This window comes from Glycine soja, chromosome 13, assembly GCF_004193775.1.
Source record: "Glycine soja cultivar W05 chromosome 13, ASM419377v2, whole genome shotgun sequence".
Lineage (NCBI taxonomy): Eukaryota > Viridiplantae > Streptophyta > Magnoliopsida > Fabales > Fabaceae > Glycine > Glycine soja.
This window is the reverse complement of record NC_041014.1, coordinates 25009271-25152402: the sequence shown is the minus strand read 5'-3', so window position 1 is coordinate 25152402 and position 143132 is coordinate 25009271. Positions and strand designations below refer to the sequence as shown.

Genomic DNA, 143132 nt, shown 5'->3' with positions numbered 1-143132 from the left:
ATAGTATCAAAAAAATAAAAATGTGAAACTAATTTTATTTTATCAATTCGATGACATACTTTTTTTAGAGAGTATAATTCTAATTCTCAAAATATGAGAACAAATAAAACATTGAAACTAATGTTAGAAATTCATGAACCATGAATCAAATGAAGAAACAGTAAATAAAATATTTAAAAAAAATAAATATAACTAAACATTAACACAAAGAAACATGTGACTATCAAAAACAAAGGGGTGGACAAAAAAAAATTAGAACCATATATAAATAGATAGAAAGAAGGAGAAACACAATGAAGAGGCTATGGGTTATTAGTTATAACTTACATTTAAGGAATTATTGGGTGGAAATCAGAAGGTTAGAAGTTAGTATTAATAAATAATATTTAAGGAGTTACAATTTTTATATGGTAGTCTAAGTTTAAGTAACTAACGGTAGGCTAACAATGAAGAGGCTAGGAGTTACAAATTTAATATTGTAGGTCACAACTACCAAATATCTTAAATGTATAAGTGGATTTTTATATATTAAGATAAGATAGTGGCTGTGAATGGTAATTATTCGAAAGTTTAATTTCTTAATACATAATGTTAGTTACATAATATACTGAAGTACTGTTGTTGATAGTTGAGTTTTTTTCGTTTGTTGAATATAGTTGAGTTTATCATAATAAATGTTATCATGAAACTGTACAACTTGTATTCATTACAATATTTTACTACTTAATTTAGGGAAGCATATATAAAACTCTCAGTAGATCAATTTATCATACAAAATTTATATCAACAAGAGTAAGTTTAATGACTAATTAATGTTTTTATGTTGGTATATATATAGTATGATTTTTTTTTTGTAGTGATTATACAGTTACAAGGGCGATTTTTTACTTTGGTGTTTATATTTTGTTGTTTTTTCTTTTAAAAAAATTACGCCTTTAAGTAATTATAAATAAATATTAAAAAAAACCTTCACAGAACTTCATTAGGGCCCGGTTTTTTCCCTTTTATATAATCCAAGGCATTGGCATCATGGTGAGCAATGGCAGGAAAATATTTTTGTCTTCCTTTTCTGTTACAGGATAAATAGAGCTAGTCTTTCAAATATAAAACTTTAAAGAGCCATAATTTTATTAACTTGCACTCTTCCTCTATATACGTAAGTAATAGAATGTGAAGTAACAAAGAAATTTTATATCAAAATAGCAATAAGAAAAAAATAAGTGAAAATATTTACAGGTAAAAAAATTATTTAAAAAGTAATCTTAACGGTTTGTTTACGGGTGTTAATTGAATGACTAGGATAAGTTTTGAGTTAAATTATAGTTAATGGATAAAAAATCCATTATTTAATTCATTTATGACCCATTAATTAAATTAAAAAATATTTAAAGAAATTTAACTCTTCCATATGATCTATTCAATTAAAACCATTTATAACTTATTGGTTTTTTTTTCATTGAATCTATAACTCATATATATGTTACATTTTGAAATCTATTTTCAATAATTATAACATTATTGTTGGTGAATCATGTAATGACGGAAAACAGAAAGATGAAGAAATGGACTTTCATAGCAATAGAAAGAAGAACCACTAAATCAATTTTTAATAATTTAATAATTAATCTAATATGTTGAAGGGAAGAAAGATGAACCATTATCCTCCGTCCATTAATCACAAAATTTAATCCATTTAGTTCATTTATTTATGTTTTTAAAAATATATAAATGAATTTGATTAAATTTAAATATTTTATCACTTATAATTTATATATCCCTCCAAGTTTCTTTGGTTCTGCCACGGCTGGGTCTAGATCTATGTTAGATCAAACTGATATAGATCTAGTAACTTTTGCACCTATACTTATCAAATGCTATTTTAATAGAAACTTTTTCAATAATTTCTTCCTAATAAAGGTGACATCAAACTAAGTTGATAAATACCAACGTATTGTTTCCTTTAAAAGAAGGGAGAAGGAAAGGAATTTTAACCAAGGGAAACGGGTACCTTGCTTTGAGATTCACAAGAGAAAGCGTTTGAAAATAAAGAAAATAATTTAATTAAAATATATTGAATCGTATATTATATATAATAAAATTGCTAATTTTAATTACTTCTAAAGTACTTATATATAATATATTTTTAATTACTTGACTGTAAACAAAATTTTACATTAGTATATCAAAACTTAAACTTAATAAAACAAATTTAATTTATTACTATATATTTAAGATGATCAAATAGAACTATATACTAAAATTTTAAACCAAACATGAAAATTTATAAAATCTTATCGTTTTAACCGCCACTATTTTACTCAAATTAAACCAATAATATCTTTGAAAGTTTCCAATTTACATGTGTTAATTCTTTTTCTTCTACTTTCAATATACCTAACAACATTTTGCAGATAGATAGTTTTTACCAACCTTTCACAACAGTTTTCAGCATAATAATTAAGAATATAAATCTACCAGTTGAGAGAGCAAGGACATTAAAGCATGCTTTCTTTGAAATCTGACCACTTCAACTGTTTTGCTAGCTTCATCATAATTCATCGAGACTGAATGTTTTGAATTAGCTTTTACTTTTTTCGGCTGTGCACATTTTGACTCTGATTTTTGTATAGGACGAAACAAAACATTGTTCATTGGTAAAATCGAAGCATCTTTTTTCGCAAAAACTTTTTTTTTTCTTTCCAAAATTGAACCCAGCAGCAAATCACTGTCTAATCTCTTTTTCATCACTAGTTTGTTGCATAAGTTTATTTTCATGTATGCAGCGCAAAGTGCGGAACCATGGCATAACAGTCCAAAAACTAGCACTATTCAAATATCAATCTAATATAACTGGGAATAAGTACTATATAGGCCATGAACAAAAGCATATATTATAAAAGCTGCATGCTGATTCAGCTAGCTCCGAATCAATTAAAAATTAAAAAGGGGTGCGGGGTGTGAATCTCCAAACACAAACACATGATCTCGTGTGTGTTTATGTGTTTGTAAGTTTTTTTTTTTTTTTTAATTATTAGACATTTATTCCAGAACCAAACATATAGGAGTATGTGGAATCTTCACCAACCGTTCCCATTCAAAGAATGACTGTTAGTACGTGTTCCCTTTGCTGCACCCTCTTCTCACTTGATTGTCCATACAATAGGCTTGGTCCGATTATACATATGTTTTCACAAACTTGTACTAATCTTTAAGTTATTGAATGAATATTCTGAATTTCTTGATTTTTTTTCACTTGCTTTTCAGTTTAATTAGTATATATAATTACTATATATTATGAGCTTATTTTTTGATATAATAAGTTATCATCTATATGAAATTTAATATACATGCTGATTATGATTCAGTTGACAATATGCGTTAAACTTATGAATTAAGACTTAAGTTCAATTTGAGACAAAAAAATTTAAATATGATAATATTTTAAACAAAGGATTAATCTCATTACTTACCAAAAGGCTTGTGGAATACCTAAGGCCGAGACCTGATGATCTAACCGAAAGGTCAAAATCCTTGAATATGATTATTAAAAAGAAAAAGGTATAGTTTGATATATTGTTAATTAAAAGCGCTTGATTAATCAATAAGGACTAGTTCAACTAACAAAATCTAATAGTGTCGAGGCAGAAATCTTGTGTTTGATTCCTGCATAATAATTATTCATGGTTAGACTTAGATTATAAATATGAAAGTATTACATTTTACAATAATATTGAATTTGATAAGAAGATTATGTTTAGATGTTTAAATTGGATAGGACATCAAAGAAGGAAAAAAAACCTGCTCTCAACGTAGACTGATCTATTGGGGCCTCCCATATTCCTTATTTGCTTTGTGTGTGGGCGATGGCCCCTCTAGCCAGTCCTAATTTGTCTCAGTTTGAGTGTTTTTGCATTGCTATTGTTTTTTATATCGACCCACGTAAGAGGATAAGATATGTATCAATTCATGCCTCACCGTGAGTGTTTTAGTTGTGTTCTAGAAGTATAAAATTGGTCTTTTCTTTTGTTTGACCTCTGTTTCTATTGGTGAATGGTGATGTCAAATCATTTTCTATCTTATAAATTAAAGTAATGGGTTAAAATAATAGTATATCATGTAATCAGATATACGTTAATTAATCGAATCAATTTCTAAAAAGTCGCGTTTTAAGCATACTAAAACATTCAACCTGCCAAGAAAAACCGGTTCCATCATAAGATATAATTCCGTGTGGCTCCACTTACAAAAGTATAAAACCATTTTGATAGAAAATTAATTGAGATGAATTTCAATGTGTTCACATTTGAACGAAAATTTGAACTTCAGGCCTGTTCTACGCATGAAATGACTTGAAAGCTAAACGCATGTCAAAATCATAGACGAATTTCAATCTGTCATGACCATGGTATACGTATACACAACACCAAACAAGTTGCGTAATTTGTTGGTATTTGTATAATTATTTCATTTATTTGTTTCCAAGACAAATTTAAAATTTGGCCTCGAATTAGACACCATTAAAGTATATATATACAAGACAAAGCCTCGGTTTGAACTTATATGATGCTCTAAGAGCCAAAGGAAAACAAATTGGATTTACTTATTTATTTTCAATTGGAATGTTTTTAAATACTCTAATTGAAAATGCTATGACAATTATTGTAAACTTTTTGTATCTGTATCTATCTTTGATTCTTATGATAAAAATACACACCCTCCAACGATGTACTAGAAGTGTTTGCAAAATATTGTTGTAATTCTAGATTAATCTCATTATCCATCACTCTGAGTATTGACATTAATAATATGATATTTTGAAAGGAAAAAAAAGGATGCAAAGAACTGTGGGAAGTGGGGCTTGTTCATGGACCAATGATTCACTGATTGAAATGTAGAGGCACATAGTTGTAAGGCAGTAATGTCAAAACAGCCTGTCCATTAAGGGGATAAAGAAAATTGATTATTGAGCTTATTAGTTCCAAGAAGAAGAGACCAAATAACAGAATCAAGTTGGTCTTATTATGTCTCTTCATCTTGCATTCATGCATGTTCTGCTTCTTGGAGTTTTGTGCAATGGGACTATGGTATTGGTATGGTAGGAATAACGCCAAATACAAGCTTCTCTAGACATGCTTCTCCCATGCCCATCTTTCTTTTCAAATCAAATCGCTCGATTATTTGTTTTCTTTATCTGAATTTCCATGTTGGTAAAATATGGCGAAGTATATGTACATATATAACTAAAGTTTTATGTTTTGAGGTATGCTCAAAGTAATTTCTCAGTTGATTAATTAGTTAGCATTCCACGTTGGTAGACACTGCAGAAATACTTGAAAAATGGGGAAAGTAGAGAAGTACTACATCTTTTTATATAGTTTTGACCTACTTCAATGCAAATAGACAGTGTCAACCAATAAAAAATTATTGTTGATATGGTTTTTAAGTTAATTATTATGAAAAATAATAAATTTATTATGTATAATAATTTGTGATTAGATAATAATATAGAATTATTTTACTTGCGTATCCTGTGTTCTCATTATTATGTAATGTCATATAATACAGGGAATGTTTTAGGCTCTTTTCAAATTATTAATCATATATACATATACTCATATATAGACTGTAAAGATGATAACCAGAATGTGATGCACTCTGGCCAAGAACTAGTAACCCGGTTTTCAATAATTAAAGGTTCACATCGGGACCAAAAATAGAATATAATCAACATGGTGGGATCCAGTATAATTCTGTTTCAAGCTTCATAAATATGTTCACAATATTTGTCTTACTTTGCGGATGACAATAACTAAAAATTTGACCTTGTAATTTGTCTAATAAAAGAAAAAAGAGGAGAAATTTGGGGAAAACAAACACTTAATTCAGTTTAAGTTTAAGCCAACTTGGACTTTATTTAGGTTAGTACACACACATAATAATGAATATTGCTGTAAGGTCTTCTATTGTTGGAATAGGTGGATTTGGTCACAAAAGAACCTGGATTAGGAAAAACTCCTAAAGAGTTCAGATGTTAAAGGTCCAATCACTTCAATTGTTGAAATTCATGCATGCATTAAAAGACAATTGCAAGTAACCCATGTACAATATTCAACATTTTAATTGAACATGATTCATTGTCAGACAAAAGCTAAACTGCTTTACCCCATTATTTGTGTCTTCATATCCACTTTAAAACATTTTTTTTAACCAGCTACTAAACAAAAGTGAATTTATGAAAACAGTACCACCTAATTTTTTTACACAATCCATGGGGCACAAACTTATTAAACAAGCACATGAATTTGCTTGGTACTGAATCCAAAATAGATGCATTTAAAAGAGTACACCATAGCTACTTACTTTTCTTCTATGAAAGTGAAAACTAAGATTGCATATCAGAGTGATAAGCTACCAATATTGTGCATCCCATAATTAGAAGAAACTTCAGGCATTGCCCTTCACTTTAATGAAATGCTGTATAGAAAAGTTGAACTAGGCTCATCATGCACATTTATAATCTTATCTTAGTACTGGTTGATAATAGGTATACAAATTTCTGCAATTAGTTACGTTACAAAATAAATCAGGAGCTGTTATTTTCTTTTGGTGAAAATCACCATAGGGCGATTGAGATTCGAAAAATTCAAATTTTTAGCATTACTTCCAAGGACCTTCTGCAACAGTTTCTCACACGTTGCTCCGTAGTTTAGTAATTCGTTAATGATTTTATTCCCCTGGTTGTAATAATTTTCTCATATTAAAATCAAGTACCTGATTACAAAAAATTCGTCAAAAGATGTTTCTTCGTCAAAAGTTGGTTCGGTTTTTTGATTATTTTTTCTTTAATCATATTTGATTTGAACCAATCCAATAAAATTCGACCTCCATTGGTTCAGGTATCAAGTTTATGTTCATCTACATTTTACTAATATTTTATTATAATACTGGACCTAATAGACCTGAACTAAATCAATATGTTGTTAATTTGTTTTACTTGGTTTTTGAATTTGACGAAATTTTTTGTCAAAAGTGAACAGAACAGACTGAATAATCTTTATTCATTTAATTTTTATTCTCTTTTGAAACAAAAACAAATTTATTAGTTTTTATTCCGACCAATGTTAATGGTTAGTGTGTTAGTCAGAGAGATTTGAAACCAGGTTACCCCAATCCCTTCTCCTTTCAATAAGTTAACCTTATACTTTCTAAATAAACTGACAAAGTAACCACCACTCCTCACCTCACTGTACTAAGAAATCTAGCTTAATTAGTTGAACTAATTGTAGCATGAATTGCTGTAAATTTTGTGATACCATATTTCAATTCCTACATATAAAAAAGATGGGACAAATGGGTATTTCTTGTATCTTTTCCTCAAACGTGCCTAATACAATATAATCTGTCTAATTTTATATTACCTGACAATTACCTGGTTTTAAGATTACAAATATTTTGAAGGATAATATCCACAACCCTGGGTTCCTCCATAGGCATTATAACTCTTTATTGCATGGAAAGAGGTTCCAATCTAGAAATCCAACTTTCTCCTGGATTAAGATTTCACCCCTCTGATGTGGAGCTAATTCATTGTTCACCATCTGAGAAACAAAGTGACTTCGTGTCCCCTTCCTACTGCATTCATTGCACAAATACATCCTTACAATTATGATAGTCTGTGTTGACAATTGCATATATGTTAAGATTTAGAGTTGAAGGAAAATTACTAATGGAATGCTAGCTTTCCATTTGACATTGTTTGGGGAGAATGAATGCTGTGTCTATATTGGAATGCTGCAGGGACAAAGTGTTGGACTCAAGAGTCACGAAGGCTCTTGTATTGAGACAGAATACATACATATTACTCCCTCCTTTCTAATTATAAAATCTTTTTTAGAAATTTATTTATCTCTTTTTATAATTTTTTTTAATTTCTATATGCATTAATTATTTTTTTCCTAAGTATTTTTATTTAATTATTTTTTCTTTAAACATTAATGAGAAATAATTAAGTGGATAGAAAGATAAAAAAAATGATAATTTTAAAATAATAATATAATTAATAGAAAGATTTAATGTGATTAATTAAATTAATTACTTTTCTTAAGGACATAAATTAATTGAAAGATTCTTATTTATAACAAGGAGGAGTAGTTATACTACTAAATAATATATATATATATATGATACAACCTCAATAGCTTAATGATAGCTTAGCCTTTACAAAATATACATATTAGTTTTATGGGAATCAGTACATGCATGTGTATGTGCGTATAGTAGAACCTACAGAGCTTCACGTGTTTATAGTAAAAGGTACACGAAGTTACATGTCACCGCTACGTTTATACAACCTCATACCCATTTTCCATGTATTACTTGATCTTGATTGGTTATGTCATGCCGAAACTTTTGGTCTAAAAATTTTCGTGTCAGGTAGTGTCATTACATTTAATTAAGACAGGCGACTTATACAACATCTTCAGGAATGTGTTTCAAAGCTAGGCCTGCACATTCTTATTTGAATTTCAAATTGGAGAATAATAGAATATCATAATTGAGCTGTGGATTTGCCTCAATAAACATAATACTATACTACTGCTATCTAGTATGGTATTTTATTATACGTGTAAGATTAGGGAGTAGTATCCTTGTTGAGGGGAGCATAAATCAAAACAATGTTTTGGAACTTGAACTTGCTTCAGTCCCTGCCGTACGTGGTCAAAAAGCTTGTAAGTTGTAACTAAGATGCATGGTAGTTTTAACTATCAAGCTAGGAATATTTATGAATTACTAAAAGGAATTTTCAAAGTTTTACTATTAAATTGTCTTTGTGTATATAGGAGTACTACAAGTTTATCGGGAATATCAGTAATAGTATATCACAACATAGAAGCCTACAAACCTCAATTGACATACAGGAAACTGATGAAAGACGAGACACGCATTAGGCAGTTCCACAACCACTAGTTTTATCAATATTTTTATAACCGGACAAGACGGGTCATTAAACTACTCAAAGCATCGGTTCAAAGTTCAATAATTTAACTGACTAAACCATGATTAAATTAGTATTAATAAAATATTGTTTATAATTAAATAATATATAAAATAACATTAAAAAATCATAACTATTTATGAGTGAAATTAAAATAATTTTATAAATTGTTAATATTCAAAGTACATACAAAAGTTCAAATCAAATATATTATAATGCTTAAGTGTAAGTTTCAATAATACGCATCAACATTTAATAATAACAAGTTTACCTTTAAAGTAAAAAAGAATATGGCATTTTAGATTGATAAAAAAGAAAATGGCATTTTTGATTGAACAATGAAAATCAAAATGATATTGTATTTTTTATTAATTCATCGTGAATCGATATTTGACCAGTTTTTACTAAGTTTTAACCAATTTTTCTTTCAACAGGTTCTATAAACCAATGGCCGAACCAGTTCATCAATTTTCTGGTCTAACCGGCCAATTTGGTCTAGTTTTCAAAACAATGAATTTTTAATAAGTCAGGAACCATTTTACTCACCCTAGCTAGGAGGTTAACCAGTAAATTGACTCATCTTGGACCCTAGGGGAAAGCCCAACATTCACACCTTTTACAATTCAAGAGGCTTTAAAGTAAAGGGTGTTGCTAGGTGCACCCAGCATTTTATTAAAATATCAAAACTGTCCCTATACTTTTTTCGCATTTGTGATGGGTGTGTGTGAGGATGGTCCGTAAATCGTACGGATCAAGTTGATCCGTAAGGTTGATACGGATCAACTTGATCCGTAAGCCTTTTACAGAACAATACGGATCAAGTTGATCTGTAAAAAGCTTACGGATCAACTTGATCCATAAGGCTTCTACGGATCAAATTAATCCGTAAAAAGTTTACGGATCAAGTTGATCCGTAAGACTTTTACGGATCAACTTAAATGGTTTACGGATCAAGGATATTTTCGTCATTTCATCTTAAGTGCTGGGTGCACCAGCAATAATGCTGGGTGCACCTAGCAACACCCTAAAGTAAAGCAGAGACCAAGTACTGTCGTTTCGATTTGGGCTACACCAAACTCTTGTGTTCGGAAACACATGGGGGCCCAAACTTATAAAAGAAAGTATTATTCACTGATTGTTGTTTTTTTTTAAAACAAAACATCCTATACCTTTTAGTGTGAAACTAATTTCTTCCCAAATATCAACTTAATCCTAATCACAAGATACTTTCACTGGGTTTTAAATCCCACCCCACTACTTACATTGCCTTTTTGCCCTCCCAAGAGGTGCTTTTAGGGAAGTAGGTTTAATCATAGCGTCACTACATCCACAATATGATTAACCAAATGAACCACAATTCCATTACAGATAATGGGATTTGTACATCGCATTTTCACCAAAAACAAAATTTCGTTGACGCATCTAAACTCTGAGAAACACATGATGTGACATGTAATCATATAACATAATTAAAGGAACGAAGGAATTCATCACAAATCACGAGATGTTTAAAAAAACAGATTTGCAAGTCAAGAAACAAAAAATTAAAGGAACGAAGGAATTCATCACAAATCACGAGATGTTTAAAACTAAAAAAACAGATTTGCAAGTCAAGAAACAAAAAATAATTAGCCGAATAAGAATTTCTTTCAATTATTAAGCGGGTCCCCATACTTCTTTTATGGTCATGTTTGTAGCTAGCTAACTCCAGCTAGAATTACTAATTTCAATCAAAGCATCATTCCCAATTCATCGGCATCAATTTATAATACTACAAGAGAAAAAGGGTTATGCATGCATTAATAGTGTAAAAAGTTTTACAGAATCATCTAATCACAACCCAGTGCAAAAAGTTTTACAAAATCATCTAATCACAACCCAACATGTATAGACTGTCACGACATTGACATTAAACTCATTATAATATACACCAAAACAACAAGTGTATAAAATACACAGCAACTATTTAACATACTAATGGTATCTGACATGACTGCATACACAGGAATGCTTATAAAGCACAAGGGCACGCCTCTCAATTCGCAGGAAATTTTCACAACGGTAGAGATAAAAAAAATAAAATCAGACGATATTCTCAAAATACAAGTAAAGGCAAACCATTCGAACATCCATCAGCCTTTGTACATATCATTTCTTTAGTACGCTGCAAAATGAGCACGGTAAGTCAGAAAGGTATCTCAAGAAACCGATAAAGTATACAAGTTTAGTAAACAAACACCACCCTAAAACACATGCTGATGCTATGATATATTAAAAATCAAATCCATGCAACGTCATCAGGAAGTGGCAAGAAGCTACTCTCTTCAGTTAATGAGCAAATGGATAAAAAATATTTTAAAAAAAATTAGATAGGGCATAATTTATTTCAACATCATTGCAATGATTGCACTAGAAATTTGGTTGATACGGTAGTTTTTTATATATTTCAAAGAAAAACATATTTAGGAACAGGGACGGAAATTACAAGCACAATCCCCCAATCCTAACAAATCATTATAATAATCCCATTATCTGTAAGCGTATCATTTCAAATTTCCTAGAAATTCATTTGGCTACAGTAGTTTGCAAATGACCATTTAAGGCAAGCGTTTATGTTTTAGTACAAGATAATTATATTCTGGTCTAATTTCAAATGAATGCCTTAATCACACTTCACCTAAACTTTCCCTAATTATATCAGATTTCAGCAGTTCAGTGTTAGTGAAGGATATTCTAATTACTGTAAAGAGGCAATAAAGGATACGCTAACATGAATCACGAAGAAAATAAATGATGGGATTACATGTCAGAAACCAAGCAAAGGCATATGAGACATGGGCAAGACAGGGAACAAAACAAGATTATGTTCTGAAGCAAAGGCTACATATACATACTAGGAAATGAGACAAATGCTTTACTAACAACCCACAAGCCCAATTTCAGACTTAAAATGCAGCTTAAAGTTACCATACGAAATATAAGTTTAAATCTTTGATCCAAGGGAAAAAAATAAAAATGTACCTCAAATTTCCCACACAAGAGTAGATACACCAAAATTTCCAGTAATCAAATCAACAAGCAAGTTGAGCAGAAATATATAGAATACATAGATTGAAATTCATGAGCAGAAGAGAAATGCTGAGTGTTTTCAAGTTCATGAAAAGAGATAGGAGCCTTACTTGTATAAGTAGGCAGCAATTCCCAAAATTATAATCAACAAAACAATATCAATACAGAAGTTTCGACTGGATCGAAGCTGGATGAAAAAAATCATATAAGATTCAGCAAGAAATCTATCAGATAAAACTTTAAATTGATGGAAATGTATACAGACAGAATTGTAGTCAGCTAACCTGGTTCACAGTGTCTTTAAGTCTAACATTTGTATTCTTAAGGTCAGAGGATGCCTTGTCCACCTGTAAAGATGACAAACAATTGTGTCATACTAATTTCAACTTCATAATTCAAAAGCCAATATTTCAACATTTTTATTTAGGGTACACTGGTGCAGGCAGAAATTGATAGTTTTCAGTTCTCACCTTAGTGTCAATCTCATCCATAAGTGGAACTTGTCTATCCAGTTCCTGTATTCAACACATAAATAATGAACTTAAAAAGGATTAAAACACACGCACGCACACACAAGGGAAGATAAAAACAAGGTTAAATTAAAAATTTGGTTCTTACACCTGACATCATTTTTTCATTTTAGTCCCTATCTTGATCACTGGCACTACATAAAAAAAAATTAAAAACTACATTGGGTCCCTAAACTTGACAATTGACACATTGTTTAGTTTTTGTTCCTATAGGGGAAAAAAATGCAATATAACTTTAATATATGGTACAGTCTAGGGACTAAGCTGTAAACAATTTTTCATGCAGGGACCAAAATGTTGAGTTTTTACATTAAGGGACTAAAACAATCTCGGATATAGGGATTAAATTTATACTCCAACTAAAAAAATAAAGCAACTGACCTCATTCATATCATGTGCCATATTTTTCAATGTATCCAATCCTTCAGCAATCACATCCAATCCTTGGTCCTAAAAAATTACGTGTAGTTAGATTTGAAAGTTGAACCATTCCTGGAGTGACATCCAATAATCAGCATAAACCTAAGCTAAAAGATAACAGCAAACCACTGACAACTGCTTTAAGTTACATGCCTGTTTCATTCTACGCATTTCATATTCCTGCCTAAATTGACTTGATTGTTCACTTTGTTGGAAGTATTCATCATCAAATCGCCCATCTATATTTGAGATGATTCAGTGATTCACATACATGAACAGAGTCAGACAATTAAAAGGCCTCTCACTTTCACAGATGAAATGCGATAGTTGCATCAGCCTGAGACATGGATAACTTGATTACCTGAATCAAACTTAATTTCAGGACGGGAGGCAGAAGCTGCCCAGCCTCCAGTTTGTTTTGGCACAGGAGGAGCCCCATCTGGGATTGCTTGGATTCTATCTGGCAATGCAAGAACCAAATCATTACGGGCAGCAAACTCTTGTGACGAAAGCCCTTTTACCTGTGGATACATTGAATCATTCATTAATTTTGAAACTGCACATTCTATGAAGTTACAATGGTGAAGTTGGATTTATTTCTCTACTCTTTCTCATTGTTCAAAATTTATAACAGAACTCTTCAATTCGATTAAATAAATTATCTTAGCTCCCAACAATTACTCTATGTTACATCCGAAAAGCTCCAGCTACATGATTGATGAGAATTCACAAATAAAACACCTCACAAATTCAATTAATCATAACAATGAACTAAAACCTTTTTCACAGCCAATCTCTGCAACTTGGGAACCTCCTCCAGCAACCGAGCCTTAGTACGACGAATCTCCGCGTTGATCGCAACAGCAGATGCCTTACCTTTCTCCTTAGAAGCACTTTCTGCTTTCTACACAAAAGTTCAAAATAATTAATCAAAAATTTTCCCTCCATATACCATAAGAGTCATGGAATACCCTAATTCCGTGATTTTTAAGAGAAGTTGACCAATTAGGGCACAAATTGAGTTATGCAGAATTCTGCGGGGGCGTACCTGAAGCAAGGCCACGATGTCGGCGTCGACGGAGGCGTATAGTCTGGCAAAGGCATCGTCGCCGGAGACATTGGCATCGCGGTGCTTTTCGACGTCGTATTTGTCGTACTTCTTGCAAATGGAATCGACTCGGGTTAGAATGTCGATGACGCTCATACTGTTGCCGTTTGGGAATCAGATTCCGATCTCTGTCTCGATGAAGACTATGGCGGAGTTCGATCTGCTTGATTCAGTTGGCGCAGAACTCAGAAAGGATTTCAAAGGGGAAAGTTAACAGCTGTATCAAGTATCAAGAGAACAATGAACATGAAACAATTTTTTTATAAAAAATAAAAAATTCTTTTGAATTTGGTAGAACTAGAAACTTACCTTTGACTCTCAAGTGTGTGGGAAAATTGATCCAATCGGTCTTCAATTTACCGTGTTTGCTATGGTTAAAATTGACTAAACCCGACGTTAGCACTTAGCAGTTTACCAGTACCAGTGGCCAGTGGCTCTGGGTCACTTTAATTTTTCGATTTTTTAAATTTAGAGAAAAATATGTCTTTAATTTCTACATTTCAAGAAATCTTGTTTTTAGTTCTGTAATTTTATATCGTCTAATTTAGTTTTTATATTTTGAAAAATATATACGTGGTCAACAACCGTTGAAGAAGAATAGTTAAACTTTTAAATAGTTGGAAAATAGAAGAAGAAAAATATTTATTGTGACCAAGACTATAACTTTAAAATCGCAAATTATGACAAATTTTTAGTGTAATTTGATAGCTAATTTGTTTTCTAAGATTTACATTTAACATGTGTTTGTATCCTGAAATCAAAAGCACAGTAAAACCTTACAATAGTAAGAATTACTTAAGAACAAAATTGAGACAAGAGAAACAAAGAGAATATAAAAAATGATGATAAAAAGATGAAATGTTTGCTAATGTGTTTCAAAATTTAATTAAATTGTTAATCTTATATATAGTGTTGGTAAGTTTAACCCATTGACAAAAGTTAATAAAATCATTTGATTACAAACTAGAATTATTTATAACTTTTAAAATAATAATAGCAATAATAACATTATAAAAGAAAATTATTTGAAAGAAAAATAAACAATACTCAAATATTTTATCTAGAAAAAACAAAAATACAATTATCTCAACAAGAAATATTATTAAAGAATATAATATTTTATTAAAAACATAAACAAGATAAATAGCATACAAATTATATTTTTTACATATTTAACTAAATTTCCTAAATAAAAATAACTACTTAATATGAATTTTTTTAGCATTACCTAATAATAAAAAATCAAATTGAAAAAACGAAGTCATTGAAAGTTATGATTCGATGTATTTGGAAAAAAATACATAAATAACTTTTTTAAAAAATAAAAACAATTTTTCACATTATTTAATCAATTTAAACATAAAATAAAAAACACATTTTGTTTGTCACGTCCAACAAAATTCATGTAATTGGATACAGTTATTAATTCATGATCTAACATGTACAAAATGAAAACTTCATCCTCGATTTTACAAGAATTTTTATGAAAGTCTTTTATTTGTCTCTTTTTTATGGAAGTTTTATTTTTCCCATCATGTATCTTAATTTTTTGTCTAATTCTTCTTCTCCTATTTTGTAGCAACACCACAACTACTTGTTTATGTGCCCATTATAACTGTTTTAATAATATTTGTTATGATGTTTATGAATGGTTCGAAATATTAATAATTGGGGATGAAATTACTTTGAACATGCAAATACTTAAGATTTTATTAAAAATAAATCTTAATGATTCATTAGGTGGGAATTTGTGAGAATTCTTGAAGGAGGTATTAAAAATAAATTTTCTGAAAAGTACAAAAACTATATGATATGAAACTTCAAAAACTAAAAATAAGATTTTAAGAAAGTATAAAGACTAAAAATATATATTTTTTTATTAAATTTATATATAAAAAGTTATTAATTTTACTTTTTAAAACGACAACTTTGTGAAAGGGGAAAATAAAAGTTTTCGAAGTAATTAAATGTAAATATATTAAACTTATCATAATTATTGGTTTTAATTGTAAATACATTTTATGGTATGTTTGGTTTAAGAAAGAAATTGTGAAGGAAAGAAAATAAATGGAAAAAAAATAAGAAGTAAGATTATCTTTTAATATTATTTACTAAAAGAGAAAGTAAAAGGATGAAAAATAGATATGTATATTAGTATATAAAATTAGAAAAAAGTTGTAAATAAAAAATAAAAGCAAATAAAGATGTGATACATAAATAATTAAATAAGAAATTTTGTGCCAAAATAGAAGTGAAGAAATTTTGTGAGATCGGGGATCCCTAATTTATTCCATTATTTTCTCTTTTTAAAACCTTCTAAATATTGGGAACAAAAATAGTTTTCTTTTCACTCACAATCCTTTATTTGTTGAAAAATATATGTTATGTATTATAGTATAAAATAATTTTAAATCATTATTCAATCATAAATTATCAAATATTATAAATTTATTAGATTTTATAATAATTATCTTAAAAAATTATATTAATATTTATTTATGATTAGATATTTTTTTTATAATCGGACACCACAAGTGTCCCTCAACTTCGACTCACTAAATCATAAGTTAATCATATTCACATTGGTTGACCCACTGAACCAAGAAAATTAAACTCATGTTCCTCCTATAGTTTCTCATATCTGAACACAAAGACTTTACTTTTGTGTTAACCATCAATCCTATGTGTTAATTAATTATTTCTCATTTATAATTTAATAATAATATAAAATTATATTGTGATTTTATAATTATTAAATTCTATCTTATTTTTCATTAAATCAAATTGGACCATTAAGAAATTTGAATGATAATTAAATATCTTTTGTAATCTTTTTAGAATCGTACTGTTAAGATTTTAAGAAATACTGTAGTTGGGAATAAAAATGGTTATAATAATGAAAGTTTTAAAATATTAATGCGATGTTATTATAAAATAAACTAATTGAGTTTCCAAAGTTTTTTTAAAATGGTACGTGTAACTTTAAAAAGATCGAGTCGATAATTTATATAATACTTTCTTAAAACTTTTATTTTTATTTTTTAACTTGAAAGTAACTACTGAATGCTCTAAGTATTTTAACAGTAGCTCGTCATTTTTCAAATAATGAGTTAATACTTAATTATTTTTTATTATATTTTTTTTGTTTTTTATATAAGTTTATGATAAATTATTGTTAAATTTTGAAATGTTGATGTATGTGCCTACAAGTTTTTCCATCTCTTTTAAGAAAATATGCAAATATAGAAACAGAACAGATATAAAGATTGTGTTTTTCTTTTTGGGTGATGAAAGTAAAGAGTATTTTGATCATAGTGGCAGAGATTCCACATCTTGACATAAATGAAAAACTACTTTAAGCTAACAAGATTGCACATAAGGTATCGCGTGATTGACCAAAACATTAATAATGAGATTTCGTTACATCACCAAAGATTATAGCACTAATTTCTAAACTATAAATGGCCCAAGGTGCACAAATCGTAATCGTGTTATTGAGAGCAGTTTATCGGACTTTTCCGTTCAGATGGCATAATTATCCTCCTTGAATGCAATATCTCCAATGTATCCCAATAAATTTTGAAGGAAACGGCTAAAAAACCATCAGGACTAAAAGGTCTTTTGCAAGAAGTTATACATATGAGAACTCACTAAATCTTAATAAAAAAATGTGAACATAATAAAAATACTTATTTTCCATAACTTTCAACGTCATCAAAAGTTAATTTCTAACATTCTATTATTGAACTAATTTGTGGAATGAAGTTTTTAACACATCTATTATCAAATTTAATTGGAATTTCATCTAAAAACTTAATTTTACCTTTTAAAAAAATGAAGGAATTAAATGTACAAAAACAAACTAAAAACTACAAGGAAATGGGTAGTGATAATGTCAAAAGAAGGAGGGAGGGAGAAAACGAAGGTAAAGGTGGGAGGTAGAGGGAGAGAGAAGGGTTATGTGTGGGAGAGACTGGGACGAAGACCAGGGAGGTTTGGTGTGGAAAGAGACAAAAGGAGAACACGTTATGAGCGACTCATGACTTTCTTCTTTTCCTGATTCCCAGATGTGTATGAAAGTGAGGATCTATTGAAAGTGTTTCACTGGCGGGGCAAAGTGCGAGAGGTGTTTATGGCAAAGAAGATAAATCAGATGAAAAAATATATGGGTTTGTTAGATTCAAGAACATGGAAAATACGTAGGAGGTGGAATGACAATTAGATTCAATCTATATTGGAAACAAGATGTTTGTAAATTTGGCAAACTATAAAAGGAATAAGGAGACAAAAGGTACAAAAATACAGAATAGTAGAGGTACAGAAGAGACCAATACAACACAAAGAGCACAACAACAAAAGATAACAAATGGGGGACGTTTTGCACTGAGAAGGCCAGGGGAGTCATATGCACAAGTAGTCCATGGAGCTTCTTCCATGGGAAATGGTGGAGATACAAGAAATACAGGGATAGTGAGAAGGTGGCTACTAAGGATGAGAATAGGAAACAATAATCGGATCTTTTTCGGGTTGGACCAATATAACAATAGCGAAACCAAATGTGGAATAGTTCCAAAGTAGTCTTGTGGGCAGATTGAGAGAAAGGACAAAGGCAAAATTTCTACATGAGAGTTTCATCATAGAGGGCTTCAACGCAATCAAAGTGAAATACCTGGGGGATAACCTAGTGCTTCTCAATGGGTTGGAAGGAGCAGATGTCCAATAAATTATGGACAAAGATCAGGAGTGGTTCATTGCCATGTTCGAAACAATTGACAAATGGACTTCAGATGAAAGAACAAGGGAGAGTATAGTCAAGATCAAATGTAGAGAGGTATCGATTCACTTGAGGGGTAATGAATGCTTTTTCAAAGATCGTACAAAGTTTTGCAATACTCATCTCCCTTGATGAGACTACTCAAAGGAAGGAGAACTTAGAATCATTAGAACTTCAAACCTTGAAGCTATAGCAATATGAAAAAAGTTCTCTATCAATGGTATCAAGGTGATGGTGCAACTAATAGAGGAGTATCCAATACAGACAAAGGGTAGGTGCTACTATACTGACCACGAGATTCCTGATGATGAACTATCTGTGTTCAGAATGGAGAATGAAGATATCTCATTATCAGGATCAGAATGGTCAAGAGAGGAAGAAACCAACCATAGAGAAAGCTTTCAGGTGAATCGATTGAAGAAGGAGACAATGGAAAAGGTGGACACAATATCCATGTTAGAGGAGTTCAAAAATTATTTTTTTGACTATGGTCTATAGGAGGCTATTAGCGACGATGCTGACATGACGTTGGGACAAATTGCTCAAAACTGTAGCAAAAGGAGCAAGGGGAAAGTAAGAATGGATGAAGAAGAAGGTATAACTTTGCATGATATGGGTACTACAAAATCTTATTATGTAGCAAAAAATGGTGGAGTTATTACCATTTTAGACGAAGAGAGTATTGTCTTTAGTGAAGGGACAATGCCTAGGCCAGAGAAAAAGAAAAAGAGGGTGGAGCTTGAGGAAGGAAAGGTGATGGAGGTAGAAGTAGGTAAGGATAAGGAAGTCCTAGAGGGATTCGTTGGGAAGACCAACAGGGAGGGTGATGCTGGCAGTCGTGGGGCCTAAGAGGAAAAGGTTGACGGATCCAACATAGAGGTGCTTCGGCCTGAGCCCAATAAAGTTTAAATGGATGCAATACAAGGGGAAAGCCACATAGATGTAAAGGATGATAGGGAAGGCCATATTTTAAGCCGTCAAAAGGGAAACATAAATCTGATAGACGTGGGCTTGACAAAGGAGATGAAATCCCAACATGTTAATGTTCAACAAAAGTGGGCTGATGGGACTACAAACTCAGTTAATAGAGGAGCTAAGGGAAACAAATGTATTAAGCAGGGAATTGCAAATGAGAAGATTGATCAAACACGTAGATATGAAAGTATAGGGGGTGGACATGGTTATGGTGGATATAAGGGGGTCTAGGGGGGATGACAACGAAATAACCTAGCATGGAAAAAGGAGTGCACATAAACATTCTAAATTGGGTCAAATTCTAAAAAAGCTAAAAATTCGAGGAAGATTGAACACAACAAAGACAAAAAGAAAGCATGTCATAGAAGAAGTAAATCCATGATGGATTGTGGGCATAATAATGCCACACACCAGTGCGTAAAGAATGAAAAAATAGAGGCAAATTGTATATGGGGTCTAGGAGAGGTCTTTGGGGTATCATATGAAGGAGACAAATCTATAATGACTCAAAAGATCCAAGGGGTGGAGGACACAAATATGGTGGTAACAGGCGGGAAGAACAATGAAGTAGAAGAAAAGGTTAAACAAAGGTTTTTATGAAAATTTTAACCTATAACATCAGAGGAATAAAAGGGGGACGAAAAGGAAGGTAATAAAAGAATTAGTTGCTAAAGAAGGTGTGGAAATGATATGCTTGCAGGAAATCAAAGTAGAAATACTAAGAAAATAATATTGTTGTGCATTGTGGGAAGACTCAAAAGTGGAGTGGTTGGAATGTCCTTCTATAGGTAATTTTGGAGGGCTTGTTTGTATATGGAGGAAAGGTATCTTTGAAGTGAATAAATCACTTATAGGTGATGGTTTTCTTGTTATTCAAGGTTTTTGGGAGAAATAGAGGATACTGTGTTCATTCATTAATGTTTACTTATCATGATTTTCTTGTTATTCAAGGGTTCAATGGGCAATTATACAAGAATTCAAGAGACTCAACCTAATGGATAAATGGTGTTTGGTGGAAGACTCCAATTCAGTGAGAAGATTGGGAGACAGTAGAAGACATTATCATATTGCTATAGGTGGCATTGAGATGAAGGAATTCAATAATTTTATTGAAGACATGGAAGTGGATGATCTACCTTTAGTAGGTTTGAAATACACATGGTTTAGATCTAATGGTGTAGCAAAAGGTAGGTTGGATAAATGCTTAATCTCATCTAGTTGGGATGATCAATGGTTGGGGGTGTAAACAATTTGTGTTTGCAAGGAACATCTTGGACCATTGCTTAATTATTGTGAGAAATTCAACACTTAATAAGGGCCCAAAACCCTTTAAAGTGTTGAATTATTGGTTTTCACATGAAGGTTTTTTCAAAATTGTAGAGGAGTATTCAAGTGGAAGGATGGGGTGCATGTATGCTCAAAGAAAAATTAAAGCGTCTTAGAGGAAGGCTAAAAGAGTGGAATACACATTCCTTTGAAAACTTGCACGATAGAAAGGAAATAATAGAGGAGAAATTGTCGTCTTTTGACAAGAAAGATGAAGAAGGAACCTTGTGTGAAGGATGTAGCGACTAGGAAGACACTACAAGCAGAATTTTGGCAAGTTATGATAAAAATTGAATCAATCATGTTCCAAAAATCTAGATCAAGATGGCTTAATGAGGGAGACTCTAACCCGTATCCTTAAGGTGGAGGATCCGCAAGAACTTGATGAGCTTAGGCCTATATCCTTAATTGGATACATATACAAGATTGTGGTCAAAATCTTTACCATATTTAATTGCAAATACTTAGATTGAATATCTTTCAAAATTGTGTAAAAATAATAATTGTAAGCTAACTTTAAATATATAATATATAAGTTAAATTGTAATTTTGATCCTCTTATAATTTTAAATTCACGATTTTAGTTCTCTTATAATTTTAAATTCATATGTAAAAAAAATATTAATTTTAATTATGTGATATTATTGAAGATTTAAATTAATTTAAGATTCTCATTTAGTAAGAGCAGTGGAAAAGTGAGAACGAATATTACTTTGGACTAATTGTATTATCTCTCATTTTATTAGTTTTTTCTATTTCTATTTAATAAAATAATAAATAAAAAAGCATTTAATCATAATTATTTTTTCTAAGAAAATATATAAAAAATTAAGTTTTTAAAATTAATTATATTTTATTAATGTTGTTAGATCAGATTGAATTATAATAATAATTACTATTAAATTTCAATTTGATTACTCAAAAATGTAAAAAGAACATTTACATAAATAAATTAGATCCATGACGGGTATGAAATTCAAATTTTAATTCAACAGTACTAGTTAAATTCAAATAAAGTTTACTTTTATATATATAGATAAGATATGATATCATTTATATTTTGTTGGATATTCTATTCCTTGAGTCATAAAGTTAAAATTTCCATCCCTTAAAAAGGGTTGAAAGTACTACAATTTGTCTAAAAAATATAACAAATGAAACAAATATACAGGGAAGACACCTTGGGTCAAGTGACGTGTTACGTTCAAATAAATGGGTTAATCCCCACCCACACTATTTTCTGTGTGTCACTAAAAAACTTCAGATACTAGTCAACACGCATCCGTAGAGCCCGAAACGTTTTGATAGTAACAAATGGCATCTTGGTTCAACAGTAACAAATGAAGCACTATATAGAAGTAAAGATGCACCCACCTATCCCTAAAGAAAACATGGGAAAAGGACAAACATGATGCACTTCGTGTTTAACTGTGTTTTCATTTTTTTAAATAAAAATAAAATGAGTAAAAATTAATAGATAATTTGTGAATAATTGAAAAAAAAAAACTCATGAACGTAGTTATAAAGATAAAATGAGTATAAAAATGTCTACATCAAAATATCATATTTATTGAAATATATATATATATATAAGATCAAATTCATTATATTATTAATTTTAGTAAAAAATTATTTTTTATTTTATTATCATATTTACTATTTTATTAAATTGTTAATTTGACAAGTCCTTAATTAAAATTAAAGAATTATTGTCCTTAATTTGATAAGTCTTTTATAATTTTAATTTAAATTATTATTGATCGTAAAATTATTGTGAATAAGACATCAATAATCTGGATAGATCAATATATATGTAATGATCTTTATTGGATAAAAATTGATAGATCTTATTTATTAAATTGAATGCATAAATGATGTATATGCGGATTTCATCATTAGACTGACTCAATCGATCATTTATAATAATTAATATTACCTTGACATGTTAATAGAAAATTGTCAAAAAGAAATATAATAGTTTCTTTTGATATGAGATTATAATAATAATTAACAAGTTATTTGTTATATTTTAATTTTGAACACTTGATGCCTTTACTACATTAGTTGAATGAATATTGGATATGATTAAATACTTCTAGTGGAAGTAATGATTAATCAATAAGGAATACATCCACTCTAGGTAATGAGTTTGAGATATATGATAGAATTAAGATCTTAGCGCCAAAATAATTGAATGAAAGAAGAAAAAAGTTTCTTAAGTCATTCATTAATTAAATGTGTTAGCTTATTAGAGTTTGACAATAATAATATACTCTAGAGTTAACATTGAGTTATAAATGATCAAAGGAAATACTATATTATTCTTCTCTTGGTTCTTGAAGGTAAAAGGTGTTATTTCATGTTATTTGACGTTAGAGAGTATTGTTAGACACCTACCTTGATTAGTAAATTAATTATGATTAATTTACTATCGGTTTAGTAATGAAACTATTGGTCACACACAAACAAGTATGTTAATCTTTGAATGCAAAAAAAAATAATTTATTTGATAATTAAATTAGAGAATTTAATTTAATCAAATAAATATTTTAGTGGAATATTATTATATTTTTTTGCTAGAACAAAAAATATAATTAATATATAAAATGAGAGTATTATTTTATAAATATGAAAGTTGTCTATAAAATAAAAGTAATATTATATTACTACATAGGAGGAATGTGATTTTAATTATCTTAGATAATCATGTGATTAATTGTGAATTATCTTTGTCTTATATAATAAAACTTCTTAAAATAAAAGATATGAGATATTTTTTTTATAAAGATAAAGAGATATGAAATTATGTTATATCTTTCCTTTTTTCCGTGTGAAACATGACCTAAATCCATATTTCTTTAACATTATAAATGTAAGCTAACTACTTGAGACAATATGTATCATACACAAATTAGAAAAGTTCAAATTCAATTTTAGACCTGAAAAGTAAAAATAAAAACTGGTCTATAGAGTTTCACTCATAAAAGAATTGAAGTTGATATATCAATATAAGTAGAGACGTATATTTGGATGCACAAATATATTTTTTTCTACCTTATTATTGTTATATATTTTTTAATGTAAAATAAATCATAATTTTCCATGCAAGTGTTAGAAATACTTATATATAACTATCAATATTTTCTTTATATATAAATATAGATTATTAAATAAAAATAATTTTAAGCTTTTCTATATTATATTCTTAATCTTACTTCGGTTAAGCATTAAATATATACTATTATATTTCAAAATATTAAATATTTTTATTTAATACTATTTTATTAAATAATATAATAAATGAATTTTTAAGAAATATAATGTTATTTTAATCATAATAATAAATGTAATTAAATTATAATAATTATATAAATATTTATAAATTATCATTCAATTATAAATTATTATATAAAATAAAATTATCAATTTATTAATAATAACTTCAAAATAATATTTTGATAAGGCCTTATATTTTTATATCAAAAGTGGAAAAGTTGTTGACCAGGTTAGTAATAATGAATGAGGAGTAAATACTGATGGTATAGGTAACCGGTAAGATTGGGCAGTGCAGGGAATTTCTCCTCCTCTTGTTGTTTCTTTCTTATTTCTGCGTACAACCGCTTTATTATTTCCATTGTCTCCTTCTCACGACAAATTCACATTCTCTTTCTCTCTTCATCATCTTCCCCTCTCTCTCTTCCTTTGCCTTGTCTCCGTGTGAAAGATCACAACTCCACCGTCACCGATTTCCAAGGCACGTTTATCTCGCCGATTCCATGTTATGTTATGTTATGTTTTGTTGCAATTCTTACACGCATGATCACCGATGGATGATTGAACAACTGTTTATGTGTTGATTTCATTTAGCTCTGCAAAACCACCACAATCCCCTCACTTTATCGGTTCTGATCTTCTCGTTGATTGTTTCTGACGTATCATCGCCCTCTCCATGGCGCGTTTGTGATTTTACCTTTTTTTTTTCAGAGAAGGGAATATTATCTCTTTTTTTTTTGTGTGTGTGATGCCTTTTCGTTGTTTATCACGAACTCTCTGATTTCCAGATTGTTTGTTTGGTGCGGGATTTTTTATTTCCCCTGGGAAATTATGCTGTTTATGAGTTTGGTTTTCGATTTTGTTCTGTAGTTGCGGCACAGAATATTAATTGTATGGAAGAAACTGTGCAAATTACCGCTGAATCACGCTCTTCGTGTTCATAATAAAAACCGCATGCATTTTTTTTATAAATAAATACTAATTATTGAAACAGGGGAAATAAAAAATAAAGATCTATGCATCGGTCAAATGTGGTTTAATGGATGTTGGTTTTTATAACCTGTATCCCCCTTCTGCGTGGTGTACCCTATTCTCCTTTATTGTAAAATCATTTCAATTGGGATCCCTAATAAGGTCTTAGATTTAGTTTTGTTTCTCATTTTCCTCCCCTTTGTTCTGTGGTGATAGATTGCATGGTGTCATCTTTGTATGTTTTCCTGGGAAGAACATTTGGTTATTTGAAGTATTATAATTATAACAAGTCTATTTAATGTATTACGATTATTTATTTTTATGCTTGATGGATAGACATCGTAGAATGCTTTCTTGCTTCATATCTTTTTGTGGCTGGAGTGAAAAAACAATGAATTATTGTCAAACTTCTTATTGTTAATACTATAAAATATACATAATTTTATTAGTATATATGCTTCCTATCCTAAAAACTTGTTCAGATCTCTTCGCTGACGTTGTAAAAAAAGGGTAAACCTTTTCCTGATCCTAGTTTTTAACTTTTTATCAACTTCTGTTGTCTTTATGTGTGGTAAAAGGGGTTTGGGGAGGGTAGTATGTGTACACTGTTTCACCAGCACAAGCGAAGAGGCCATGTTCGCAGGATTTGAACTTACCAGGTCACAAGGCAGCAACCTTACTTTACTGTTGTGCCTAGGTTCACCCTCTTGTCACTGTATGTGGTATATGGGGATATTTGGCTTTGTAATTAAACTAGTGTTGAATTCTAATTGTTATCACGCATTATGGTTTTGAATATTGGTTGCTCTTGCATATATTGTTGGTCCTGGTTTTGTTTAGATTTTCTTAGAATCTATTAGGTTTAGATGGTTTTTTATTATGCAGGTTTCTTGGTGCTGCTGGTGTATTATACATGCTTACATCTGCATGTGCTGGTGAGATGTGCTTGCGTTGGAAATTCTCCTTCATTCTCTCTATTCCCCACTTTTCTTTAGCAATTTACCCTTCACGGATCTTTTCAAGCATTTTTTGGTATATGATCTCTTATGCCTTTGGGTTCATATTATAGTGATATTATCATTATTGGTGGTGAGAACTGGTTTTGTTTGCCTTCGCATTTGTACTGTACAGGTTATGGAAGTGAATGAATTCCTTCATTTGGTTTCTTCAATTATGTTGTCTGAATCACAGATGACGTATCAGGAATTTTGAGTCTTGGGTTAATGGGGTGACTATAGAAATGATGACTTTGTCATGAGCATTTATGTCAGGATTTATTAACATGATATGCCGCTGTTATGGATTGGTATATGCCAACTTTCATATAGGAAGAAGAAAGAATGTGACACCAAAAATCCTGTTAATTGGAAGAATTGCATAGGCTTTATTCAACTAGAACGTGGCCTTTAGATCAAGCTCGTCCATCTACTGGGACTGGGTGCCTTTTTGGTATGAAATGTCCTAGCAGTTATGCTGAGGATGTTGTTGCAATAACTCTGTCACATTCCAATGTTTGGTGAAGCAAAATGTTGGTGTTGAGTGTTACTGGCAATCTAGGGAATGATGTGGCACTTACCATATTTTATTGTTATAGTTCTAAATGGGCTCTGGGGTGCTGAGATAAGATTCTTGTAAACCTTGATACTATTTGCCCCAGTGACTTGTAAATGCCTAGTCAAATTCGTCTCATTCTTAGTTTTGAATTTGACATTATGTTTCCTGTTGTGGTGATCTTACTTCGTGGGGCTGTATAATGAGTGTAACAGTGCAGTAACAGTATTCATATAAAGAATTCACTGTAAATTGGTATGCACTATGGACACTGCAATGTTGGACCAATAGTGTATATGATTGATGAAGACTACTGTTCAATGTTCATTTGCCTTGAATTGATATTAACTGTCTTTAATGCTGGTGATGATTGTTATTCTGCCGAAGGTTGGTTTTTGCAATAGTACACCTACTCATTACTGGGAGTCGTGTAGTGCTGGATGATGCTTTATTTGGATATGAACCTGTAGGTTTGCTGACAGAGAAGCTGTTTGATTACCACAAATTGGTTATCTTCTCCCATGGTCCTAAATTGGATACTAGTGCCATGAGTATCGATAGCATAGCCAGAATGCAGGACTTTCTCCCTTTTGCATTAGCTAGTTTGAGAGCTGGAAAAAATCTTCTTAGTTTGAACTTATTCTTCCTAATTTTAAATTGCCGTCCCTTGTTGGGGACAATGGACCTTCTTAAGACAGGCTTCGTTCACTTTTTATACAATTATACTCAACTCTCCTGTCTCTGGTTTGTGAAGAGAGTTTATTGCAATTGGATATTGGGATGTGCTTTGATTGTTGATATTCCGGTAAAAGGCAATTTTTTTTATATGGAAAGTCATTGCATTAACTTTGAACTTTTTCTTTTAAATATTCTTATTCCTATTTAATGCAAAGCCAATAAGCCACGTGATTATAGTTTCAAATATGAACAGATTCAGGAATACGCTTGATAAAAAGGCAATATTATTTACGGTGCTATTTAATTTAACACCGAAAACCTATGTTTTGAAAGCATAAGTATTGTTGTTATATTCAGCTAATTGTTTGTCTTGATATTCGTTTTTTTTTTCTGTAAGGGTATTATTTAGTATTTGGATTATAGTGAAATCTGAAACTAAACCTGAAGCTTAATGTTTCCTCATAATTGAAAACCAAAGTGAAATCTGTATTTTTTTTCTGACAACTACTGGTTCTAATTATTTAATATATTTTATATTTGGATTCTATCAGTGCCAACGCCAGTTTTTAGCAGATGTTGTTGGCTTTAACACTCTAGTTTGTTAAAGAATTGCTTCATAACTTTTTTGGAAAAAATTCTGCACATATAGCGACGACGTCTTTTTAATTGTGTACACTTTAGACATTGCCAATATCTGAAGACATGTAAGATATGGATTGTCAGGGGCATGCCCTTTGCACAGTGCTGATTTGATTCTATATAAGTTAATTAATGTTTTTAATATTCTTGACTGGTTTTAATCTGTTCCCTTTTTTTCTTAAATGAAACGGTAACTCATTGAAAGTATGCCTCTTCCTTCTTATTTTGGCTTTAAATTATTAGAGCTAGGATAATATGGATTTCTATTTTCTTTACTATTTATATTTGCCTGGTCTCAACCATTGGGAATGGTTCTTTCTGCTCTCCCATATTCTCACTAATTATGTTACAATTTTGTGATTAGGAGATTAAAAGATAATGATTTTGGAAAAAATGGTGCTGGTTCTTAAACTATTTCTGATATATAAAAAACACATCATTTCCTTGTAGTAAAAACTGCAGTCTAGTTTTGACATTTGTCTCTCTTTTTTTCCCCAGACTCTTGTGCTCTTTATAAGATAAACAGGGTGAACTTTTTTTTTTTTTTTTTTTAACAATGCTCGTGTCCTTTAAATTTTCTGTAAGATATACATCGCTTTTATTAAACATTTCATTTTTGTTGTTTATCCAAAGTTTGCTTCAAGATGCCTTTTCGATTTTCGTTTTTCCATTTCCCCCCTTTATAAAACCATATAGTCATTGTAGTTCAAATACTCTGCTTTTTTAGTTAATACACTGTATTTACATAAATTATTTGTGTTTAGTTGGTCTTGTCTTGACTACTGATACTTATTAGAAGGCAAATATAGGAGTCTCTCACTTTTGTGCCTGATTGTGCACATAGTTGATTATCTTTTTCAAGTGCAGGAAAAGAATAGAAATGCTAACATTTGCTGAGTGATCCTTTGTAAACATTGCCAGGTAAGTCTTTTGCTTGAGTTATCCTACTTCCAATCGCTCCTCTTTTTAAGTCATATCTGAACTCTTGCTGCTACGCATGATAAGCTAGAGTGAGGAACCATCATCCATCTAATTTAAATGCCAGCTGTCATTTTTTCTCCCTTGTGTATGTACACTACTTCCTTTTTCCCTCATCTATATTTTTCTTGTGTCAATGAAGAGAGGCATCCTATGAGTTTGGTTTCAAGTGATTGGACTTATTGGGGCTCATGGTATTTGTTACGGCTAAGGAGTATATGAGTGGCAACTGTGTAGTATTTTACAGGCTAGTTTCTGCCATTTTATGGGGAATTCCCAAGCCTTGATGATCTGAAGCATATATTTCCTCCTCCCCTTCAGAAATAATTGCCAGTGGCGATTCTCCTCATTTGGCCAAATTGTATTGTGGCTGGTAGTCATGCTTCTCTTTTTTTGCATGCCTGTTCATGGTGTTCTAATTCACCTGGGCTGTGGCCTTCATCTATCATGCAATTTTGGTGGTAATTGGAACACTAACATAGATAGTATAGCTCATTCTGTGAGTATTGTCCTCTTGGCTGATTAAACACATAATCTTGATATCCATTGAGCTCCTATATCAGTTAGTTACTTCTTATTTACCCCTTCTATATTTCTTTTGGTATTCTTGGCAGCTGGACATGGAGTTTCAAGCTAGGTGGTCTTCTGTAGGCCTAGATCCTTTTGCCCTGTAAAGGATTGAATGGAAAATGATGTAAACTGATGAATAATATATCAATAGTCTAAGAAATTTTTCTATTGACTAGACATGTGGAAGTGCCAGTGGTGCTTGTATATGCTGTAAGTGGAAGAGGAAGGTCAGGATAGATTTAATTGTAGGACTACTTTATTTCTAATACTAGTAAGATTGTAAATTTATACAAAATGTTAAGTTGTGGTTTATAGAGTATATGCTCCCTTGTCTTGCTAGACTATCTGAATTATCCTTAGGTATCAACTCCATGCTACATTTAATTTACAATTATGATAGTAATTACCTTTTTTCAGAAAAAAAGGTTACATTGTTGACTTGTGACTTCTTAGTTCTAACTCTAGTTCATTTCAAATGTATTTGTGAATACATATCTGTTGTTTTCTCTCTCACTTCTCCCTTGCAAATATCTCCCAATGACTGGTAAATAGTTCATTCTTAAGTCTTGACTATATATTGCCATTAAGTCATAGTTCTGCATGCCATGCGGGATTGTCACCATTAAGTGTTTAAATTGAATTCAGCATCCAGGCAACTCTTTAGACTACTAACCAGTTTCCTTTCAAATAAGTGTTTTTACTGGATTTTGTTAAATAATATGTATGGTTTATATTGACAATACAATGCAGGGCTCTCCAGATTCAGTGTTTTTCAAATAGAATAAATTAGATAAATCCTACTAATTATTTATTTTGTTATTTCACATGCTGCAGTCATGGATGAATTTTGTCTCGTACATAAGTTGTAGTTTTGAAGTGGTGTAGCTTGATTGTTTTGAATTAACTTTGCATTTTGTTACTGAATTACTCTGATGCTCTTGTATCTTGCAGGTTGAGTTATTTGCTGGTCTAACTTAACCATACTGTCTATTTTGACTCCTGAGATTGCTAGTGAGTCATGGGGCATAGACATTTATATAGCTCATCTCCAATGTTTGAGGGTGAACCTGACCAGAACTGGAATCATATGCATATGGATCAACAATATGTGAACCTTGGTAATGTTACTTGAAATGCCTTATTTTTGGTTTGTATTTTGGTACGTTTGCCATTTTTTTAATGGCAAATATTTCTAGGCTAGTGTCAAGCATCATATCAACTATATTGGATCTCTATTGCAGGTAGGAGTAGCACTTCAGACAATGGTTCTTTTATTTATCCTTCGGAAAATATGTCCATAGATAACATTTCTTTTCCATCTCATTGGAACACTGCACCAAGGTCAAACGGATATGCATCCACAAGTCTCAACATTGAAGCACCGCCTCATCAAACAGATGTATCAGGCACTTCTCATGATCATTTTTTGCCTTCACCAAGTGCTGGAATGTTTTATGCGATGCCTGAAAATTATGTACACCAGCCTTCTAATTCTAATTATGACAGACAAGCATTTTCTGCTGCTGATGGGGTTTTTAATGATCTTACAATGGGAAATGGACGAGGGCCTCAAAAGCGAAAGAGCCCTGGAATTCCTCCTGTCTGTGAAAGAGGCAGTACAAGCAGATATTTCAATGCTGCAAGTGCAGCTGATCGTCCTACATCTTCAGAATTGTGGCCAGAGAAGCCCAATATGGATTCTCTATATATGCCTTGGGATCATGTTAATATGACACCCACATTTAGAGGTAGAGGCCTTTCTATACGGGGCGAGGGTCCTTTAAGGAATGTGAGGAGCCGTTCTGCACTTGATTTGGAATCCAACCTGGCTAGGGCCCATTTATCAAATACTCATCCACACAACTCATACTCTACTGGTCTACCAGTTGACCATTCTTCTAGCGTGGTCGATCTGTCAACTCAAACTTCTGGCACTTTGACACGGGATTGGAGCCCAATGAGTTCATGTCCTCCTCATGGAAGGGTGTCATCATCAGGTTAGTTTGTAATGTAGTACCAACCCTCACATTCTATTCTTCTGTACTTTATATCTGAAGTGATCTTTTTTTATTAAAATTAAAATGCAGATGCAAATGCTTTTAATCACGAGGCAAGTCATTTCCTTAATGGAAGTGGTTCTAGTAATGCTCCTGTAGATGTTGGAGGTTTTCATAATGAATTTGGAACTAGCAGAAATCCTACTGCTCCTCAAAGTTTTCGTAATAATCTGACTCAAACTGCAAGAGGAGTTCGCAGTAACTACTCTCAAAGATCCACTCCAACTTTTAGGGCTTCTTCAAGCTTGCATTTGGGACGTGTGATACCTTCTGATGATGGATTGCATATGGTGGCTGAAAGTTACTCTTCTAGACATCCAAGGCCATTGACCACTGTTGGCTGGCAGAGCAATGATAGACATGGAAGGTCAAGAATACCTAGTGATAGATATCGATCATTGGCTGATGAGGTTGGTCTCAATGAACGATTTAACTCTGAGGTATCTATAAGTATCTTAAGTCTCGAGCTCTGTTCTTGTGAGTAATGATTGGAAACACTTGTGTTCATGTTTTTGCCCAGGCTCCATTTTAGCTATATAACCTTGATTGAGATATTTGGTTAGCTAGCAAACATTATGGGCACATTGGTTCCAATATATCCTTCGTGAAGTGGACTAGTTATTAACTTAATATTAGCAAGACTGTAGCTTCTGGCTTTAATTCCAATAAATCAAATTTTGTGCTTTTATTGGGGTATATGACTCAAATTTGGTTTTATTGTTCTTTCAGGGTTTCATGATTGTTGATCGCACTTCACTGAATGGATCTAGGAATATGCTTGATCAGCATAGAGACATGAGGATGGACATAGACAACATGAGTTATGAGGTAATTATTATTTTTGTGCTATAAAATTAATATCATGTACTATCATATCTTGTCAATTATTTGGATGCTTGGCTCGAGCAGGAACTACTTGCACTTGGAGAGAGAATAGGCCATGTGAGCACAGGATTGTCTGAGGATTTGATTTCCAAGTATTTGACAGAAACAATATACTGTTCATCTGAGCAAAGTCAAGAAGAAGAAACTTGTGCAATCTGTCTGGTATGCTTCCTTCTACCATTCAGAATACATAATATACAGTGACAGTAACAGGACAACCATATTCCATCACTGAACCGAACGTCCATTATTAAATAAGTAAAACTTGAATAAATATTGATGAAGTACAGGCCTTAATCCGGTGCTTAATGATCCATCCTTATTGAAAATTGCAGGAAGAATACAAGAACATGGACGATGTTGGGACGCTGAAAGCTTGTGGACATGATTACCATGTGGGTTGCATAAGAAAGTGGTTGTCTATGAAGAAAGTTTGTCCTATCTGCAAAGTTTCTGCGTTGTCAGAGGCTAACAAGGACAAATAAACAATTTATTCATTATACTTTAGTTTGACGTATATCATATCATTCTTGTACATATATTTGGATATTCCTTGAAGTGGAGAAAACAGACTTCCATTTGGATATGTTGTAATAGGAAAATGTTACTCTATCTATATTGTCAATGGATTCGTTGGCTTTGGCTTCACTCTTAATTTCGTGAAGCCTTTGAAATGAAATTATCGTACTTCCATGTTTGATTTAATTCGATCGAACCTTGAAAACGTCTTCAATGGCTCGGTGAACTTTACAATGTAGCAGGACTCACGGACACAGCAAAGAATCAAACGGAAGTGTGTTTGTTAAATTCCATTATTCGGGATTTAGCAAATTGTTTGTTTCTTCAATATTTGATTGAATACTAATTTAAAACTAAAATAAGAGAGCGTGACAAATCAAAAATATAGTGTGTTATATAATGTTTCCGTGCAGGAGATCATATAGGACCACTAGTTGTTAATCTTAGTCACAAAACAATACATGTCTTGCAAAGAAAAAATCGTAGACATAATCTGTTACATTTTTGTTAGAAAAGTTTTGTTCAGCAAAATGTTTTCATTTAACTCGATTTGATATGCTGTGGTTTTGGTATTTTTACACACAGTAGTTTTTTTTTAATTATTGTTAAGCGAATTTAAAATAGTTATTATTATTATTAAGAGGCTTTTAAATACTGAAGGTGTAAAAAAAATACTTCAATTACTTTAAAACTTTAGACATCTTAATTTTAACCAAAATATGGAGCTAAAAATGAATCACGAAGAAAGTATGAAAGAATTCCTCCATTTTTTTAGCATTTTATTTTGTCTTTAAAAATAAGAAATAAAGTAATATTTTAAAAATTATTAGCCAGAGTAAAAAAAAATTATTAAGGCTCTTTATATTTACATTTTTTTAAATCATTAATAATATTCCTAAAGTCTCTTATCTATGCAAGATTTAGAGTGTAATATTTTTTAATTTATGTGATTAAACAAGTGAAGTTAATGAATTATTGAACTCTTAAATACTCCTAATTTATATGTATTGAGTGTTCAAGGTGTTGAATAATCCATTAATTTCAACCAACCAAAATATTTTGATGTAAATTTTATTATTATTTGAGTAGAATTCAACCACATTCAAAGTTGTTTTCTTATGTTAGAGTAACAACTTTTTTTTTTTTTCTAAATACTCATAAATCTAATGACTCAATTCATTCACATGACACTTTATTTTAATTATGATGTTCAATTTCTTAGAAAATTCGAAGTTTAACTTTTTGGAGACCAAATTTAAATCAACATGTTATTAATTGTATTTGACAGAAAAAAGCTTAAACCAAACCCATTCCAAACTAAAACATTTTAATTGGTTTTGGTAATGAATGAGTTTAGTTAAAGTCAACCTAAATTTGCAATGTACGCGTTTGCGTCGACGTCATTAGAGGCCAGAATTGACTCCTAGAATATTCTAGACCTACCCTAACAACTATCCGTTACTTTTCTTAATCCCTAATATTTCAAGAGTTCTAGATTCTTCTATTCGCCCTATATAAACAACCTCATTCTCGATTGCTTCCTACACCACTAAAATATCTCTCTATTATTCTCGTTTTCAATATGCAGATCTTCGTCAAAACCCTAACCGGTAAAACGATTACGCTAGAGGTCGAGTCCTCCGACACAATCGATAACGTGAAAGCTAAAATCCAAGACAAGGAAGGCATTCCACCGGATCAGCAGCGTTTGATCTTCGCCGGTAAACAACTCGAAGACGGCAGAACTCTCGCCGATTACAATATCCAGAAAGAATCGACGCTCCACCTCGTCCTCCGCCTTCGCGGTGGCATGCAAATCTTCGTCAAAACCCTAACCGGTAAAACGATTACGCTAGAGGTCGAGTCCTCTGACACCATCGATAACGTGAAAGCTAAGATCCAGGACAAGGAAGGCATTCCACCAGACCAGCAGCGCTTGATCTTCGCCGGAAAACAGCTCGAAGACGGCAGAACCCTCGCCGATTACAATATTCAGAAAGAATCGACGCTTCATCTGGTGCTTCGACTCCGCGGAGGGATGCAGATCTTCGTGAAGACGCTCACCGGGAAAACTATTACTCTGGAGGTGGAGAGTTCTGATACGATCGATAACGTGAAGGCGAAGATTCAGGATAAGGAAGGGATTCCACCGGATCAGCAGCGTCTTATCTTCGCTGGGAAGCAGCTCGAAGACGGACGCACTCTCGCCGATTACAATATTCAGAAGGAATCCACGCTTCACCTTGTTCTTAGGCTCCGTGGTGGCGATTTCTAGTTTCAGTTGAATCTTGCTATTGAGATTTTCTCTTCCTTGAATGTGTATGATATAACAAAATTTCTATGTCTATGTTGTCCTTAGGCTCCGTGGTGGCCTTCTCTAGTTTGGTTGAATCTTATTAATCATGTGCACTTCAATTTGAATGAATTCCAATAATAGTTTCTTCGTTTTGTAATAGCAAATTGTTATTTGTCTCTGACAGTATCTTTTGCTGATGATAATTTTGAACGGTCTCTGACTCATTCTTGTCAATTCGATTCTGTAATCACAATCTTAAAATAAAGTTAAAATGTATGATGAATTTGAAACTCTTGAATTTTGTCTGTAGGAGCTCGCAATGCAATCTCTTTTCGAATGCATGGAACCTCCGTGTCTGTAGAAGCATAGTATGCATAGCACACGGAATGAAAATTTAGTACTTTATATCCATATTCTGCCCCCATTTGCAGAGTGGATAATGGAAGTGTATCAGTTAAAAAATTGAATCTCTAGGCGATCAGAAATTGTTGAAGAAAGATAATTATGTATGTAAGAATCTGTTCCAATTGATTATATTTCCTCCCTGTATGTGTGTACAACTTGTAATTTCCCCCTTTTAACAAATTGCTGCATGTCTCTGTTGGTGGGAGAAATTGTGATTCTGTTCATGCTCGTGCCTATATATTCATTTCAATTACATTTGTTCCCATTTCATCACTCAGCATGGCAGTCCTGTAATTCGATTCATGCTTCTCTATGATTTTTAGCAATGACAAGTGTGGGGCTTTGTTTTGAGGATAAATCGTAATATTAGTTGTTAAAACATGTTATACAAACACCGGATTCGACCGATTGATCTGATAAGAAAATGACTAATTCAATTATTAAAATTGACTTTGAGAAAATTTGGCTCAGTAAGAGAACTCTTTTGTATAGTCTGCTCAAATCTCCAGAAAGAACTAGAAGTTTTGGAAGTGGCTAGGTAAATAAAGAGCATTAGTATTACGAGAGAATAAATGTTGATGATAATTTTTTTGGGTGTATAAGGTGAAATTTTCTTGATAGTAGACCAAAATCAGATTCTGCTGCTGGAAAACATATCCTGTGTTCTATATAAATGACACATTTTATATTTTCCTCCTGTGCCAATTATGGAATATTAGTGTATCCAAGTAAAACAAGCAAGTGTAAAGCGTTCTAGCATAATTATGTTGTTGAACGTCTCTAAAACATATTAACAGACAAAAATAATGCAGATACAAGATAGCCACTCAGGCATTCACAAACAAAAACGTATGAACAAATCAAAAGGGGCATACTGTTGTAGTTGCACCTGTTTCGGAAAAGATTTATGCTTGGACCAAAACAATCACTCAATATGGTTATTCAATTCAAACTAGAAATTTGATCCTTCAACATAAACATCAGTGTGTCCTAGACCTAGTTCCCAACATCAAAGTATCTCTTTCAATAATATCCAGAAGTGCCAACAAAGAACCTCAGCTTGAACTTGCATTGAATAAACCCACCAGCAAATATCAACTGCTAACTTAAGACATCACTTAATATGAACTAAAGAAGGAAAGATTTCTGCAGTTAAACTACAGATATTAAATGCTACAAAAAAAAAACCCTGCTTGAGAGTATCACCAATTTCTCAGTTATTTTCCACCAATTTGCACAAAATAAAAAACCAAAGTTCCCTATGCTGTCATTTTTCATTGCCCTCTGGATTTTCTAGCCCAAAGCGGCGTCTGAACTTAGCAATCTGTCCTAAACTCTCGGCCATTTGACGCTTAGCCCGGAAGTGATAAACCTTCCCAACAGGGTGTATCTTTGTCATCATCACATGCATCAACCTACCCGTTTGTGTAACGTAGGATATCCATTGCTTCTGTGGATGGACTCCCTTCTTCATCTCCTGCCAATTTGCAACCTCATCACCAAGACACACATTTCATCAAACACTTGGAAGGCAAGGCTACGAAAAAATTGAAATTCATTCTAAAACATTTAAACCCAGAAGAAAGGAAAACATACAAAACAAATTTATGGGAAGTATAAACAAAAAAAAGAGTCTAAAAGTTAGCAAATTTCTTGGCGACCAGTTAAAATAAAATTGAATCCCCCCCTTTGGGCACAATAAAATTGAATTTACCAAAGGAAATAATTAATGACACTGACACAATAAAAATTTCGTGGTGGGATGATGGCTGAGAGAACTCACCGTGGGTGCTTACGTGCGGTGCGGTGCGGTGCGGTGCAGTGCGGCGGCGACGAGAGTTGTGAGATTGAGAGAGAGGGAGATCAGATAGGGCTACGAAAATAAGCTTAGACTTTGTGAAACGCACGTTTTTGCAAAATGAAACGACGTCGTTTTAAGAAAAATAAAAAAATAAGTGTGCTTTACCCAAATTCAAATTCAAATTCAAATTCTGAGAAAAACTCCAACGAACTTCGCATTTCCACGAAAATGGCTTCCCAAAACCCAGCGGAGGAAGAAAATTCAAAGCGACATTGGTCCCTTGAAGACTTCGAGATCGGAAAACCTCTCGGTAGGGGCAAATTCGGTAGAGTTTACGTCGCCAGAGAAGTTAAGGTTAGGTTCCTAATTCTCACTTTATTCCTATCTCCTACTTTTTTTTCTTTTACGATTTATCCAAAAATTAGAATGTTTAACAGTTCACTAACTAAATGCTTTGTATAAATTATGAGGTTTGGTTTTTTGTTCTCTGAGTAGCCAATGGAATTTGATTTTTGTGTTTAATTGAAATTTGAATTTATTTTCAGAGCAAATTTGTTGTGGCGTTGAAGGTTATATTTAAGGAACAAATTGATAAGTACAGAATTCATCACCAACTGAGGAGAGAGATGGAGATACAGACCAGTCTCCGGCACGCAAATATCCTGCGTCTTTACGGTTGGTTTCATGATGCTGACCGTGTTTTCTTGATTCTTGAGTATGCTCATAAGGGAGAGCTTTACAAGGAGCTGAGAAAAAAGGGTCATCTCACTGAGAAGCAAGCTGCCACGGTAAATCCTTTATTCTCAACTGTGTTTATGTTTTGAAGAAGTTGTCATGATTCATGAAAGAGGTTGCTTTTTCCTTTCAGCTTCTTCTACCATTGTACTAAGGTTTGTTTAGATAAATTTCTTCGTAAGCACTTGTAGAAGAAGAAAATAAGAAGGTAAAATGTATTGACCTTCTCACATAAGTTCAAATCAACTTATGTATTTCGAGAAGTTAAATGAAAGAATGTTTATAAAAGTTAAGTCTTGTTTGGAACATTGGTTTTAGGCATTTCTTCAGATTATAGGGTTTTGACTTTTATGAAAAGATGAATATGAAAAGAAAACAGGCATAGTGTGATTTTTTTTGAGAAAATTGGTTTTGTATCTGAAGAGGCTGAATAGACTGCAAAGCAGAAATCATCTTTAACAATTTTTTTTAAGTATCAAATTATGAGAAGTTATGATGATTGTAGCAGGTGAACTAGTGGTGATGGCATACTGTAGAATATGGAAATATAGAGAAGTTAATTGAAAATGGGTTGGAAATATTTTGAAAAGTCTGATAAAAAGTGATTATGGACTTGCTTGTTTGTGCTTCTTTTTAAATGCTTTCTTAATTAGAAGATATGTTTAAAAAATTCATAATATTTATGTATTTTTTTATAAAATAAAAGCAATAGTTCAAGCAAGTTCTGAAAAATTGTATCATGGAATTAGTTTTTTTTCTTCTAAAATTAAAAAATGTCTTTTATATTATATTCTATTGTTATCTTTGTGCTCCTTTATTTTGAGAAGGTTTTTCTTATTATGTTGACTCTTAACTTTTTCTTTTATTTTGAGAATTCTAGTATATTTTGAGCCTCACAAAGGCGTTGGCATATTGTCATGAGAAACATGTTATTCATAGGGATATCAAGCCAGAAAATTTGTTGCTTGACCATGAGGTACGCTAAAATATCCTTTTTCTGCTATCAACGTATGCTTCTGATCTGTGTTCACTTATGACAACACATCCGTCAACCAGAAAAACTTGAATGGCCACAGAATATTAATATATTAATATTAAATACAAAACAATTTGTTTTCTGCCTCATCCCCTTGTTGTTACCTGAGGTTGTAGCATAGGTGTTCAAATGTATTTTTAGCTCTGTTATACTAATTGCCTTCAATTCGCCAATGCCCTTCTTTATCCCACTCTTCTTCCAAAAAAGTCTAAATGAAATAAACTTCAGAGTTTAGACTGAAAATATTGTTATCAGAGATATACAATGAATCCATTTGGTAGATAGGTGGAGCCAATCGATTAAATAATTTGGGGTTTAAGAGCACTTGTATGTACGACTAATAATGACTTGATTGCAGGGGCGTCTTAAAATTGCAGACTTTGGTTGGTCTGTTCAGTCTAGAAGCAAAAGACATACCATGTGTGGAACATTGGATTATTTAGCACCAGAAATGGTTGAAAACAAAGCTCATGACTATGCAGTTGACAACTGGACTTTGGGTATCCTTTGTTATGAGTTCCTCTATGGTGCTCCTCCATTTGAGGCTGAGAGTCAATCTGATACCTTCAAAAGGTACATAAGTTTTTGGAGCATTTGTTTAGTTAAATTAGATGTTGCTCTTTCATTGTGTATGCAATATATTTAGCTTTGTGTAGGATAATGAAGGTTGATCTAAGCTTCCCTTCCACCCCTTCTGTCTCTATAGAGGCGAAAAATCTGATTAGTCGGGTATGTTGATATCCAATTATTCATATCCTAGCCAAAGCAAATTCTTTTAGTGAACAAATTAGTGGTCTCTCTGACTGCAACCTGTAAATTGATGCAGCTCCTGGTGAAAGACTCCTCACGAAGGCTCTCTCTTCAGAAGATAATGGAGCATCCTTGGATAATCAAGAATGCAGATTTTGTGGGTATTTGCTAGTAGCATCAACTCACTAATTTAACTTTGGCCACGAGGGATTAAGACTGAATTCTGTATATGATGTTATAAAATGCATGTAAGTGTTTTGCAGTGTTCAAGTGTTTAATCAACTTGAATGACACATTACCTTTGCTGCGAGGTTAGGAACATTAGGATGGTATATCTGCCTATTTGTAATAGTTGTATTGTAGGTGTAATTTCTTCCAGTTCTTTGTGCATCTAAACCAGGCATGACTAATGACTTGCACAGATTTATTTTGACATGCATCTGACTAGTAGTGAATGTGACAGCTCAGATTTTAGGATTCCTCTTTGACAAGTGAGTCCCATGTAATTAAAATTTGAATAATAAATATGAATAATGTTGATATTTTGTCTTTCTTTTTGATAAATTTTAAATGAAAACATGATTTTATGATACAAATTCAACTGCCAATTTAGGATATTTGCTGTTCATGATGAAATTTGGATTCTAATTCTAACTGAGCTGCTTCAAAGGGTGCTGCAATTCTAAAATCAAAAGTGAATTAGTGAGAACGTGTCCTCTATTGTTATTATTATTGCTAGTAGATGCTAGTTAAAAGAGAAGAGGAGACCAGAGATAATAGAGAAGATTCTCTTCATTTGGCACACTTAGCTACATGGTTTGGTGCTCTATTTATAGTAGAGTAACCATAGGCATTACACAACTCTTCCTTTAACACACTTAATGAGCATAATGACTATAACCCTTCTAATTCTTAGTGGTTACATGAGAATAATGCCCTTTATGCTTATTAACTCACACCCTTTGGTTATCTAACACTAATTCACAACCCTTAATTTTCTAATTATTATTATTATTTCTAACATCCCCCTTAATTAGAAAATCCTCAATTAATTTTTTGCACTCCAAGTCTTGTTCTCTATCTTCTAAAATCTTCAAACATGAGGGTCTTAGTGAAAATATTTGCAACTTGGTTTTGTGTCTTCACATGAACTAACTCCACATCTTTCTTCATGGCAATCTTTTTCTTGAACCTGAACACCGATTTGACTCCAATTGCATCATGACCCTTACGAAGTTTTGATAGCTCCTAAATATCATTCTTCTTAATGTCTCGTCTCCTCCTTTTCTCTTCCATAGCTTCTTCAAAGGTTAAAGGATCATTGTCAACAAAAAGACAACAAATCATTTATAATTTCAGTTTCATCATGTATGTTTTGAACACTTCTCATTTTTCTTAGTCTTTCACTTGAACTCCCTGCGGAAGATGATGCTTCATGAATTGAATGAGTTGGTGAAGGAAGTGGAGTAGAAAACTCATTTGGTGCTGCAACTTCTTCATCATTTTCTTCAAAATAAGAAAGGAAAACATAGGTGCCTTCTTTTTTCTCCCAATTCCATGTCTCTTCTTCATCAAATTCTATGTCTCTACTTACAACAATCTTCCCATTGCTTGAATTGTACAACTTGTAGCCTTTTGAACTTGCAACATAACCAATGATCGCATGCTTCACACTCCTATCATGAAGCTTGTATCTTCCTTGGTCAGGCACGTGAGCATTTGCAATGCTCCCAAAGACTTTAAGATGAACAACTCTTGGCTTCACTCCACTCCATGCTTCTTGAGGTGTTTGGCTTTGACATTCTTTGTAGGAGAACGGTTAGACAAATAAACTGCACATGAAACAGCTTTGGCCCAAAACTCCTTGGGCATAGACTTAGCTTTCAACATACATCTAGTCGTATTAAGAATAGTTCTATTTTTTCTCTCCGTCACTCCATTTTGTTGTGGGGTTCTAGGAATCGTTAGAGGGTGAAGAATCCCATTATTTTCACAAAACTCATTGAATTCTTTTGATGTGAATTCACCACCTCTATCAAATCTTAGAGCCTTGATTACATAGCCACTCTCCTTCTTTACAAGAGCCTTAAAATTTTTAAAAATTACAGAAGCCTCGTATTTTTGCTTCAAGAAATACATCCATGTCTTTCTACTAAAATCATCAATAAAGAACAAAAAATATTTGTTTTTACCAAATGAAGGAGGATCAATTGGTCTACACACATTGGTGTGCACAAGCTGGAGAGACACCTATGCTCTTAATTTGATTTCTTTGGAAAAAAAATTTCTTGCATGCTTGCCAAGGAGACATGCTTCACACATTGATTAGGATGGTTGATGTGAGATATTCCCTTCACCATCTTCTGGTCTCCCAAGGTCTCGAGTGCTCCAAAATTCAAGTGGCCAAACCTCATATGCTAGCACCATGCTTCATCTTTAAGCATTTTGCTTCATTTGTCTTAATGCTCAAAGTGAACATTCTATTTCTTGACATAAACACCTTAGCAATCAAATTAGAGTTTTGATCTTTAAGCCATAGACAATTATCTTTCATGAGAACTTCATACCCCTGCTCAACAAGTTGTCCCAAACTCAAAATATTATTTTTTAGTTTAGGAACATAATAAACATCCTTGATTAATTTGTGACCACCATCTTATAAGGAAATTAAAATTAGTACTTTTCCCTTGGATTTGCACCTTGGAAGAATCATCGGAGGAAACATTTTCCTTCTCCTTTTCTTCAAGCTCCACAAATTTCTCCTTGTAACCGCACATGTGATTACTTGCTCCATTGTCAAGATACCACAAGTTCTTATCACCATTCTCTTCTCTATTATGTGCTAGCAATAGTGTTGGCTCTTTATCTTCTTCTTTCTCACCTCCAAGATTGGCTCTTCAACATTGGATTTACACTCCCAAGAAAAAAGACCATACTTATGGCAATTATTGCATTCAAAATTGGCTTTACACTCCCATAAAAAATGACCATACTTAAGGAATTATAACATTCAACATTAGATTTATTATACCTTCTTTCATTTGTTCTTCCAAAATTGTCTCTACCTCTTCCTCTTTCATAATTTCTAGTGGGTTGATTACTTCTTTCATTATTATCACATTTGTCATGGTCTCCTCTTCCTTGGCCACTTCCATGACTCTTTTTCTCCTTTGTTTTCTTTCAAAGAAGCTTTAGCTTTAAAGACTTGCTCCAAAGGCTCATCATTTCTTCTTTTGAACCCCTTTCTTCATATGTTTGAAGTGAACCCAATAATTGGTCCACAATCATTGATTTGATGTCCTTTGACTCTTTAATTGCACAAACCACAAAATCAAATTTTGCAGTTAAAGAATGAATGACTTTCTCTACAACTTGAACATCTTCCATATTCTCTCCATAATGCTTCATTTGGTTCACAACCATTATCACCCTATTGCCAAAATCTAAAATTGATTCGGACTCCTTCATATGCAAGGATTCAAACTCTTCACGAAGAGTTTGTAGATGCACCTTTTTCACCTTGTCAACACCTTCAAGGGATGTCTTCAAAATCTCCCAAGCTTCTTTGGAGGTGGAGGTATTGGACACCATCTCAAACATGCCTTCATCTAAACCTTGATAGATGAAGGTAAGTGCTTGTTGATCCTTCTTCATTTTCAACAAAGTCTCCTTCTCAGTTTGTGGCAAAGAATCCTCATTTTCAGGCTTTGTATAACCTTTCTCCACAACCTCCCAAACATCTTGGGAACCTACCAAAGCCTTCATGCGGTGACACCGATTATCATAATTTCATTTTGTAAGACGAGGGAATTGAAACAAGTTCAAACCATTGCTTGTCATCTCTCATCTCACTAGTGTTTCACTCAAATCAGAACCTAAGCTCTGATACCACTTCGTTACAAGTTGCATTGACAGTTTGGAGAGCCTTATTAATTATTACATGAATGTCTCTTGCTGTTTGCACATTTACTAGTCTTGTGGTTTCACCATCTCTGTTTGCTGCCGATTGAGTAGTTCTAGATAGCCAGAAAAATGAGTCAAATTTGACAGAATTCAACTAGATTCAAGGGTGGTTGTTGGATGAAATAAATGGTAGGGATTCCATCTTAGAATTAATAATTTTGCCTGTTTATTCTGTCAACTTTTTACCATCTAGCATTTCCTTGTCCATTTTAGCTTTTTATCTCCAAATCTATGAATCTTGAAATTTTAACTACGGCTTGTTAGTAATATGTTTAAACATCTCTTGGAAGGACCATATGTTTTGATGGAAAAGTGAAAACCATAATACTTGAAGAGTACCATATATTTCAAACTGCGTTATTAGTACTACATGCTGTGCCATTACTGTGTTTTTTCAGGTTTTAGAGGTTTCACGGCTCTGAGTCTTTTGGGGTGTGTTTGGAAAAACGTTCGGTTCTGACGTTTTTTCAAAGCGACACCATTGTTACTTCTACGTTCATGCCTAGGAAAACGCGTTTTTTCCCCCCATTGAACGGGACTTTCAACGGGCATCCAAATAGGCACTCGTAGATTGGACCTTGTTCCGTTAAAATGTAATAAACACCATCAAAATTTTCATTTTGATGGTTCCTTGACTTTCGAAAGATGTTATTGTTTCTCTTGAATAGTGTAGTACTTATGTACACCCAACCGACTGAGTTTTCAGCCGGATGGTTCCTTAGAGGAAGTTCTCATTGACTTGTGCATTCTTTTAAACATGAGTTTTCTCCTTATGTAGAGACACAAATATGTAGGTATACAGCTACACATAGCTTTAATTCACATCCAGCTGATTATATGTTTGTTCAGCAGTCTGAAAGATCTACACCGAAAAGTGCTCTTAGGAGATGGATGATTATGTTTGTTAAATGTAATAGCATATAAAAGAATTTGACTTTATGTTGTAAATTCTTTGGAATGAAACTATGTTCTGCCCTTGTTGAAAATCATAACACAGGCTATTTGGAGTGAGAAAATACGCCTGATTTACAAATATCCATTGAGCTTGTGTGTTTGTATGTAAGCTGGTCATCTAAATTTTTCTAGAGAATCGCATCCACACAAAGAATGTAATTTATTCAACTTAAAGAGTAAAATACTCTTTTCTCTTTTGAGTGATCAAATTACACTCTCCTCTTATTTTATAATATACAATCTCTAAAAATAAATGTAATTTTTTCAGTTCGCAGATGTAACTTATAAAAATTTTATTTTTTTGAAAGGCAAAATTTTATTAAAAGAATTTAATTGTCACACAAGAAATGTTCCAAATAAAACGTACAGAGGATACAAAAGTATAATTGAAGAAAACACTACCCTGATACAAAGCCTCCCAAAAAGTAAACCCCTTCAAAATACTCCAAAATGCATCAGATAAATACAAAATATATATTGCTAACTAACAGATACAGATACAGATAGACACCAAAGCTTTCTTTAGGTCCATATAAACACCCAAAACCTGATGCAACTGCCAGTGCTAGATACTGCAAAATCATCCGGATTCCAAACCAGATGCGAAAATACCTTTTTGAAGCCAAATTTTCTATAAGTTTGCTTGTATGCCTCAAACCTCTTTTCAGTTTAATCCATGAAAATCCGATCATCCCATCCACCATCAGTAAACGAATATAGCTGGTGTGATAATGCAAAATACTCATTCAACACATAGTAGCCAAAATTCAGAAGAATGTAATTCGTATAGATTGACTAGGGTGAAAACATTCCATTCAAAATTAAACTCCTTTAAAAGTCCATCATTAAACTTTTAATTTGTGCTTAGAACAAGAATAATATAGGACCTTATCTTTAAATTATAATCATGAAAAAACTAAATTAAAACTCTCTCTGTACACTTCCAATGTAAAATAATTTAACACAATTATTTCATCATAAAATATCATGTATTTTAAAATTCATACAAGTAATAGATTTTTATTGATTGACAGTGTAAAATTATTTTAAACAGTTAGTGCATCATCATTACACTCATTAACAAATAGTCATTGAATATGTGAATTGAGTGAGTAATTTTTTTTATTTATAATAGAAAAAAAAACAAAATGGTGGTCATGACACATGAATAGTATTTCCTTTGTCTATGCCCCTTCATTAAAGCTTCATTAGGTACAAATTTGGAAAATGATTGAAAGTGAAAAAAAAAAATTGAAAGATGCATTAATTGTATGGAATTTTGACAACATTCCATTTTATAGAAAAAGGTATATATTAAAGAAATAAGACGCTTTTATTAAGTGGTGTCGTGGTGTAGTTGGTTATCACGTCAGTCTAACACACTGAAGGTCTCCGGTTCGAGTCCGGGCGACGCCATATATATATTTTTTAAATTTTTGCTCTTTCAAAAGTTGTTACTGTCTATTTTATATCATTTTCATCATTTCAATAATAGGTCAGTATTAGAAATTGAGCACCTTGTTTTGTATTTGTTTTTTTAAGAAATCTTTAAAGCCAATCATCCTAAGATATACCACATTTTAACCTTACAATTGTCCACTTTTTACAAAACTAATCTCATAATCCTAATGTAAACTGTAAACATTGAACATGTTTCGAGAAATGAAACACCTTCTTAGAAAAAAAAAAACATTGTTATACACATTCATGTTGTGAGTGACGGTGGCTAAACTTTTCTAATTACATTATTGCATCGATCAATAATGCACTTGCTATGTATTAACGTGCAAAAAATTGCATTTGGAATTATACAATATTCTTTCTTTGTTGTACGTGTTTGTAGACTATTGGAAAAGTAATGACATTTAGGCATATCTTTTTCTTTTCTGAAATTCAAATCGTTTATGTTTTAACGTTGCAGTTCTAAAAACATTTGAATGTTTTTTTGGTTAATTGATTGAAGAATTAATTGTTAAAATTATAGATACATACACATATATAATAAATTGTGAAATCTCAAAAATTGAAATGACAAATATTTTGCACTCTATCCTTCAAAATATATCCATAATCCATGTTTTAGAGAAATAAATTATTCAATATCTAAATCATATGATGAATATACATTACATGTGAGATAAATGTTACATAATTAAAAATATATAAATATCTAGTTCACACAAGTAAATATTTATATTCTATGCGCATTAGAACTGTTTTTACTAAATATCAGCTAGCATTTAAACTGGATAGATAAATATTTATGTTACACGATAAAAAAATAAGTTACAATATTCACTTATTATAAAATAATTTGTAAAAGTAAATGCTTAAGCCACTGGTAAAAATACTAGTTATAATAATAAAAACAAATTAAGTAACAACAAAATGTTCGATGGTCTTTCTTTTTTAATATACAACATGTTCCGACGGTCTTAAAAAATTATTATCGGGTGATGAACTTCTCAAATAATTGATAAGTATTTAATTATTGCGACTTGACGTATAATATATACTCAATGTACATTAATTATTCAGAAATGAGATTGTGACACTCTAGCATCAGACAAATTAATGGTTTATGAATGACTTCTACGAAATCATTATGACAAGGAAAACTAAATGCAATAGATTAAGTTCATTAAAATATTTTGCAAGATTTAAGCTAGCCAGGTAGCCGCAGTATGTTTTATTCTTTAATTTCAAGCTGTCCGTGCAAACAGAAACTTTAAATAACTTGTTAATTACTCTAACACCATCAAATAACATATAACAAATAATTTCAAATCACTTTTTACAATTTTATTTCTCCCAACATCATTTATCTTATTTCTGTGTTGTTGTATTACAAGAAGAGTTTAGTTTTTATGGTATAAAAGATTTTTCCTCATCAACTAATCAGAAATCATCATTACAAATCATGACCATTATAATTAGTAAAATAATTAGTGTAAATATTAATAAACTTATTATATATATAATAATTTAAAATTAGATGATAACGTAAAAATATTTTATATTATTTATTCTTTTTTTACCAGACCTTTTAATTTATTATATTCTTATACTTCATTCGGTATCGATTATAAAATAAAAAAGAAATTATTTTCATAATTATTAAGAAAATTAATTAATTTTATTAAATTATGTCAGTATTTAAAAACTATGAAATAAAAAATCTAATTAAGTAAAATAAAATAAAATATTTTTTTTTTATATTTAAAATCAAATATAAATTTATTTGTTTATTTTACTTATCGTAAGAAAACACTAATGTAAGAGTATCATTACTCTAAGTAAAGTTCCAACAACAAACAATATGTTTTGGTCTTGAAAAAGAAGGCATATGATCCCAGACAAACGCCGCACAAGTGTCATTGGTCCTTCATCTTATATGGTTTAATTACAACCAGCTGTTTTGTGATTGGTAAGTATCAATTTCAGTGTGAATATAATTAATACCACTAATAACAATGAGAAATGGCATGGTATTCCAATTTGAGAGGCTATTATCATCTCCCTTACATCTTGTACTTAAGACTTATGAGTTACTTTCTTCTTTTTCTTCTTCTTTTTTTTTTAATTGTTAACCACTTAGCATCATAATAACAAATAACTTCAAAGATATTAGCATCATAGTAATAAATAACTTCAAAGATGAATATCAAAATGTCTCTTCTTTTAGTTTAAATTATATATATTTTTTATTGAACGAATCTTATTCGAATTAAATAAGATTATTATATAGTTATATATTTAGAACTTGAACTTTGAGATATCTAATTAAGCTAAATTAACCTTGAGCTAATTGATCCATACTTAATGACCAAAATGCCTCAAAGCTCTAACTAATTATTATTGGATGTTTTTTTTAATTCGGTACTTTCGTAAGGCAGAGGACTTAATAGATTCTCGAATCCAACTCCTAGTTTTTGTTAAATTATTCTCATGTTTCAACTACTCAAAGTTTATATTCTTTCTGTTTAACTACTCAAAATCCGAAAGTCAAAATTATTTTATTTTATTCTAAAGTATTCAAATAATTGTACATTTTAGCTTTATCCACTCAATAAATAAATTATTAAACTATGTTTTTGGGGTTAGGCATGCATCGCCAACCCAGCCCCTTCCCAAAAAGTCTTAAGTTATACATCCTAATATTTGTACGGGATCATGCATATCTGCATATTATCTCTGCCAATTAACTTAATAATTGTGTTATGTATAAAGAGAAATATTGTTTATATAAAATTTTGAGATCGCTATATATAACTTTTCCAACTGAATGACGCAAGTATGTGGGTACTACCTTCATTCATTTTTTTTCAATTTAATGAAAAATCCAAGTGTTTTAAGTAACAAATTCATTATTCTCCTATAACCTTCTGCCTCATGTACCTTGTCTTTGTTTATAACCAAATGTATTTGCAATAATTGACCGAAAATCTCAATGCCTGAAATTCAGAAACATCATAATTAAATTAATCCTTAATTTATTACATAACAGTGATAAACTTAGGAATATGATATGTTGGAGTATAAATATAAGATAAAATTTCCCTTTGAATAAGAATAAGAAAACTGAATATCATATAAATGAAAAAAATATTTATAAATTTAAATTTTAAGATTTTTAATTAAAATTAAATGTAATATCAAATTATTTATGTGTAATTGTTTCATTTGTGTAAATTTTACCTACTTGTATGCACAACATTTGAACATATCAAATCTCGTCTCTAGCTAATGTTATAAGAAGTTGTAAGTCTAACATTTTTTATTTGACTCTTAGTTAATTAATTTTCCTTTCTCTTTATTACAGTCTTTTTCTTTTTTCTCATTCATCAACTATCAATCTATTGGACCTTCATGGATCATCAATATTACATAGATATTATTGAATCTTGGTCAATCATAAATATTACATTTAAGTTTTATCGATCATTACTCAATCATTAATACACCTAAACCTTATGGGACTTTAATCGATCACCAATGCTACACTTAAGCCTTTGAGCTTTAATCAACCATCATTGTTGCACGTACCTAGATTAAACAAGGATTGCGTTTTAATAACAGTTAATTTAATTGTTCCTTATTATATATATATATGATATGCTATATCCATATTAATATAAGAGCTAGTTGCAGCAGTGCAGTGGGGCCATGAGCGTGGATTGAAGGTCAAAGAAAGTTGCGTAGTGGAGAATGCACCGGCCCGGCCGGAGTTAGTTCTACTCTTCAATTCCAAGCCAAACTTATTTGGTAGTGCGTGCACTCAAACACGACTCTATATAAGCCTTCCAAATTCCCACTCTAACATCACAATTCACAAAGAGACAATTCAACTTAAGAGATCAATATGGCCACCACCACTACCCAGCCTCCCTCTAATATCTGTTTTTTCCTTCTGTTGTTGCTTCTAGCACACTTTAATTTGGGTACGCTAATTATCTAATATTCTACTTACTCTTTCGTTTTTTCTACGTTCTTTGTAACCTATTACAAAAGACCCTTGTACATATCAGATATAATATAGTATACATCATGAGTTTAATTGCACAATTATTATATATAAAATGACTCTTCAAGTACGTTTAATTTACTCAATGATCATGGACATTCCGTATGGATTTGAAGTTGCACTAGTTCTTCTTCAGTAATGGTACATAAACATGTATACATTTAGTTGACTTAATACTTTTTTTTTTTTATCATATTATATCACTGTTATATCTATACTTCTCTCTTCTATCTATTTTTTTTTAGTGTATAATAGGACATACATAGGTGTCCAGCTAATGTCCATGTGCACCATTTCCCACTATTCTTCTATGATATATAGAGTAATGATATGTTTACATTTTTTATTTCTCTCAATCTTCTTTTTTTTCTTATCATATCATATGTTTTATTATATCTATATATTTTTCTCTTCTTTTCACTATAGGTGTCTAATATCACCCCAAGTGTTTATGGATTATTTTCCTAATATATATGATCATGTTGTACATATATAGGCATAAGCCAACTTGAGCTGAATTACTACTCTAAAAGCTGCCCAAAAGCTGAAGAGATCATCAAGGAACAAGTCACACAACTATATAACAAGCATGGAAACACTGCCGTTTCGTGGGTCAGAAATCTCTTCCACGATTGCGTGGTTAAGGTGCCAGATTTCTTGTTTCAAATTCATATATAAACCAAGATATATGCATCATAATTAGTTAACAACAATGCATGAAACAGTTAAAATAATTGATTTGATGATTCTCATGCAGTCATGCGATGCATCATTACTGTTAGCGACGGTGAGAGATGTAGTGTCGGAGCAGACATCGGATAGAAGTTTTGGGATGAGAAACTTCAAGTACGTAAACACTATCAAAGCAGCGGTTGAGAAAGAATGCCCCTTCACAGTGTCATGCGCTGACATTGTTGCTCTTTCTGCCAGAGATGCCATTGCTTTGGTATGTCTCACTTCTCATCTTGTCTATATATGCACGTCTATAATTATTTCCCTAATTAAATTTCTCACCAAAAATGCCAACAAAATATTTTTATTATTCTCATAAAAGAATTAAAAATAAAACATTGTGAAAAATATTATCAATACCCTTTGAGTGACCCTGACCTCGGATCCAAGATTCCCTGTTTAAATTTCATAGATGAAAATAAAAGATATTTTATTAAAGATGATCTGACAAAAATTAATCATCTATATGGGGATGATGAAAAAATATCATTAATACATTTTGTGATAATTTTTTATTAATTTCTTTTATTTATTAGTTTATTAATTTCGTGTTGTTAATACCTAAAGGACAAATTAACTAATTTCTTAGAGAAATAATTTGAAAAAATGAGGTTTAATGTGGAGTATGGAATATGGATGTTGGTGCGAGCAGTTGGGAGGACCAAGCATTGAAATGAAGACAGGGAGAAAGGACAGCAAAGAAAGCTATGCAATGGAGGTGGAAGACTTGATTCCAAACCACAATGATTCCATGTCCTCAGTGCTGTCTCGTTTTCAAGCCATTGGCATTGACGTTGAAGCCACAGTCGCTCTTTTAGGTATATAAAACATGCTCTGTGTGACACATAAATTTGAAGTCTTTCTCATTATAGTTAACATTTATTTCCCAAAGTCAAAACATAAATCTAAGTATCTTTTATTACTTAAACGAAACTAATACTCCCTTAAGCAATATATGGACAGATGCCTAACCATTAGGCAGAAACCCAGACACGATATCAATTTGTTGCAGCTGTCAAGATCAAGTTCATACTAGGCCACTAATATAAAACTTATTCGTATAATTTATACTTTTTTTGCTAATTAAATTAATATACTGCCTTTATTATATAATATATACAGTTTTGATCTCAATAAAAAAAATTAGTCTATTTGTATGCATCTCAAACGGAATTTGTTGAAAGTGAGAATTTTTTCTCCTTTGAAAAAACTTGTCTCCCTCTAACATGTAAAACTCGTTTACATAATTAAAACAAACAGAACCTTTTATCATCTATATAAAAAAAAATTGGGCCAATGAATAAAACATAAATATACTACTGGCTAGCTTTGCATGAGTACTATATTAACAAGACAAATCAATAATGATGCATAAATCACTTTTTATTTTAAACATTAATCAACACTTTTTTTTTAATCTTTCTATTATATCATAAATCTTATTATATTTATATTTTTTTTTCTTTTTTAGTTCTACCAAGGAAATGACAAATCTAGAACCCTAAGTTGTGGGACAATTTATTTTGAAAATAAAAATTAATAATTAATGTTATGAAAGAAATAAAAAAATAGGACAAGGGATCAAACACACAAAATTAGAGGGGACAAAATTTACACAATCAATATATTGAATAACATATTAGATGTGTATTTGCATTTCTCATTATAATATGAATCTTGTCACAGATGTCTATTAAGTATTTTCTCAACCCAAATAGTATTTATACAACCACTATGCATATATATGTGATGTGATAGTTAAAAGATAATAAATTTAATTGGTTAAACCGAAACCGTTTGTTGGTTGATTCAGGAGCTCACTCAGTGGGAAGAGTTCACTGCAAGAATCTGGTGCACAGATTATACCCCACCATAGATTCAACACTGGACCCTGCACATGCTGAGTACCTAAGACGTCGGTGCCCAACACCCAATCCCGATCCAAAAGCTGTTCTGTATTCAAGGAATGACCTTAAAACGCCAATGATCATTGACAACAACTACTACAAGAACATCTTGCAACACAAGGGTCTTCTCACTGTGGATGAAGAGCTTGCCACTGACCCAAGAACCGCATCTTATGTCCAAAAGATGGCCAATGACAATGAATATTTCAACCAACAGTTCTCAAGGGCCATAATTTTGTTATCGGAGACAAATCCTTTAACAGGAGATGAAGGAGAAATCAGAAAGGATTGTCGCTACCTCAATGCCAATTAGATATATAATATAAGCTTGCATTTGTGCATGATAATATGTATAATTAGCATAAGATTATAATGCACGAGTGTGTCAAAATAAAGAGGGTGTGGAACGTACCGGGCCTGGGTTACCATACATATTCAGTGCAAAAAGCTATTGGCCTAGCCTTATATATACCCTTGTGTTTGCTTTGTTCATAGATGTGAATGTTACTTGACTTCAGCTGACAAAGCCTCAAACATCTTAAAGGTTTATGAAGTACTTTGTTCTTCGCTGTCGATCTATAATGGAAAATGTTTGATCAACATTTCATATGTTATCCTACATTCCTACCTCTAGAGAGAAAGAAAAAAGAAAAGAAAAAGTATAATAGGATTTATAATGTAAAAGAAAGAGAGATATAAAAAAAAAATGAGAGATGCTAGTGAAATGTTTAAAATGAAAAGTGATTTATGGATTATTACTCTTTAGTATGTTCTTGTCAGGTTAGCTGTTTTTGTGTCTTTCGAAAGTGAATTGAATTCACATCAAAGAATGCATGTGCTATCGGAAGCGCACTTTATTAGAAGCAAAACTAGATAACAAAAACGGATCAAATATTTGGTTCCATTAAATTAATCGGGTGGTGATGAGGATATCTTTCCTTTTTTTCTTCTTAATCATAAAAAAGAATATTGTAAGGCCATTCCTGTGTAGATTATTTATTACTAATTTACTATATAGCTCGCCAGGTTCTGGTTGATGCGGTTTAAGCATGTGTTTGAATGAACATATGTAAAATTGATTTTTAAATGAAATAATTTTTTGTTTGTTTTATAGGCTGAAATGAGATCATTTGTTTAATATTTTTATTCCAAAAGTAAGTTAATAATAAAATTTATTATAATTTTTTTATTAATGTAAAAGATAAATAAAATTATTTTAACTCAAAAATAATTCTAAAAAAAAGTAAAAATCAATTCAGATTTCTGAATCAATTTTATTTAAAATTATATTTAGTTAGATTTTAACATTTTTTTGGAAGGTAATTAGAATTTTAAAACAATTTAGATGATGTAAGGTAAATCCAAACACTAGCTAATGCTAGTATGATAACTCAATATCCAATAAGTCATTGTCAATTTTTAAATTAAATGGAAGGCTCAAAATATAATCTTAGATTAATGTTCATTAATATATATGACTCATTATCTCATAAACACAAAACCAAGTCAAACCCAACAACAATGTCTACATTTTTTTATTTGCAAGTCTTGACAAAGAGGCTTGTCAGGAAAAAATGAGTATCCTTAGCTGTAATTGCCAAGGCTAGGGCAATCCGAGCATAATTCTTATCCGCTGTGACCTAACTTGTACCCTTCACTTAGATATCATCTTCCTTTGTGAAACTCTTGTCAACTCACATCTCATTGAACAAATAAAAAACCTCATAGACTTCGATTCTTGCATTTCTGTTGACGTCAATGGTAGGAGTGGAGGCTTAGCTCCCCTCTGGAAAAATCCCTTCCAATGTCATCTCTAAAAATTCTTTCCCAATTTCATCAATGTTGAGGTCCACAAAAATGGATTTCCTTCTTGGCATCTTACAAGTTTCTATAGATACCCTGAGAGGGAAAAAAGAAGGCAATCTTGGGATCTAATATGTCAACTCTCCCTCTCCCTTGGTTTATTATGGGGGATTTCAATGATCTCTTATCACATGATGAGAAAAATGGCAATCATGATCACTTATCACCTCCTAATGGAAGGCTACAAATTCACATGGTCCAAAAGCAAAGGAAAAGACAATGCCATGGAAGAAAAATTAGAAAAGGGCCCTAGCAAATCATGAATGGCTCAACTTGTTTCCCCACTTCAAATTTTAAAACTCTATTGCTTCTAAATCTAACCACTCACTTCTGCACCTTATCCTTGATTTAACTTCCAAAAAATATTTTAAGAAGCAATTTCGTTTTGAAAATTCTTGGTTCTTGGAGCCAACCCTTGATGCAATTGTTAAAGATGGCTGGAACAATGGCGAAGAAGGCAATTTGAAATCAAAACTTGAAAGTTTCTCCTCCTATATGTCCACATGGGCTCGTCAAGTGAAAATAATGTTCAAAACATAGATTGATCTTGTTTGTAGAGAGTTGGAACATCTTCGTGAATCACTTGATAAGGACTCATCGAAAAGCTACTCCAATGTGCAACAAAAGTTGAATAATTTGATTGCTCAAGAAGAGACCTATTGGAAACAGAGGGAAAAAGTCTATAGCCATCAGATGGTGGCATCAATTATCGTTTCTTCCATTCCTATGCCTCTGCAAGGAAAAAGGTGAATAATATTGTCTCTATTGCACGAGACAACAGTATGATAATTACAGGCCACAATGATATTTTTAGTGTTGCTAAATCTTATTTTGATAAGTTGTATAGTGGTGTTGATGTTGATTTTGATAATATAATAAATCATGTTCTAGTTTACTTGTCTTATGATGATAATATTCCTCTCTTTTCTCCTTTTTCTATAGATGAATTTAAAATTTTCCTCTTCCAAATGGACTCAAATAAATCTCTTGGACCAAATGGTCTGAACCCTGCCTTCTACAAAAAAAAAATTGGAATCTTTGTGTCCCAAATATTTTTAGAGCAATTACATCTTGACTGAAAAATGGATCCTTTCCCTTTCAGATAAACTAACCATCCATTATCCTTATCCCGAAAATTCCTAATACCTCTGCAATAAAAGATTTTAGACCCATCTCCCTATGCAATGTTCTCTACAAAATTATTTCCAAAACCCTTGCAAATTGTCTTCAACCTATTCTCCACAAATGTATTTCCTTGGAGCAATCCACTTTCTTAGAGGGTAGGTCTATCCTACATAAATGTCCTTTTTGCCTCAAAAATTATTGACCACATGAAATAAAAATCCAAAGGCAAAATGGGTGAAGTTGCTCTTAAGATTGACATTAGGAAGGCTTTTGACATGGTTCAATGGAATTATTTGTTGGCCTTAATGACAAAAATGGGTTTCCATGACAAGTGGATTGGTTGGATGTAAGTGTGTCAAGAAAGTATTCAATTCTCTATTAGGGTTAATGGGGATTCTTTTGGTCAAATTTTACCGCGAAGAGGACTTAGGCAGGGTGATCGATTGTCACCCTACCTTTTTATTCTTTGCACAAAGGGACTTTCTTCTATTTTGAAACACTTTCAGAGAAAAGGAGAAATCCATAGCATTAAGGTATGTAGAAGGGCCCCAACCCTTTCACACATTTTATTTGTTGACGACTATTTTCTTTTTTGCAGGGCTTTTGAGGGACAACCAAACACCTTGGCAAATATCCTTGACACTTATGGAAGGGCTTCTGGTCAACTAGTCAATTTTCATAAATCTAATGTTTTTTCAGTGCAAACACAAGAGATGATGTTAAACAAAGCATCATGTCATATTTTGGTGTTTACTCCATCATTGACACTAAAAAATATCTTGACCTTTCTTCTTTGATTGGAAAAAAGAAGAAAGCTATTTTTGGATTTTTGAAGGATAGACTATATAAGAGAATCAATCACTGATCAAACAAACATTTTTTCAAGGCGGGCAAAAAAATTCTTCTTTTTGCCTAGGCCATCCCTACTTATTGCATATAAATGTTTATCTCTGACTATTTACTCTGGAGGATGAAATTCAAAAGATGATGAATTCCTTTTGATGGAACTCGAAAACAAGATCATCAAAAGGAATTAATTGACTGAATTTGGAGAAATTAACAATGAAAAAAGAATATGGCGGTATGGATTCTGACATGTCCATGGTTTCAACATAATCATGCTAAGGAAGCAAGGCTGTAAACTTTTCACCAATCTAGATGCTATAGTGACAAAAGTGCTCAAAGATAAATACTACCCAAATGGTGATTTTCTGGATGCCGCCTTAGGGTACAATCCAAGTTATAAATGGCGTAGCATCCACGCTTTTGCAGACTTTGGTTAAGGAAAGAATGAGATGGAGACTAGGCAATGGTCATTCAATCAATATTTGGTCCCAACCTTGGTTAAGGAAAACAAATAAATCATGTGTCTCTTATTTACCATCTCTTGGTCTTGAATCTTTGCATGTTAATTTTATTATAAATTGTGATTGTGGCTGCTGGAATTTGGATGTTGCTGAACAAATTTTTAATGAAGAAGATTTTAAAGATTTACAAATAATGTCTTTGACTAACATCCAAGACAATGATATTCCAATCCAGAAATTTAGCTCCACAGAGGTATACACCGTGAAATCAACATACCATCCCTTGATGGAAAGAATGATTTGCAACAAGCACCTCAAAGTCCAAGGGAACTGGAACATGCTTTGGAATTTACAACTTCCACCAAAAATCAAGCCTTTTCTATGGCGTTCTCTTCGCTGCTACCTACCCATGAGAACAAGGCTTCAAACGAAAGGAGTGCACTATTCGAGCTAGTGCGAGTATTGCAAGACAAATTTAAATGAATGTCACATTTTCTTTGATTGTCAGTAGGTTAAAAGTGTTTGGGAAGCAACAGGACTCTGGTATTAGGTTAGCCAACACATGGGAATTGTTGAATCAGCTTCTGAATTTGACATTTACTCTTCTCGAGAAACTTCCTATGGAGCTTAAAAGGAAATTTGCTATCACCCTTTGGTGTATATGGAAGCGCCGCAGTGAAAAAGTTTGGGAATCAAAAACTACTCTTCCAAACATATCCATATCACATGCCATGCAATACCTTTATGAGTGGACCAATGCGTGCACAACAACAACGAATTCAGTTCTCAACAATTCAAAGGTGCTTGCTTCTTATCTAACTTGGATCAAACCACATCATGGTTTTGTCAAATTAGACATTGATGCGCATTCAACGATTTTTAAAGATCAAAATCTCTTTGAAGCTGGCTTGGTATTGCGCGACAATCAGGGGTGTTTTCTCAAAACTCAAATAATGACAATGCGTGGACATCCGAACCAAGAAAAGCTGAAGTCATGACATTACTTTCTGCAACACAATGGATGGTGAACATGAAATTATAGAATATCATCATTGAAGTGGATTGTCAAGCTGTGGTTGATGGATTATCTACTAGAACACAAGGCATTACAGAATTTCATTGTATTATTCAAAAGTGTAGATCTCTTTTAAATTCAATTTCCAACTCTAGGGTGAGTGTAGTAAGGTGGAAAACTAATCAAGTTGTCCATACTCTCGCTAGAATATCTAGGTTTTGTGCTAAAAACCATGTCTTTGAGCGTATATCCAATTGTATTCATGCTTCTATTCTAAACGAAATGCAATAAGCATCTTTAATCTAAAAAAGAAAACATGTATGGCTTGCCAAATGCCAATTAGTGTGGTTTCATTTCTTTTTCCGACCAAAACTCCTTTGTTTCACCAAAAAGGAAAATTGGCATAGCATTATCACGCTATGTGACGCTTATTAATTTGTGGTAGTGACCTGAGATAAGAATTTCTCTTACAAGTGTGTATATAGTCTTCCATTTTTAAAAACAAATTTAATTGATAATACTTATTCTTCTTACATTGGTACATGTACTTTCACCGTGACATGTCCTTTATTTTTTTTTTAAAAATTATGTCTCAATTTGACTCAATAAATATCTTTCATGGGCATTGTTTATATTTAGAATCAAATGGATAGTGATTATCTTCTTCATGTTAGTATACTTGTCGTATACAGTGTCAAATGGTTTTTTTATAAGCTAAAAAAATAATAGCACAAAATATGCCCAATTATTAAGATAAAAATTACAAAGGGATAAATCAGAATACTGTAACCAGCATTACCCCAACACAATGGGCAGAAGCATACCAACTCCATCCCTACCCGAAAAAGCCAAAAAGTCTTTAGTATGAAAAAAAAAAACCTAAATTACAATGTGACAATGTGAGTCCCACTGGGGCATAAATTGTTACCAAATTACGGTGTTGTTAAAAAAAATTCCCTTACCAACAAAAATAAGAACTCTCATACATATCCTGTTTTGGCAGTGAAGATATAAACACGTGATCTTTGGTAAAACATAGGCGGGCAACAAAACAAGCTTGTCTTGTCCCTGAATGATTCGAATGGCATCATGTGCGTGTCACGAATAATGCAGCCGCAAAAGAACATATATAGCTCTGTAGACGTAGCAAAATTCAGAAACCCAGTAGATGGAAATCCGAGATTATGGTCCCAAAGAATACCTAGGATTGGAAAATCAACAAGGGAGGGGATATGAGAAGTTTCTGCTTTTAGCTGTAATCCAATTTCAAGAATTTAATTTTTAGTTTTCAACAATTGTTTTATATCTACTTCAATGGACTTAGATGTATGCATATGATAGAAAACTAAACTGTTTAAAACAAAATTATACTTTTATGTTACTTTTTATATGACTCAATTAATTTATTAGATTAAGAAAATTAGTTCACTTAATTTGTAGTATTCAATGTATATATATGTTTCTTCTAAAATTATCTCCAACATTTATAAGACATAATTTATTTTTTTAGAAAAATATTTTTTTATTAATTTTAATTCTTTTAAATTCTCTAATCATTAATATATTTATTATTTTAATTTTTATTGGTTATGCATGTATTATTTTGTTACTTATATACTAATTTGAAATATTGAAGTGTCTTTAGGGGTGTTTTCACCTTTCATCTTCCTAGACTAGTACCCAACACCATCATCAACAGTCAAATAAGTGGGTCATACCTATTCACTGAAGTCTCAGTTTGATAAGATCTTCTAACTTTGAAAAAACAATCATTCATTTTAGTTTTTCTTTTAACATCAAACCTCACTGTTGTTTTTGAAAATTAAATAAAGTGAAGAATATTTTACAAAGTTAGAAACTGAACTAAAATTCTTATAAAATTAGGGATTCGTTAAAGTAGATGACTCATACAATATGAGACATTAAAATTACAACAAAAAAAAACATAAAGTAAATAACATTTTACAAAATTAGAAACTGAAATAAAAATCTTATAAAAAAAAGGATTCTTTTGTACATATAAAATAGGCATACATCTGAGTCCATTGAGCTAAATATAAAAAATTATCCCAAAATAAATATCATGTTAGCTTTATAATACTAATTCTATTTTCTTTCATCTATCTAATGATATTAGTTTTGTAAAATTATTATTCTATTTTATTTATTTATTAATTTTTTATTCTATATAAAATAATTTAAGACAACACTTATTTTAGGATGAAGATCGGTGAACTACAACACATCCAATAAATTTTCAAAGTATGATATCAGTGTTCTGGAACATGTTTCAAAAGTCAAATTCATAGTAATAAAATACACGACTATTTATTTTTTAGACTAATGTATAATTTATCACACTTTTACGGCATATAATTTATTACACTAATACTACTATTACACAATTTTATTGAAAACAATCAATTTAAGCTTGTAATTTGTTCTCTTGTAAAACTACTCAAACGTGTAATATAATTTGCAAATTATATTTTAAGGTTTAACTACCATTTTGGTTTCTATAATTATAATAATTCTACTTTTTAGTCCTTATAATCTACAATATTTCATTTTATTTCTTGTAATCGTAATTTTTTAACTTCTTTAGTCCTCATACTCTAACATTCCGATCTCTTTTAAAATTGTTACAAACTTAAACTTAATAGTCATATCTGCTTAAAAAATTTAGACCGTTTCAATTTTATAGTGATTTTAAAGGATCAGCATGTAATGGCATTAGACCATTTTAGATTATGAAAATCAAAAGAGTTAAAAAATTGCGTCTATAACAATCAAAATATGATATTTTAAACTATATATAGGAGTTGAAAAAGAAAGTTGTTGCAGCTATAGAGATAAAAGGGTAAGTAAACCTATTTTAAAAAAATTTAAACTATTCAAATGTATAATTTAAGCTTGTAATTTTGTTTTTGTTTAAAGCATTCCAATATTTCATAATCTAACTTTTTTATAAAAAAAGTTTGTAAAAATAGATTTTCAAAGTCAAGCATACATTAAATGGGGTAGATTATTTTCTTCATCTTGTTTTGATTCATTCATTATTTTGTTTGATTCATATATAAATTTTCTTCATCTAAAAAGAGTCAACTTGCTAACACCTCTTTAAACACCTTCTTAATAACTCTCAAAATTTATTAAGTAGCATTAAATGAAAAACAATTGAATATTTTAAAATCATAAATAATAAATATATATTGTACTCTCTCTATTTTAAAATAAGTATTATTTTATATTGATAAGTGTTATATGTTATTTCAAACATACCCAACAAAGACTAATAAATAAGTAAAAGAAATTCATGGTTTTTCAAAAGCTAATTAATCTTAGGATTAATATTACATTAAAAGTTAAAATAAAATTTATTAGAAATATTAGTAAAAAAAATAATTAATATTATATTGAAACGATAAATACAAGACTTATTTTAAGAGAATATTTTTTCTTAAATGTAATACTTATTTTGATTTTTTCCTAAATAAGAAAGTTAAAGCTAACCTTGATTTTTTCTAGCATTAAGACAATTGTTTTATTTAAAAGAAAAAAAAAAAGAAAAAAGACAAACCATGGTTGCAAGATCAGTCTGATATATATTAATGGTACATTGTGCAGAAGCGTTCTCCGTTCAGCGCCAAAACGAACACCACCTAACCAGCTCGTGATTCTTCCCGCCGTAGATCTGTTCCTTTTCGCCGTTCCTCCATGGCCGACGACTTCGAATTCTCCGACAAAGTCCCTCCTTCCTTCGATCGCGTGGTAATTTCATTCTTATTTAGATCCATTTCTCTCTTTTAATTTTTAGTTTCTTTTCATTCATTAAAACCGATCTCAAATGGAAATAGTTGATCGAATCAAGCTCGCATCAGCATCGTTATGTTCTCTGAAGCTCAGATCCTTGCATTCTTTAACCAATTAGCTGCATTTTCTTTTAGTTGTTCTTTCAATTATCGTTATCCTGAAAATAATAATTGAATCTTCCTAAGTAATCGCGTTTTGTTTGTTCTCAAATTTAACGGTTGACTCATGATTTCTGCTTTTTTGTTTGTGATTATTGTTTCTGACCATTCCATTAGGCATTCTTAAGGTTTAATTTGTTTGATGTGATTGTGTGGTATAAATAATTTGTTTAATTTGTTGATGCATTTTTATTTGAGTTTATGGCAATCCATGTTTTAGATGCTGACATGGATATGGAACAGAAAAAGGTCATTGTTGTGTTCAAACAATGCATGCACACTCAGCGATGGTTCAGTTTTAAGATTTTTCTTTTTGTCTAATGAAATTGCAAATGCGTGTCAAAGAGTTGCCTTTCCTTAACGCATAAAATTAACTTTTGGGTTAACTTTCAAGTTTGAAGTTTCGTGTATCAACAACATTGAGCATTTGATTTTAGAAACATGTTTTCTCTTTTCATGTTCTGTTTTTGCTTTTAATTACGAAAATAATCCATTGTTCTGATTTTGTTTCATGATTTCTAAAGTTTGTATAGAAAATAATAATTTTTTTTTATTGTTTTCTATGTTCATTTTGACTGTTTTCTATATAAGCTTTTAAAACAGAAGACATCAAATTGAAAAGAAAAAAAAGGTGATATTTTGGTGATTGTATTGGTCAGACATTTTAGTCTGAGACTTTTGAAAAATCCTTTGGTAGTTCATGCTTTTGAAAAATGTCACTTGGGGTAATCTTTTTTTCACTGTCTTTTTGTATTAAAAAGGACTAAAGTGAATGACGTTTTTGTAAGATCAGGGATAAACGGAGGATTTTTAAAATCTTAGGGATCAAATTGTCTTAGTCTTACCATACAATGTAAAGGATTAATTGTGGGTATATTACAACAACATTAATGTTTCAAACAATAAGATATGGTTTAAGACCATTTTGCATTTCTGAAGTAGGGAATAGCATTCTGAACAAGCTTGTATTATTTTGTGTTTCAACATTTGATTTGTGCTGTTTGTATGACTATTTTTTAGAGAGTTAGAAAAAAAGTTTGAAAACATGTCTATTCTGACTTAGAAGGAGAAACGCATTGGAGTAAGAGCAGGGGAAGATGTGAAAGTGCAGTAAGAAACATGAGTATAGTAAAAAAATTGAAAGTAGAAAACCAAAACACCTTATAGATGTTCTGGTTTTTTCATTTTAAAAACTTAAAAAGAGATATCAGTTTTGAAAATAATTTTCAGATGTTCTTTTGTTTAATTTTGTTTTCAGAAACAGGATGTTACAAACCCTTAGTTTTAACTTCAAGCCTTCTAACATGTAAAAGTGTAATTATAATTTCCTGCAGTTTAAGTTTACCATAAAAACTGAGTTAGAAGTTATCATTGATGATAAATTCTCTTTAAGACAGCTTGCAAATTTATATAAACACTTTTGGGCATCAAAGTAGCCCCTTCAAATATCCGAATTTCATAAACCTTCATCGCCAATCTCAAGCATGTGCAATCATAAAATGGTTATATGGAGAATATTCTACTTTTTAAAGAGAAAGTCCTACCTTAACCATGCCATATAAAATCACCTTTCTCCTGTTGTTATTCTTTCTTTTGCAATAAACAGAGGCTCACCTTTGAAGAAAACTATAATGTACATGTTATCTTATGCTTGGATGGCTTTGACAATTGTTTGTGATGTTTAATTGCATTTTTTTGTCCTCTTGCTAAAATAAATTCCTGTATATGGATTGTTAATTTTGCAATTTCTTTTTCTTGATCACTTGAGGTGGACCTTATGGAAGTGTCTCGTTTTTGTTGCACTTAGGGTTCAAAAGGGTTCAACCCAGCATTAATTGTTCTCCTTCTTGTTGGTGGGTTGCTGTTGATATTCCTCGTTGGAAATTATGTACTATACACATATGCACAGAAGACCCTCCCTCCTAGAAAAAAAAAGCCAATCTCAAAGAAGAAGATGAAAAAGGAGAGACTGAAGCAGGGCGTCTCTGCACCTGGAGAGTAGAACTTTTTCCTCACTCTATATTCTGTGATGTTAAATTGTACTCTTTTAGAAAAAATTTCTCGTTCTGTGGTCTCTGGAGTTATGTTAATCTTTATCTTAGTCATGTGTTTTACTGACTGAAATCTCGACCACATAAATTAAGTACTTTGTTAAAATATTTGGAACAAATTATTTCGTGCTTAACTCGTCTTGCCCACGGATTATTGAATATCTTCGGGAGAGGTTTATTCTCCCTAGTTACAGTTAGTTGACAACATGGTAAACAGTAAATACTTAATATATTTCATGAGGCAGTGGGTATAAGAAATATGGAAGCTTTAGTATTATTATTTGCTGAGAAGGAGAATTAGTAGTTGCGGGGTGGGAAATGAGTAATGCAAGATGAAAGTAAAAATAGAAAATTGGTATTTGTCTATTTGATTTGCTCATCTTGTTCAGCACCACAAAAACATTTGGAAAATTGACCTGCATTTTTGGCTGTGCCAATGTTGTGTTTTATTATGAACAAATCTTGCTCCCCTCGTCCTTTTGAATTTGAACATCTATTAACTGAAAATGACTCTTGTTTTGGAGAATTGGAAATAAGTCCTATTTTAAAGGCTTGATGATGTTACTTAGTTAATCAATAAGCTTTTTAAAAAGTGTTAGCACGACTGGTTTATGAAACTGTTGGCGCCTATACAGAAACATAGGTTATGATTATGATACAGATTCTTAACGAGTGGTCTGGTGGATTTTTACTGTTGACTTACAGATCCTAAATACATGTGCGATAAAAAGATATATCCTACTTTTCTTCCACATCACTGATGCATACAATGTTGGAGCTTGAACCCAAAAATTTGGAGTCAAATTTATATTTAAACATGCGCGTGTCTACACATGTATCACGATGAATTAACTCAACAGGAATTTTATTTTATTGAACTATAATGAAGGAAATCTAGTCATTTTTGCTCTTATACATGAATCATATTGCACAAAACATTTTAAGTTTACATCAAAATTTAATTCAGCTCCCTTCATCTTTGCCTTTGACGTTTATCCTAGCTTATAATGGCATGAAGTCTGCATTCATAGGCCTATCCACCTTCATTGCCACACCTAACCCCTCCATCTTATATAAGGCTGGAGAAGGTATATAGCCCATCTTGTTGCTTACCCATTCTACTCAGGTTCCTCATAAACAAGTCCTGAATGACATCAAAATTAGCCACAAAGTTAGTGCACAACTTTGTTTTCCCATCAATCTACTAACTAGAAGTAAATTACACTTGAAGTCTAGAATGTTTAAAAGAATGTGAACATCAATGTCATTTGGCAATTTCCCATTCTTACTGGTTTTAACCATCATACATTGACCATTAATTGGAATTTTTACTAGTTATTGATTGGTGATCTATTCTTCCCTTAACAACAGATTATCACATGTGATTTGTTCTGTTACTCTTGAACCAATCACCCATGGCCTTTCAAATGTAATCATACCTTCCAATTCCATATTCACGTTTTGTTTTGGTTACTAGTTTTGCAACATATAACATGTATCTTGACCCACCTGTTACATTAATTTATCACATTGTTGCTTTAATAACCTAGGAATCAGGCTTCCATCAATGTCCATGTAAGATAGTTTCGGTCCACTTTTCTCATTCCATGATCCTGCGTTGTCTTTCTTTTCTTGGCCTGATTTCTTCCAGTTGAGTGGGTACCATTTAACCTCACAACATTTTTCTCTTGTGTCTCCTATATTTTTGGCAATGACCACACTTGGATCTTTCCCTTCTTCTATCTTTTCTTTTTGCTCCCTCCTTGTTACGGGCATTTTGGGTTTGAAATTTCATTACCTTTGTTGTTTGCCCATGCATGGCTAAGATGTGTCCCTACTATTCGATACTCATGATCTACTACTAAGTGATAAGCATGGCTAAAATTAACCACCGATTTCATGCTAAGGGTTTGTGTCTTTACTGTCTCAAAAACATAATTCAAACATATTAATTAAAAAGGCATAAAATTTATCCTTTCATGAATTCATGTATTTGTGTGAGTTGCTTTTGTACATCACGCTTACAACTACCACATGTCACATGTGCATTTGGGCCAAGGTGTAATTGACTAGATTTTGTATAATACCTGGCATTTAGATCGTTCCATTACAAATCCTATTTTGTTCTTGACGTATAATACATTACTCTTATTATCACATAGTTTCCATTAAGAGCTTACTAACAAAAACCTACTGTGATTTATTTAAGGCATTAATATAATATAGAAACATCACATTAATGCCACTGTTTTGTGTGTCAATGGTAATATTTTTCTTCTCACTGCCATTCTTTTATCAATGGTTTGTTTTCTCCGTATCATCATCTCCTTCATCTATAATCATGATTTTATGAGAGGTGTAAAGGGAGCTAGAGGTTATTGGAGTAGAACCAAGCTTTTAGTTTGGATATCATGTAAAATTGTGTGTATTGATACATTTCACTAAACATCCTTTGGCAAACTATCTTATCAGAATGGACACAAGTTAACAAATACAACAAACATGTAAATTTAACAGTTGGTACTTATATTAGAGGTTATAGAAAATCAACAAATCAGTTTGGAAGTTAAAGTCAGTTAGCTAGGAAGTTAGTTAGGGATAATATGCTCTATAAATAAGAGTCTTCACTATGCTACCACATGAGTATCAATATGATATCTATCTCTCTTATGCATTTGATCTTCATCCCTATGATCCATCAATTCGTACAACTTATATATGTCTAAACTAAGAAGCCTTAGCTAAACTATCAGTTTTCCTAATTTTTTCACGATGATTGTTATTTGTTTCCAATCTCTCATTTTTTTTCTCTCTCTTGTATTTTAGGGGGTTCCTATTGCTGATGGCAGTGATTGTTCCTAGTTTGGCATCAAACATGGATGGCTTTTCGACCTCCATTTCTATCTTTAATGATAATATCACTAGGTAGCCAACACCACTTTTTTTAGGAATCGGAAGACTTTGTCAACACATCTTGGAACCTTATTTATGAAAGACAGTCTTTATATGTGACAGGGTGGTTCATTAAAAAAAGAAATCATAAAAGTAAAGGAGGTGAAATATATTTTTAAAAAATCACTTATAGTTTTCTCTCCGGGACGAAGAAGCGGATTTAGTCACTCTCAGAAAAATGAATTTGAAATTATACATCACTTATTGTAAAAGAATCTATTTTTTTATCATCAATATTTATGAATCTAATTTAAAGGAACGGTTTCAGGAAGGAAAGCATTAATATTGAGACGATAAGCTTCGCTGGCCTGGAGTCCAGGTGGTTCTTGGATCTGACATTCAAACATGCATTTGTGGTTGCATGTTTCTGTCATCCAATTTCACCAATCCCTATACGTGTTCTCTCCATTAATTATAATTCATAGATGAGGGAAATATGAAAATTTATTATCTAGGTCCAATTCAACTACTTCAGCTTGTATTTTTTTTGTATACATATTTTAGAATAGTTCTTATTTACAATATGTTAAACTTTTATATATGGACTTTGGAGTAAAGTTTTAAGTTATTTTTTTAAAATTAAATATATTGGTTAAATAATTTAATTCTTTAGATTATAAAAATTATCTGTTAGTGATTTATAAAATATCATTCATTTTAGTTTTTTAATATAAATTTAGAGTAAAAAATAAGTTAAAAATTACATTGATGGATTTTATAAAATTAGGGTTAATAGAGTGCTTTTAAAATTTTAAAGACTAATATATCTGATTTATACAATTTTAAAGATTAACTTAGAAATTTACTCAGTAAATAATTTGTGGTTATTATGATGAATTTATGATCAACGTATATTTCATCTATTATAAAAATATGCTTAAAAAATTATTCTAAAATTTTCTATCAATGAATTCATTTTTTTTATTCCAAGAAGATAAGAAACTAAAATGTTAGAAAAAGTCACTTAAATAATAGTTAATCCTAGATAAAGAGGGATGTGTTGAAAGTCTCATATAACCATTAACCATAACCATAAAAAAAAACATATTAAAGTCCAACCGATAAAAAATAGTGTTTGAGGAAGTAATTCTCACCTTATAAGTTAATTTTGTAGAATTGAATTAAACTTACAAACACTTCCTAGTATGTTATCAAAATTTATCCTAAACCCATTAATGAGCATAAAGAAGGGAGTTGAAAAAATCACTTAAATAATAGACACCCCTAAATAGAGGGGTATTGAAAAGTCATTACAACATATAATCATAGATAAAAGTTATATTAAAGTTACACATTGACTAAAAATAATATCTAGATAAATTCTTAAGTTAGGTTCACCAACCCACTAAGCCTCTGGGAAAAAAACCGGAGTTATATATATCAGCTCGATCGCAAAGCAGATTAAACAAAACTAGAAACAAACACATGATATCTAGTATCCACCTCCATTGCGTGCTCTCCTAATCCATCACTAACTTGATTGGCTTCTTTATCAATGAATTCATTGATATATACTTTAGTCATTTACATGGCTCCCAATTAAATTTATCTAAAAAAGTTATTGTTATTCAGAAGAAAAAGAAATTCATTTTTAAGCTTCAACGAGATTTTTTTAAAACTGAAAGTTTATAGCTAGGCAGTGGAGGTTGAAAATCAAACTGCTATGATATTAATATTTTAGACACCTACGTACGGTATTAATAATTAACAATACGATACATTTTATTGGTCATGGAATCAACTTGCAGTGGAGGGTGAAATTCATTGTTGCATACTTGCATTGCATCTGCATGAAGATAAGAACGAAGAGGGCGACAAGATCCTTGACAAAAAAGAAAGAGTGATCCTTGTTAATACGAAAGTTTTTGTACCAACTTGATAAAACGATAGTTAAAGGGACCTGGTATAAATTGCTCTTTTACCATTTCTCTCCATCATCCCATGTATATATGTAGTCAATTTGCGAATAAATCGGTAACAGATAATAAAACTAATGGAACACATATATATGTAACAGGGGTCGACCCACCAAAAATAATTAAGGATATATACAGTTTAACAAAATTTTACATCTATAATTATATCTGTGTATCATAATCCAATAATTTTTATAAAAAAAAACCTGCATAAATATTTTGTTTAAGAGTAAAAAAATAGAGGCTGAAGCCCACACGTTTCCCTAATTAAATTAGTCCATAATGACTAGAAGAGTTTTTGGTAATGCATTGAAGTTAGAAGTGATAACTTCATGTATGGTGGGCATGATACTTAAGGGCAGTGCTATTATCACTACTGCATGGGATTCTTTTTGCCTTGCTTAGCCTTACGGTAAAAAGGAAAAAAGAAAAAGAAAAAATTATGATTTAATTTTTTTTATTAATAAAAAATTAAAAATTAACAATTAATATTTGTGGATAATTGGATAGTTATAAGATTGATCATGTTTGGAGAGTGGGTGCAGGGTATTAAATTCCTTATGTTGTAAATTTTGGTTTTTATTCCTATGCTTTGTAATTATGCTTTCGGGTATGGTTCATACCTGGGTCAAATATAATATTTTGATTTGTTAACAACTAATATTTACTGATTAAAAAAATTATCATAATTACGCGAATTCTTAAAATAGCTAATGATAAGTAATAGACTCTTACATGTATAACATCCAATACATTCATATACACCGAATTTTAAAAAATTAAACCAGACATTAAATCAGCAAAACTTTCGAATTATAATTTGATTGGTTGAATAAGTTGTATATGATTAAACCGTCGCGTGCTGTACATTCATCACCCAATCATTCAAATCATTATGTAACTGTCTTTGTTTTTTAAAATATCATTGCACAAAAAATTATTCAAAGGATTAGGATCATTTAAATTTTAAAGTGTTTTTTTTTTAACTGCAACAAATGATCGTGATCCAGAGATAATGTTCAAAGCTGATTCACAGTTCGACAAGTTCAATCAATCGGTCCAACTAGTTTTTCAAAATTTAATATATATTCAAATGTTTTTCTTTGTCTATTATCAATTATACACATGAGCAAACCATAATGATATACAATATCTCAAGTCTCAACTTTACAATCATTGCACTCTCTAACAAAACATTTATGCATGAGAGCACTAATCAAAGTCATACTCCATTTAATTTGCAAAGCTTCCTTATGATCATCCATGTACTTTCTTGACCTGCACCAGAGAAGAACAATAAATATAATAAAAGAGAGAGAAAAACTAGAATCACGTTCCTTATGGATGCATTTAATTAAGTTTTTAAGTAATTGCTCAATCATATCTACTACACTAGTTCTCTCGCCCAATAACTGTTAGTTTGATTGGATTTCAAACTATTGGAACCTTAGTTATGATAGTTTAAGTAAAAGTTTTAATAAATAAAATTTTATTTATATCATGGTTTGACACCTTTCTAGCGAAAATCCAAATTAACAGATGAGATCTTTTTGCGATTAAAATTTTAATTTTAGCGATCTTTAGCCTTATAAAATAAAAAGTAATCATCGTCATAAGTACTAAATTAATTTTCATCGAAAATCATAAACGCATAAAAAAAAATTCTTCTTACATAATTTTTTTCCATACCCAAAATCAATATTCAAATATTGAATTATTTGTGTCAACCAATATTATTTCTTATAAAATAACCTTTTACAGTAGAATAAAAATTTACTAAAGTCAAACACCGCCGGATTCATGCATGCCTGTAATTCAAAATAAACTACAGGGAATTCAGTTTTTTTTATTATTCCTTTTATATCAAAATAATTATTGTTTTAGAAACTTTGATTTGCTTAATTATATGCTTCGACTTATATTATTTAATTTGAAACATTTAATAAGTTTTTAATAAATAAACTTTACACTAAAATAATTTTATATTATTATGACCGCTAAATTCTTTCTTAATTTGTAGCCAGAATTTGAAATTATAATTATTTTCATACGGATGGAATAACTGCCAAATTAAAGTTGTGTTGGACATTAAATTTTCTATTAAGTAAAGTATCCTATGTTTTTAAAATTCCAGATCATGATGAATAGTTGAATACTCTGCGGTAAAGAGAGACATTGAAGAAGTAAAAAAGACTTGCCTTATTTTCATCGTAAGTACCATCCCTTAAGCCCAAAGCTTTGGTTCCTCTGACTGAGCCTTTTTGAGAATGATGAGTTGAATGCTGCTTACCAATATGGAAGTGATGATGAGGAGGAGGAACACCTGAAGAGTGTGTCTCGGGACCTCTATAATCAATCTCATATATCTCTGTGTGCAATTCTTCAGATTCCCCTGTAGCATTCACAATTAATTAATATCACCAACAAATTAACACCATAGCTATGCCATAAACTCACTAGGGTCGGTCTAATAGTGGGCTTTGAATAGATGTATGAGGATTTAAGTTCGATCTTTAATACCCAAGTAAGAAACAAAAAAAGTCCTTAACTATGCTCTATTAATATTATCTATAAACATGCATATATACAATAGAGAGAAAGCGTGTGTTCTTGTGTTTGTAAATTAAAGATGCAAACCTTTTGAGAAACGAGGGAGGGCAAGGATGAGAATCAGGAGAAGGAAGCAGGTGGTGAAGGTAGACCTAAGCTCCATATGTGGCATGCTCAAATTTTGTTGAGATTTTTTAGTTAAAACTTGAAACTAATAGAAGAAAGAAGCAAAGGTTGGGATCATTAATAAGGAGGAAAAAGCAAAGAAAGAGGGTTGGAAGGATTTTAATGAACTATTAGAAGTGGTGGGGGCAAAGTGGGCACGCTCGCGGAAAATTCACAGCTAAGGCTAAGTGTGCTACTGTCTCTGATTTGTTTATCTTTTTCTGGCTTATTTTAAGACAATATATATTGAAATTGTCGCCATCCACACACTCACGCAGCAATAAGTTGTGAGATGCCGGTGTGGATGTGTTGGTATGGAACATTAATGCTTCTATTCTATACCTTTATCATATTTAACACACACATATGAGGATTAATTATGGCATCTAGTTTAGTTGATTCAACAAAGGTGCCTGAGTTTTTATTAAACTGATGCCATTTTCGATTCTTATGTATAAAAAGAATATAGGGTTAATTAATTCTCTTTGATATTCAGGGTGAATCAATTTTGAGAAAATGTGTTGGGAAGCACAAAAACTTTTAATTGGGTAAGTTTAATTTTGAAAAGATTCAGATAATTACTTTCAATGTCCTTAAGTCTAATCAGATTATATTTAACCCATTAATGAAAATCATATATCTTCTTAACTTTCAACTTGCCAAGTCTTCAAATTAGTTAAGGGAAAGAGATGAAGAATGGTTGGGACAAGTCCATGTGTGTATAATTAAAATATGTTACAAAGAGGGGCATAATGTGTTTGTTTGTGTGTGTATATATACATAGTCCATCTTACTTAATTTAGACTACACACTGAGAGACCTATGCAATATATCAGAGATTGTCACCTCACAAAACATGTGACTGCTCGTTTTGTTAAAGAAGTGTTCAACATTGCTTGCTTGTTTTGGTTGCTTTCTTAAACTAGTGGCATATGTTTAAAAAGATTTCGGTGCTGAGTTCCCTAGTCACGACAGTTTGTCAAAAAATCTATTGTATGATCAACGGAAGAATATTCTCTTTTCTAGCATGTTTAGAAACATGTTGAATAAAAAAATTCACTTATGTAATGTAGAAAATTATTAGTTTTTGAAAATTACATCTGAAATATAAACAGTCACATTTAAAACATAAAATCAAACACATTACTCGTAGGTACAGATCGTAGTGGAAGATCACAACTATGGTACTTACCCTTTTCTTTGTTTTCAATTTTAGTGTTGAATCCATGTAAAATTTCAACTATAATTGCCCAATAAATGCTAACAATATACATTCTACTCATTTTCTTGAATACACTTATTATTATTAGGTCAAATTAGTCTCTAGTCCTCATACTATTATAAGAATTTTAATTAGGTTCCTATACTTTTTTTTAATTGAGTTCTTATATTAATTTTAAATTTGTAATAGTTTTTGTGTTAATTTATTGTGGACAATCTTTTTCATCATATGCACACACTTAGATGTGAATTCTAAACCAATATACCTGAACTGATCATGAAAGAATGCAAAACCCCTTGTTTTTTGTTATCTTTTTTCCCTTTTTGGTTAATGATATTTCCTAGTCTCCTATTCTAGCAGTTCTTATTAAAGGTGTCAATCTAGTTTGGGATATTTTAACTGAATTTGCTGTAACTAGTCAGTTTTGCTTTAAAAAATGGCAGACGTTAAGATCCAATTTTTTCTCTGCTATCTAATTTGAATTAGTTTATTTTTAAAATATGTAATTATATATAAAAAATTGATGATAATTATTCTCATAATTAATCCGTTGTGGAACCATGCTTAAACTCACGGGAAGTCATTTTTGTTCCAGAGGTCCATATGTTCAAAAGATTGGTCTGAAAATAAATAGTGGGCCTTTTGCTTTCAATATTCAATAAATATAAAAGTTCCTGGAGCAGTAAATGACTCCAAATGATGGATATCTCTGCTACCATAGAAATCAGAAGCTATTGACAAAGTGTTGGTTGAAATAATTATGAGAGAGAGATATAAAATTAATATGAACTTTGACTAATTTTTAAATTGGCACATAGGTACATGTTTCTATTTTTTTAGTGCATGTTAAAGAAATGTAAAAAAAATCCAGGTAGTATATTTATCTTAACTTACTCTGAAATTCTTTTTTTTTTCTTAAAAGAAAGGATAAACAAGACAGCTTTAAGAAGAAAAAAATGAGGTTTTTTATAAATAAATAAAAACTAATGAAAATAAACAAAAGAAAATTAAAATAAAGTAATTTTTGGAGATTTTAGTTTATACAGTATACTTCATCTTTTTCTTATTTACTTCAAATCTCAAGATTATAAAAAAAACATAATCTAAATTTTTTAATTTAAAATCATTTTTAAATTTAAAAACTACAAAAGCATCAAATAATTTTAAATCTAAACTTAAATTTTTTATTTTTTTAACTTTAACCTTGAAATAACTTATATGGCGGTGTTGATATTGTCTAAAACCACTGGTAGTGGTTTTAGACTTTAATGAACAGTTTGGTTTGATGGAATTGGGCCTATATGAACAACTAATTCGTGGCTGGACTGGAGGCATGCCGGTTGCCAACTGTCTAATTCTGCACTAGTAGGACACTTCCAACATTTGCATTGAAAAGTTTAATTAAGCATCTGATTTGACCTTTAAGAGTTTTTTGGGAAAGATTCTCAATTAAACTTCTAACTTATTTCATTAGCTTAAAAGCTTGTTTTAACTTATGTGATAAAGGAAATTATTTTAGTATTTTTTAAAATACTATTTCAATAATTATATATTGTTAGTGTAAAAAACAATCTTAAATATATTTAAAGTCTTTGATAAATGATCCAATTTGTTTTGAATCTCTAATAAATTTTGTGTTGTTTTAAGTATATGGTATATTAAAACTTTTGTTTTGAGTTTCTATAACTAATTAAGTAATGCCGTGACATCATCATAATTCATATATCAATTTGTAAGGTAATATATTATCATATGATAAGGACTGAAAATAAAAATTTCAATATATGAAGACTCAAACAATGAAAAAATATATTAAAGACCTAGAATAAAATTTGATCATTTATCAAGAACTCTAAACATATTTAAACAAAAAAATTATATTATCAACTAATCAAAAATTATAATAAATTATTTTTAAAATAACTATTATAAAAATTAACAAATTTATTATACATCACATTTGATATTAGATCATCCTAATAATATTTCTTTGGTTTAAAAAAAATTGATATTAGATGTAGCATAAAAAGTTTATATTTTGGTGCATATACTATTAACTCCTGAATTTATATAAGCTGCTGACTCTTTTTCTATTTTCTGGTTTTATCCCTAATATCTTGTCAAAATTTATATTTCATATTTAATGTCTTTTACACGTATTAGATAATTTAACGATTAATTTCACTAAATTATTTTACTAAAAAAGCCTAACTTAATTAAACATGTTTATAAAGTGATCAAACAAGTTAGAAGTTCGCTTAAAAGTTTTTCTAAACATCTTTTCTTAGTTTAATCAGATAATATATTAAATTTTAATTTTATCAAATATTTCTAATTCAATAAACTAGTTTATAAACAAATGTCTCCTTCAAAGCAGGAAGAGAATTAGCACCATTTGGTAATTTAACTAACAATAGGTTTTTTCTCTCAATAAATATTAATTATTAATTATTAATATTTTGTTAGGGGATAATCGAACCGACAACCTTCCAATAGGTTTAATTCTAATTCTATTGTAAAGTGGTAAAAAAAAATTGAATGTAGAGGCATACATGATCACTTGCATCTGAATCCAAAATCCGAACAGAATTTGGTTGAGAAATAATAACTGATTTTGTGACACTTGAAACCACATGATGGTTGGATTCAAATCTAGTAGGCTGGCTAACAAAATTCACAGATGTTGTAGTGTCATTTTTAGAGGTATGTAGAAGAGAGATTTGGCAGAATTTGAAGGTGCATCAGATTTATGGCTTTGTTCAGGAATGCTTTGTATACATCTAATTGATGTAAGTACTAGTCTAGTGCTAAAGCAATAACAAGAAGTCTAATGGTGGTTAATTTAGCAATTTGGAGAATAAGTAACAAAAAAAATCAATGCCTTCAACTTGGTTAAATCCATTGGCAACTAAGCTTGTCCAATGTCTTTCAATGCTTCTATCAGCCTTGCATTTGCTTGTTCTTAGAAGATAAAGTATAGATAAATCTAATATCATCTTAAACGTAAATATGGATCTAATTCAATCTTACAAAATTGACTTATAAGATAAGAATTCTCTCTCACTTATATTTTATATTTTAAAATTAACTCAAATCAATGTAAAACTTACATGTTATAACATTCACCTCTTGTCGCCCTTGATAGCCCTCCTCCTTTGTCTCTCTAAGTTGCACCCAACCTCGAAGCCCTCTGGCACAACTCTGAGGTCCAACAAGCTCTACATACTGCCTGACGCCATCCGAAATCCATCCTGCAAGAACAATTTTAATTAGTAACTATTTTTAAAGTGACAATTTAGGGGGGGGGGGGGATTAATAAAATCCATTTTGATTTACCTAGCAAGAGTAGTCTCCACCTGCTACATACTCTGACAGTGACTGCCCAGGCAATAACTGCATTGGGATGGGCAATAAACGTACAGGAGAACATGGTGGCTCTCCCTCCTCTAGCGAAATGGCAAAGGGGAGAGAAACCCGATAAAAAATCAAGATATATAGTTAGGAGTGCAAGCCCAAGGACCCCTGGGTGGCACAACATCATCCTACATAATGACATGTTATTGCCACTCTGCTCGTGCCGTATCAGAAGTCTCATATGTGAGACACTGTGATGGTAGGACCTGTCCACTGTGGCTAACCAACTTCATCTCTAGTTGCGGCCGACGGATCGACACATGACTAACACATTCATTTGGGTTGTGACAGTTAAAACCCCTAAAATAAATTAAAAAATTTCCTGTGTCTAAAAAACTTCCAAAAATTATAACTTTTTGTCACTTCTTGAACAATTTTCTCACACTTTTTGATGAAATTAACGGGGAATAAAGCAAAAGTGAAATTTGATGTCTTCTAAGTATGTTTGGAAAGATAGAGAAAAAAGTAATAAAACCAGTTAGTATGTTACGGAACTATATAACGAAGTTATCACTAAGAATCGGCAAAAATATGTTTATTTTAACAAGAACCAAATTAATACAAAATTTTTTATGAGGATAAAATTAATATTTTTTAAATCGTAGAAGAACCCCAAACATATTTGACTCAAAAATTTATTGTAAAGGAGACTATTTTGTTAACATCGGTCTTTAGGGCTAATTTTATGAAATTAAAAAATAGAGAATAAACAAATAAATAAATGAAACTTGTATTTTTCAGGGTAAGAAAGTTTTTCTAGTAAAAAATATACTTTGTTTATTTAATATCAATTGTAGAGGTTGATGTTTGATAAAAAATTTAAAAAATGTCAAAAAATGTTTTTTTTTATTCTTGACATGATAAATATTTTTTTCTTTAATTAATAAAAACTTTTCCAAAAAGGGACAATTTTTCTAACTTATTTATTACTTGATAATTTATCATCGTTTAAATATTATGAATAAGATTTGTATGTATGAAAAAGTTGGAGTAGTGTTACTAACACACTCTTTAATACACTTTTTTAAACACATATTTTTTATTAGTTAAAATTTATTAAAAACTACAAAATTAGAAAAGATGCTCAATTAATAAAAAGTGAGACCACAAAAAATTGTGATTTCTAATAAGTTTTATCCAACATGAAAAGTATTCAAAGAATATGTTAGAAAATGTGTTAACATTTCCAAAAAAAAAATAGTGAAAAGTGTAAAGTTCTCTTGACTATCTCTACTCCTAAAAAAGATTTAGTTTGTTGTTATTAGTTGAGGAAAAGAATACTCTAACTAGTGTCCATAGACTCCTTGTTATCAAAACTGAATAACTTTTTTTTTAGAATGGTCACATTAAGATTCTTATGTACATTACTATGGGGGAGACTACCTACTTGCACTTGAAGAGAAAATTGTTGGAGTACAAGTGTAAGGTGAAATTCTATATTAAATAGGAATAAAAATATTAAACATCATATAAGTGAGGATAAAACTCATAAACCTGAGTCTTGAAGTTCTAGGTTAAAATGTGATATGAAGTTTACTTATGAGGTTGCTCAGGTCCATTGGTTTAAATCCCCTTAGTGTTTACCTCCTTGATTTCTCAACAACTAGTATCAGAGTCAATGATTAAGCTCTAAGGACTATCATTCGAATACTCATAGATTGAAAATGTCTTTCACCCGAGAGACAGACTATCATGCAGAAAAGACTCATACTTGAGGGAGAGTTTGTTGGAATATACAAGTGTGAGGTGAAATCCAACATCGGATAGGAATGAAAAAATTGAGCATCATATAAGTGAGGATTAGACCCATAAACTGAATCTTTAAGATTTTGGATTAAAGTGTAATATCAAATTCATTTATGTGGTTATTCGAGATCCCTTGGTTTAAATCTCTTTGATTTTTAGCATCTCAATTTCACAATAGTTACCAAAACTCAATAATATGCACAAATGAAATTTCTTAAAAATTATTCAATGTAGAAGAAAATATTTAATCTATTGAAAATTATTTAATAGGCGAACTTTTATATAATTAAAAGTATTTAATAAAGTGTTGAAATATTTTTTAACCATTATCTTTTGAGCATTCATCAAATAAGACCTTATTTTAAAAATAATAAGTATTATTTATATTTTACTATAATAAATATCTCCCTTTTCATTAAAGGGTTTTCGCTAAAAGGTAGGAGTACTACTATTCTTAGTGCAGTAGCTACAAAGCATTTCGTGTACTCTATTAAATATTTCCAATCGGTTAAAAACTAAATTTTTAATTATTTTATATTAATTTCATAAATATTTTATTTTTATTAAATAATTTTAGGGTCTTGATTAATGATTTAAAAAGAAAAATATTTAATGTGAAAATCATATAAAAGAGTAAAAAAAGTTATGAATAACACAATTATAAATATTCAGTGAAAATATTATTCTTTTAGTTTATTAATTAATATCCTTATTTTATTAATTAGTATCCTAAGGATAATAGTTAGCATCCTTAGTTTATTAATTAGTATCCTAAGGATAATAGTTAGCATTTTTCATACTTTTAACTCTCAATTTTTTAACCAGTGTTTTAAAAATGCATGTAATTATTTTTTTTCATTAAATATTTTTATTTTATTTTCTTAGTATCCAAATTCCAAAGACACTTAGTTAACATCTTGCTTCATTTTTATGCTCTAAATCTTCATATCAAATTGAACGATAAAACCGTAATAGTGTAATACAATTTGGATAATATACAGTAGTAGTTTCACAAGCGGGCCATTTTATATGGATATTGGAAATATTTTTTGCAAAAGATAAACAACGAATAATGCTCAAGTAAACTAATAGAAAACTTATTATACTAATTTACCAAAACATATAAGGTGCCATAAATAAATAAAAACATATATATGCAATTAAGGCTACTGTGAACTTAGTTGAGTAAGCTGTTAACCCCACAAAAAAGTAATTAGGTAAGGTCATTGTGTTTCTTAACCTATTTGCATTGACAAAGGCTACATACCTTGTCCGAAACAAAAGAAAATTGAAAACAAGCTTTAAGAAAATACATAAGAAATCACTACCATTATTAATAATTTATCTTTTACCATCATCTGCTCTGAACCCTGAAGCGTGCACAACTACACATTTTATTGTTTCTAATGGCTTAAACGCATGTCATGTTTACGCCAGAATTAAACTTAATATTAAACCAACACATCCAGAAGCTCACGAATCCATTCACCTCAGTCCTCAAAGTCATACAAGATAATACTAAACTGAATCCTACTAACATTTATATATATTACCAACAAATGTTTTAAGTCACTGATTGAAAAAATGTTAAATAAAAATATGATTAAAATGACGATAACACTGTCTTATAAGAAATATTTTTATTTTAACTCTTTAATTTTAGTGTCTTAAAACGACTATTCTTACTTTTCTCCTGTTAAATTGATGTACCAAACAAATTAACTCAGTCTCCACTTCCAAATTCCAGTTGGGAAGTTGGAAAGAGTAAGCAAATGTATGCATAAATTGACAAAAGTTATTGTATAATTGTATAATATGATACAAGGACATCGCGTGTTTGGGATATTAATTATATAATAGATAATTAACTTCTAAATTTACGTAAAAAAATTAATAAAACTTATCTATGTATTACAAGAAGATTCACCAAAAATATGTAAATCTTTTTTTGGGTGTAAAAAAAATGTAAATCTCAATCTATACAATAATTTCTCATAAATTGGACGATGACCATAACAAACTGAAACCAACACATGAAGAAATTGCACCCGCTAAGAAAAACAAAATGTAAAAGCAACACCAGAAACCACTAGGAAAGCATCGAAAAGCAACTCTTGAAACTTGTTTAACAACAAAAGAGTAAGACAGTGAGTACATTAACTCGGGAAAGTTTCCATGTTTCTTCTATTTAATTCCAAGGTATCTTTTTAATACATAGAGCATAGAGATTCTCTCCACAGCTCCCGATGTCAAAAAAAGAATAAAATACATCACAAATTGGGTATAAAATTCTCTTTATATAACTATATTGAACTCGGTAATAAGAATAAGATAATAAACTAAACAAAAAAGAAAAACACTAAAACATAACAAGTAACAGAGTTACAGAGATAAGAATAGAATAATCACAAAACATGTGAAAACCAGGCACGAGCGAACCCCAACGTTGTCTTCTCCGAAAGAACGTTCAATTCAGGATCGAGTTTTTGCGCGGTTCTCGCGGGTTCAGATTTGCACCTCGTCAGCACCAGAGGATGAACAGAATCAGATTCTTCCCTTTGTTTTTCTGACTCCATTATTCTCTCCCTCAGCGACTCTTCAAGCTCCTTGAAGAATCGCAACTTCGCCTCCAACTTCGGGTCTCTGTTATTCTCAGAGTGTTCTCTGTTTACTCTGTTTTCAACCACCTCTGTCTCTTTGTTCAAGAACCTTCTCCCCGGCGCGGATCTGCACCGAGTTAATAACAAAGCGTTCCTCGGTGGAGTAGTTGAAGTGTTGGAAACAAAAGCGGGAGGGTTAACTCTGTCTTCATGTTCTGAGTCATCGTAACTAGGGTTATGCCTTCCCCTGAAATTCAACTCTGTTTTCGGCGAAGAAGTTTCTGTGACTTTGGAATCCGTTTTCTTTCTTTTTAAGAACCCCCAATTGGGCCGAACTTGTTTGCACTGAAAGGGGAAACTAAAACCGGGTTTTATGAAACGGTGAAAAAACAGAGCATGTGGGACCCACGAGCAACACCGGCACTTGGTCGGAGCTCCGGCGCCGGCGGAGGGTACCCTTTTGGCGTCTGAGTCTACCCTTTTGGTGGCGGAGCGTTTAACGCGGACTTGCCCCATGCAAGTGACTTTGGGGGAAGAGGGTTCTTGTGTTTCAATGTTGGTGTTCTTCTTTCTCAGAAACATGGTGGTGGTGGTTCTTGACCTTCCTCTGCTTCTGCTTGCTGCATTGTTTCTCAAGAATCTCATTAATGGTGGAGGAAACTTCTCGGTTCGACCAGGACTCGAAATGGGTTTCGTGGGTGGCTTCATGTTGCTCTCTCCACCCACCAATACTCTATGCTCCGTTTCTTAACTCTGCTGTGTTCTTATTGTTTGTGGTGGAGAGAGAGACTCAGAGGATAAAAAGAGAAGATGGTAAGATCACGAGATTAAATGAATGAAGTTATTCGTGAATTACTAGTTAAAAGTTCGATAAAAACTCATTTTGTTTAATTAAATTTAAATTTGAGATTAAGTTTAATTATTTAAATGAATCAGATTCAAATTTTACAAATTCAATAGTAATAATTTGTTTATATATATAATATATAATCACATAAATTTTACAATATCATATTACATGTTTAATAATTTACATAACTATTATTAAAATATTTTATTGTACTAAATTCATAAAGTTAAAAGATAATTTAAGAATTTTGTTCAAATTAAAAAATAGTTAAGTTTTAAATGAGTTAAACAAAACACACTTAAGCTTTAATTTTTTTTAAGAGAATCAAATTTAAACTTTTAATTAGATTTGTTTTAATAAATGAATTAAATTAAATTTTTATTTTTTTTTACAAACCAAACTTAAATTTGAAGTGTTTAGTTCTGCACGACTCATTTAGATCCTTAACGAGGATATATCTCTTTCTTTGTTCACCCTTTGTTTCTACTTTTTGTGAAATTTGGTAAGCTTGACTTTTATGTTGTGCCATGCATGCTATTTAGTGAAACGCACTCAAGATGGGAAGCTTGTCATTCTGGTAAAAAAAATAAAAAAATAAGGGAAGAAAAAGCTGTTTGTTTATGATATTTTTTGTTTTCATGTAAATTTGGTTTTGATCTTATCGCACGGATGGATGAGTTTTGATGATACTTGGAGGGGTGTTGGAACATAAGGCTCTCCTTGGCCTACCAACCAATCTAGGTAACTTATTATTTATTTCTCAAGGATTTCACTATAAGAGGTAAGCCTATAACCTATACAAAATATAAATATATATTTACCTAGATAAGAGTATTGGGTACCTAGTGCTCATATATTTACCTGGAAAAAGAAGAAGAAATAAAATAATATGATATAATAAAAGGAGAGAGATAAAATAAATAGAGGTTTTGAAAAAAAATGTTTATATTGAAGCATATATCAATGTATAATTACTCTAACCAAGATAACACATATAAGCAATTTTAGGAAGACATTCTTCACAATATATAGGTCTCATTCAATAATGTTAATCTCATCCTTAGGACGACTCTTGTAGTCTTATGTATTAGTTTCTAATAAATGTTAGACAAATTTCACTCAATAATAAAAATGATTTTACCAACTATTATTCTAAAAATGATAATTAAAGTAATAAACATTTAATCTAATTAATAAATCAACGTTATAATTTTTAATAAAAAATATTTATTGATTTTTTTTTACTTTTTAACTTTAACTTAAAATTACTTCTTTTATTCTTTTTTAATTGTTATATTTTTGGAAGATTTTTCTCTCTGTTATTTTCATAGTTCAAGATAACATTGATTCTCTTTTGCTAATTTATACTCTTACTTTCTACCTAATATTTAATTAATTTAATTATTTTACGCATATGTATTTATTGTGAAGTTGAAACTGAAAAATGTAAAATAGAAAATCTCATAATCATTTTTTAGTTTCTACATAAAACCTTTAAAGACAGATAAAAAGAAATGGAGAAAGAAAAAATTAGTAAAAGTTCAATGAAAAAGATGTTACCAGCATTTAGAGTGTGGGGCGAACTAATTTTAATATTTAATATTACATTGATTCTCAAAAGTTAATTTTGGAAAAATTAATTTAATAATTCACATAAATATGTGCAGTTTAAATTAATTTCTCTTACCTGAATAATCTTTTATATATATATATATATATATATATATATATATATATATATATATATATATATATATATATATATATTAACCTAGTCTTAATAGTACTTTAGTATTTTGTAAAAAAAAAAAAAGAGTAGTTTAGCAAGTTAAAATTATTAAATTTAATTAAAGAAAGATGATGATGTTGAGTTTCTTTTATAGACTACATTTATTTTTTTTATTAAAAACAATCTTACTTGATTTAAATTATTATGAGTGATAAAGTTATCTCTCGTTATGTTTAACACTATTGTATACAAAATTAGTACAGTTAGAATAAGTTCATCCTGGTTGATGCATTTGATCAGTAAAAATAAATGTTAAATTTAATTGAGAAGAAAACTTCAATTGAATTTAAATAGAGAGAGAATATATATAACTTTGTTTCTTAATTATATTATAATTATTAAATTATAAATTAAATACGTAATATGTTAATTTATTTATTAAATACCTCATATCTTTGATTTAACCGTTTTTTTTTTCAAAAGTTAAAATCTATGATGTTATCGGACACGTAAATTAACTGGAATCAACATCAAATCGTTTCAACTTAACCTATAGCTTATATATAAAAATAAAATAAAAAAAAGTCTCTAAATTCAATTGAACATTATAAACATACTTCTTAAAAACAGTCTTGTTAGGATAGTTTTTAATTATTGGTATTAAAAATGAGCTATTATTACACTTGTATAAAAACTAAAAGTTTGATTTAAGCTCAATTAGTGAGAGTCCAGATAGGTGCTAGTCCGTATCAGAGAAGAAAAGAGTGAATGTTGTTTCACTAAATAAAATTAATGACATTTCCTGCCCCACGTTGTTCATAATTTTGAGTTAATTCCAAAAGCTCTACAGAGGACGGAGAGAATTGGAGGGAAGGAACTAGGAAGAGTCACAGGCTAACTTTATTTATAAAATAAAATTGCTTTTTTCACTTTGAATTCGTTTTGCTTGTTCACGTCAACTTAACTGTTTGCTGGTGTCCGTAGTTGTGCGTGCAGACAGCCATGACTAATGACTTTCCAAAACAGTGCTTCTTATTAGGGCTTTTCTATCATTTAGGGTTAAAGTTTTTCCTTCTTTTTTTTCTATATAGGAGTATTTTTCAAATTATTCTTTAAGAGGAGTAAGTAGTAATAGGTGTTAGGATGAGAAATCCTAACATCTATTACAAGTTATTATTTTTTATTTTTTGAATTTAAGTCATAAAATTATTTAAGATTTTAATGTAATTTTTTTTATTTATGACTTCAAAATCATTAATTTTTTTTAATTTGATGACTTTAAAGTCGTAATTTTTATTTTTTTTATAATTTTGTTTTCTTAATGTTTAAAGTTTTTAATTTTAGAATTTTTTATTTACTTGTATTTTCTTTTTTGTTTTGTTTTCAATTTTTTTAGAAAATTATAAATAATTTTATTTATTTAATTACTTTGAAGAAACCTGTTGGCCTCAAAGATAAAAAAATTTATGGGGCTATTTAATTACCCCAGAAATTGTAAATATTTTGAAGTTGTAATGCTTTTTTTTCAAGCTATTTTATTTTCTTTTGTTTTCAATTTTTTAAAATTGTAAATAATTTATTTATTTAATTATTAAATAAATATTTTTAATTTGACTTGTTATTATTTTATTTAATATGTTGTATATTTTTTATGATTTTATTAATATGTTATATTTTTTCAAATATTTTTTATTTAAAATATATTATATTTTTTAATATTGTTTTATTTAATATATTTTTTATATTTAAAATTTAGATAATCTTTAAATAATGTTATTGAATTTTATTTTTTTTAAATGAATGAATAAAATATTTATTTAATAATTAAATAAATAAAATTATTTACAATTTTTTTAAAATGAAAACAAAACAAAAAAAAATACAAGTAAATAAAAAATTTAAAAATTAAAAATTTTAAACTTGAAAAAAACAAAAAAAAAATGACTTCAAAGTCATAAGAAGAAAAAAAATACAAAACTTACGACTTTAAAATTATATGTAAAAAAAAAAAAAAACTTACCACTTTGAAATCGTAAAATTAAAAAAAAAAATTAAATCCCCTTTTGAAAATAATTTGGAAAGTACCCCGTAAAAAATAAAGGTAAAATAATTTGCCCCAGATGATAAAAAAAGCCTCTTATTAGAACTTCCAAAACGGACAACTAAAACGCAATTAATTTCCTTGTTCTGATTTCTTTGCGTTTGAGACGTTTCTATTAAGCACGTGTAATAGTAACTATGGGATTTGATCTAGAAATTGACTCTTCATATGAAAATAGATTTAATTGATCTGGGATTTAACACAACATCCAAGTCCAACTTCCATTTTCAAGTTAAAACAAGATATAACGTGAGTTTGATGATAAAAAAAATAAAAAGATGATGAGTTCAATTCTTTCCTAACAAATATTCCAATAAATTAATATTTACTGATACAAAAACATTAAAATTAAAACAAAAATAATTTATTGTTTCACTTAAAACACATTTACCGATTATAATGTGGAACTAATCACTGTTATTTGAATTTGAACATGGATTCAAATATTTTAAAAGACTACTCTCCCTTGGAAAAGGACAAATAACTAAATGCAGACTTAATGTTATTATTATCGATGTTATTGTTGTTGATTGCAAATATTTTTCCTTTATTTTTTCTATACACATAAATTTAGGTCACATTGATTAGGACAAATATCGAGCAGATAAGCAAATCTTTCATTCTTTTTTTCCCTTTCCGACAATCTTTTATTCATTCTATTATTAGTTTACACTTTCCAATAATTTTTTTTATCACTTTTAATTTCATGAGACAATGGTTAGCAAAACTGGGAGAGAAAAAAGAATGAAGCAACCCTCCCAAAAGGTGAAACCCACCACGATGGCCATACAAGCCTTTTAGCAATGTCTGATCATAGAATCAACCACAGATTCCGCTGATGGCGCAACGCTTGTTTCCAATCCTAACCTCATTGGACTTCAAACTTCAAAGTATAAAGGTATGTTGAGATGTGTCTGAGAAGGTAAATCTAATGGTCCACAAATTTCATTTTACAAAATGAAGGGTTTAGATGCTTGTCGGAAACGAATTTTGGTCCAAACCTACCCAAAATCCACACACTCACTAAGTGCAATAATCCTATTTTTTAGTGACATGACTCTAGAAAGTGGGCTGACCCATAATCTCCCAACAAGAGAACCAAAAGTCAAACAAAACGCTGAAACATCCTTTTTTCCTGCTGCCACTCATAAATATAGCTTGACCATTAAACAGAAATGGCCCCCAACTCACTCGAGAATCAGTACGAGTTCAGCTCCAAAAAGTAGACGACAAAATATCAAATAATCAGATCTGTTAATATACAATAAAAAAGTTCGCATGTTCACAGTTGATACTAAAGTACTAACATTAGTAACATGGCCTGTTCTGCAAGTTACAATGCTATATTGCTACATGTATTACAAATGAATACGGGAAACTTGGATGTTATGGAGCATATCGGTATCCGAGTTGCTAAATTTTATAATTATATCTATCTAAATAATTTATACATATGCTACCACATAAGGCACAATAATTGGGTTATACTAATATGGAAGGGAGTTGTCATCTAATTTACACTTTAATCTGAGTGCAGACAAAAAATTTTATATACCTTGTATAGTTGTATCCCCACAGAGATCAGTGTCGTTTCACATGTAACACGAGAAAGATTCAGAATCAAGAGGTCTTTTCGTCCCAATAATTGAATGTTTCGCCAGAGAGTGTATGTTTTTGTTGCCATAATCGCTTGTTCCCTTTGGATCAGTGAGAGCCTGAGTTTCATCATCTGAGAAACAATTTAGTGTCAGGGAGACAAGTTTCACTAATAAAGCCTCTAGTTAAGCAAAAAGAATTTGAAAAATAGAATAAAAAATAGGACTTCAAGGAGATAAAGCGACAAAGCATTGTCTTGAAATAAAATTATCAATAATAGAGATAAGGAAAATAATACATGCACGGACTTTTCTAAGATGAACTCATTTTGACCATACAAAAGTAGTTTAAATGGGACCATCAAAATGTTATCCAATGACAAACATGAAAGGAGTTTGTGAGCATGAAAAATGTGTCACTAATATAGAGATAATCATGCCTGAAACTGTAGATAGCGAGAGTTCAGTAAGGCATTTGACACAGTCCTTAAGTGCCTGAAGTTCAGCCTCCTTCTCATGCAGATTTGATTGAGCTTGGTGCAGTTCAGATTCTAGCTCCGCGATCTGATTTTCTTGCTGTTTTATCAGCAAGTGGCTTAGTTTCTGATGCAGTTCAGATGCTGATACTCCATGGGAATTAGAATAATTTAAATTCCAGTCATCTGTTCCATGATAGCCTTCATTGGGAGCTTCAAGCTGCACAGCATTTTATTGATCAAACACTTATTCACATAGACAGTCTAAAGACATGTTTCTCCTATTCAAAATAAATTTCATCACAGTCGTCATAGAAGATTCCCCCAAATTCTGCTGCATCAACACACACACACATCGGATGACAACACAAATAGATTAAATTATCTTTAGAAAAGAAACATTGACATACAATTTGAGTTTAGACTGTTTTCTCTACTAAACTATGTTGCTAAGAAGTTGACTGCCTATGTTGGAAACAAGAGAAATGAGAGCAAATATACAATTCGAATGGTTAATAAACAGATTACTCAAAAAGAAAGTCCAGAGCAGAAGAAAAAAGTCACCAAAGTCCGGGGTGATCAAAAGAAAGAGAGAAAAGAGGAAAAAATTGCACCATAGAATTGACAACACACAACTATCTGCATTCTACAGACTACCTAGATGGCATATTTAATATATTAATTACGAGTCTGAGACAACAAAAGAAAGAATGATCCCATGAAGTTCACCTCATCTAAGTTTGGCTTTATTTTTTCATAGCAAGGGCCATCAGTAGCACACCCAGAAAGCTTTTGGAGTTCAAACTCAAGTTCTGCTTCCAGTTGATCCATTTCCAGAACCTGTGGTTCTGGTTCTTCAGTAAGAGCACTGCTTCCACATTCACCACAATCATTTACACAAGGACTACAAATTTTGACATCAACGTCTCTGAGCTCAATGTTTGTATTCTTGAGCATCACTTCATTCCTGCCACTGATTTTGCAAGAGTTCTTAACACCATTGCCAACAGAATCCAAAATTTGAAGAGCATGTGATGATTTTCTTCTGTTGAGCTCAGATTTCAGTTCCTGAACAAGTTTAGCTGTCTCATCCATGGTCTTGTTCAGCTTATTGATCTCAGCTTTTCCAGCTGACATCATATACATGATGCCAAAGCAAAATCCCCAACCAAATAAGCAGTCATCTGAAGGATACAACATGAAGCTAAACTCATTTTCCACAGATTAAGAACAAGGGCGTTATATATTTAAAAGAAAATACCTTATTACAAGGTTCAATAATCTTGGAAAAAAAACAAAGAAAATTATTTTTTAAACCAATTATATTTACTATTGTGCAAAAAGGCACACAAGCATTGACAGATCCAATAACACAGCCAAAACAAAAACGCCAATCTAGCAAACAAGCAACAATGAATGACGAAATATGATGAGATCATGCACTGAAAAATCCCAATAGTATAACAAGGCTTTAAAAAAAATATGTGACCATGATTTTGGTCGCAGCATCAAGGTTTTCAGAGTCACTACTACTGCAATTAAAGCTGCATTTATCTGTAATTTTCCATAATATCAAAGATCGCAACGATATTGCAACCACAACCGCAATTCAAAACATTTAAAACCACATGTCATTCATAGTCCAATCTAGTGGTCTATGCCATTTGAGAAATGATTCCATGGAAAACAATCATTTCGTTCATGCAATGGAATTTCCCAGGTCAAAACACAACATTAATAGCCATCACTTACGAATTTCCGCCCCTTGTATTCAATCCATCATGTCATACAACACTATTGCTATCAAACTCACGACCATATGAAACTTCACAAACAAATTTCCCTTGATTTGAGAATCATACACAGAGCCTTTAGTTTTCAATTATAAATCTTTAACCATAAACACTACTTTGCATTATACACAAAATACTACAAAATTATCATTCTAACAGACCTAGAAATTATTAAAACACAAATCTAACCTTTGGAAGAACGAACCGGAGCCTTCGCAGCGACATTCTTTGTAATTTCCCCCTTCTTCAAGCGAAAGTGTAATCTCGTTCCACCGCTCCTCTTCTCCGATCGCGCCTCAACCTTCGGAGCCCTAACTCCGTTCTTGGAGGCTCGGGATCTTCTACTCTTAGGTCCATCTCGTTGTGTCAGAGACTCAGATTTGGAACTAGAAAACGTGAAGACCCCGTCACTGTGATGTGTCTGAGAAATGCTTTCGGAACCGGAAAAGTCTAACTCATTTGGATCGTGGAGGTTGACGTTTTCACCCTCACCGGTGTTTCTGTGGTGAGTAAGGAAACGTTTGGTGGCGAAACCGGTGGATCCGGCCACGGCAACGAGTAAGAGAAGGTGCCACATTCAGAAAAATCGAAATCTGAGCGCGTGAATTCTTCAACAGAGAGTTTCTTCACTGTCACTAACAGAAGAGAGTTCACTTTGTAAATTGCAAGTGATCAACCATGAGAGAGAGAGAGAGAGAGAGAATTACATGCTATGCACTTATATAGCGGGCGAAAACTTTGGTGTCACGTGCTTCCCGCTTCTTTCCATTTTTAGATCATTACTAGTTACTAGTTTCTATTTATCTTGTTCAAACAAATACCAATGACTAATGCATCAGTTTCGTGAAATTACACATATTGATCAGTTTAATCTTTAAAATAATAATATTTATTTCTAGAAGTCATTAGAAATTTAATTTTTTCAATTCTTATTTCATAATTGGCAAAATTATAAATTTATTCACCTAATTTATCTCAAAATTATGAATTTAATCCCTCTATCATTTAATTCAAGAATTTAGTTTCTCCATTTTTTACAATCTCATTCTTCAATTCCGAAATTAGACATTCACTATTAATTATTTATCTTGACCGTAAGTGTGGTATTTTTATTGACACATGATGGTCAAGACAAACAATTAATTGAGGATTAAATTCGTGAATTAAATTATAAGAGAATTAAATTTGCAATTTTGACACAAACGAGAAATTAAATTTACAATTTTATCTTAATAATTTTATAATGGCAATATTTAAATAACCGTTGGTTGATCATTTTAAATGTTAAGATGACACTTTTTATATTTTTAATAATTTATGAGACTAATTTGGTAGAGTATCGTTGACCGAATCATTCAACTTCATCCAAATGATAAAATCAATTATTTCAAAATAATTAAGGGGTTCTCATACTTTTTAGAAAATGATAATAATGGTTGAAAATTTTTCTAATGAAAAGTATTTAGTGATAGATATTGTACTGAAAATAAATATGAACATTTAATAAAACATCTAAATATTTTTTTATTATTAAAGCATTTAAATATTTAATACTTACTTTTTAATGTTGTACAAATATTTTTAATTAGGATGTTTGTTATTAGCACGTTATATTTTCTTTTAGAGAAAATAGGGTATGTAGGGAAGGTGTAATCTCTCTCAAGATTGGGTCTATTTTTGAGATAAAATAATACATTTAGTTATCACTTCACACCCAAAAATTAAGAATTGAACTTTAAATTTTAGTTATAATTGTGTATCCAAAAACTATCTTTTGATTTTTTTTATACAAAAATATCATTGTTGCCTCGGCATAAAAAATTCGTTGATAATTTTGGTAATTGAACACTATATATATAATTTATACGTTATTTATGAAGTTTTTCTAACTAATCCATTATTAAGGTTCCTACATCGAACTCTTGGTGGCTGAACAAATGCAAATCTATGTTATACACAGATGTATAACTTTTTTTCTTTTATCTTAAATCACCTTAAAATTTGAACTTCTGAGAAGAATATATAATCCGTTATAATTTATTTATTATCTCATTTATTTTTCATTATCTTGATAGAATAAAATTTTTATTTATTTTTTATTTATTTTCATCTAACTTAAATAAATTATTCAATATTTTGTTTTATGTGGACAAAAATTAATTTTATTTTATACATTTGTATGCATAGACCAATTTACTAAAATATAAATTTCAGATAAAATGTAACATGTGGATATTTGCTTTCTTTCATAAAAGTAGAAAAATTTTCACTTAATTCACCGGAACAAACAATTTACTTGAAATTATATACATATCTAAATAATTACGGTTAAATTGTATTTTTAATTCAGTGTTATAATATTTTTAATTCAAATATTTTTTGTTGCCTTCTCTTTTATGTTTTAAATAATTTATTATTGAGTAATTTCATGGGTATGAACAATTTTACCTAAATTTACATGAACATCTAATTATTATAAAATAAAATATAAATAATGGGAATGAATATTTTCATTAAAATATGAAGAAAATTTTAAACTTAACTTATAGGATTTTTTACCTTAAATCACTTAAAATTCAAATTTATGGAAAGAAAATATACTCTATTATAGTTTTATTTTTTTTAATTATTATTGTAGTAATTGAATATAAAATATAACACATCTGAGAAATAATAAATATTAAGAATGAAGCTTACACTTGATGTGATGGAGAAAATGGATAATGCAAATCATCGCATTGTCCTTGGACATATTTTAACTTTTTTTTATTAATACAATATTTCTTTCTCATTTCACGGGAATAATTTTTTTACCAAATATTTTAATGTAATTAGTATATCTTTAATTAAATAACAAAAGCCAAATTCAGTCTATGTGATCACTATTATCTTTATCATGCAAAATTAGTGTCTAAAATTTATTCTTGATAAATTGTTATTTATTTTTATCTATTATCATCTTCCTTAAATAAATAGTTTATTTGAATAGGAATTATATATGAAATATAATATAAGGAGATCATTTTCAACCTTTCATGAAAACAAGTAGACAATTTTTAAAATAATTCACATGGACAAACAATTTACTTAAAATCACATAAATATCTAAATTATTAAGGTAAAATAATGTTGTTTAATTCATTATTATAATAATTTTAATTCAAACATTTTTTTATTTATTTCTCTTTTATGATTTAAATAATTTATGTTATTATTGAGAATTTAATGGGTACGAACAATTTTACCTAAATTCACATTAACATCAAATTAATATAAAAAAATTATAATAGAAATGAACATTTTCATTAAAGTATTAAGAAGAATTTAGACTTAACTTATAATATTTTTTTATTAACTTAAATCACCTACAAATTCAATTTTTTGAAAGAAATATATTATATTATAGCTTTTTATATTTTTAAAAAATTATTGTTGTAATAATTTAATATAATTATATATAAAATAAAACACATGAAGATTTTTTTCAGGAAAATATTCACTTAATTCACGAGAATAAATAATTTTAATATATACCTACAATGCTTATGACACTCACATCAATAATTACTTAATATAATATTTATAATGCTTATCAATAAATTTTGTATATCTCCATGTCCCCATGCGTTTCACAGGTACTAATAATAGTATAATTACATAAGAAGATAAAATAGAATCTTATAAAAGGAATAGATCTTCGTCATATTTAACATCACACAAACAAGAGGATAAACATCATCAAAAAGAAATCAGCGGGGGAAAACGAACCATTTTTATGAATTTTATAAAGGAGGAGAGAAATTTTATAAACCTTACAAAATTTAGATATTGGTTGTGGCCAATAACTAAGGTAAAGGATAAAGGATTTTTCTTTTTCCTTTTTTCTAAATAATTTATTTGATCTTTTATTTTATTTTACTGTTTAATTTGATCTTTTATTTTTTTCAAAAATTTAATTTGATCATTTATCTTTTTTTTTCAACTCAGTCCTTTATTTTTTCTAAAAAAAATTATTTAATCTTTTATTTATTTATTTTTTATTTAGTTTGATCCTTTATATGTTTGTTAATTTGATCATTCAGTCTAATTAAGATTAACATCATTAATCATTTAAAAATAAAAAAATATATTCAGCTTCTCTCTTTTTCCTCCACTTTATTTTTAAAAAAAATCATTCTTAAATGATTAATAATGTGAATCCTAAATGAATTGAAAGATTAAAGTTAAAAAAAATTAAAATAAGTTTTTATAAAGTATAGATGATTAAACTAAACAAAAAAATAAAATAAAAAACTAAATTGAACTTTTTAAAAATAAAAGATTAAATTGAAAAAAAAAATAAGATAAACGATCAAATAAATCATTTTTCTTTCTTTTTTCAATGGTGTGTAGATCTTATGTTTTGTTTGAAAACTTTGTAATAAATACAAACTTTATATAACATAAAATATTCGTGTGTCTTCACCCAACAGCTTAAGATTTTATTTTTATTTTCTCGAGATAATTGATATACAACAAAACCTTCGGACCCCTTTAATAGGAAAATAGGAAAGGGGGAAAGATAGAATCCTCTCTTTATTTGAAAAGAAATAAAAAGACAATAATGGCTGTTTCTTGCTAGCCTTCTTGTGGCTTCGTCTCTTTTTTATTTTGGTTTGGGTTCAGACGTACATTTCTAGTAACTACACACGATGATATAGTTCCATATGTTGACATGAAGATTCCTTCTCATTAGCTCAAGCAAGGTCCCATAGAACCTCACTACCTCTCCCCTCAAAATATGTATTACATTACATGATAAAAAAAAAATCAAAGGAAAGATCATGACACCCAAAACGTTTAAACCAAGCAAAGCATAATCGGCTAAAAGGAAATGCAAATCGAACACCCAATTTTAAGCCAAAAAAAAAAAACATGTAAAACAATATAGAGCTTGCACAATATGTTTAGGGGCAAAACAAATATTTATAAATTTATCAATAATTTAAAAAAACCCTCAGTTTTATTTGTGTCAATGTATGTGGTAAAAAACCCATGTAAGAAAACAAGACAAACTATTCATTTGTCTATCTATAACATCAAGTAAAACCATCTATTGTTACATTAGTTCTATTTCACAGGCATCATAGACCCGTAGTACCATATCAGTGTGCTCTGCTGCCCTCTTCATAGATACCATTTATACCTGAACGGCTGAGCCAAGCCAGATGGCTTCTATAGTGGAAAGCTCCAGAGAAGAAAGCTATAATAATACTGCCATAAATACTTGTGAAGGCAAATCCTAGAAGAAAAATTCAGAGCAATGTGCCTGGAAAACAGAAAAAGAGCAAGCTCAGTTACACGAAAACATACCAAAGCATATGTGAACCTTGTAAAAAAAAATTTGAATATTTCCCCCATTTGCATATACCAGAAACTCAATATGGTGAATATTAAATTAAACGGATACAATGCACATGACTCACAATGCCTTCAAATGAATATATTAATGACAATAATTGTTGAGGAAACAACAGATCCCAAAGGAGAATGTCCATGCAAGTTAGCATTCAAAGACAGACATAATTTTGCAATCCTATAACTATTGCCGCAGTCAGGATGTATTATTACAACAGAGATATATAGACCAGCAAGTTAAATGGATGGCACTGGGTGGACCTAGCATTAGTGTATCTATATAATTGATGTTTTATCTATGTAGTCTTGCTCCAAAGATGGAGGGTTGCAAGGAGAAAGAAAGTCTTTATTAACAGAATTCTTGGGTTGTTCCAAACAATTTGTTAAGATATAATTTTTCCATGTTGTTTCTTCCTGAAATTTACATCCTATGAAATTCACAACCATCCCAACTGTACCAACCATGTCTGCATTTGAAATTTTGAATAGGCATTGCAGCACATATACCAGACAATTATGAAATAAATACTTCACCACATCCTGATTTGTTAGGAACCAAGAAGAGAAATGAAAAAGAAAGAACCACTTTATTGAATAGGATGAAAACAACAACGAATAGGAGAGAAATTTCTCCTCCAAGGGTTTCCCTCTCTCAAATTTCTAATATATAGTTGTTTTTTCATGCTTGTTTCCAAAAATATAAAGAGACATTAAAACCAAATTCATATAGTTCTCTATAAATGGCAAGGGGGAAAGGTCAGACAAATGGAATACCTCAAATATTTCATTATCCTGCAACTATGTGTTCACAACAAAACTTGAGCTTTTCAAAGCCTACTAAAAATGAGAAAACGGAAGAATTAATAAATGTAATATACATTTGAAAAATCCTAGCAACACACTCTTTCTCATTGGTCGAAATTTATTGAAAATGAAAATGTGTTGAGTCCCACATCACATTTAATGACTCTCTCTCCTGATTTTGTAGTTTTCAATAAATTTTAACCAATCAGGAAAAGTATATTTGAAAGAGTATGCTAAAGAGTGTGTTCCTAGCACTCCTCTATACATTTTGCAAGTAGATTAACATTTTCTTTTGTAGGGGCCAATACAGATAAAAATTGCCCCTGAATCAACCATCTTTTATTGACTTAAAATATTAGAATATAAATAAGCCTTTACTTGCCCATATGACAATAGAATGGAAAGGAAATAGACTTAAAACCCAAAATATTACAATAAAAAAGAAAATCGGGCTTTTTCATTAGCATAAGACTAAGCACACTGAAGATCAGGTTCCTTATATTTGTATGAATTGAATATTAAGAGCAACCTGGGTGATATCTTAACCACGTTTTAACATGAATACCATGAAAGTGGTTCAGAAGGAACAACATTGAATAAAGAATAACTATTATAACCAACCTAAATATACCTCCCCGGTCCCCTCCCCCTTTTTTTCTCCAGGGTGTAACACTAGCCTAAGCTAAGAAACAATTACATGCCACCATCAAGACTCCAAACCCTGAAAGATGTATGCCTCCTCAATTCAGCACTTCAGTCTGTGATCAACAGTCTATCATAGTTAAGAGGACAGGCTGCTGACTTTGAATGGTTGAGGCTAGTATTAGAAAAGAAGACATAATGTATGGATCACAATTTGTCAGAATAGATTATAGAACTAGAGTGGGAAAAGTAGAAAAACAGATAGTAAAAAATAACCTTTATTGATATCACTCTTCTCCCTGAATCCAAATCAAATGTGACCGTAGACTCTAGTATATAGTTATAGCTAACTAACTAGCAGCTGAATCAAGGAAGCACAGACACTTCAAAATAGTAACCATGTCATGCCCATGTGGAATACTTCACTAACATTTTCATAGTGTTTGGTTGGAGGGAAAGGGAGGGGGTTAAAATCTCTCCTCACTTAATTTTAGCTTTCCCTCAAGAATTGGGGAATTTGGAGGGGAGATTTACACTCATTGAACTAAATTATCCTTAATAACTTTATTAGACTATTCTTAATATATAATGGTTTTCACCTCCCTTCACTTCCCTTTCCCCTGTGAAACAAACAAGGAACTTCTCCCTTGCATTAAAATTCCTCCACTCTCCTCCTTTAAACCAAGAGTAAATTTGAATATTACTAACTGCATCTCACAATTGCTTTAAATTTCTTTTTAAACTTTTATGTGAACACAAATAAGAATATTACAATACTTAAATAAAATATAGCATTCCATGATGTCTGCAATTACTAGTGTTCACTTTCAAAAATAAATTCCCTCTGGATTTAAGATTAACTTTTCATGTTACTTGTTTATGATGTACTTTTAGTCATGTTGAGTCTTATAATTTTAAAAATTTGTTGCATCCCCCTGTCCTCTAGGTATCATATCTGTGTCACATGCATCATGTTATATCAATGCTTTTTAGCTGTCGATACAGATATCAATAGTAATGTAATAATGTTATCAGGTCTGTTCTAAGTTCTAACTAACTAAGTGCTGATTCTTGGGTCAATTATCAAACAAACCATTATTGAGAGCCACCACTTGGATTTCCTATCTTATGCCATGGGATTTATCCATCCTACATAAGAATGCCTTAAACAGGTATTTAACAAACTTCACATCACAAATGTGAATAAGAAACATGCTCAGAAAAAATATCATAAATGGAGTGAGTTTCAACAAGGAGTCCAATATGAAGTGAAGAGGGTCTCAGTGTCACAATACTAAACAGAAATAATGGTTGCAACCAAATAATCTTGAGTTCAGTTCCCAAGATTTGCAAGCCTCATTTAGGTTTGGTACATTAATCCATGATTTACTCAGTTTACAGATCACATGATACTTAACCAACTAGAAACATATCTATTCACAGTTTCACACCAAAAACAAGCACCAAGATAGAACAAAGCAAGCATAATACAATTGCAAGTACTTCCTCTCCTCTACCATTCCAGAGTCCAGACAACTAAAAGTTCCTCCAATTAAAACGTACACACTACACAGCATTCACGAGATCAATCAACCCTGAAAAACCAAACCAACACAAATAGAAAACACACACACACATCTATCTATCTATCTATTTATCTATCTATCTATCTATCTATCTATATATATATATATATATATATATATATATATATCACTAAAAACACTGCTATCACCCACTTGAGACTTGCAAAAGAAGGCATTTGAATTTGATTCCATCATGCCTGCACAAACATGATGGAATCAAATCATACAATCAAACACTAGTTTCCCCTCAATTTTCTTAGCCTCCGACTTCCAAGTCCACATAGCAAAACCAAAACAATTTTCCCTCTGCAAACATTACCAAAACAAATTCAGATTTTAACAATTCCCAATTCCTGCTCAACCATGCTACAAACATCTCCAAACCAAATTTTCAGACCTTACAATTCCCAAAACTATACTAAGAACTTGCATCAATCACATTAACACCACATTAGAGCAGGTTAGAACATACCAACTCAATCCGACTTAGAATTCGATGCCAGTTTCCGTCTCTCAGCCCTGGCCATATCGTACTCAAACTTCAACACATTAGGTATATGAGAAGTGTCCTTCACGTAGAACCACCTCCCAAACGCGCTCTCTTCAATAACCGGAAAGTACGGATACAAAACGGAGTTCACAACCCAGAACCAAACCGCGCCGAGGAAAACCCCAAGCGCGGTCCCAGCGAAAACCTGAGCCAGCGTATGGTACCCCAAGTAGACGCGGGAATACATGGTGAGCAGCGCGAGGGACCACGTGAGGAGGTGGAGGGGGGGGGGTTGTCGCGCACGTGCCAGAAAGAGAGGCCGCCTCTGAGGGAGAGGAGGGTGAGGTAGGAGGCGAAGAAGAACATGTACTGGCAGTGGCTGGAGGGCCAGCCGTGGGAGTCGCACATCTCAAGGAGGGCGCAGGTGGCGGGGCGGGCCTGCTGGACGGAGGTCTTGATGACTTGGTTGATGAATTGGGAGACGATGAGGCCGAGGGCGAAGAATATGCCCTGGAGTTCGCGGCGGAAGATGAAGTGAGAGACGAAGCCGCCCAGGGAGATGAAGACGGGGACAAGGGATATCCAGGCCAGGAAGTGGCCGACGCGGTCGCCCCTCTGGTAGCGCACGTGCGTCAGCGTCACGGCCTTCAGCGCCGTCGGGGATGTCATTGTTGTGGGAGGGCAAGAGAAGATCTCAGATCGGGGTTTGGTGTGAAAAGTGAAACAGATCTTCTCTCCCCCGTTGCTACGTTACATCTGGAAGCATTGATGATTTTTCAAGGCCTCAAAAAACTTGATAAACTTTTTCTATTGGACCTACAATGTCAACCTAATAGAAAGCTTGAGTTGTGATGAAGCTAAGTTCAACCTATATAAAGCTCATCCCATGATGGATTTAAGGTCAACCTAATGCAGGGTTGCCATGTGATGGACTTGGGTTGGCCTAATACAAGGTCAATCCATATAAAGCTTTGAGCCATGATGAAATTGAGGTTGGCATAAGAAAAGTTAGTCCAGTATAATTCAGCATATATAAAGCTCGTCCCACAATGGATTTAAGGTTGACTTAATACAAGATCGACTCCTTATGGACCTAAGGTTGACCTAAAAGCTTTAGACAATCCACAACAATGTTATAAAACTCAACTTGAGCTAATTAATGGAACTAAAAATCAATTATATAGTTGGTCCGAGAATCTTTATAGATTAGTTATGTATTTAACTTGGGTATGAACTGAAATGAGCTAATTGGTTTTTGAAAATAGTAATGACTTAAGCACAAATCTAATTGATTGAGTGTGACACCCTCTACTTCCACATATATATAAATAAGAAAAACATATAAAAATGTAGAATTTAATTAAATTAATTTTATTCAAATCACGTAAATAAATTCACGTGGGTAAAATGATCACTTTCGCTTCACTATTACCAAATAAAACTTATTAAAAACATATCTGGTTTAGAACAAGACCGTCTAAGTTTGCAAAAGAACTCAAGTTAAGCAGCGAAATAAAATAAAGTAAAATAACATGTTCAGAACATCATGCAATTTAAATAAAAAACTCATGTCCCAGTGTCACATCCTATCAGAGCATTGTGTCTCAGCGTCCTTTAGCACGGTTCTTTAAAGTCATCCACCTAACCATCTGCTCTCATGAACACAAGGTTCGAGATCATCATAGGATCCAAACACAAACAACACACAGAGAATGAGTTATCACATTCTTAAATAGATAGATATTAACGAAAGCACACACAAACATAAGTATAACAAACTTAACTTAGTACAATTCACATCATTTTACCACCCATTGTGTAACATCAATTGTCCCAAGGATTTAATCACAAAATCACATTTCACACATTCACATTAATCACGTGTTCAAAATAACACATCTCAAATACAACACAATATCTCACACTCACACAATTCATTACACATCATCACATAACAAATCACAATGATCATTACAATGACGTTATGCAACAAATACACTAAGACTCAATCCTATATGCAATGTGGTACCATGCCAGTGAAAAATTTCGTCGAACACCTAGGAATACATGACAAGACGAACCACACACTTGAAGTTAAGTCACTTTCACTAGGTGAAGTCATAGGAAGACTAGTCATGGATCACTATGTTTTGCGAGAATACTCCAACCATATGAGATCAACATAGACTTAAAGGAACATTCAAACTGAAAGTGTATTAACCCACAAGACCTACACTCCGAAAAGTTTGTACAAGCCTCTTGCTTCTGATTCAGGTCCAACCTAAAAAATATTTTAACACACAAACTCTATTCATGAACTATACAAAACACACAACTCCTCAATTGTTCTCAAAATAATTTTAACTCGTTATATCTCAAAGTGATTAAACTCATTGGGTTTTCATTGTGGATCCCATCACCATACTCGTCGCCCTTAAAAGGTCTTATAGTTGTGTGATTGTACAATTCATAACTCACAACTCAATGCACACAACATCTCAATACACGTGTGTTCTCATAATTTAACACATACTTAACTTATCACTTATACACAGTTCATCACACTTCCATAGTCACAAGGCCAAATGTTATCACGCCTCATGCATCATATACATGTCACATAGTAATAATAGTAATATGTTGTGTTCATACAATTAAACCCATCAAACAATTTCACATAATCATATCAAAATCAAAGGAATCAAAATCATAGGTTCAAAAACACAAAAACACTCAATCTTATCAACCAGTTCTCATTAGGGCATCAATTGGCTCGTCAAACATAACAATTTCATGATTATAATCGTAAAGGAAGAATTAAAATACAATAAACATCCCAAAATAAACCCCAATTTGATCCTCTAAAGATCCTTACACATGTTCATTATAATCTCAATTGCGATAAATTCATCCCCTACCTCTAAGAGGGTTCACATGTGTAGTCCGAGAGTGATAGTAGCGTCTCTAGTGGTTCCTTAAGATTCCTCAAGCTTTTCTTCTGATTGCTCTAATAGGATTTCCAAGTGTTAGAGAGAAGGAGAAGGGATTCGAGTTTCATTTTCACTGTCTCCGTACGAGGGGTATTTCTATATGTACATACATTATTTCGTAAATCCCAACGATGGGACTATGCGGAAATGAGTTCCAAATGTGGTGTCCAACTTTCATGATGATCCAACGATTAACGAGTCCGGAATCACTTATTATAGTTAGGGTACTCTCAGCCTATTATTTACTCTATTTTTATTTATTATTTTATAAAAAAAGAACTTTCTTTTACTTCCTATCAAATGAATAAATAAAACATTTTTTCTGAGAACATATATTTATTTTATTTACCTTAAAACCATTATTTTAATTAATAAAACTATTTCTCCTTATTTATTTAATTACAAAAATCTCATTATTTTTCTAAAATTCTATTTATTTTTAAATAGAATACTTTTTAATTTATTTTACAAAAAAAGAGATGTTCCAGAGTCATTTGCATTTTTAATTTTTTTTAAAAAAAATTGAAGAAAAAAATCCTTATAATAATAGACAAAACATTATAAGAAATAATGGAGGAACCATTTTACTAACGATATATACATGTATTACACATGCTTGCAATACCTAATATTATATATTATACAAGTTTATGCGATTGAACCATTAATTCACTAGTGACCCATTAATCCAAATACACACCTAAGATGTTGATTATTGGCCTGATTATGATAATAATGGTGCATAGTCCATCATGCTCAAGTTTGAAAGGCAAAAAGAAAAGGAAAACATGAAAATGTTTCCTTAAATGTGATCTACCCACTTTTCTTAATAGGCCGCCCTCTTGTTGAAGTGAGGGTTTAGGTCTTTGTTTGCATGTTCAATTGCTTAGGTCTTAATTGGTTAACCTCTTGTTGGAGTAAGGATCACACTTAGATTTGTATTTGCTTGTTCAATTACCTAGGTCTTAATTGACCAACCTCCTATTAAAATAAGGATCAATTTTAAGATTTTGTTTGTGTGCATAAGTATGCTCATTGTTGAGTTTAGTCTTTAAGCAAGTTTTGTTCATCATAAACTAGAAAACTTACATTGAAATCTTAATGCAACACAAAAATAGATTAGCTAAAATATTATTCAAAATTAATTAGAATAAAACCAACATATAATTAAAGATTTAAAGAATATTGTCTAGTCAACCACAATGAATATTACAAGTTTCATCTGTATTCATGTATTTATTCAAATAATCATTTTTTTATCAACTTCTTAGATTATTTCATCAATGAGAAATAACTTTATGTATCATGCCCAAAAGATTTGTCAAAAAGACAGTTAAAAAATAATTATAATTTTGCGTGACTTACTTGACATTAGAGATTAAAAAATAATAATTTAAAAGACAAAAGTAAAGAAAATCTCTATAAAATAGGGACTTACTTAAAAAATAAAATTTCGTTGAGTAGAGCACTTTTATTTTGATCCCCCTTAAGCTCTGTTCCAAGCTTACAGACACTTCATTTTTAATCATCCTGACTTTGCAAAACCCTCGGGAAAGAGCCAGTTTCACTTGGGAGGCCGCAAGCACCGAACGTAAAAACGAAGCTCTGGTCACTCACGAAGCGTGATTAGCATACTCAATGGCCGATTCTGGCTTCACTAGTAACAGGAGGGATCCCATTAAGTCCTCAGGTGCGTTTTTTTCATTTCAAGGCAATTAGAACCCAGTTTTGATTTCTAACACTAAACCCTAATCCGAGAGATTCAATCGCGTATTTTTTTTTTCAGTTGGGAATGCCGCGGCTAGTAGGAGACGACAGCATGCAGTCACAGTGGGGAAAGAAAGGAGGGAATCGCTGATGCGCGCGAAAAGATTCTGTAGGGTGGGCATTGATGGCGGCGATGGCGGTGATGGCGAAGTTTCCGTTGACAGTGACATGTTAATTGAAGAAGAGCAATCCATTTTGGAGTCTCAGACTTCAGCGGCAGTGGAAAATTTGAAATCTGCCATTGCTTTTCAGTAAGCTCTTCCAAACTTGTTGGTGCCCCAATGTTTCACTGTTTTATTTTGCCTGGTAGTTTTGGTTTTTCAAATAAATGCTGCCGGCTAACATGCTACTGCTATCTGGAGTGAACTTTATGCTAGATATAGATTAGGTGGTTGTGGCCTGTGGGAAGGCCATGAAACAGGTTTTTAGTAAGTTATTTGTAGTTTATGATGAACTACGAAGACTATTGTGATAAAATGGAGACCAAATACTAGCAATTGTGTGACGAGTTGTTTTTAATTGAAATTATGTAGTTGAACCACTGATCGCGTGAGTCAACTGGTGTGAGGCTGTTTTAGTTTAACCAATGATTTCGAGTTTGAGTCTTATATATGTAGTTGGGTTGAATACTCAGAGTAATTGTTTTGTGACCCATAGTGATCTTACCCTACTTGAGCTGAATTGCCTTTCATGCAGGATACTCGTGGTTCATATATTATTATCAAAAGACAAATTTATGTATTTGAATATATATGATTAGCCGATTGTTTGTTGGCCTGAGCAAGTAAAACCCACCAAGTGTTATAAGTCTTCTGATTGAGGTGGGATGATCTAACAATGAAGCAAGCTTATACATACACTATGAGATTGGTATATTTTTTTATTATATTAGTCTTAGATGGGTTTTTTTTATTAAATCTTTAGTATTGTCTTGGCTGTATTTTTAATACAAACTTGGAAAGGCTTTGATTCTGTAGTGGCAAGTTCTCATATTCTTCAGCTTTGGCTTAAGCATTAAACTATGTACATGTTCAATTGATAGAGGGAAGGGTGCAGTGAAGAAAAGAGTGGGGGCTCTTCAAGAGTTAAGGCGTTTGCTGTCAAGATCTGAATTTCCTCCTGTTGAGTCTGCTATTAATGCTGGAGCTGTACCCTTGCTTGTGCAGTGTCTTTCATTTGGTTCTCCAGATGAACAGGTCTGAAGTTTCATCTTCCTTTGAATGATGTTCAATGACTTGTATGAATGTTTGTACTCTCAAAAGGCTTGAGCAAGCACATCTCTGTGCATCCTTATGCAAGATAATATGGAACCAGTAGTGGGAAGAAATTTTCTTAATGCTTACATTTTGTGGTGAATGTCTTCTGCAGTTGCTTGAGGCAGCTTGGTGTCTCACAAATATTGCTGCAGGGAATCCAGAAGAAACAAAAGCTTTGTTGCCTGCATTGCCCTTGCTTATTGCTCATCTTGGGGGTGAGTGATCACTTTGAGATAATTTTGCATGTAAAAAAACAAATTAGTTTTTTTATTTTTATTTGTATATAATAAAGATAAAGATTAAGAGAAATTCTTATAGCCTAAATTCTTAAAGCATCATAACATATATATATATATATATATATATATTATGTAAAAGAAGAAATAGGATGGAGGGAACTTAACCTACTGACACATCATTCATTTTTCTTAAATGTCCACTTTCCTTCTGTACCCATCATTTTATAACAAAGTTTTCTTGAAGGTTGTGATTAATTTAATAATTTTAGCATTTACAGTTACCTTTTAAATTCATGAATGATCCTATTTTGCAGAAAAGAGCTACCCACCTGTTGCTGAACAGTGCGCTTGGGCGCTGGGAAATGTGGCTGGTGAAGGTGAAGAGTTGAGGAATGTTCTGCTAGTTCAAGGGGCATTACTACCTCTTGCAAGAATGATGCTACCAAACAGAGGTTCAACTGTTAGAACAGCTGCCTGGGCTTTGTCAAACCTAATCAAGGTTTTAGATACATCAATTGAATAAGCTGCATATTGCATGATGTTTGTTCCTGTACTTGACTTTTTTGTATCAATTCAACAATCACTGTTGTTCTACAATATCTGTATAACTGTATTCATTGTCCATTTGCATGTATGATGGGGTCAATTTCCATATGCATTTATTTTTATTTGTGCTCATCTGGTTGCTGTGACATGAGTTCCTTTTGGAAACTTAACTTGACTTCAGCATGTTTGCATGTAGGGCCCAGATCCTAAAGCTGCTACAGAACTCGTTCGTATTGATGGAGTATTGGATGCAATCATTCGACAGTTGAAGAAAGCGTGAGTGTTGCTCTGGGTTACTTGTAGTATATCTTGGTCTAGAGGTTTTAATGCTGCTTCAGTCTCTGGTTGCTTTCTGACGGACTTGCTTAATTTACTGATTTTTACTGTGCATAGATGACTCATACTTTCTCTTACCTTATTGTTGTTTGAATTGCTACTACAATAATGTATTTCATGTGTTTATGCTTTTCTTTGGTAGAAAAAGCACAATTTATATCATTGAAAAGATAAAATTTACTGAGATATCAATTTTAAAATATTTGTGGATAAGCATAATCATATTTCTGACCTTGCCAATCTACTTTTTATATAGAAGCTTGGAGTGCTCATTTCACTTATGATTTATCAGGATGTTAGAAATTGAACTTTCCTTTCAATTTCTTTTTCTCCCCTTCTTTTTTGATGTAGATCTTTTTGTCAATTAGAAATTTCTATGGTAAAAGTTCTGTTTACATTTTTGACTTGTCTGCTTCTCAAATTAGGTTTCCTTTTGTATGTGACTATTTGTTTGTTAGCATGCTAGAAATTTAAATTGTTTAAATCACACAAGAATGTTACATCCTACTTTAATTTAAGGTACAATTAGTTGTGTGCAACCAAACTATTACATAGTTTTTTTTTTCTTTTTCCCATAAAAGAAAAAATTGCAGTCACCAAAACTTGCACAAATATCTTCACAAAATACAGGCATTAATTAAACCATTGGAAATACACGTGATTCACCTCAAAATAACCTCTCTAATCATCCAAATTGACAATCTGTTAATGTTCTTAGAAAGAAAAAACCTTGTGAGGGTACTTTCCAAGGAGGCTGAGTACAACTTGGCAATTTATTTAAAACGATAATAGATCTTAGAATTTGAGCTTAGGGACTAACTCAATCCTATAAAACCAGCTTGTTAGGTGAGGACTGCCCAACCCTTATAAGCACTACTTAGGCCATATCTCTAGGCGATGTGTGGCTAAATACATCCCTTCACACCTAGCACAATGAAGGTGCTGGACGCTGCAACGAAGGGAAACCAAAGAGGCTGCAGTTAAGGCTGGCTAGGGCCTAGGGGTGACTACAATTAAGGTAGCTTTCTAACAATAGACAACAATCTGAATTTAATATCATTGGTGACTTTGGCCTGAACCTGTTTCCTAATGAAGAAAACCTTCCTAAATATTCTTTCATTTCTTTCCCTCCATTAAACTTTTTTCTATTGATGTTAACCAAATTTTCATTATGATTTTTGAACTTATTTGGATGAAGTCTCCGAAACTGAAATTTGTTATAAGTTATATAAGCATAACGTTCACTTTTTGATAGGTTTATGAGCTTAAAATCAGAAGTGATGGCAGTGCAAATCCTCTTTTAGTATTATGACTATATGGAAAACTTATTTCCTTTAAGTGTTACAAAATTACCAGCTCTTCTACTCATGAATATATCCCCCTGAAAGGCTGCCCTGATTATCGTCATTAATTATGTTTTCACCTCAGGGATGATGAATTAGCAACTGAAGTAGCATGGGTGGTTGTTTATCTATCAGCACTTTCAAATATAGCTACCAGCATGCTGGTGAAGAGCAATGTACTCGAATTGCTTGTACATAAATTAGCTACATCAAACAGTTTGCAATTAATGATTCCGGTAATGATCTCCACAACTTCTAAGGTTTTTGGTTCATTTGTTGCAAAAAATGTACCTCTCTACACCTGGAACTTGTGATTAGCATACGTCAATACACACAAATCACAATGCTCATGTTATTTACATTTATCTGTTGTTTCTAACAACAAAGGAAAACCCCTCTAGGTTTTGCGGAGTTTAGGTAATCTCATTGCCGGTGATTCACATGCAATTCCTGGACTTGGCATTACAGGCTAGTAAATTTTCCTTTATTTGCTAATATAAAATCATGCATGCATTTGGATTAAACAGTATGGATCAATTACTTATATCTGATTTTACAATGACATTTTCAGATAATGTGATACAAGTTCTGGTAAAATGTCTGAATTGTGAAAACAGGGTCTTAAAGAAGGTAGAAAGTTTTAGAAAGTTTAACTTTTTATTCTATGAATCTAACTAAGGATAAATCATGATGAGCTTTGTTATATATACAGGAAGCATCCTGGGTGCTGTCTAATATAGCTGCTGGTTCTGTTGAGCACAAGCAGTTGATATATTCTAGTGAGGCAGTGCCTGTGCTATTGCGCCTTCTTTCTGCTGCTCCATTTGATATAAGAAAGGAAGTGGCTTATGTATTGGGCAACCTTTGTGTTTCCCCAACTAAAGGTGATGACAAGCCAAGTCTGATCCTGGAGCACCTGGTTTCACTTGTTGAAAAAGGATGCTTGCCAGGTTTTATTGATTTAGTTAGATCAGCTGACATCGAAGCTGCAAGGCTAGGACTTCAGTTCATAGAGCTTGTAAGATTTCAATGGCTGAATAAATAATCGCTTCATATATTTTGGCTTTGATCAGATCTATTCACATGGTTTGATCAGAATTAAGCCTATTAGTTTGTGTAATCATGAAAAAATTCCACCTCACGGCAAAAAGAATTTCAAGTTCTTTGAGATCTAAACCCTTGGTTGTTTGTGATTTCTTATGTTTGTAGGTTCTGAGGGGGATGCCAAATGGTAAGGGTCCAAAGCTTGTAGAACAAGAAGATGGGATTGAAGCCATGGAAAGATTTCAGTTTCATGAAAATGAAGATCTGAGAACTATGGCAAATACTCTAGTTGACAAGTATTTTGGAGAGGACTATGGGCTTGATGAATAGTAGGTGTCAGAATAGCGAGATCCACTCTTGTTTTTGTCCTTATAATGCATGCTTTGCATCAGCCGCATGTCAAATATGGAGCCTTCAGTTTCATGAAAATGAAGATCTGAGAACTATGGCAAATACTCTAGTTGAGATTGCTGATTGCTGATCATTCATTATTGAAGGCCAATAGGATCTGTATTGGTGTTGAGGTGTTTGATAAAATTATCTAGGGCTTGTGCTTGTACACTTTCCGTGGCCCTTTTTGTGTGAGTACATACACGATAGACTGAAATGTAAATTTTTGTTTGTAATTCTGTTCCAGTTCTCTTTGCGTTATAATTTAGTACCTGCAAAAGATGCCAGTTACCACTAAGTGCTATTTCCCCCCTGAATTTGAGTCCTGGATTTTTAATACGGCTCAATTGAACCTTCCACTAACCTTGACTGTACAATGCAGTCCAAATATTTGAGTGTGGCACAGTAATTGCACAAGAATTTAAATTTTCACTTGATGGCTCAAGTTTTACACACCATTGGAAAACTACTCGTTTCTTTCTGCTATTAGCTCAGGCAGGCATAGCAATACGAGGAACGACGGGATATGCTTGCATCCCTTAAATTTAAGATATCAAATTTAGGCTTTTAGACATTATAATTTGAGAGTGAGAATATGCTTGCATCCCTTAAATTTAAGGTGTCAAATTTAGGCTTTTAGACATTATAATTTGAGAGTGAGAATTTAGTTGGCTTTTACTTTATATGTTCTGAGAGAGCAAAGATAAAGGAGCCTCTTGAGATGAAGGATTTAACAGTTGGGCAGTGGCTGATAGAAGCACAAGTTTGTTGGTTTGTGTCTTCAAAATTTTCCTTGGATGAAAAAAAAAATTGGCAGCGATAATGCAGGTTCTAATACCAATTTTCTGTTAATAATCTATTTTGCTTCAATAGAGGTAAAAGAAAGCTTGATTGAAACAGAGATAACAGTCATCTGTAATCTCCTTTGGTGCTTCGGTTTTTAAGTTTTAACCACCCTTGCTTCCTTTATTTGAGGAACCATATAATACATCATTCTTTACATGCCATGGTCAACAGATACAAAGTCGGAACCAAGCCAGATAAATTGGCTCACCTCTTTGTTCTAGCTGGATGCTAACTCTATGTAGGATTAGAATTCTTTACGTGCTTCATTGCAATGCTGTTGCTTGCTTGCACATTAAGCTTACATGTTGCTTGTAACTAGTGAATTAGTGTGTTAAATGAAAAACGTGGCCTTGACTTGAATTAAATTACCTCCTTAATTAATCTCTATACACCCATACTTTCACTTAAGATACTTGAGAGAATCCAAATCCCTTCTGATGTTGGAGATTATTATTGATTTATACAAACGGTCCAAACTCAACCTACTGTCATAATCTGATATTTTTTCAGCAAAATCATGATTATTTGACGAGATCCCGAGGTTGATTATTATTATTATTTTAAAAAAAGAAAATAACAATCCTCCCTTGGTGGACTACTGGTCAACAACAAATAATAATTAGACCCTTAATCACAATCACTAATATTAGTTAATTAGCAGAGAACATATTCTGGATACATAGATGGGTGCCGCGCCAACTACTATTTGGTGTAGATAGCAACTCTTGCCATCACACAAGCTATTTCTATTTTTATTTTTTTTCTTGTACTACAAGTGACATCCAAGTGAAGCAATACCTTGCCAATGAAATACCTACACAAATGATTTAGTTTGGCAGTACCAATCATAGCTTTTTACAGTTTAAACGTTTTACATTACAAATGTGTGGTGTCCTTAAAGTTTCAATTTTATATTACACACCCTTCCTCTTCATTTCTAGCATCTATACATTAAATACTCAAATTCTGTGGTAGGTAGTGATAGTAGATGGGATCAGTGGAAAGATCAAGAAAGAAAGTCATGTCATGGAAGAAAGCCATGGTGCATTTTTCTCTCTGTTTTGTGATGGGGTTCTTCACAGGCTTTGCTCCTACAGGTAAATCTATATTTCACAGCCATGTTGATTATTCAAATAGGTCAGAGTTTGCACCACAACCTATTGAAGTGTCACAGAAGACAACAAATGTCAATAGAAGTTGGATAGCTCCAACACCAAGGTCTTTAGTCCACAAGCAAAAATTGCATGTAAAAATAGGGCCCCAGTTGAAGCCTAGAAGACTTATAATCATTGTAACTCCAACAAGCACAAAACTTCCCTTCCAAACAGTGATTTTGGCAAGGCTGGCAAACACTATAAAGCTGGTTCCTCAACCCTTGCTGTGGATTGTTGTGGAAGGGCAAACAGATTCCACAGAACTTTCCAAGACACTTAGGAAGACTGGCATCATGTATAGGCATTTGGTTTCAAAGGAAAACTTCACGGACTTGGAAGCTGAACTGAATCACCAGAGAAATCTTGCACTCAAGCACATTGTGCATCACAGGCTAAGTGGGATCGTACACTTTGCTGAACTTTCCAATGTTTATGATCTCGAATTCTTCCAACAACTAAGATATATTGAGTATGATTCTTCCCTTCCTATTTTATGCACTAGTTCTAGTTCTTTCATTATTATTATGATGATGGCTATGATTATGATTATTATAAACATTGGTTGATTGGTATATCTTTAGGATCATGTTAAGAAAAAGGGAAAAATATAGCCAATGGTGAAATGGTAAGCTTAAAAACATTAAATTTTAAGTCATGATGAGGTATACCAATGACAAAATAACTACAATGCTAACAATAATGCACTATATTTCACACTTGCAATGTGATTTAAAAGTTAGAACTAACATGAGAAACATGCTCCTTGATGATTTGGAAACTGATCAAGCAGGGTATTTGGAACATGGCCAACGGCATCGTTAGCAGCAAACAGGAAGAAAGTGATGATAGAAGGACCTGTGTGTGATTCTTCAAAAGTCATAGGGTGGCATTTAAGGAATATGAACAATGAAACTGATATAATTACTCCTCCGATTCATATTTCAAGTTTTGCATTCAATAGCTCCATTCTCTGGGACCCTGAGAGATGGGGTCGCACTTCCTCTCTTCAAGACACCTCTCAGGTACAAATTATATCCTATAGCCAAAACATTACTATAATTTCTTTTAAAAAAATAAAAATTAAATTGGGTGTTAATATCTAAATTGTACTCCACCACTTATTCATGCTCAAGTGGCATTTTTACCTTAATGCCATAACAATATTTTCTTTTGGTGTGTGTATCCAAGTCATCGAAATGTTCATCTAGAATAAGAACTTACAGATAATAATTAAAAAAATAATTTTAAAACTCTTGTTATTATGAGAAATTAATAAAACAGTGGTGTAGATGTCAAAAAGTAATTTTATATGGTCCAAAACATGATCGTACCTTCACTGCCTAAACCCTGAGTCATTACTTACGTTTACTTAACATTTGGCCAACCTACTACTACTTTAAAAAGTACAAATGAAAAGTGGACAAAAGAAATACTAGTAACATATTAGGCAATATAATGAAAGTTTGATTGATCACTTCAACTAATCACAATTCTAATTATTATAGTACTCTCTACTCTAGCATAATGTATATAACCTAATGGCAGTATTTTGTTCTATTTACTCCGGGATATGTATATAACCCAATGGCTTATTTTGCTTACACCCACAGATATCAAATAAGGGATCGGTTTACATGACATAAATCACAACTATCTTAATATTTTATACCATTCACACATATATAATTCTTATTATTGACGAGGCTTCTAATTTGGTTTTCTTAGAATTCAATCAAATTCGTGAAGGAAGTAGTTCTTGAGGATCAAGAAAAGTTGAGGGGAATTCCTCCAGAGGATTGCTCCAGAATCTTGCTTTGGCGTTTCAATTTTCATGCTCGCACCACTTCAAATCATAAATTTCCGACTACTGCATCTGGTGTTATCCGAAAATAATGGGAAATAAACAGAAAATAATGTATAGCAAAATATTCAACTTCCCTACACCAGGAATTTATTCATTATTTTTTACTTGTACAAATTTCTCCTGTGTGCTTATAATTTTATACGTCCCTGCTATTTTCACAAGTTTTGTTAGCTTCTATAAGTGTAACTGGGTAAGTTCTGATGGGAAGCAAAAACATTTTATCATATATATTTTGGGTTCTACTAACATATATTCTAGGCGTGTTAGTTAGATAATTAACAAATAAAAAGTTTTTACTATTTTTTTCATATTAATTCGTTAACTTAGATTTAAGGATGTAGCAGATTTATAATCATTATGCAAGACTGTTATAAAATACTTATAAACTTGTCAGTTTGGTTGTAATTTTAAAATTTTCATTTGTGAGTTTAAGCTAACTCAATCTTAAAAGTTAGCTTAAGAAGTGAGGGTTGCTCCTCACTTGTATACTCTAACTTGGTTTCATTTTTAATCAATGTAAGACTGACTGAATTTTTTCCAATACATCCCCTCACCTCTAATCCTTCTTGGACTTGGTGTATAGATAACAATAGTAGGTGACTCTTTTGAATAATATTAGATATACTCTGATATTATTTTAGATTCTTAAAATGTAAGTTTAGACCTAATTCAACCCCAAAAGTTAGCTTAAGGGGTGAGGGTTGTCCCTCAATTATATACTCTACCTTAGTCATCGTGTAATTTAGAATTTTTCCCATATCAATGTTACATCATTGGTTAATATTATTATTTGACAACAAAACTAAAACAAATTTTTTTTATGGAATCTAAAATAAAAAATACTTTAAAAAGGACTAAAAAAACCTGTTTTATAATTATTGAAAGATTATTTAAGTCTTATTAAAATTAACAAACTTATAATATATATAATTTGTAATTGAAAGACAACAGTTTTATTATTTATACTATCTTGTCAGTCTGAATACTTCTTCCACAACTGCAATTCAAATATAAATATGGCTTGCCCTACCCTTTTTTTTCTTCCATAAATCTAAATACACGACATTGTTTGAATAATGTTGTCACGTACATAAATGGAGAATTGGATAAGTATAAATACAAATATGGTTCTGCATCTGGAATTCAAATATAAATATGGTTTAACCCACCTTTACGTGAGTTCATGTGTCGATTTTTATGCCATACATATTTGATGAAATCATTACTCATTTACTCGGGACCATATGAATATAATTGAAAGTGCCTACTTGTCGTATTCATTCAAACCCCAATTCAAATCAAATTTTTCCCAGCAAAATCATAAAATGCAGTACACGCATATTAGGAAGTGATAGTTCAAGTGATAACTTACCCATTCAGTTTTCCTTTTGCTATTCAATGAAGTAAATACCAAAACTCACTTTGCATATGTCCTCTGAGGAGTTTACATCGACAGGTAAACATATGTAGCCAACAACTTTTTTTAATCTGTAGCACCGGGGATTCTTTTCAACAAAATATGCAAATATGGTTATTCTCTTCAATATGATATTTTATGTGCTAAATATGCTGGGCTCTTAAATTGGCATGCGATTATTTAGTCTCTTTAATTTGGGTTATTAGTGATCTTCAAAATCATAATTTGATCTTTCAGAATTGTTGGATTTGATTAAGATAAGGTCTTAGTCATATTTCTCCTCTCATTTGAGTAGTTTTCTCTCTTTCTTTGATTGGTGTAATAGTTCTATTAAATATATTAGATGTAGTGTTAATTAGGTGAAAAAGTCTAAATGTTATGAATATTGTACGTACTTTCATAATTTCAGTTGTTGGCTTAACAAAAAGAAACAATTTTTAATCTCGTGCCCCTGGTTAGTTGTTGGCTTGCTAACAACCGAGGATTGTCCTAAGTAGAACCATCAAATATATACACAGATAAAATATATGGAAGCATATTTCTGACCTTTCCATTTGGTTTTAGATAGTTGTTTCTTCCTCTTTCAACAACTTGGTGATTGGTGAATGATAAATGGCTTGTCTTTTTATTATTTAACTTGTCATAGCTGTTTCTTTTTCTCTTTTTTATTTATTTATAAAAATAGACACAAAGATACTGTTGTTATTCTTATCTTATTAAAATTGACATTTCATCCTAATTATTATTATTATTATTATTTATCAAAATTAAACAGCAATTACCTGAATAAAACGTTAGTATTTTATAATAAAAGAACAAAGTCAACAATAACTATCATATTGTATTTAAATTTTATCTTTCCTCCTTGATCATGGTTATATACCATCCTTCTTGTAGACATCCAAGTCCATTTAAACTCTTGTCTCATTCAATAGTTCTTTATGACACATTTGTTTTGTGGGCTTGCTCCAGCCTCCAAATGTTCATTTTGTGTCTTTTTAAACATATTTGCTTCTCATAACCCATTAATTGTCCCAATGTTCAAGTCATTTGAATTGTAAAAAACACAAATAATCAAACTTAAAGTCAACGAGCCAAGAAACTCATCTTTTACACGATCATCTTCGATATGTTCTTCAAAGTTCAAACACCTCTCCCAAAATTTGAATTTCCTCATATGCTAAGCTTCAAATTCACTTGGCAAATTTAAAGTAGCATCTTTTTACCTTTTTTTTACCTTGGAGAATATTTTGTGAAATTTATCAAACTTACACTTGTTAAATGAACGGTTGGGTAAGAATTTTTTTTTGAACTCATGACCCGATCCGATCTGACCCATGAAATCTAATTAAATTTACCGCATATATATATATATATATATATATATATAATTACTAAGTACAAAATAATTTTTTGCTATTATTTGTTAAATTATTAAATTAAATCATCTATAATTTTTTGATATGCAATTTTTTATTTTTATCTTGATTGCGTTTATCTTTTTTGATGTTAATGCTGTAATATATTATTTATTTTTATCTAAAATAAAAATATCTAAGTAGCATTAAAATCATTCATTTCATTAATTAAAATTGTCACATTGAAAGATATTTAATCATTATAAATTTGCAAAGCTCTAGGGGAAAAACAAAATATTGCTCTAAAAAAATGTAATTTTTATAAAAAAAATATTTTTTTAAATGTTTAGAACCGATTAATACCATCTGAATTAATTTGATTATGATCAACTTGGTTTGGTTTGAGTTGTGAATAGAATTACATAAACTACACATCAATTAATAAATTTCACGTATCCACCTAAAAATAAATGTCACATAATTAATCATGAAAATTCTATTAACTTCAAATCATTATATATAATTATTATTATTATTATTATTATTATTATTATTAATCAAGGTGTGTGTGAGGGAACAAGTGTCAAACGTGAAACTTCACCAAAAAAAAAAGTGTCAAACGCGAAGGCAATAATTTTGAATTGGATAATGCCTTAAACATTTGGTCAAATAAGTGCCACTACGCCCACAGTTTTGATTAATCATCATTCAGTAATTTGGCCTTTTGTTCTTTGTAGATATTTGGTAATTTGGCTTTATTATGCTAACATTATCACAAACACAAAATAAATGGATGAAAAACATCACCGACAATTTTCTTCTAACAATTAAGCTACCAAGCAGGCCTCCCAGAGCGGTTAATTATAACTCCTGTTTGTCCATTTGTCTCTTGCCACTTGACTTTGATATCTGCATCTTCCTCCATGCCAATCAATGATCTTGTTTGACCATCAACGTGTCTATTAAAACAACCTTTGTTTTGTTGCTACCCATAAAATAAGTTTATTGAACAAATTATCATAGATTTTATCTGAGTTTGATTCGTATGAATGAATAAGTGTTTAATTATACATGAGAGTTTAATTTTTTTTTATCTATAAAAATCAAAAACACATAAATATCAGTAAGAAGTTTACAATAATTCACATATTTGTTCAACTAATAAAGTTAGACTCCTTAATTACCCAAACATAGGTTTAATTCTTAAGTTTAAAAATTAGAAAGGTCATTAAGGTGTTTACTTGTAATTGTCGGATCTGAAATGATGTGATAAGGTTGTCGTTCACAAATCGTTGGTCACATAAGCTTAACGAGTAGTTTATGAATTGCACGTTTTCAGAATGGTGCGTTCGTAAGTTATCGCCGCTAATGAGAACTTTTCACTTTAGATAGTAATATCGTTTAGTAGGCTAAAAGCAAAAGCAAAGTTCCTCAAGATTATTTTGTTACGTGAGCAAGAGAAAAACATGAAAACGCAAAAGTATACTTATTCCTATGAAATAATTATCAAGCATAAAAGGAAAGAAAGAAAGGAAGCAAGGAATCTAGTTTTTATCTTGTACGTCAGATATTTTACCAATATCATGGTAGATATTTACTCATTAAATATTATAGGAAGTTAGGAATTGATTTCATAATTGCTTATAAAAAAAGAAGGAGCTGGTTTGATAATTAAAACTTTTGAAGATTTGTTGAGGGTTTGTTTTTATATGAATAAAAAAAACTAGAGACATTCATAACTTATATAGTGTCACCTAAGCTATATCAACAATGAAAAATCTATGCAGCCATTCCAAGATCAGATACTAATATGTTGATATTAGATGATTGGTTGTTGCTTGTTCAAGAAAATTTTTGACACAAAAAATTAAACACAATTTTTCGGTTGAATAAATATTCCTTAAATGTAAAGGCAACAAACCTTGGATCAGGGCGTGAATCCTATATATATTTGACAAGGTAGTTAAATACAAAAAAATAATTTAATGAGGAAGTAGAAAAGACAAAAACAGCGAAGAGCACAGAGAAAAACATGAATAACCAACCACTGCCACAAGTGAGTCCAACATCAACATCCATGGAAAGGGGCATCATTTCATCATGGGACACACAGTTAACAAGGGTAACTAAACGCACAAAAACAACAACCACCTTGGACAAAAACGAAGAAGGGTGTTTTCAGTTTTCAGTTTTCACGAATCATGGTAACTGGGTGGGGGCCCACTGCCCCTAATTAACACAAGTACTAGTATTGTAGTGGGGTCACAGCATTGGCTGAACCAGCTAGCTGATCTCTCTTTCCATTCCATATTCTCTTATCATTGAGAGACCCTTTGTCCCTTCTCAAGATCTCATTGCATTTCCCTCCCTTTACACGGGAGATAGTGCAAGAAGCGTAATCTCCAAGTTCTCATCTTTTTGTTCCCTTTTTGTTCAGAGACATACATAGTCCCGCCCCAGAAGAACAAATTGCTACAACCTATTTTGATTTGAGATCTGTCTGTCTCTTTGGTTTCAGTTCAGGTACTCTCATTCATTTTCTATCTTCATTGGACCCCCCTTTTTATTTTTTAAGAAAAATTGCTATTTTTGCACTTTCCCATTTCCTCTTTTCTATGCAATTAAATGTTGCTGGGGGCTGTTTAATGTTTAAAGTTCTTTAATTTCTTTCCTTGTTTTGGTTTGGTGAAAATTGTTGTAGTTTTAGCACCAGGGTGTTGCACAATTTTGACTGGAAATGCTGATTTGAGTAGACAAATCTGCATTCTATGTGTTACTTAAGGAAGATAGTTCAGTTGTTCATACTGTTGTATTCAACATTATTCGGAGAATGAGGATTTCAAATTATCTTTGGTTTTTTAGATGCAGTCTAGGTTCCTTTGGGGATTAGGATTTTGATTTGCTCACAAGCTAACTTTTCCCTCTTTTTCCCCATCCCTTGATGGTGAATTTCATTAGTAGAAGCCAGATGCTAATTCCTCATTTCCTTTTTTTAAGAGCTTAGAGGCTTACATAATTTATGAGACTCTGTCATTTTCAGTATCAAATTTCATAGTTCTAATAGCATTTAATGATGTAAGCTGATGCCATTGGATTTCCTATTCAAACGCAAGATGAATCCGTGAATTGTTTTGCGTTATAGGTATGATATCTTGAAATTTACATATTTTCTGGATAAAGGGTCAAAGTGAGGAATGCAAAGAAAATGGGGAGGAGAGGAAGTAGTTGGTTTTCTACTGTGAAGAAAGCTCTAAGCCCTGAGCCAAAGGAGAAGAACGATCAGGTTAAGATAAAATTTATATTTAACCTATCTCAGGTATACAGGATGTTCCTTATAGTGTTAGCAACTGCTTTTGCAGAATTCAAGTAGATCAAAGAAGAAATGGTTTGGGAAGCAAAAATTGCAGACTTCAGAATCAACCTCACAAACGGATAATGCACCACCTCTTCCTCCACCTGAGATTATTTTAACTCATGTTGAGAGTGAAATCAGCCATGAGCGTATTGAAGTTGCAACTGCAGTGGATGCTGTGGAACCTGTTCCTGCTGTTCAGATGGCAGCTGCTGAAGTTCAAGCCACCACAACTGTTCAGTTTAACAGTAAACCAACAGAAGAAGTGGCTGCAATCAGGATTCAAAAAGCTTTTCGGGGATACTTGGTATGTTTTGCAACTTTTATTGAAACCAATGTAACTTATTTCATTCTTCTATTTTTATTTTCAGCCTCCCTCTTACCAATATCTGTTGAATGTTTTTACTACAAGTGAAAAACCTCAGTTACAATAGTGATATAGCACTTTTTTGTTTACTGTACACTAACAGTTGGTCAAATTCAAACTCTTTAAATGTGAATCCATACAAAAATTTATTTATTAAATGTCCTATTTAATTATGCTAACTTATGAGGCCATACATGGTAAGTAATCAATAATTGCTGCAAAAGAAAGCTTCTTGATTCAGTGATAAACTATTTTCAAGCTGAATTTTCTTTTAAAATCATTTAGGCAAGAAGAGAATTGCGCGCGTTAAGGGGGCTGGTCAGGTTGAGATCGCTGATGGAAGGGCCAGTGGTGAAACGTCAAGCCATTAGTACTCTCCGTTCTATGCAGACTTTTGCTCATTTGCAAACTCAGATTCGTTCTAGGAGGCTCAGGATGTTAGAGGAGAATCAAGAACTACAGAAACAGCTCTTACAGAAGCACGCAAAAGAGCTAGAGAGCATGCGGGTCTGTGTTTCATGTCCCTGATATATTTTAAAATGCTAATCTATTGACATGGAATAATGTTTATTTGAGGTTTAATATATGGAATTTGGAATGCTTTTAACTTATTTCAAATTCTCATAACAGCTTGGGGAGGAATGGGATGACAGCATACAATCAAAAGAACAAGTTGAAGCCAAGTTACTGAGCAAGTATGAAGCTGCTATGAGAAGAGAAAGAGCAATGGCTTATTCATTCTCTCATCAGGTTTTTAATTTCTCTTATGAATTTACATTTGTTAGGATAGTGAAACAAACAAATGGAAAAAAAGATGTGAAAGCAAATTGTTGGTGAACTTGAACATCATAGGAAAATTGACTTGGTCTGTCATATAACTTATATTACAAACAAGAGATGCTAGCAACACACTCTTTAACGCTTTCTTTTCAATACACTCTCAATTGTTGAAATTCATGCAAGTCCCACTAAATATGAGTCACATTCCTTGTTTGGTGGGTCCAATTCCCAAATTAGGGGGATCCTCATGAATTTCAACCAATAGGTGATAGTGTAATATAAAGAGAGAGTGTTGCTAACACTCGTTACAAAATAATACATAGTATAAAGAACTAAAATAAGAATATGGGTACTAGTTTGAGTTCCTTGATATTTTGAACAAATTATTAAACTTCAAAGTTTGGTTTTAAATAAATAAATATAAATGTATATCTTGACAGCAAAACTGGAAGAATGCATCAAGATCTGTAAACCCAATGTTCATGGATCAAACCAATCCAGCCTGGGGTTGGAGTTGGTTGGAACGATGGATGGCAGCCCGGCCCTGGGAGAGCCATAGCCTGATGGAGAAAGAGAAGAATGACAATAAATCTCTAAGAAGTTCTAGCCGTGGCATTACCAGTGCTGAAATCAGCAAATCATTTGCTAAGTTTCAGCTCAATTCTGAGAAGCATTCTCCAACAGCCAGCCAAAATCCAGGCTCACCTAACTTTGAGTCCCATTCAAATCCTCCCAAGCCATCTTCTCCTGCAGTTGCTAGGAAACTGAAGAAAGCAAGTCCTAAGGACATCTTGGCTATAGACGATGGCACTAAGAGCATGGTTAGTGTGCAGTCAGAGCGGCCACGGAGGCACTCCATTGCTGGATCAATAGTGGGAGATGATGAAAGCCTTGCAAGCTCTCCATCTATTCCAAGTTACATGGTGCCAACTAAATCTGCAAAAGCTAAGTCCAGGATGCAAAGTCCATTTGCTGCAGAAAACGGAACCCCAGATAAAGGGTCCTCTGGGACTGCAAAGAAACGTCTTTCTTTCCCAGCTTCGCCTGCTAGGCCAAGGAGGCACTCAGGTCCACCAAAGGTAGAGAGCAGCTTCAATGCTGAAATCACTGTGGGAAATGGTGTGGCTGGTTGATTATATAGCCACAGAAAATATGATGCAATGCAAGCATTTGAAATGTCATGACAAAGTTAAGACAAAAAGTTCATTTGAATTGTTCCCTTATTTATTTATTTATTATGTGTATCTCAATCTTTTCATTTCTTGGAGGCTATTGGTTTGAGGGTGAAAACTGTTTTACCTTCTACATTTTATCTATTTGTATTCTCATGTATCTACTCACAATTTGCACTGAGAAGTTGAAAGGTGTGATTCATGATAGTATTATGGACAAAAGAACAAGTCAGCTGTCAGAAGCCTTTCGGAGCTTCCCCAGTATCTCTGTTACTATTGATTCTTATGTGATATAAAATGTATATTTAATTTCATTGTCTCATTTCTTAGAAGTTACTATATTTTGTAATCTATGATATTTGATGTTGTGTATTAGTGTATGACTTGCTTGGACCGTTATGCTGTGTGATCCGGGGCAGAGAATTTGTGAACAGTCCCAAGAAAAATTGTTTTGTACACAGGTCTCATCTCTTGGTACTCTATATTTGAACAAATCTCAAACGAAAAACTAAGTTCCTTCTCTCCCTCCACAATTGACCTGGAAGAACCCAAGTTTTCATGACAACTTGTCATTTTTATAATATAACATAGGGTCTTGCTAATCACGAGAGCCAACAAGCATAATTTACGAATTCCAATAAAAAAAAAATTCTTCAAACTTTTTCAGTGCCTTAAGACACGAGTTACTATTTACTTATAACATATTGTGAGTTATTATAAATATCAATGAACATTGGTTTATTCAACCAAACTATGATTTTCAATGTTTTCTTTTGGATTTTATCAAGATCCTCAACTTAAAAGTGGTGTTCACGGGTTTGATCAACCTATGAACTTAACTTTAACACATTGATTTAAATTTCAATGTTATTCAAATCAAATTCGACGTGATCTGTTCAAACCTAACTCATGTCTTTTTTAACTTGATTTGATCTTAGCAAAAATCAAGCTTGCACTGCATTCTAGTAGTCCATATTGAATTCGAGTCATTTTATAATTCAATCTATTACGATTTGTAATCGTATTAAATTGACCTATGATTAAATAATTAGTTCAATCACTCTCTAAATATAAATGGGTCAATTGATTGATAAATAATTTTAGAATTTAATTAGAATACATTAATATAAGTATTTTATATTATTATCTAATTATAAACAAAACTATTTTTATGTAAGTATTTAAAAATCATATTTAAGATCATTTTAATTAATTTAAATTATAATTTTTTTTGTCCGTTTATCAAAATGAAATTCATAGCATTAAAAAATTTCAATCTGTGTTATGGTTTACTGGTCAAAATATATTTATATATATTCAAATTTAATCTTAGTAGTATAAATATTGTTAAACCCTTTTTTTTTTTGCTGAGTTATATTGTTAAACCGTTTCCTAATTAGGCTACATTAATAAGTACATATTTCATGTTATCATAAAAAAGTAAATATTTCATGTTGAACAATTACAATTTTAAAGATAAATAATGTTATAGATTATTAAAATAATTTTCTAAAATAAAGAAATAAACTAAATAAAAAAAGGATTTAAAACATTGTTGGCCGTAAACTATCATGCAGGGGTGTTCGCCTTGTGTTTGGTTCGATTTCTAGATAAAATGTCATTCAAATCGAATATAAAACAAAAGATGTGATTCGGTTTGGTTGAACGTAAATATAAAATCAAATTTAAAGCAAATATTGAACCAATCTTTTACATTTTGGTTCGGTTCAATTTCACGTTTTTTAGTTTTTTTATAAAAATTTATTGTTATAATTTAAATCTATCAATTAAATTTATATCATTGTTATATATATTATATAATTTAAAAAATGAATTTTATTTTATTAAGTTTTATTTAACATATTTTAGTTAAAAATTATTATTTTCACTTCTATTTTATATTAATATTAAATAATATTATCAAAAAATTTATAATATAATAATAATTTGGACAACATTTGATATTTAATACTATTTTTTTAACAATATTAATATATCATTTTTAATATATAAAAGTAAAATATATATCTTAATTATAAAGTAAATAAAAATTAATAAATTATTCAATATTTATTATTAATTATCTTAATAAAATCAATATAATTATAATATGTGATTTGATTTAATTTTTTTATAATAAGATTCAAAAATCAAATTAAACCACAAAATACATGTCATTTTTTAATTAATTAATTTATTTTCAATTTAAAGAATTTTTAATTTTTTTTGTATCCTTCTAACAATTTGCAAAGGGTTTGATTTGATTTTTAACATTATTCCAATGAGAAGAATTCTGTAACGAAAAAAATCCATCAGAAGAGAATTGGACTAGAACTTACGAGAAAAATATGTCTTAAGGAGCAAGGCAATTAAAAAGAAAGAAAAAATATAATTATAAATATAAAAATAATAAGCCAAGCTTCTTTCATGTTTCTCAACTGAACACTCTTTGCGAGCAATTCAAAACCCTATTGGAATTCTCCATTCACACGTTGAAGCTTTTGACGTCATGGTTAGTCCTTCATCGTTATTCTTAAAATTCCATTCCTTTTATCTTGATTTCGAACTGGGAAACCATCCTCAACCTCTCAACAATTTTCTTCGCCTCTACTTTAGGATCGAAAAAAGCTGATTTTTTTTTTCTTTAGTCCCTTTGTCTCTATGTCCACCTTTTTGTATTTTCGCTATCGTTTTGCCCAATTTTTTTGTATACAAATTTGATAAGTTGTTTATTGTACTGGGTTAATTAGTTTTTGCAGTCTACAAATTTTGTTTGGGGCTCTGGGATTGGAGAGCTTTTGGGTGTAGGGTTTTATGTTGCTGTATAGAAAACAGAATATGGATTTGTATTCTTATTGTATTGATAAGAGGGTAGGGGTCTAGGGGATAAGGGTTTTTTTATCATTTATTTTTAAGTTTGTTGATTTTGATATTGTCTTTGGTTTGTGGAACTGAAATTGGAAATTGGAACAGGCTACACCATTGGTGGCAGGGATTGCAGTGGCGGCTGCGGCTTATGCTGGTAGATATGGTATCCAGGCTTGGCAAGCATTCAAAGCTAGACCACCGAGTATGCGTAAATTTTATGAAGGTGGTTTCCAGGCTACCATGACTAGAAGGGAAGCAGCTCTTATACTGGGTGTTAGGTAACTGCCATTTTGTTTTGAAGATTCTAATGTGTTGATTTGTGTTAAGGCATTGAAATGATAATTTACAGGGAGAAGAAAGCCTATAGTATTGAATTTTGCATATGTTATGATGTCTGTAGGCTGTAGTGATGTTTGTCACCACCTTTTCTTTTGGGGGACTGATTGAATTAATTTATGGTATTTCTTGATTTGAAAATTGAGATATTGGTCTTTCACGCGATATCTTTACAACCCTGCATGTATGTGTATCCAACATGTAATAAAGGTTAAGTCTCTTCATGGAAAAATCACATGACAAAGGTCCTGCTCAAATCAGTGCTTGAGTTTAGGTTGATGTTGCAATATTCAGGGTAAAAAAAATAAAATACTAAGGACAGTCACAACCATCTGATTATGTCTAATACCAGCCTTGCTTGTGGCTTGCAAGTGTGTGCACTGTGCAGAAGGGTCTTTGATTTGTTATGGACTCTATGGTAATGCATATAACTTATGTGATTAGTTAGAATATTAGAAATATCTATAAAGCACCAAAACAACAACTACCCTACCAGCTCTCTAATATTCCGGCTGTATCATTGTCCAGTATGGACACAAGATGGCAGGACAAATCCTTCTCCCCTTTCTTCTTTCCTTCATATCTTACGCATCTATCAAACAAATTGGATATCGTAGGTGGTTGAGATATGGCACAATATGGCGTAGATATGGTGCTTTGTAGGTGCTGCAGTGCTTTGTGGTAAAAAACTTCAAAAACTGCACATTCATTGTCTAATTTGAACACTTCACCGAGGTAGTCAATAGTGACAGAGACTTCCACCATGGAGTGCTTTTCTGTCGCAGCCATGAATCTGCTGAGCTACTATAGCAGTAAAATGCAGCCATTCTGGCTGTTCTTTTTTGAAGTTATTGAAACCATTAATTTAGGAATCTTACTGATTTGGCCTCTTTTCACATCTGCAATATATAGGGTGTTCCTATCTTCAACACAACACCAGTGTTATGTCTGTTTAGACAAGAAAACATGAAGTGTGGCCTCTATTTCCTTTCCAGTCAGTCCCTGCTGCTTAGTGGTATTATTTCTGGTCAAACCTGATTTTATTGTATTTTTATATAACCTCACCTAGTGGGATAAGGCTTTGTTGTTGTTGTTGTTGTTGTTGTATATGTAAGGCTGGAACCCTGTTCTTTCCCTTCATCATTTGATCTATGTTCACATCAGGCAGCAAGGCTTGCTGTTCTCTCTATTCCTTTTTTTAATCTAAATTGTGTTCTTGGGTATTCATTTTATTCGGTGTCCAATTGCTATACTTCTGAATCTGTTCAGACTGATCAAGAAAGGGAATCAGAACTTACTATCAATTCCTGTTCAATTGATGTTGTTATTCTTTCCTCTTTAATTTGCTTGAACTGAATCTTGTGATCGTATTTTGAAGTTATTCTGCCTCTATTGCAAGTTGTGATTTGCAATTGCAGCTTGTGTAGAGGGCGTATCGTGTCCAGTCTTTGTATCCAATTGAAAAGAAAAGCGGATTTAGTTCTCCAATTGAAGTTCAGAATTGGCTTTCAACTTTGTTTCCCATCTTTCCAGTTTTCCCTGAGGTTTAGATTAGACTGTAGTTCTGTCCAATCATATTGATTACTGATTTTAAGCTTCAATGCGTTTATGTTGTCAAATGGTGATAAGTTAGTGATGAGTGCTATTACTGTTTATAGTTTGTTTGGTGGAAGTTCATTCGTACTGAAATTAGTCGAAAATTTGATTTGTTTAGTACTTTTCATGTTTAATATTTGGCATTGATTGATTTTGTTTGAGTGCGTTTGCACATGCAGTATTGTATCTTGTGTGTATTATTTTAATTTTGCCGCATTGGTGTCTTCTTATATTGTATACTGTCTGTCTCCCTTAATCACATTTTCTTTCTGTGTCATCAACTAGAATTTCATTGGTTAATATGAATTTTTGTTAGTTGTTACTAGTCTTGCCCTTGACAAAGTTTTAGCAGATGTATTTTGTGTTTCTCTTGCTGATTTTCAGTTTTTATGTTTCAGAGAACGCACTCCAACAGATAAGATTAAAGAAGCACATAGGAGGGTGATGGTTGCAAACCATCCAGATGCAGGTGGCAGCCATTACCTTGCATCCAAAATTAATGAAGCAAAAGATATGTTACTTGGAAAGACCAAAGGTGGTGGGTCAGCATTTTGAAGCCCGTAGAAGCCTTGCTTTCCATCATTTTGACAATTTAGACCTTGGTCCTCATTGATGTCAATTATTAATTTTTTGGGTCATCGCCTAATTAATTCTTGTAATCCAATAGTGTGAGAAAATTGGACATGGTTATGCTCTTATCAGGATGATAAAGGTCCATTGTAACTTGGCCTGTGCTATAGAAGTTAAGATTGCCATCAATAAAATTGATTTGTACTGGCACATTTTACTACCAGTTCTTGCCTTTTTAGGTGGTGTCTCCCTTTTGGTTTGAGTTCATGCCACTTCACCTTGATGTTTGACATGTACTTCACTAATGTAATCAATTGTGTCCATTGCAGAATGAATGGGGGATGTCTTGCTTCAAAATTATTTCAAAAGTCTTAAAATGTATGGAAGTACGTTTCATGAAGATTTTCAGAATCAAAATAAACTTATATTTTATTGTGATAAATCATTCTTCAGTTCCAAACCTTTCCAATATTTTGTCATTAATTTCTAAATTTGGACTGAAGTGAAAAATATTATAATTAAGATTAGAACTATGAGTTAGATCTCCTTGACAGCCTTTTAATCTGAAAAAGCATTTTTTGTTTTTATTAACTTTCATTTTTATTTACAAAAATATTAGCTTATTTTCACTGTATTCCTTTTCTTTTTGGTATTGCTTTCTATTTCTTACTTTTAAAGATTCATATAAAAATTATATAAAAAAACTGTTTCTTAAATAAATCATTATAAATAAATAAAAAGTTTTTTTATGATTAAAACTAAAAATAAAACACATGTTCTCAAAATAAAATAAAAAAAGCTTAAAGTGTGATCATATCCGGTATTTTTTTTCACCACAAACAGTATCAATTACACGGCAAGGTCCGAAACAATTTTATCAAAAGCATTTTTTTTAACAAACCCAAATTGACAACCTATATAAACAGGGGCTTATTCATCAACGGTGCTCTCTAATGTAAGGTCTGCGTACACAATAGCCTATGGACCAAACATAATTAAGTCCTGATTGAAATCCTATTTCTTAGCCAAACTACATAGAAAGAAAGAAATAGATGCTTTGACAAGGAAGGACCATTGATTACCAATTTACTGGCTTTAGCTTATTTGTAGGATACAACTAAGGATACATATCTTCGCAAATATGACTGAATCTTATAATAACTATGTAAGTTTTTCAAAAATGATTGCACGTGGAACTGTCTAGAACAAATTAGACAGGGTTTAAGGTAAAATTTGCTAGGGAGAGGAAAGGAAAAACAATGTGTAACATTCGTGCTTTACCTATATCTCCAAAAGCTCTTAACGGTTCAAAATTCAGCCAACTTTAACGACCATTCTCTCTTCTTTCAAGCTCCACCGAGCAGTGGAGCCGCCTGTGGTATTTACATCCAACCTAAGACCGTCGTGCCTATGAGCAGTAACGTGTCATTTCAAACATTAGAAGCTGTTAAACAGGTACTTGTAAAACCTCTTCCTTATCTTCTTCCTCGAATGCAGTTGCAGTTTCCTCTTGTCGTTCAACCGGACCTTGAGGAGTTCCAAAGAGAGTGGTGAAAATCTGCCTATGGCATTGATCACATAAATAGAAATAGGAGAAGTGGCCCTCATTTGGAAGCTTATGGATAACAGCCTCTGGCAAAACCCGCTCTATATATTCCATCATTGATGGTGGGACCACCCTATCATCCAGACCCTGTTAAGTATTGAAAAGGAAAACGTAAGATTTACACTTATACATAATGGAAGTTGAACTTGATTAAAACATGAAGAATCCTTGTACTAATACTAATGATAACATACACAACACCATCTAACATCAAATTGTTGTCTAAATCTTCCTGCCACATATATTTTTATATTTGAAATGAAATGATAATGTCAATTTATTTATTGATTTAGTCTACCTAAGTTATTTAGGCTAAAGTCTACACTAGAGTGTCTTGAACTAGATAGAGGCATATAAATGAATGTTTGTAAGGCCAAGAAATCCTGCTAATTCAAAGAACAATGTATTAAAAGTTCAAACCTGCCATATGTGTTTAAGGCCAAGAAATCCTGCTAATTCACAGTCCGCCTGACTGTACATGGATTTCAACCAAAGAAGTATGCCTCTTGTTTGACACTTCTTTTGCACATGAAGTTCCTTAATGTCAAAACCCCAATTTGATACCTGCAGAACAGCTTCTTCTATAAATGGGCGTATGTTTCCCTGACGAACTGACTCCTCCACATCCCTCTGCCAAAATTCCTCAAATTCTGGTTCTTCAGTCACAAGTTTATCCTGCACATGTGAAGTCAATTATATTAACAATTATGGCAGAGCTAAATGTCTTTTACTCGCAGGCAATTTTGCAAGCTGTTTACCTACCACTGTGTTTGTATTTAGATTTGAAAGTCAGCTTTAATTTTATGTTAAATGTCAATCATAATTAAAAATATTTTCTGTCAGATGTGGCCAAGATGAAGCTATTTCACGCAATATACAATTAGAAGAGCACAATTACTCATTCTCTTCCATGATACAAGATTGAAGCCAACAATATTAAATAAAGTTCTATAGCTTCAATATGTTAGGTAAAGCAATTTCAAGAAAGACAAAATATATTGGATGGCTCCATAGTTTCTTGACTATATATTGACAATTGAAAATCTGACAGAAATCAGTGTGATCCAGCTGGTAAAGCATCAGCTTTGAGTTAACATGATAGCATGGACAGCCAACTAACTGCACAAATTCGAACCAAATGCCAACAATTAACTCCATTTGTTTCAAGCAAACATGAATTGACTCCAGTCATACTATTGCAATACAGAAAAAGCCAGTTCATATTGATGAACAGTGCAACATACTTTGAAAGTAATTATACCTGTTACATAGTTCAATTTACGACTTATGACGCACTCACCTTCTTTCCTGGCGAGACAGATAGCAGCTTATCAATCTCATCATGCTGTTCAGGCAAGAAGCTTTTCCGATAGAAAAAAGAGAGAAGTTTTGGAAATCTACGAGCCAAAGAATACATCATTTTCCTCCTTGGCAGCCACTTCTCCCAAGTTCTTTTCATCTCCTCCTTAGTCATGTGTGGGTCATATGGATTAATCATAGGAGCCAACATTGCTGCACCTGCAATTTGGACAATATAACAACTAACAAGTTACATCAGATTCTGCATTGTGTGATCTCTATTGAGGGTTGGAGGATAGATATACTACAAAAGGGAGCAAACATTTTCAGAAAAATGGTAGGCAACCAAATAGCAAATTGCTTTTATTGGTGTGATCTCTATTGATCTTTTTTTTAAAATTTCTTTCCCATTAACTTGTAAGAATAAGATAGAGTCACACATTAATAACTTCATTGGCATTAGATTTGTATGTGCCCCAAAATTTTAACATTATTATTTTATTATAAGCTTCTCTCGGTCACACATTTAATAGGACTACCACTTGTAGTTTTATAGAGCATCAAATCAAATTTCTGTATGTATTCAAAACAACTGTTTTCATCTATGGATGATATTTTCTATTCTGGGTACAAGTGCAAATCTATAACCACATCTTCTAAACCAAGTTGCAACTTGCAAGAGATTTGCGCCTATACTATGTGCTCTAATCTCTAGTAAAGACCTCAGATTTTTCATTTTCTTTCTTTCATTGGGAAAAACAATTGTTACTCTGTATTCTCTTTAGACACTCAAACAAGTCAGTCATTGTGTTTTAAATCAGGTGATATACCATTTTTTTTAAAAGTGAAATTGATAGCATCAATATGCCCACCCTCTTTGAGTTGTTTTGAACTCAAAGGTCAAACAATCTGTTTACTTAGTACGTACAGTAAAAACTAAGAACTCTGATAATGTGAAGGATTTGGAAGGAAAAGAATTGAAAGGAACTAAGATAACTAAACTGTGGACAAGTCCAGACATATGCCCATTTGTTTCCCTTCTTTCCTATCGCATACCCTCAATCAGTTGAGGCCCTTGTTCAACAACAGCATAAGAATGGAGGTTTCTGTTGTACGCTTAATAATTGACTTCCCTGCCCAATTGGCAATATAATTGAGCGTTGGATTCTACATTCAGATACACCCAATATACAATTACTATGCCAACTGGCCAGGGGTATCAGCAATTAGAGGTCTGATTGAATTCTCAAAGAAGAATTTTTTACAAGCAATATAAAGGTATCTAGAAATTAAAAAGCTTTAAAAAGATGTACAACCTGCAATTTTCTCAGGAATATATCTGAGAGAAGCCCAAGCATGGATGCATCCACTAGAGTGGCACAGTATCCAGAACTTATCAGTAACATTGACGGCATTGACTAGATGCAGCACATCCATAGCTGATGAGTTGAGATTTCTGTTGGGATGAGGATCACTCTCCCCAAAACCAGGAAGATCATATGTGACCAAACGAATGCCGTACTCTTCAAGCAATGATGCTTTGACTCCAGGTAAACCTTCATAAGATGGAATAAGATGGACGGTGAAATCCAGCCTCAAGTTGTGCTCCTCATAAAGATTGTACCCAAGAAGATTATCTTATAATTAAAAATTCCAACTTATATTATACCTGCTAGTCTGGATGAAAGAAAAGAGTGCGGAGCAACAAGTGAAAATCTAGCTGTGTCGGCCAAAACACCTTGCTCATGATAAGCCATGTATCTACCATCTGGAAGTAGCACACGACTAGCACTAGGAGGATGTTGACGCACCTTCACCACAGGGGCCACTGCTTCACGATTGGGATCTACACTTATAGCTGCAAATAACTCATTAAAAAAAAAGTCAATACCAAGCTAATACCATAAGGAAAAAGATCATTAGTAAGCAATAACAAAACTTGTTCCAAAATTTCATAGAACATATGACAGCTCAACAGCTATGGGTGTGTTAGGTTTAGTGTTTGGCCATCCACACTGAGGTTCACCCCTTATAGAAAGTTGTGCCTGCGTATTTGGCAAGTGTTTTCACAAATCAGTTGAACCTAACTTTCATCCAAACTAAGGTTGGAGCAAAGCTACTCCTCTCTTGTTTTTCCATTAAACGTAGAAAGTTCCAAAACATAAATCAAGTTACATTAAACCTACTTTTAACTAAACTTAAGATACCAAACTCCACTTTTTCAACTGTAATCTAAACACACCATGGAATGAAGATATTTTTTAAGAAAATCAATATACCACAAAGAAACGGTCAGAGAATCTATAGGTCCCTTCATTTATAAAAAATCAATCCAAGCAATATATGGTAATAATAAATACATTTAGGCTCTGATTGGATAAAATTCACATAAGAAAACAAAAATTGAGCTTTAAAATCAGCTTATGTACTTACCTTTTATAAAAAACTCTCATTTAACTTCTCCAAAAGTTCAAGTGCATAAGTTGATTTTAACTCATGGAAGACACTCAATTCATTTTAATATCTGACTTCCTTTTCTTATAAGTAAGTAGGAGAAGTTTATCCAAACACTATTTAGTACACTCTAGTCTAGTCTCCTCGATAGCACATACCATCATTAGTTTTTTTTTTTTTAAAAAAAAGAAGTAAAGAATAACAAATAACCAAAATTAAGTGAAATCAACTATGTTTTCCATAAGCATTGGTTAAGGAACTTAAATAAAAATGTATTCATTGGGAGGCAGAAAATTAGGCTGCCCATGATTTTATTTACGCTCTCCTATAATTTACACAATAAATACTTTCTCCTTTCTCCTTTTAGTTCCTTACCCAATGCCGAACACTATTTAACAAGACCCATAAAATAATAACTGTAGGTGATACTCTTTCTAACATACTTTTGAAATTAATTGAAAAACTACAAAATCATTATCGAGGTTAATTAATAAAGAGTGAAGCCTACATAATTATCATGATTTCTAACAAATTTCAGCCAATAATAAATAGTAATAAGTTGTTACCATTTTCTTACCTGCGAGCGCGAGAATGAAAACGAAGAACACAACAGACCAAGCGTGGAAGGGATCGCGATCCTCGGGGAGAAAGTCGTTGAGAAACCTCAACCTCTTCGAAACCTTGGAACAAGGTCCACCGAACTTCCTCACCACATACGAATCCTCGTTGATCAAGTTCTGTCGCAGAATGTCCCTGAACCCTCTCCCAAGCTCCATGAGTATCTCGCACCACGCCATCACGAACCCCAAGGCCTGCTCCTTCAAGCTCTCCCCCGACTCGCTCTGCGGCGCGTGCACCTCAAACGACGTCGGAGGAGAATCTCCACCGTAGCGCACTCCCGAATCCTCTATCAGACTCGCCAGCTCCTCCGTCCACGTGTCCCTCCCTCTCACTTCCGCCATTTTTGCTAATTTCTCAAACTAGTAAGTGACGGTGGTGATGATAAAGATTAAAGAACCACGCGCCACACACCCCTCTTCCTCATCTACAACCAAAACCTTTTCAATATCCAACCAGTATTCAAAAAAAAGGAGAATATTAGTCAAGAAAAAGGCCAAAAAGATGAATACTAGAATTTCTCACTTTTCTGACGCTGCAACTTTTCTTCAACCGAGGGTCATTACAGTGTTTAGTGGATCAGTCCTATTCCTTAAGTTATTCTTTTTTCTTCTTCTTGTTAACAAAAATAGATTTACTTTTTAAGTTCTTTAATCAACATTATTAAAACATTAATTAACAATTGTCTTGTTTTTTAACATAATATTAATGCAAAATAATTAATTTTTATAGAAGATCATAAACATATATAATATAAATATTTTCCTCCAACCATTATTTAAAGATTATAGGAAGTTTATTAAATGAGTTTAGTTTTTGTGCTAAGAAAATTCTTTAGATTCCTTATGTTATTAAAAAGAAAATTAGAATGAAGTTGACGACGAGGATATGGCCACGTCAGGCACGATAGGATTGCACGTGAAACCAACGTCCCACGCATTATTGTTTGCTGAGGCCGTTGAGTGAAAATTACTTGTATTTTGTTTCTTACCAACAGCTGTCGTTTCGCTCCATTATTACATTCTATTATTATGGTTGTTGCCTAGTTCGGACTAAATTTAAAACACTAATTATTTATTTTTAATTTTCTTAAAAATTTAATAAAAATAATTATTTTTAAGATATAAATTTTAAATAATATCAACCAAAATATATTCGATTAAATTTGGATATATAAATTTTTTGTCCAATTCATCGAGATATATATATATATATAAGTTTTATAATAATTATCCTAAAAATTATGTGAATAATAATTTTTAATAAATTTAAAATGAAATTTTTTACATGATACTAAAAATTAAACTCAAGTATATACAGTATTTGTTGATATATCAATATAGTGACCATAACTTGGTCACACAAAATACATATTTACAAAATGGCTTAAATATACTTTTTTTAGAAGGACTTAAATATAATTTTTATTCATTTAATTTACTCATTTTTTTATTTTTGTTTCTATAACTTTTTTAGTCTTTAAAGTTCATTATTTTTTGCATTTATTCCTTGCCGTTAAAAAAATACTATTGAAGATTAATGTGCTTAATAGTTATTGGCTTCAACAAATGTCATGTAAAAAAAAAAAAATTGTAACGAATCTTCTTTCAACTTATTCACATATAGGTGATTGACTTAAAAAAAAACATAGGCGATAATAAATAAATAAAAGTAACTATATATATATATATATATATATATATATATATATATATATATATATATATATATATAGGTGTCTCTTCTTTGTGTTGCTGAACTAAATTTCTTATCCACAATAATTAAGACAGATAGTTTCCAAGGAATTAGTTGGTTCAAAACAGTGTTATAATCACTGGAGGGACTTGATTGATGTAATAGAGTTTTTATTCAACCCTTCTTCATCAAGACTTTCAATGTGGATTGTGGTTTACACTCTCACTAGTATTGCCATTCAGAACTGAAAAATGAAAATTACATTATCTGTTTCAGAAAAAAAATTTAAGTTCCATGTATAACACGTTAAATGCCTTCTGATTCAAGTGCCTGTTTGATCACCTGAGCGTCCTCTAGTTTCTTGGTGTAGTTCAGCACCCATTGATCTAAAGAACGTTAGAAAAAGTAATCAAATGGACCACCTCATTGTATTTATCTTCAAGGACACGTTTGGCACCAGCTAGCTTCATTTGCAACACGTTTTTCACGTCATACCTTGGTCAGCAACGTGCTTCATCTTCTTCCTTCTCTTCTTCCACTTAATTCCTCTCAATTCGCAATCTTTCATTGAATCGCATAGACTTTTCCTCCGCAAAATGTGTTCAACTTTTTCTTTGGAGGACTTCCTAAGCTTCCGGCTATATATGCAATTTTGCATGGTAGTAAACTCATTGGATGGTACAGTTTATTAAGACCTGTGTTCCATTTTGTCGCTTCTTCTTTTGAACATGCATTTAAAAAAGCAGTTTAGAAGGTAGAATAAAAACTCTGCTAACGAAAAAACAATAACAGAAGGTAGATATATTTCTAAATATTGTTTCCACGAGGAAAAACATAATGATAATGTATTTAAGTTTCATTACTTTTAAACATTCATGAACCAATAGTTCATGTATTAGTATTGTTTTCAGTTCATAAATTGATTGGATATTATATTATATATCCTCGCACCTTCCACTCCATTTCACTTTTATTTTATTTTTCTTTTTTCTTTCTTCATTTTTCATATCATTTATTATATTTATTGTTTTCTCTTTTTTTTTCTTATAATTTAATTTTTCATTATATCACACTCTTCCTTCCACTCACACACCTCAAAATTAGGTGTACGATCTAACTTTTTCCTAACTTTTACCCAAGATATGATGTCAAACGAGATTCATTATTGATACGTATTATCTTCAAAAAAAGATAATGGAGGTGAGCTTCAACTTTTTCCTAACTTTTACCCAAGATGTGAAAACTAGATTCGGTGATACGTACGTGCAAGATTTTGGGAAAAGATAATGGAGGTGAGCTTCATAGTTCTAGCCTCACTAAAATGGTCTTAAATTATCAAAAAAAGGGTTCATATAGACTGATAATAGAGACCACATCACGAGAGAGAACTTAATTTTTGGTGTAAACCAAACAAGCTAGCCCTAAAGCTAATGAACAAACCAAAGTTTGAGTTGGAATATGGAACTCGAATATAATTATAAACACATGCCTAATTATGAGATGAAGGAAGAGAAATTATGGTCGTCTTTCAAAAACATCAAAATTAAAAAAAATCTCATAAAACCAAAACAAGAAGCTAACTCATAAAAAAAACAATTGTTTAAACATCAATTTCACTTCCAAAATTGAATTTAGTGTTTTTAGATTACATGTATTTTTTTTATAAAAAAAAAGTTTAATAGACACCCCAAATCCTAATACAACACCTAGAAATGATGTAATAGAAGAAAAAAAATAACAATTATTGATAGTGTTTGAAATAATAGACATGTTGATGTATCATTATTCTTTTTAAAAGATTGATAATATTCACATAATGGTGCCCCTATCTCATTTAACAAAAGTATTTTTTATATACAAAATTTAAATTTAAGATGTTGTTTATAGACAACCAAACATACACTACTTGAATTAATCCATGTTATTTATTAAACACAGGCTTTGTAATTTCTTCCACGTATCAATATAAAAATACAACCCTAAAAATGTTGATCAGGAAAGAAAAAAAGTCATTCACATATAAAGCTGGATTTATGATAAGTTTGGTTGTATAGAAAAAAAATAAAAAATTAAGAAAAAATATTTAAATTAAAGTTATGTGACAGAGATGTGAGATCGATTCACATTAATTTTTTTATAATTTCCCCTTGAATAGTGATATTTTCATGACAAGCAAACCAATATAAACTTTCCTGACTGAAAAACTAGCTTATCTAGTTTCTTTGGCAAGGATACAGTTTTAAATCTAATTCTTTGGCTTCAGCCAAGCATCACAGAAATTAAATCCAGAGTTTCAAAAACACAAAAACCATACTACCACGTATCCAATCTAGGAAAGAATATATTCAAACAGAAACCAAGTCACAATCAATCAGAGAAGAGGGTTCATTGATGTATACCTTTCACATGTGTAATTAAGAACGAAATGACCCACATTCCAAAAGCAGCACCGACATCCCCTAGTTAGACCTCAGAAGCCCCCTGGTGAAGGATGTGGTTGTTGTTGGTCATCACGAACAAAAAAAGGACAGAAAAATGTTAAACGGATCACCCCCAAAAATGGGATGTATGATGGAAACTAAGACGAGAAAAGAAAAATAATAGATGTAACAAATGTTGTGATAAAAATTAAAGAAAGAGAGATGAAAAAGATGAAATGAAAGAGAATAATTAAATAACTCAGAAAAACTTGATGATAGACATTTAAGGAGGAAAAAAAAAGAGGAAGATCCAAATGGCTGAAGGTATGGCTATGTGCAAATGAAGCTAGTTGATGCAAAACTTTGTCCTTGAAGATGAATAGAATGAGAGGATCCAGTTGATTGCTTTTCTAACGTTCTTTACATCAAGGGGTGCTGAACTACACCTAGCAACTAGAGGACGCTCAGTTGATCAAACAGGTAGTTGAATCAGTAAGCATTCAACGTATTTTGAAACTTTCTCAAATTTCAGATTATATATTTTTCATTTTTTTTAGGACCCCAGAAAGAAAACACTAGTGAAGGGTGCATGAATGATTAAAGTCTTGATAAAGTAGAAGAGTTGAACAAGAACTCTATACTACATCAAGTCCCTTCAATGATTATTATAACACCGGTTTGAACAAACTAATTCCTTGGAAACTATATAGGTTACATTATATATGTGGAAGATATAAGAAGTTAAGCTTAGCAAGGGTTATATTCGAGAGTGAAGCAGAATATATATAGTGAAAAGGCATGTATGTCTTAAGACATGGGAAAACAGTCGTTTCTTCTGCAAAATCTTTTCAACGTAGAAGGGCAAATGATGGTTACTATATATACAAACAGAAAGAGTGTGTATGGGAGAATTTCAAGAGGCTCATATCAGAGTGACACCAGACTACTACTTCTCTATGTAAAGTCTAGCTAGATTGAAAGATAGCTTAAGAACCTAGAAATTATTCGGACAAGGAAACTCAACACACAATATGAACCCACAGAAACTCGTATATATAGACAAGATTCAGATATCAGAACACGTGAACAGGAAGACGGGGCTGAATTTTAGTATCAATATCAATATATTATACAAAATAAGTTTTTCTGATTTATTTTATTATCAATATATTATATAATTAAAATCGTTTATTTTAACTATAAATATATGTTTTTTAAATTATTTTTTAATATAACTATATATTTCAAATTTTTATTTTATTTTTTTAAATATAATACTTTGAAAAATACACTCATATTCGTTTATACATGTGGATATTCCTAAATATCTGTTTGACAGATACCTTTCTAGGTATAGGGAAGATTTTCATCTTATAGGCGGGTGTGCCTCGCCTCATTTTTCTTACTCCTTGTGTGAGAATGAGAATTAAGAAATCTCTACAATATTTTTTTTAGTTTTTCATGAATTTGAAGTGGGGAAACTTTGTTTCCCATATTTGGTTTACTTTTTAAAAAAATAATGTTGTTTAATTTTAACTATGTTTCTACAAATTGTTTCTATGGAAATAATGTGAATCTAACTTTTTTGAAATAAAAAAAAGTTTTATTATGATAAAAATATTATATTATTCTTTATTGATCATTTAATTTGCATGAGAATTTGTGCACATTCAACTTAATATTAAACCAAACACACTCTTACAAATATCTATCTTTCATAACACAACTCTATGATAAAATCATAAAAATGGTGCATGATATATGGTCACTACACATTCCAAAATCTAATTCCAGTGTCGACGTTGTTCAAGGGCAAATATCAAAAGCACATTGGTGAAAGGGTAAAAGAATAAACAAATTTGAACCTACATAATTGATAGATTACTTATTATTTTTTTATTACATCAATATTTTTAAATTTGATAAAAAAAATTAAAATATAAATGATAAATAAAAAGAAAATACAATTCATCATTGTTAAACTTTAACACAATTCTTAAAATTTATTGAAAATATAAAATTAGGAGAAAAACCATTAAATATAACATGAGAACCATAAAAATGTTATTTTCAATCAATAAAAAATAACACTTTCAAAAGAGTGTGACACTTTACCAAGAATGTGTTGTTAACATTTTTCTTTTTTTAAGTATACAATGGCTACACTTTCCATCACTAGTGCATTTAATAATAAATTTTATTTTAATTGAACTTAATTGCAATTAATTTATGCTGTTTCTTTCGGCAATGACTTGTCCATCTTGTTTTTATTTTTACGGGAAAAAGAAAAATAATAAATAAATACTTTTAGAAATAAAAATTATGTTATAAATAAAATTTGTAATAAATAAATATATAGTTTTAAACATATAAATTATATTTTAGATTTATGCTAAACAATTTATATTGTAATGCAACATTATTTTTTACTATTGATAATTTTTAATAGGATATTAAAATTCAAATTAGAAATATAAATGAATAAATAAATTAAGGAAATAACAGTGTTGAAAAAATTCTTAAAATTTCCTAATTAAAGAAAGACTCATAAAAATACTATCACTAATGAATAATTTCTAAAAATTAGATTGTTATACCCACCTTTTTCTATCCCTTTTCAAAACAATAGTGTTGCGTGTAATTCTATGTTTCTAACTAAAACAAAAAAAATAATTTATTTATTTATTTATTTATTTATTCAATTGGTCTTTATAGTTTAAAAAAATAGTTCTTATACTTAAAACCATCTCATTTTAGATTAAGTGATATAATTTCTGTAAAAGTTTATATAATTTTAATTCACTGTATTTGTGGCAAAAATAAAAATTAAATCTTCCGTATAATCTATTTTTTGGTTAATAATCTTCTGTGTAATCTTTCCGCTATTTATAATTAGAATGATTGAAGATACTATTAGCATGTCATTGTTACATTCACGGCTAATTACTCACTATGTGTTATTACACTTATTAAATGCACATAATTTTACAAATAAGATTTGTATAACCTGTGTCTTATAAATATTGATTAAGAAAATTAAAATAGAAGTATGTTTATTGAAAGATGACAAATTATGTTGATTAACTAGTGTCTTACATTTTTCTATGATTTAACAATAAAAAATTTCCTTTTATAATTTTTTAACCAATACTTTAAGGCTACTGCTGGTTATCAAGACCCTTAAAATAATATTAATACTAATAATTAACAGTTTTTATGTATATTCCAATTATAATTTAATACTAGTATTTAGTTTTATACGGTGCATCAATGTATATTCCAATTTGCAATATATTTTTTTATTTCAAGTAATTTAGAATAAATCAAATCAATTAGGAAATTTAGTTGAAATATGTAACACCGGACAAATCACATATGAGAGAAATCCAAAATATATGTGAATATAAAATTTTATAGTTAAGATCACATATGGTAGTTCATCATCACTTAAATTCTACCGTTAAAGGTGTTCGGCTTGGAGTGAGTGACATGAAAAATTTTTCAAAAAACTTGTTAGTGTAGACAAAATAAATTAAAAATTTTTATGTTAATTTATAGGGATAATCATTTATCCAAAAAATAATCAAAATATATTGTTGTGGTATTAAAAATGACTATCTAAGGAGCATTCTGATCACCAAAGAAATTACAAGTTACAGTAAATTATTATTGTATAAGATGTCTTAGTATGTGAGCTGTGAAAAAATGGACAATCAAGGTTAAAAAAACAATAATTTGATTGATTAGGTGATTAATTTAGTTATTCACTTACATTTTTTTACTCCCTATTTGATAAATTTTTAAGCATGTACGTGACCTTTAATAAACTACCGTGATTCAATTATTTTAAATTTAAAATATAATAATAATTGTTGAACTTTTTTATTGTTGTTATAATAACTTCTCCAAAGAGTGTGAAGGGCATGAACTTTATCATTTTCTGAAGAATCCGCACATTAATCTTAGCTTAGCTTAGAAATAATTGAAACCTATATTGTGTTTTTCTTTTTGTTGCATTTTGTTTTCAAACCGTTTTTTTCCTTGCATAAACAGCACCATTAGTTTTTTTTCTTTCTGAATTTTATGAAACAAATATTTTATGATTATTAATCCTGATTCTTTTTTTAAAAATATTGCTTTTATTTATTTTATGAATTTACTCACTAAAATAATAAAAAACTATCAATTATTAGTTTTATTTAAGTTGGAAGAGAGATATTACATTGAGATATATAAGTTGATAAAATAAATACGAGAGAGAAGAATATTTTTCTAATAATCATTATTAATTAGTTAATGTAGAATTGATTGGAAGTGGATAGTTAATGACTCAAAACCTGTGCACAGTTGCACAGGTTAAAAAACCCTTACAAATGAGATCATATATATGTATGGCCTTTACTTTCTCTTTTACCTTATTAAGCTAATCTAACAAATTGTGCATTGTTTCAAATGGATTCTTGATATTTGTATTTTGAGGTCCTTTCAATCATTTGCCAAAGGAATTAAATATAGAGTACTATTATGAATATTTACAAGCAATCTCAACAACATTCTATTAGTCATAAACCACTCACGTACTTTTCGATTTTGACTCCCATTGTACTCGTCAACCTGTGAGTCAATGTAGTCTTGACAACAATTGCAAATAAGGAAAAACAATGATCTATGAGCTAGTTGGTACTTGTACTAGTGGTATACATTGACCTATAAGCTAGGTTAGTGTAGTCTTGGTTACAGTGGCTAAAAGTTAATAAAAATTAACAAGATATAGACTTGTAAGTTAATTAGTACAATTTGCGCCTCCATCCACTTGAGACTTAAAGTATGTTTGGATTAACGTGGGTAAGATTGTACATAAGTTTGCCAATAGATTAAGATCCTAGCTTTTTTTACATTGGTCCATTGGATTTCTCTAAGAATTCATACAATAACAATTTAGACTGAGAAACAAACTTGCAATTATGCTCAATAACTATACCAATTTATCATTGATCATGAATATGTCTTACAAGTAAGAAATTGAGCAAAATCAAAAAGCAAATACCTTTCTAAACCATTGATCCAACCAATAGGCATCTAAAACAATAAAAAATATAAATTTGTTTTGCAAAAAGAATTCAACCAACTTTTAAGTGTTTGATTTATCGTTATCACAAGTTCCAATCCAAGACACTCAAAGAGAGAAACATGAGTCTTGATGGATTTGCTCAAACTAACGTTTGAACATTTTTAACACTTAAACAAACACAGTATAACATTTTCAACTCTATAAGTAGACTTCCAAACCAAACCAAAGTTACTTTGCTTTATCATATTAAATCTTATTGTTTAAAAAAAAAACCTACACTCATGCTTTTGGTATGCTAGTCGTGTTGGGTTTATCTTCGATATCTGGTCAGGGGAGATCCGTTGTATTTGTATTTTTCTGTTTGCACAATGCACTACCTGTGCGGTTAATCAATTTATTTGCTGGAATCCAAAAAAAAAAAAAAAAATCTAGAGTGTAGGGTTACCCTTAAAACGTAGAGAATCGAGGACCTGTTGTAGCCAGCAATTACTCCAGCGAGAAAGGATTTAATATCTAGGATTAATTGCATTTTTATCCTGATTTTTTCATTTTTTTTCATTTTACTTCTAATAAATTAATTTGGCACATTTTATTTTAAACTTTTAAGTAACTTTTAAATTTTACTCTTTATTTATCTATCAAAAAGTACAAAAGTTAGGAGTAAAGTTTTAAAAAAAAATAAAAAGTTAAGGATAAAATTAGTATAAAAAATAAAAAAAAGGTGCAAAATTTGTCAAATAAATAAAAAGTTGGGGTAAAAGTGCAATTAGGTTATGAGTATAGTGTAGGCTAGGAGGATAAAATTTAAAAGTTTTTTAAAAGTTGAAAGTAAAATATATAAAACTAATTTGTTAGAGATAAAATTTATCAAAAATTAAAAATTGGAGATAAAAAGTACAATTAAGTCATTTAGGAGAAATATAACTTTTATTGTAATTTTATATTTTATAAGAAAAAAAATTGGAAGTAATTAAAATGATCTTTCTTCATATTTTGTAGGGAATACAATGATTCTTAGAATATGAATTATAAGTATAATTTAACTCTACAAAACTCTTATAAGGGGAGGATTGTTTCCAACTTTTATATACAATTTTGGTCTCATCTCTATTTAACATGAGATCTCTAACATTCCCCTCACAAGTCAGAGTTGATATCTCCATTGTGAGGTTTACTACAAGATTAAACATTTGTAGGTGAACTAATAGTGAGTACCAGGTTCAATAATAATTGCTAAGATTAATGAGCTTTGATACCATATTATAATGTGAGTTATAGGTCTAACTCACATGTAAAACTTATTTTAATGTTAAATTGGTATTTAAATATTATAACTTAAAGATAAAATAATTTCACAAAACTTAACAATGATACATAATTGTCATACTTTTTACATATTTAAAGGCTGAATCATTATTTTATTTTTTTAGACTAAATTGTCAGAATTTTATATATTTAGAGAGCAAAAGCATCATTTATTTCATAGATGTCATAAATTATTTATTATCCCCACTTAATAAAAAATTTGGATCCACCAGTGTCTCTCTCTAAATCGAAGTGTTATATATATATTGTAGTCAACCATATAATAGCTTT

General features: G+C 31.3%; 15 protein-coding genes, 1 non-coding gene and 1 pseudogene across 31 annotated transcripts; 10 read left to right on the top strand and 7 right to left on the bottom strand.

Annotated features, from left to right (window-relative positions):
• Positions 1-10767: 10767 nt before the first annotated feature.
• LOC114380827 (syntaxin-71-like) lies at positions 10768-14551 on the bottom strand. Its single transcript, XM_028339894.1, has 10 exons — positions 14432-14551; positions 14063-14339; positions 13793-13918; positions 13376-13535; positions 13168-13253; positions 12976-13044; positions 12535-12579; positions 12349-12411; positions 12175-12251; positions 10768-11159 (listed from the first exon to the last, which is right to left on the bottom strand). The coding sequence occupies exons 2-10, from the start codon at positions 14216-14218 to the stop codon at positions 11144-11146; spliced, it is 798 nt and encodes a 265-aa protein (XP_028195695.1). The 5' UTR covers positions 14219-14339; positions 14432-14551; the 3' UTR covers positions 10768-11143.
• A 10256-nt stretch (positions 14552-24807) lies between these two features.
• On the top strand, positions 24808-33505 carry LOC114382351 (probable E3 ubiquitin-protein ligase RHG1A). Of its 8 annotated transcripts, none has more exons than XM_028341700.1 (9): positions 26328-26474; positions 26574-29787; positions 29903-30085; positions 30810-30976; positions 31100-31855; positions 31946-32355; positions 32645-32743; positions 32825-32962; positions 33136-33505. In XM_028341700.1, exons 4-9 carry the CDS (start codon positions 30877-30879, stop codon positions 33283-33285), a joined length of 1653 nt encoding a protein of 550 aa, XP_028197501.1. In that variant the 5' UTR covers positions 26328-26474; positions 26574-29787; positions 29903-30085; positions 30810-30876; the 3' UTR covers positions 33286-33505. The 8 variants fall into 8 exon arrangements, with proteins under 8 accessions (XP_028197507.1, XP_028197508.1, XP_028197506.1 ...); XM_028341701.1 differs by having other exon boundaries at positions 26328-29231; positions 29431-29787; XM_028341707.1 differs by lacking the exons at positions 26574-29787; positions 29903-30085 and adding an exon at positions 24815-24951 and having other exon boundaries at positions 26328-26377.
• Positions 33506-34849: 1344 nt separating this feature from the next.
• On the top strand, positions 34850-35818 carry LOC114382353 (polyubiquitin 11). The gene has a single exon (XM_028341712.1). The coding sequence runs from the start codon at positions 34902-34904 to the stop codon at positions 35592-35594; it is 693 nt and encodes a 230-aa protein (XP_028197513.1). The 5' UTR covers positions 34850-34901; the 3' UTR covers positions 35595-35818.
• A 1106-nt stretch (positions 35819-36924) lies between these two features.
• On the bottom strand, positions 36925-37926 carry LOC114382355. Of its 3 annotated transcripts, none has more exons than XM_028341714.1 (2): positions 37804-37926; positions 36925-37497 (listed from the first exon to the last, which is right to left on the bottom strand). In XM_028341714.1, the coding sequence occupies exon 2, from the start codon at positions 37492-37494 to the stop codon at positions 37288-37290; it is 207 nt and encodes a 68-aa protein (XP_028197515.1). In that variant the 5' UTR covers positions 37495-37497; positions 37804-37926; the 3' UTR covers positions 36925-37287. The 3 variants fall into 3 exon arrangements, with proteins under 3 accessions (XP_028197515.1, XP_028197516.1, XP_028197514.1); XM_028341715.1 differs by having other exon boundaries at positions 36925-37557; positions 37804-37921; XM_028341713.1 differs by having other exon boundaries at positions 36925-37512; positions 37804-37920.
• Positions 37924-40882, top strand: LOC114382352 (serine/threonine-protein kinase Aurora-3-like). Of its 3 annotated transcripts, XM_028341709.1 has the most exons (6): positions 37924-38175; positions 38367-38609; positions 39437-39532; positions 39951-40165; positions 40249-40321; positions 40419-40882. In XM_028341709.1, the coding sequence occupies exons 1-6, from the start codon at positions 37939-37941 to the stop codon at positions 40512-40514; spliced, it is 960 nt and encodes a 319-aa protein (XP_028197510.1). In that variant the 5' UTR covers positions 37924-37938; the 3' UTR covers positions 40515-40882. The 3 variants fall into 3 exon arrangements, with proteins under 3 accessions (XP_028197510.1, XP_028197511.1, XP_028197512.1); XM_028341710.1 differs by lacking the exon at positions 39437-39532; XM_028341711.1 differs by lacking the exon at positions 40419-40882 and having other exon boundaries at positions 40239-40321.
• Positions 40883-46601: 5719 nt separating this feature from the next.
• Positions 46602-46675, top strand: TRNAV-AAC. Its single transcript has one exon. It is a non-coding gene; the product is annotated as a tRNA-Val (tRNA).
• A 3894-nt stretch (positions 46676-50569) lies between these two features.
• Positions 50570-54029, top strand: LOC114381293 (peroxidase 21-like). The gene is made up of 5 exons (XM_028340513.1): positions 50570-50700; positions 51280-51428; positions 51541-51729; positions 52168-52333; positions 53329-54029. The coding sequence occupies exons 1-5, from the start codon at positions 50622-50624 to the stop codon at positions 53733-53735; spliced, it is 990 nt and encodes a 329-aa protein (XP_028196314.1). The 5' UTR covers positions 50570-50621; the 3' UTR covers positions 53736-54029.
• Positions 54030-62333: 8304 nt separating this feature from the next.
• Positions 62334-64888, top strand: LOC114381071 (DNA-binding protein S1FA-like). Its single transcript, XM_028340249.1, has 2 exons — positions 62334-62503; positions 64511-64888. Exons 1-2 carry the CDS (start codon positions 62450-62452, stop codon positions 64703-64705), a joined length of 249 nt encoding a protein of 82 aa, XP_028196050.1. The 5' UTR covers positions 62334-62449; the 3' UTR covers positions 64706-64888.
• A 5779-nt stretch (positions 64889-70667) lies between these two features.
• Positions 70668-72525, bottom strand: LOC114381506. Its single transcript, XM_028340779.1, has 3 exons — positions 72260-72525; positions 71821-72014; positions 70668-70900 (listed from the first exon to the last, which is right to left on the bottom strand). The coding sequence occupies exons 1-3, from the start codon at positions 72342-72344 to the stop codon at positions 70880-70882; spliced, it is 300 nt and encodes a 99-aa protein (XP_028196580.1). The 5' UTR covers positions 72345-72525; the 3' UTR covers positions 70668-70879.
• Positions 72526-80998: 8473 nt separating this feature from the next.
• On the bottom strand, positions 80999-82102 carry LOC114382029. Its single transcript, XM_028341259.1, has one exon. It carries the CDS (start codon positions 82025-82027, stop codon positions 81125-81127), a length of 903 nt encoding a protein of 300 aa, XP_028197060.1. The 5' UTR covers positions 82028-82102; the 3' UTR covers positions 80999-81124.
• Positions 82103-87234: 5132 nt separating this feature from the next.
• Positions 87235-90606, bottom strand: LOC114381341. Its single transcript, XM_028340571.1, has 4 exons — positions 90053-90606; positions 88800-89254; positions 88035-88290; positions 87235-87728 (listed from the first exon to the last, which is right to left on the bottom strand). The coding sequence occupies exons 1-4, from the start codon at positions 90438-90440 to the stop codon at positions 87592-87594; spliced, it is 1236 nt and encodes a 411-aa protein (XP_028196372.1). The 5' UTR covers positions 90441-90606; the 3' UTR covers positions 87235-87591.
• Positions 90607-94808: 4202 nt separating this feature from the next.
• LOC114380833 lies at positions 94809-99801 on the bottom strand (annotated as a pseudogene). The gene is made up of 2 exons (XR_003659873.1): positions 98765-99801; positions 94809-95171 (listed from the first exon to the last, which is right to left on the bottom strand). The product of XR_003659873.1 is annotated as a lipid phosphate phosphatase gamma-like (transcript).
• Positions 99802-103233: 3432 nt separating this feature from the next.
• Positions 103234-109006, top strand: LOC114382729 (importin subunit alpha-9). Its single transcript, XM_028342315.1, has 11 exons — positions 103234-103462; positions 103559-103790; positions 104582-104735; positions 104908-105010; positions 105349-105533; positions 105777-105856; positions 107345-107495; positions 107661-107727; positions 107831-107889; positions 107972-108277; positions 108469-109006. Exons 1-11 carry the CDS (start codon positions 103411-103413, stop codon positions 108631-108633), a joined length of 1554 nt encoding a protein of 517 aa, XP_028198116.1. The 5' UTR covers positions 103234-103410; the 3' UTR covers positions 108634-109006.
• A 1422-nt stretch (positions 109007-110428) lies between these two features.
• On the top strand, positions 110429-112807 carry LOC114381401 (probable beta-1,4-xylosyltransferase IRX9). Of its 2 annotated transcripts, none has more exons than XM_028340647.1 (3): positions 110429-111162; positions 111481-111715; positions 112419-112807. In XM_028340647.1, the coding sequence occupies exons 1-3, from the start codon at positions 110528-110530 to the stop codon at positions 112584-112586; spliced, it is 1038 nt and encodes a 345-aa protein (XP_028196448.1). In that variant the 5' UTR covers positions 110429-110527; the 3' UTR covers positions 112587-112807. The 2 variants fall into 2 exon arrangements, with proteins under 2 accessions (XP_028196448.1, XP_028196449.1); XM_028340648.1 differs by having other exon boundaries at positions 110440-111162; positions 111484-111715; positions 112419-112785.
• A 4682-nt stretch (positions 112808-117489) lies between these two features.
• On the top strand, positions 117490-121378 carry LOC114382522 (protein IQ-DOMAIN 1-like). 2 transcript variants are annotated; one of them, XM_028342001.1, is made up of 6 exons: positions 117490-117855; positions 118513-118615; positions 118692-118991; positions 119337-119558; positions 119682-119801; positions 120272-120964. In XM_028342001.1, the coding sequence occupies exons 2-6, from the start codon at positions 118538-118540 to the stop codon at positions 120962-120964; spliced, it is 1413 nt and encodes a 470-aa protein (XP_028197802.1). In that variant the 5' UTR covers positions 117490-117855; positions 118513-118537. The 2 variants fall into 2 exon arrangements, with proteins under 2 accessions (XP_028197802.1, XP_028197801.1); XM_028342000.1 differs by having other exon boundaries at positions 117492-117855; positions 118475-118615; positions 120272-121378.
• A 2010-nt stretch (positions 121379-123388) lies between these two features.
• On the top strand, positions 123389-126704 carry LOC114381162 (mitochondrial import inner membrane translocase subunit TIM14-3-like). Its single transcript, XM_028340348.1, has 3 exons — positions 123389-123515; positions 123977-124149; positions 126202-126704. The coding sequence occupies exons 1-3, from the start codon at positions 123513-123515 to the stop codon at positions 126356-126358; spliced, it is 333 nt and encodes a 110-aa protein (XP_028196149.1). The 5' UTR covers positions 123389-123512; the 3' UTR covers positions 126359-126704.
• A 584-nt stretch (positions 126705-127288) lies between these two features.
• On the bottom strand, positions 127289-132998 carry LOC114382285. Of its 2 annotated transcripts, none has more exons than XM_028341589.1 (7): positions 132876-132998; positions 132310-132777; positions 130948-131136; positions 130595-130834; positions 129280-129497; positions 128400-128654; positions 127289-128066 (listed from the first exon to the last, which is right to left on the bottom strand). In XM_028341589.1, exons 2-7 carry the CDS (start codon positions 132692-132694, stop codon positions 127821-127823), a joined length of 1533 nt encoding a protein of 510 aa, XP_028197390.1. In that variant the 5' UTR covers positions 132695-132777; positions 132876-132998; the 3' UTR covers positions 127289-127820. The 2 variants fall into 2 exon arrangements, with proteins under 2 accessions (XP_028197390.1, XP_028197391.1); XM_028341590.1 differs by having other exon boundaries at positions 132310-132790; positions 132876-132913.
• Positions 132999-143132: the final 10134 nt, after the last annotated feature.

Bases quoted from the DNA above. Each gene is read 5' to 3' on its own strand.
- LOC114380827 (XM_028339894.1), bottom strand. From the start codon at position 14,218: ATGAGCGTCATCGACATTCTAACCCGAGTCGATTCCATTTGCAAGAAG. The intron at 13,536-13,792 runs GTTTTAGTTCAT...ATGTATCCACAG, and splicing joins AGAGATTGGCTGTGAAAAAG to GTAAAAGGGCTTTCGTCACA. The intron at 12,580-12,975 runs GTCAGTTGCTTT...TGTTGAATACAG, and splicing joins TGGCACATGATATGAATGAG to GAACTGGATAGACAAGTTCC.
- LOC114382351 (XM_028341706.1), top strand. From the start codon at position 30,877: ATGGGGCATAGACATTTATATAGCTCATCTCCAATGTTTGAGGGTGAA. The intron at 30,977-31,099 runs GTAATGTTACTT...TCTCTATTGCAG, and splicing joins TCAACAATATGTGAACCTTG to GTAGGAGTAGCACTTCAGAC. The intron at 31,856-31,945 runs GTTAGTTTGTAA...ATTAAAATGCAG, and splicing joins TGGAAGGGTGTCATCATCAG to ATGCAAATGCTTTTAATCAC.
- LOC114382353 (XM_028341712.1), top strand. From the start codon at position 34,902: ATGCAGATCTTCGTCAAAACCCTAACCGGTAAAACGATTACGCTAGAG.
- LOC114382355 (XM_028341714.1), bottom strand. From the start codon at position 37,494: ATGAAGAAGGGAGTCCATCCACAGAAGCAATGGATATCCTACGTTACA.
- LOC114382352 (XM_028341709.1), top strand. From the start codon at position 37,939: ATGAAACGACGTCGTTTTAAGAAAAATAAAAAAATAAGTGTGCTTTAC. The intron at 38,176-38,366 runs GTTAGGTTCCTA...ATTTATTTTCAG, and splicing joins ACGTCGCCAGAGAAGTTAAG to AGCAAATTTGTTGTGGCGTT. The intron at 39,533-39,950 runs GTACGCTAAAAT...ACTTGATTGCAG, and splicing joins ATTTGTTGCTTGACCATGAG to GGGCGTCTTAAAATTGCAGA.
- LOC114381293 (XM_028340513.1), top strand. From the start codon at position 50,622: ATGGCCACCACCACTACCCAGCCTCCCTCTAATATCTGTTTTTTCCTT. The intron at 50,701-51,279 runs GTACGCTAATTA...GTACATATATAG, and splicing joins TCTAGCACACTTTAATTTGG to GCATAAGCCAACTTGAGCTG. The intron at 52,334-53,328 runs GTATATAAAACA...TGGTTGATTCAG, and splicing joins AGCCACAGTCGCTCTTTTAG to GAGCTCACTCAGTGGGAAGA.
- LOC114381071 (XM_028340249.1), top strand. From the start codon at position 62,450: ATGGCCGACGACTTCGAATTCTCCGACAAAGTCCCTCCTTCCTTCGAT. The intron at 62,504-64,510 runs GTAATTTCATTC...TGTTGCACTTAG, and splicing joins CTCCTTCCTTCGATCGCGTG to GGTTCAAAAGGGTTCAACCC.
- LOC114381506 (XM_028340779.1), bottom strand. From the start codon at position 72,344: ATGCCACATATGGAGCTTAGGTCTACCTTCACCACCTGCTTCCTTCTC. The intron at 72,015-72,259 runs GTTTGCATCTTT...TGAATGCTACAG, and splicing joins CCTCCCTCGTTTCTCAAAAG to GGGAATCTGAAGAATTGCAC. The intron at 70,901-71,820 runs GCAAGTCTTTTT...TCTCTGGTGCAG, and splicing joins GTACTTACGATGAAAATAAG to GTCAAGAAAGTACATGGATG.
- LOC114382029 (XM_028341259.1), bottom strand. From the start codon at position 82,027: ATGAAGCCACCCACGAAACCCATTTCGAGTCCTGGTCGAACCGAGAAG.
- LOC114381341 (XM_028340571.1), bottom strand. From the start codon at position 90,440: ATGTGGCACCTTCTCTTACTCGTTGCCGTGGCCGGATCCACCGGTTTC. The intron at 89,255-90,052 runs GTTAGATTTGTG...TGTATCCTTCAG, and splicing joins TCCGGTTCGTTCTTCCAAAG to ATGACTGCTTATTTGGTTGG. The intron at 87,729-88,034 runs GCATGATTATCT...ATTGTTTCTCAG, and splicing joins CTCGCTATCTACAGTTTCAG to ATGATGAAACTCAGGCTCTC.
- LOC114382729 (XM_028342315.1), top strand. From the start codon at position 103,411: ATGGCCGATTCTGGCTTCACTAGTAACAGGAGGGATCCCATTAAGTCC. The intron at 105,534-105,776 runs GTTTTAGATACA...GTTTGCATGTAG, and splicing joins CTTTGTCAAACCTAATCAAG to GGCCCAGATCCTAAAGCTGC. The intron at 108,278-108,468 runs GTAAGATTTCAA...TTATGTTTGTAG, and splicing joins GACTTCAGTTCATAGAGCTT to GTTCTGAGGGGGATGCCAAA.
- LOC114381401 (XM_028340647.1), top strand. From the start codon at position 110,528: ATGGGATCAGTGGAAAGATCAAGAAAGAAAGTCATGTCATGGAAGAAA. The intron at 111,163-111,480 runs GTATGATTCTTC...AAACTGATCAAG, and splicing joins CAACAACTAAGATATATTGA to CAGGGTATTTGGAACATGGC. The intron at 111,716-112,418 runs GTACAAATTATA...TGGTTTTCTTAG, and splicing joins CTCTTCAAGACACCTCTCAG to AATTCAATCAAATTCGTGAA.
- LOC114382522 (XM_028342000.1), top strand. From the start codon at position 118,538: ATGGGGAGGAGAGGAAGTAGTTGGTTTTCTACTGTGAAGAAAGCTCTA. The intron at 118,992-119,336 runs GTATGTTTTGCA...AAAATCATTTAG, and splicing joins AAGCTTTTCGGGGATACTTG to GCAAGAAGAGAATTGCGCGC. The intron at 119,559-119,681 runs GTCTGTGTTTCA...TTCTCATAACAG, and splicing joins AAGAGCTAGAGAGCATGCGG to CTTGGGGAGGAATGGGATGA.
- LOC114381162 (XM_028340348.1), top strand. The intron at 124,150-126,201 runs GTAACTGCCATT...TTTATGTTTCAG, and splicing joins GCTCTTATACTGGGTGTTAG to AGAACGCACTCCAACAGATA.
- LOC114382285 (XM_028341589.1), bottom strand. From the start codon at position 132,694: ATGGCGGAAGTGAGAGGGAGGGACACGTGGACGGAGGAGCTGGCGAGT. The intron at 129,498-130,594 runs GTTGTACATCTT...TCCAAATTGCAG, and splicing joins TATTCCTGAGAAAATTGCAG to GTGCAGCAATGTTGGCTCCT. The intron at 128,655-129,279 runs GTGAGTGCGTCA...TCACATGTGCAG, and splicing joins CTGTCTCGCCAGGAAAGAAG to GATAAACTTGTGACTGAAGA.